Source organism: Drosophila gunungcola, unplaced genomic scaffold, assembly GCF_025200985.1.
Source record: "Drosophila gunungcola strain Sukarami unplaced genomic scaffold, Dgunungcola_SK_2 000076F, whole genome shotgun sequence".
Classification (NCBI taxonomy): domain Eukaryota; kingdom Metazoa; phylum Arthropoda; class Insecta; order Diptera; family Drosophilidae; genus Drosophila; species Drosophila gunungcola.
Genome location: NW_026453239.1, coordinates 1 through 103197, shown reverse-complemented (window position 1 = coordinate 103197; position 103197 = coordinate 1). Strand labels below are relative to the sequence as shown.

At 42.7% G+C, this 103197-nt stretch overlaps 19 protein-coding genes across 31 annotated transcripts; 11 read left to right on the top strand and 8 right to left on the bottom strand.

Annotated features, from left to right (window-relative positions):
- Positions 1-242: 242 nt before the first annotated feature.
- Positions 243-10618, bottom strand: LOC128264650 (polyhomeotic-proximal chromatin protein-like). The gene is given in 7 exon segments (XM_053000247.1): positions 243-1596; positions 1663-2833; positions 2835-3471; positions 3531-3975; positions 4035-5325; positions 5328-5817; positions 9428-10618. Coding segments are annotated over 7 exon segments (4821 nt in total). The 5' UTR covers positions 9463-10618; the 3' UTR covers positions 243-844.
- Positions 9256-21365, top strand: LOC128264651 (uncharacterized). Of its 7 annotated transcripts, none has more exons than XM_053000251.1 (7): positions 16720-16851; positions 16915-16985; positions 18614-18704; positions 18826-19062; positions 19136-19277; positions 19774-20467; positions 20685-21365. In XM_053000251.1, the coding sequence occupies exons 4-7, from the start codon at positions 18871-18873 to the stop codon at positions 21256-21258; spliced, it is 1602 nt and encodes a 533-aa protein (XP_052856211.1). In that variant the 5' UTR covers positions 16720-16851; positions 16915-16985; positions 18614-18704; positions 18826-18870; the 3' UTR covers positions 21259-21365. The 7 variants fall into 7 exon arrangements, with proteins under 7 accessions (XP_052856213.1, XP_052856208.1, XP_052856211.1 ...); XM_053000252.1 differs by having other exon boundaries at positions 16915-16992; XM_053000253.1 differs by lacking the exons at positions 16720-16851; positions 16915-16985 and adding an exon at positions 9256-9375.
- Positions 21366-22224: 859 nt separating this feature from the next.
- LOC128264656 (6-phosphogluconate dehydrogenase, decarboxylating) lies at positions 22225-26053 on the top strand. Its single transcript, XM_053000261.1, is given in 4 exon segments — positions 22225-22368; positions 22468-22658; positions 22661-22690; positions 24649-26053. Coding segments are annotated over 4 exon segments (1488 nt in total). The 5' UTR covers positions 22225-22315; the 3' UTR covers positions 25863-26053.
- On the bottom strand, positions 25979-27739 carry LOC128264660 (protein bcn92). The gene is made up of 3 exons (XM_053000267.1): positions 27457-27739; positions 27283-27403; positions 25979-26317 (listed from the first exon to the last, which is right to left on the bottom strand). The coding sequence occupies exons 1-3, from the start codon at positions 27534-27536 to the stop codon at positions 26240-26242; spliced, it is 279 nt and encodes a 92-aa protein (XP_052856227.1). The 5' UTR covers positions 27537-27739; the 3' UTR covers positions 25979-26239.
- A 1030-nt stretch (positions 27740-28769) lies between these two features.
- Positions 28770-37389, top strand: LOC128264648 (protein wings apart-like). The gene is made up of 8 exons (XM_053000246.1): positions 28770-29454; positions 30180-31338; positions 32175-34883; positions 35371-36219; positions 36291-36460; positions 36528-36616; positions 36690-36880; positions 36998-37389. Exons 2-8 carry the CDS (start codon positions 30265-30267, stop codon positions 37271-37273), a joined length of 5358 nt encoding a protein of 1785 aa, XP_052856206.1. The 5' UTR covers positions 28770-29454; positions 30180-30264; the 3' UTR covers positions 37274-37389.
- Positions 37390-38767: 1378 nt separating this feature from the next.
- On the bottom strand, positions 38768-42721 carry LOC128264653 (cytochrome P450 4d1). 2 transcript variants are annotated; one of them, XM_053000258.1, is made up of 3 exons: positions 42125-42721; positions 39652-40281; positions 38768-39188 (listed from the first exon to the last, which is right to left on the bottom strand). In XM_053000258.1, exons 1-3 carry the CDS (start codon positions 42660-42662, stop codon positions 38839-38841), a joined length of 1518 nt encoding a protein of 505 aa, XP_052856218.1. In that variant the 5' UTR covers positions 42663-42721; the 3' UTR covers positions 38768-38838. The 2 variants fall into 2 exon arrangements, with proteins under 2 accessions (XP_052856218.1, XP_052856217.1); XM_053000257.1 differs by lacking the exon at positions 42125-42721 and adding an exon at positions 40439-41094.
- A 6252-nt stretch (positions 42722-48973) lies between these two features.
- On the top strand, positions 48974-55998 carry LOC128264658 (mucin-7). 2 transcript variants are annotated; one of them, XM_053000264.1, is made up of 4 exons: positions 48975-49307; positions 50707-50914; positions 54633-54929; positions 54999-55998. In XM_053000264.1, the coding sequence occupies exons 2-4, from the start codon at positions 50870-50872 to the stop codon at positions 55800-55802; spliced, it is 1146 nt and encodes a 381-aa protein (XP_052856224.1). In that variant the 5' UTR covers positions 48975-49307; positions 50707-50869; the 3' UTR covers positions 55803-55998. The 2 variants fall into 2 exon arrangements, with proteins under 2 accessions (XP_052856225.1, XP_052856224.1); XM_053000265.1 differs by lacking the exon at positions 50707-50914 and having other exon boundaries at positions 48974-49307.
- Positions 55999-57872: 1874 nt separating this feature from the next.
- On the top strand, positions 57873-58489 carry LOC128264659 (NADH dehydrogenase [ubiquinone] 1 alpha subcomplex subunit 7). The gene is made up of 2 exons (XM_053000266.1): positions 57873-58033; positions 58143-58489. Exons 1-2 carry the CDS (start codon positions 57971-57973, stop codon positions 58389-58391), a joined length of 312 nt encoding a protein of 103 aa, XP_052856226.1. The 5' UTR covers positions 57873-57970; the 3' UTR covers positions 58392-58489.
- A 123-nt stretch (positions 58490-58612) lies between these two features.
- Positions 58613-64708, bottom strand: LOC128264654 (probable cytochrome P450 4d14). 2 transcript variants are annotated; one of them, XM_053000260.1, is made up of 3 exons: positions 64568-64708; positions 60764-61220; positions 58613-60107 (listed from the first exon to the last, which is right to left on the bottom strand). In XM_053000260.1, exons 2-3 carry the CDS (start codon positions 61138-61140, stop codon positions 59192-59194), a joined length of 1293 nt encoding a protein of 430 aa, XP_052856220.1. In that variant the 5' UTR covers positions 61141-61220; positions 64568-64708; the 3' UTR covers positions 58613-59191. The 2 variants fall into 2 exon arrangements, with proteins under 2 accessions (XP_052856220.1, XP_052856219.1); XM_053000259.1 differs by lacking the exon at positions 64568-64708 and adding an exon at positions 61835-62485.
- On the top strand, positions 64058-68305 carry LOC128264644 (uncharacterized). The gene is made up of 9 exons (XM_053000241.1): positions 64058-64372; positions 64585-64971; positions 65093-65162; positions 65222-65790; positions 65851-66183; positions 66513-66746; positions 66803-67259; positions 67327-67868; positions 67927-68305. Exons 1-9 carry the CDS (start codon positions 64087-64089, stop codon positions 68262-68264), a joined length of 3216 nt encoding a protein of 1071 aa, XP_052856201.1. The 5' UTR covers positions 64058-64086; the 3' UTR covers positions 68265-68305.
- A 99-nt stretch (positions 68306-68404) lies between these two features.
- Positions 68405-70506, top strand: LOC128264657 (exopolyphosphatase PRUNE1). The gene is made up of 3 exons (XM_053000262.1): positions 68405-68690; positions 68787-68867; positions 68940-70506. The coding sequence occupies exons 1-3, from the start codon at positions 68670-68672 to the stop codon at positions 70107-70109; spliced, it is 1272 nt and encodes a 423-aa protein (XP_052856222.1). The 5' UTR covers positions 68405-68669; the 3' UTR covers positions 70110-70506.
- Positions 70407-72252, bottom strand: LOC128264652 (60S ribosomal export protein NMD3). The gene is made up of 2 exons (XM_053000256.1): positions 71198-72252; positions 70407-71137 (listed from the first exon to the last, which is right to left on the bottom strand). Exons 1-2 carry the CDS (start codon positions 72124-72126, stop codon positions 70501-70503), a joined length of 1566 nt encoding a protein of 521 aa, XP_052856216.1. The 5' UTR covers positions 72127-72252; the 3' UTR covers positions 70407-70500.
- A 507-nt stretch (positions 72253-72759) lies between these two features.
- LOC128264671 (uncharacterized) lies at positions 72760-73172 on the top strand. Its single transcript, XM_053000287.1, has one exon. It carries the CDS (start codon positions 72857-72859, stop codon positions 73067-73069), a length of 213 nt encoding a protein of 70 aa, XP_052856247.1. The 5' UTR covers positions 72760-72856; the 3' UTR covers positions 73070-73172.
- Positions 73173-74873: 1701 nt separating this feature from the next.
- LOC128264670 (shematrin-like protein 1) lies at positions 74874-75907 on the top strand. Its single transcript, XM_053000286.1, has 2 exons — positions 74874-75033; positions 75437-75907. The coding sequence occupies exons 1-2, from the start codon at positions 75022-75024 to the stop codon at positions 75746-75748; spliced, it is 324 nt and encodes a 107-aa protein (XP_052856246.1). The 5' UTR covers positions 74874-75021; the 3' UTR covers positions 75749-75907.
- Positions 75908-76362: 455 nt separating this feature from the next.
- LOC128264647 (period circadian protein) lies at positions 76363-77539 on the top strand. Its single transcript, XM_053000245.1, has one exon. It carries the CDS (start codon positions 76438-76440, stop codon positions 77038-77040), a length of 603 nt encoding a protein of 200 aa, XP_052856205.1. The 5' UTR covers positions 76363-76437; the 3' UTR covers positions 77041-77539.
- Positions 77540-78717: 1178 nt separating this feature from the next.
- LOC128264718 (monocarboxylate transporter 12) lies at positions 78718-98213 on the top strand. Of its 2 annotated transcripts, none has more exons than XM_053000360.1 (9): positions 78718-78736; positions 90273-90574; positions 91807-91926; positions 92159-92769; positions 93146-93340; positions 93407-93532; positions 96648-96978; positions 97067-97267; positions 97619-98213. In XM_053000360.1, the coding sequence occupies exons 2-9, from the start codon at positions 90433-90435 to the stop codon at positions 97780-97782; spliced, it is 1890 nt and encodes a 629-aa protein (XP_052856320.1). In that variant the 5' UTR covers positions 78718-78736; positions 90273-90432; the 3' UTR covers positions 97783-98213. The 2 variants fall into 2 exon arrangements, with proteins under 2 accessions (XP_052856320.1, XP_052856319.1); XM_053000359.1 differs by lacking the exon at positions 78718-78736 and adding an exon at positions 84479-84993.
- LOC128264721 (uncharacterized) lies at positions 80112-83646 on the bottom strand. Of its 3 annotated transcripts, XR_008268759.1 has the most exons (4): positions 82819-83646; positions 82429-82755; positions 81398-82365; positions 80112-80645 (listed from the first exon to the last, which is right to left on the bottom strand). XR_008268759.1 is itself a non-coding variant. In XM_053000362.1 (3 exons), exons 1-3 carry the CDS (start codon positions 82979-82981, stop codon positions 81986-81988), a joined length of 870 nt encoding a protein of 289 aa, XP_052856322.1. In that variant the 5' UTR covers positions 82982-83646; the 3' UTR covers positions 81169-81985. The 3 variants fall into 3 exon arrangements, 2 of the variants coding, with proteins under 2 accessions (XP_052856322.1, XP_052856326.1); XM_053000362.1 differs by lacking the exon at positions 80112-80645 and having other exon boundaries at positions 81169-82365; XM_053000366.1 differs by lacking the exon at positions 80112-80645 and having other exon boundaries at positions 81171-82365; positions 82815-82945.
- Positions 94272-96286, bottom strand: LOC128264720 (fatty acyl-CoA reductase wat). Its single transcript, XM_053000361.1, is given in 7 exon segments — positions 94272-94453; positions 94510-94656; positions 94714-95252; positions 95254-95285; positions 95421-95530; positions 95596-95684; positions 95737-96286. Coding segments are annotated over 7 exon segments (1554 nt in total). The 5' UTR covers positions 96283-96286; the 3' UTR covers positions 94272-94362.
- A 491-nt stretch (positions 98214-98704) lies between the features above and the next one.
- On the bottom strand, positions 98705-102737 carry LOC128264678 (SET domain-containing protein SmydA-8; the record flags this gene model as incomplete). Its single annotated transcript, XM_053000305.1, has 2 exons — positions 98705-99304; positions 101391-102737. Coding segments are annotated over 2 exons (1785 nt in total), but the record flags the coding sequence as incomplete, so codon positions are not given.
- Positions 102738-103197: the final 460 nt, after the last annotated feature.

The window sequence follows — 103197 nt, the reverse complement described above, 5'->3', positions numbered from 1 at the left end:
ATAATAATACCCATTCAATGCATAAATTATTTTTAGAAATATATATGTTAAAATCATTAAAAGTAAAAACAATAAACAACGTATTCATTTTTAAAATCAATACTATATGAATGTATAATGAAGGAGAGGAGAAATTATTAGGTTGCGAATTGATATATTAAACATCTTTGCGCCGGTCATAATGTTGATATTTTTATACATAAATAAATAGAACCCAAAGCCCAAAGAAAGGAATTTTTCACATTTAATAAACACTATACAGTGCATTTTTATTTTGTTCAGTAATAGCAAAAAAAAAATAATGTAAAAAAAAATACGCTTATGTCTAGGCATTCAAAAAACCTTTTAGCAAAAAGATCGAGTTCACATTTAGCTGAAATTTCTTCTTTTGTAAATTTAAAATGTTTTAGTTATTTGGACAATCTTAGCAGTAAATTTGATTGCTTAGTTTAAAACGCTTGTAAAATCTATTCATGACGAGTGTTGTTAAAATTCTACATAGTACATATGCTCTAAACTTATGCCTAATTGTAGAATTATATTTATTTTACTTGGCTGGCAGCTCAATAAAACATTATTTATAGCTCATACTTAGTTTAAGTAACTCATTTTTTTTGTTTTGACTGTCGGGTGTTTTAATTGCTAAATAAATATGTAAATGATGATTTTGGAATTATATACAATTTGATGTGTGTTGGGGTATGCTGGCCTGATGTTAGTAATGACTTTACAATTGGATTTGTGTTTTCCCGCCAGTCCGATTGAATTAGATTCACGTGGCACGGCCGACATTTTGGAGACCAGGCGCATTGTCCGGTTAGGAGATCATCTTCTGGGGCTCCTCTCACTGAGCTCCTGCGTCTTTAGCTTCGCCCGGTGGCGGAACCTCCTTCATGGACTCAACCTTGGCCACAATCTTGAGGGCTGGGCCCAGCTTCATGCCCATGGCGTTCACCAGGTGGTTCTCCTTCAGCAGCAGCAGTGCTTGGCCATCGATCTCCTGCTGGACAAAGTCGTCCACGTAGTCCTGACACCCAGGCAGTTCTCGGATGAAGTTGCTGACCTCCTCCACACTCCAACTGCTGATGGGCGGACGATCCAGCCCATTTGCAGTCGAAGACGGTGGTGCCACCGCAGGAGTAACCACGGGCAGTGGTGCAGGAGCAGGAACTGCAACTGGTAGCGGTGATCCCAGAGGCATTGAAAGTGGGGAAGACGCTGGGATGGCTGCTAGCACTGCCAGTGTCATCGGTGGCATCTCTGTTGGAGGCGACTGAATGGGCAGGGTTTCAGACATCGCCTCCATGGCCGCCGTCTGCATCTTCTCCTCGGCCATCGCCTCGTCCAGTTTGTCCACCAATGCCATGGCGTCCACGCCAACGATTCCACCCGTTCCCAAGCCGTTGGTCTCTACTGCTCCAACTCCACCGACACCGTTCTTGGCCTGCCTGGCGCATCCCGGCGAGCAGTATCGCTTCCGCTTGAGTTTCGCTTTGTGTTCCATTTTCCCGCACTGTTCGCAGGCAACCATGTCCGAAGCTGGAGCTGATGCTATTCCACTTGGCTTGATGTCCTCCTGCATGGCTGCCTTTTTCTCTGCGGAAAGAAGTGATGCGGGAACATTAGAAATATGTATTATTGGCCAGGGGTTTATATACTCACTTGGTGGCTCATCACTGACGTCCTTGTCCGCATATCGCTGTCTGGTGACGGGAAAAGGTTCGTTGGCCTCCTGGATGATGAATCCATCGATGACGTGGGTTAGGACATTCGGCTTGATCATCGCCTTGGGCAAATCCCTTACCCCTCCAGTTGTAGTGCTTGTGGTGGTGCTGGTACAACTTGTGGTTGAAGTGCTGCAACTGGTGGTGGTTGTGCCAGCGGTAGTGCTAGAAGTGGTGCTTGATGCTGTTCTGGCTATCCCGATCCCATTGCTGATCGTTGTCATGGTTGGCGTTGATGTGGCGGAAGTAGAGCTGACGGAGGTTGCCACCTTGGGATCTTCCTTTCCACTGGCAGAGCTGGGAGTGGTGCTGCTGCTCGTAGACTGCACCGCACTGCTTTGCTGGCTGGTGGGAGTGGTAGCGACCTTGGAGGGCGTGGAAGCCCGGTCTGTGGCTTCTCCGTTGGGCAGAGCCTCGCTCGTGGAACTGCTGGCCTCCGCGGATGCACTGACATTGGCAGGAGTGGAGGACTTGGGTGTGGTGCAGGTGTCATGTCCAGATACAGGCGTCATGGGCGAATCAATGGGCACCAGCGTGGCGGTGGGCATCTTCGATGGCGTCTCCTTGGTGGGCGTGGAAACGAAGCTTCCTCCTCCGCTGCTAGCACTGCTGAGGGTGACCAGCTGGCCCGGCGACGGAGTAATAGCCGTGCTGGTCACAGAAACAGTCACGGGCGGAGCAGTAGACAGGTGGCCCACTGTGGCATTCATCATTGAGGTCATGGCCAGGATGGGATTAGAAGTTGGAGAGGGCGTGGTGGGCGCAAGTGAAGGTGGTCCCTGCTGCTGCTGTTGAGTTGCTGCTGCAATGGTGGCGGTAATCAACTGCTGCTGCTGCTGGTGGAGCTGAGCTTGAGCCTGTGCCTGCTGCAGACTGGCAACAGTACTGCTGGTGACCAGCGGAGTGGTGCTCTGGTTCGTGATTGTAACCACACTGCTGGTGGGGAGGGAGGAACTGCAGGTGCCGGGCTTGGCTGTCTGGAAGATGGCGCCGGAGGCGGAGAGGGCCGCCTGCAGGGCACTGGAGGTGGCTATTCCGGCTGGCGTCGTCGTCGAAGAAACCGAAAAGGGCACGCTGCTCAGCTGCAACTGTCCGGATTGCTGCTGCGGTTTGCTGCTGCTGCTGTTGGGCGGTAGCTCCGCCCGTCTGCTGGACCACGATCTGCTGGATGATATTCTGCTGCTGCTCACGCTGTTGCGCCTGGGCCTGCACTTGGGCTTGCACCTGGGCCTGCACTTGTGCCTGCGCCTGCTGCTGCAGTTGCTGCTGAATCAGTTGGTTCTGCAGTTGCTGCTGCTGCTGTTGCTGGTGGGATGTGATGAACTGATTGGGCGCCACCTGCAGGATTTGCTGGGTCGCATTGGCCAGCGCCTGCTGCTGCTGCGCCTGTGCTTGGGCAACTTGCTGCTGCTGCTCCCTTTGCTGCTGCTGAGCCTGCGCCACCGCCTGCTGCTGCTGTTGCTGCGCTACCGCTTGCTGCTGCTGGGCGTTCACCTGCTGTTGCTGGGTGACTTGTTGCTGCTGCTGCTGTTGCTGCTGCTGTTGCTGCGCCTGAACCGCCGCCTGCTGTTGCATTTGAATGACAGCAATCTGCTGCTGGAACATTTGTTGCTGTAGGAATTGCTGCTTCTGAATCAGCTGCAACTGTTGCTGTTGCTGCTTGTCCACTCCAGCCGCAGTGGCTGTATGAAGTGTTTGTCCATTCTGCAGCGTAATAGGTGTGCCCGTCGTGCTCATCACAACCATTCTGCGGAGGAAAATGGAAAGTTAGACAATTCTTCCTAGACCTGATAGATTTTCACTTACTTGTTGCCTGCCGCGTTGACCACCTGCTGGAGATTCGTTGCCTGTTGTTGCTGCTGCACGGTGGTCAAGTGACCAACCACCTTGTTCTGGCCCGCGACCTGACCATTCTCCGCTTTCAAGGTGGGTAATGCGGGTCGCACCGGCTGCTGCTTGTTGCGCATCTTGGCCTTCAGCAGACTCTGATTCTGGGCTGTCTGCGTGGATACGGAGCTGGCCGGACGCACTTGAGTTCCGTTGTGAGGCATGACCGGGGCTCCTGGCCGCTGCAGAGCTGCTGCCGTGAGCTGTTGCTGCTGTTGCTGTAACTGGGCAGTGGCCACAGCCAGCTGCTGCTGCTGTGTCTGGGTTGTCGACCCTGCCTGCTGCTGCTGCTGCTTGGGAGCAAGTGCGTCCAGTTGTGTGCGTGCCTTTGTCGGAGTCTGGGTCACATTGCACTGGATAATCTCTGTAGGGAAATTGTCTATATTAGTAGCGCAATAAATACAATCCAGTAGCTATTCTTACGGTTTTGCTGCGTCTGCAGGGTCTGAGTCGTCGGCTGCTGTTGGATGAACATGCCCTGCGTCCCATCTGGCTGGTTGCGCAATATGATCTGGTTAGAGCCGAAGGGCTGTAGTCCTGCCGCATTCTGCCAGAACCAGGGGATCTGCATTTGCTGCGCCTGGCCGGCGTTCAGGAGTTGGGCAGTCTGCACGGACTGGGCGCCCACTCCCACTGGTAGCGTCGACTGCGAGACCTGCACGCACTGCTGAGTGGTTTGGGTGGTCTGCTGCTGCTGTTGCTGGACTTGCTGCACCTGCTGCGCCTGTGTGGTTCCAGCGGATCCCGGCCCCGTTGCCGCCTGCACCGTGCTGCTGGTGGTCGTCACCTTTTGGACCACTTTCTGGGCCAGCTTGCCCTGCGCATCCACTCCCACTTTGGCCAGAGCAGCTGTCAGCTGTTGCTGCTGCTGCTGTTGCTGCTGGGTGAGCTGCTGCTGCTGTTGCTGCTGACTGAGCTGCTGCTGCTGCTGCTGAGTAAGCTGCTGCTGCTGGGCGGCGGCGGCCATCGACTGCAGCAAGTTCTGCTGCTGCTGCGGCGAGTGGGAGATGACGTTCACCGGCGAGATGAGCAGCGTCTGGGGCGACTGGTTGTGGTTCGAGGGAATGCATGTGGCGTAGTTGCCACCGGCGAATCCCGCCTGACCCAGGTTCATCTGCTTGGCGTTCTGCGTCGTGGTGGTGAGCATCTGGGGACCGTTGCCCTGGAAGGGCTTGCCGGCGGTGATCACCTGGATGTTCTGCTGGCCAATGCCGCTGGGGTGCAACAGATTGCCCGACACGATCATCTGCGGGTAAAGGAAACTGGTAGACGGCTGCATCAGCTGCACTGTCCTCCCCTGCGACCAATCCCCGCCAACACCTCCGGTGGCCGCCGCCAGCTGCATCGGTGACATGGTGCTAATAGCGGTCGAGTGCTGCTGTTGCTGGCTTTGCTGTGAGTTGGCTGGACTAGGTGCTCCTCCGGCTGCTCCTCCACCACTGGTCTCCGATAGCTGCTGCTGCAGTTGCAACTGCTGCTGAACTTCCAGGATGTTGGCTGCATGCTTTAGCTCCGTTCCATTTCCACCGGCCGTGTGTGTGGGAAACTCCTGCTTCACCTGGATGGCGTAGGGATTGCTCGCGTAGAACTGCTGCAGCTGCTCCGGCGAGATCTGCAGCGGCACCGTGGTGGGGGCCGCCACCTGCTGGCCGGGATTCTGCGCCTTCTCCAGCGTGAGGCTGGTGTGGCGGGCAAGGGCGTAAGAATGGGAATGGGATTGGGTTGGGAGTTGGGTGTGCTGGGTGCACTGGGCCTGCCCGGAGTGTTTGGGGTGTGGGTGTGCCTGCGGGCAGTGGGCGGGGTTCCGTGGCGATGGCTTGTGGGGGTGACTGTGCCTGATCCTGTTCCTGATCCTGGAGTCGCCTGCTGCTGGGCAATGCCGGGATGAGGGGGGCTGGCCACATCGTATTTTTCGTCAAAGGTGATGCCCGCCTTTTGGGCGAGCGTTTCCAGGCACTTCAGTGGCCGCTCGAGCTGCTTGCCACAGCCCTGTTGTTGTTGCTGCTGCTGGTGGGTATGCTGCTGGTGTGAGTGTGTGTGCTGGGAGCTGTTATTGTTGGTGTGACTGTGATGCAGCGGCTTCTCGCGGATGTTGGAGTTGTCCTTCAGGGGTAGGGTGCCGCCTGATGATATGGGCAATGCTGGATTCCCCTGGGATGCTGTGGTGCTCTCTGTTGTGGTGCTTGTATCGCTTTCTGTATCCGCTCTACGGGATCGAATGAAAAAAATGGAGTTCGGGGGATCAGTAAACATTTGCTTAAAAGAAAACAGCAAAATCATTTCGGACCACAGGCAAACAAGCTGGAAGACCTGTATTCCTAATGGTCTTCTCTTGTCCTAGCGACAAACAATAACAAACCAGTGCAAACAGACTTGCCAGCATCCCCAAAAAAAATCAAGCAAAATCAACTTAAATCGTTTAGTTTTAGCTGAGATGCATGGTTGTTGTATTTTAGCGATTTGAAACTACAAAAATAATGCAACTTGAAAATCCTAGAGGTTTTTTAAAATAGTAGAATTGTTTTCTAATCAATTAATATGTAAAAACTTTGTGTTACCAGCTTAATATTTAGGGGAATACATTCGCAATGTCTTATTTATATTTTTGTACTAATTAAACAATTTAGTTATTGTTTTAAATTTCTTCAAATCATCAAAAATTTACAAGCAAATAAAGACGTTAACTTAAAAACATTTTATAACGTGACAAAGTACAAAAAACGAGTTCGAAATTGATCAAGATAACTCCATACAACGAGCAAATAAAACAAAATATTGTTGTTTTTTATTTACCGCGAAAGTAAACCAACTCGGGCTTCTTGGTAAATAATAAAACCTGGGTTTAGTCATTCAAAAATGTGTGAGACAAATGCTAGAATTAGCAAACAACAAAGCTCTTATATGATAATCATATTTACAAGGTAAATATTAAAGGTGGCCGCTTGAGAGTGGTTTGCATCATCAATAATATTCACTTTTAAATATTTAATAACTAGTATTTGAAGAAGGTCAAGCCTGAAGAAACTCTAAATGTCTCAACATTTTCCCACAAAAATTGTGAACCAAAGATTTGTTGGGAAAGATTGTCCCTCAGATTACTTTCAGGTAGATATCCCGAAACAGTCATTTATTTTGTGTACCTTCCTATCCATACCCGCCCTTTTCTGAACCAAAATGAAAATTTGCAAAATGCAAACAGGACTTTTGCATTCATTGAAACAAAAACAAAGAGCGGGCTGACAGCCCTCGCATCGATCCTTATCTATGGATTTTCGAATTTCCATGTGAGGCATCGCAGCCGAAATCGTTTTCCACATTTAACAACAAACCGGGATACTAATTCAGCCACGCAGCTGGCATCGTTTCATATTATTGTAGGACACAAAAGCCGATGCGAATTGCAGGCGAAGTTCAAGGGACCTTCCCGGCGAAATGCTAAAAACGCTGTCAGTTGGGAGCAACACGAAATGGTTCGTGTTTCATACAGCTGCGGTCAAAATAGTAAGCGCAGAGATATAAAATATATATAAGTTAATCTGGTATTATTCGGAAAAATATATATTTATTGCAAATTGCATCAATCGATTTTCAGCTAAATTATTCTATCATTCCTATGGCAACTATATGAAACGCTTCCCGATCAGAGTAAAATGAAAAGCGTTATTCTAAAAAATTAAACTATACCTATATCTAAAAGAAATAAAAAAAAGTAAAATATAGAGAAAATAAAAATTTTTTTTAAATTTATTTTTGTAATATTTCGATTGCTCATATGGGAGCATCGTCCGATTTTAATCAACTTTAAACCGTAATTCTGAAAAATCAACCATGGCTATATCTCGAAGAATTAAAAAAAATTTTAAATTAGCAAAGTTAAAATGTTGTTCATTTTAATTAAAACCGTAATTCTAAAACAAAATACCATTATTATATTAACAAAAAATTAAAAATTGCTAAATTATAATTTAAAAAAAAATTCAGATTGTTTTTATGAGATCTACATTTATGATATCGTCGTCCGATCCAGTTCATTTTTTATATACTACCTGCAATAGAAATACAAATTTTAGGAAAGTTTAAAGCAGATAGCTTTAAAACTGAGTGACTTTCATATTGACTGAAATTATTAAAGTCTCTGTAAGGGTATACAAATTTAATATATAAGTTAAAATTCTGTGTTCTATTTGGTTAACCTCAGCTGTGATTCCCAGCACTCCGGAGTGGCTGATACTTCCACTCCACCCCGCTCACCAATAAAGCCCGCAAGACTCATAAAAAGCAAGAGCATGAAAGGGAGAAGTGGAAAGAAGGCATAAGAACAAACGAAATGGGTTATAAAAGCCGGTAAAAGCATTTTGGGGCAACCCTCATGTCGCTGCTACCCCCAACAAAAAATAAATACAAAAAAGCGGAGAAAAGGGGTGATGGGCGTTCTAGAGGGGTGGATGTCTCGCCACAGGGTGGTGGGTGTGCGTGTAAAAGTGTGTGTAAGTTGAGATCGCAGCCACCAGCAGTGAAAAAATCTAAAAAAAACTGGTTTTCCCCTGGGATGCACTTGTGTGTTTGCCTCTTACAACAGTTTTACTGCAACTTAGAGGAAAATCAGTAAAAATGCGGGGGAAACAAACACGCACACACAGAGAGGCGTTGAGCATGCGCTCATAAGAAGGGTGCGGTGGGGGAGCTCGAATTCAAATCAAACATCAGTTCCAGTGGAATCAGGCGTGCAAAATGCGGGGAGCGAGCGAGAGGGTTGTATGACAGCATATTGATTGATACACAAACGAGTTTTGCAATCGAAAAAAGAGAACACACATGCGAGTGAAAGAGATAAAACATAGCTGTATACAGGGTTGTCGATTGTACAAAAAAAATTTTATTTTTAATACCAAAACTTATACGGATTCAATTCAAACCATTAATCATTTTAACTGGGCAATTATCCCAATGCCATAGTTTAATTAAATATTAAAAAAGGGATCTAAAAGGGTTAATTTTCAAGATTTGAAACTATAGTTCAAAATAATCAGATATTTTTATAAAATTGTCCGAGAAATAATTACAAAATCTTACTTCAAGAATCGTTAAAAACTTGAGATTAAAAACACCAACCTTAATCAACAATTTGTTTGGCGTGCAATTAAATATTGTTTTTCGGTAAAAGATCAAAAATAAATATCTCTTAAAACAAGTATTTGTTTTTTTCTCATTTTGTTACTTGTGGCAGCCCTGCTTTTGACTTAAATTGTTGTTTATTTCGGCAGAGAGCCAGAGAGAACTAAATGAGAGAGAATAAGAGAGCAACCAGGGTTGCCGCATGCATTTTTCAGCAACAACAAAAAACTGTTACCTTTGGGCACAGAACTTTTTTTTTTTCAATGTTGTCCCGACGAGTGAGTGAGAGGGGAGTGGAAATCAACCACCACCAACCGACGCACAAACACTGGCATGCATTGCGAAATTCGTTGTCAACAATGCAACAACACCGCACAGCAGGGGGCGTGTGGCGGAGAAGAGGAAGGGGAGAAGTTCAGGGTTGGCAGAGTGGGGGAAACTCGTTTTGGGTCTTGTGAATTTTCTTTTTTTTGCCCGCCAGTCGAGAGCATTTTATGAGGACAGAACAGAGAATATCCCTCTTCAACTTTGCTACAATATTGATAAACGTGTAACCGTACGGGCAATAACCAATCCATATTCAAAAGCAACTTATAATTTGACCCGAAAACAAACAAAAAGCACGAATACAATTGCAGGCAAAACACATGTAAGCAATACAAAGAAAGTGATATAATTAAACTAAACCAAACGAAAAATACCTTTTTTGCATAAACTTCAATGCACGACGATCCATTATTCAAAATAAAAACAATATGTGAAATAAATTAAAGGTATGCATGCGTCGGCGGTGGCGTTTTGTATTCGGCGGCGGCGGAGACACTCGTTGTTTTCATTGTTTTTGTTGGCATGGTGCTTTCTTTTTGGCCTTTAGTTTCTTTTTGTTTTATTTGTATTGTACATTAACAAACACAAAACACACAAATATGTGGAGGCAATTAATATAAACATACAGGCAACAACAAACATATAACGTGGAACGCAAGACAACAAAATATACACAAAAACGAATACGAATCTAAATCCGACCGCAAGTATCAGTGTGTGTATGTGTGCTTGCGTGTAAATGAGTATTTCGTGCACGGGCAGTAGTAATTAGTACAAAACTCCACTCACAGTCACTACTTCCACATTCTCCCCGCTGGCTGCAGTCACTTTTTTTCTCAGTGCAAGTGTAATGATCAGGCACCTGTGCACGCGACCTTACACACACAAATAATAAAACGCAACGACTAATCTAGACGCTTGTTTTCATTTCACTGCCTACGTTGCCAGCGACGGTTCGCCATACGGGGTTTCCACTGTGGCACGGCATCACGTCTTCACTAACTAACAACACCGTTGACACTTTTAAAAAAAAGTAAAACAACAATACAATGTATCAAGAGTATGCGTCGCGTCGGCGCGAGACTTTTTGTCCGTTCAATACGCCCAACACAATTTCAGACGACCGGACCGCAGAGCGCAAGAACCGCACGCCGCCAAATTTATTTTCAAACTGAGCCGCGCGCCGCAGCGACAACTCTACGCCGTCTTTCCATTTCCATCGGGAAACAAAATGAAGAGCGCATGTGTTCGTTTGCGCCAGTGTGTGTGTGCTGTGCAGCTGGCATGGAACGCACACGAACCCGTTTCTTCAAAGATACTTTTGCTACTAATAACTTTTCTCTATACCGAAATGGGCGGGTGCGAGTGCGATGGCACTAGGGGTGGCCCGCGTCGGAGAGCGCGTGCGAGCAGGATGGCCTCAGCGCGCTTGGGGTTGGAATGAAACGGCAGCAGTTCAGTTGGCAAGGCAAATCGAGTAAAAAAAGCTGAATCGGGGCTACAGCTGGCGGGCATGTGTGCGTGTGGTTTCAACCACCCTGCTGTGGGCCCCCTGCCCCTGGAAATATAAAATATACCCACAACCGAATCCAGTTTTCTGTGTATGTACACTAGAATGTCTACCGCCCGATTGTTGCTATACTTCATCTTTTTTTTTTCGGTCCACCACCACTACCGACTACCTACTACCTCCTCCTCCTGCTTTCTCATTTCTCCCTTCCTCTTTTTCGCATCGGATCGGATCGGCTTTACTTTATTATTAGTTGTGCTTGTCGGAAACAGACAGTGAAAGAGGGAAGGGGAGGGGAGTGGGTAGCGTATGCGCAGAGACAGAGCAAAACTCACTCTGCCGCACAGTGGCATGCGATCCATTATTATTGGATTGCACTTTGTTGTTGTAGTCACTGCTGCAGTTCGTAAACCGTGGGCACAGTGGAGCAAATTCCTTTGGGACAGTATTGATGGTGTTTGAAAATATGTTGTATAAATATATTTTATGATATACCGCAATGTTAAATTTATTAAAAGCTTGCCCAAGTTAAAAAGGTCTAAATAAAATTAAAATCAATTTTGTAACCACTAAAATTAAACAGAAAATTAAACAACAATATATATTTGTAGTTTTAGTAGTACAGCAAAATAATTATTAGCTGTCCTCAAATATTTTTCATACTCTCCCTCCCTCCTCCCACTGTGCCTGTCTTTGGCATTTCATTTTTCATTTTGTGCTGCCTTTGCTGTGTGTGTGTGTGTACTTGTATGGGTGCGTTGCTTTGGGCACTTGTCGGTCTTCTCCTTTCTATTCCCACCCCCTCCAACAACAACGATGCTGATCCCCACAAATATTTATCATTCCGATTACTTTGTTGTTGCTGGGTTTCTACAGAATTTGTTTCGTTTCGTCTCATATCTTTTGCTTTTTGCTGCCGCCATATTATTTTTATGCTCGTTAACTGCTTTTCCTCTCGCTCTCAGCTTTGCTTTTTTGTCCTCTTTCAGTGTGTGTGCGAGGGGCAGCTTGGCATTGGTATTGGGGACTTCGCGTTATTTTTTGCTAAGCTTTTTTCTTATTAGCTGTGGGCCTCCTCCTTCGCCGTTATTTCCTCTTTTGCTTCTTTTTCTTCAAACGTTCAACTGTACAAGAAGTCGAGCATGCGCTCTTCCTCTTGCCGATTTAATTAATTGCTTCCAACTTAATGGGTTTTTGTTGTTGTTGTTGTGGCGAATGGGGTGTGAGCGAGCGAGTGTGTGTGTATTTGCATTTCGTAAAAGTGACAAATGCTTAATAAGCGTAAATTGCTTTGCGCGTGCCTTTCTCAAACTCGCAAGTTGCCTCTCGCTCTGATGCATAAGCGTTAGCGCTTACGTCTCTCCCTCTTCCACGCTGTAATAGAAACATTCACGCACACTTACGTACCTGTTGATGTATTGTTGCTTTTGGGCAATTGCCAGAATATCCTTCACCATTTTTGTTGGAATAATCATCATCTGCATACACCAACGGGTGTGCGTGTGTCCGTGTCCTGGTGTGCGTGCTTTGAGTGATAATCAAAAGTGGACAGTTGTTGTTGGACTTATTGCAAACGTAATGAAGTCCAGTTCCAGAAATTATAAGGCGTGGCCAAAAATAAAAATGGATCGTTAAAAGATCACCACCAAATACTACTCGAAATTTCTCGTAAATTGGGTTTTGGACTCGGGTTGCTCAGACATTCCGTAAAAGATAAAGATACTTTTTAATCTGGTTATTAGGAAAAAAAACATTTTATCGACTATTTTATTACAAGTTTTTATTATCTTTTTAAAATTCATCTTCTTCTTTTAACAAACCTTGTACCCAATTGATACTTAATAAAAATTAACTCAAGAACTTGCTCAAAAATATATTTTTGAAAATTCTAATATAAGAAATAAATTATAAATGTACAGATATTCGTGATAAAAAAAAGCTATCAGAGAGGACAAATGTCGAATAGATCAAACACTTAACTTCACGTTTCACACGCTAACAGAAAAACTCAATAGAAAAAGCCCCTATAATGGATAAATCCAATCCCTAATGCTTCCTTTCTTCAAAAACCCCCAGTTCGTTTATTATTAAAAATCTCCATTGTTACTAACTCTATTGTTACTAACTCACCCCTCGTGTATTGTATTTGCCATTGTCCGTATGGTACATTAAATTAACCTGTCAACTCATACTTACATATGTATGTCTAGCCTTAAGCGGAAGTGTTCGAATTTGGCTAGGAATTTGTGATTGATGTTTTAATGGTCCATTATATCGTTACATGGTGAAAGTGGTATACACTATTCAATTATATGAGTTTAAATTTACATCTATTCTATAGTATTGGCTTCTTAAAAGTTTTATCAAAAGAAGGGTTAAGGCTCCCAGAAAATTAAAGCTCAAACATTATCCTCATGGTTAATTCAAAATATAACATGGTTTTCTTTAGTGTGTCAGGAATAATGTACATTTTTAAAAATTGAATAAAATTTCAATACCTTAATACCTATAAAAAACTCAAAGAAACTGTACGTATCGAGATTCGATACGATCCTTTCAAAAAGTTAACAGGAAGCCAGAAAAAAAGGGTTGAACCTGGTGACACTTGCCCTTCTGTGCGACCTTTGGAAACAACCGACCCTTTTCCACCATTTTCAGTGCACCAATGTACCGATTTAGAAAACAAACATGATACAATTACCCTCAAAAGAGTATAAATTTGGAAATCAGAATGGGGGTTAAGGCTCCCAGAAAATTAAAGCTCAAACATAATCCTCATGGTTAATTCAAAATATAACATGGTTTTCTTTAGTGCGTCAGGAATAATGTACATTTTTAAAATTTCAATAAAATTTCAATACCTTAATACCTATAAAAAACACAAAGAAACTGTACGTATCGAGATTCGATACGATCCTTTCAAAAAGTTAACAGGAAGCCAGAAAAAAAGGGTTGAACCTGGTGACACTTGCCCTTCTGTGCGACCTTTGGAAACAACCGACCCTTTCCACCATTTTCAGTGCACCAATGTACCGATTTAGAAAACAAACATGATACAATTACCCTCAAAAAAGTATAAATTTGGAAATCAGAATGGGGGTACGAAATCCAACCACTAAGCCAATTAGGGGTGTGAGCAAGCTGTTATTGCATTTTTATACCCTTGCAGAGGGTATTATAACTTCAGTCAGAAGTTTGCAACAGAGTGGCGAAGACATTTCTGTTTTTTTCAAGTATATATATTATTGATCAGCATTTGTTTATTAGTTTTAAAGCTATCGGACGGCTTTTATCATAAAAATGTTAAAAAATGTTGTTTAATTCTAACTTTGCTGTGTTTTAATTGAATTGAATATACTTCGATACATAGTAATGGTTTATTACTTCAGAATTTTGGTTTTCTTACTATTAAAATCGAACAACGATAACATACAGCTGCCATAAGAACAATCGAATAATTTAGCGGAAAATGATCACAGCTTCCCTGTTGTTAGATATATAGGTATAAAAATCGAAATATTGTTGTTTTAAAATATATTTAATTTATGGAATAGCTATTTTAGAAATTCCATTAATGTTAAGTAATTCATTTTGTTTTATTTTCTAATTTTCGCAGTCAAACCTAAGCCAATAAAGTAAAGATAGAAAAACAACTTTGTTTTCCGACAATCTAGCGAGTATTATAGCAAACCATATCAGCAGAATTATAACAAATATTATTTTATTCCTTCAACAAATCCTACTCATCCATAAAATCAAAAATTGCTTTTTCGCTCTCATGAATTAAACAACTATTATCTTAGACGAACGGAAGGTTGCTAATACTCTAAGGAAATAGTAAGCTATTAGTTAAGCTAGTTCTGTAGTTATGTTTATACATAAATAATCAAAAAGCCAAAAGAAGAAGCAGAACATTTTTGGATACTTCGCCAAAAAAATTGTTTAGTTTTAATGTACCAAAGCAAGAAAAGGTACAGGAAGCTTACATCATAAAAGAAATGCATTTTTAAAATTTTGAATATTTTAATTCTTCTGTGTACTTTGAAAACAATTCCGATAAAATTATGTAATATTTATTTTACTAATTTAAACTTGTCATTTTAAATTTATTTTTTTATGATGTTGTATAACAACAAGAAAGTCAAATGCTTTCCTTTGCGCGTCCTCGGCGCTTAAATATTAATATTATTTCATATTATCTGAGAAAACAAAATTACCGAAAAAAAAACGAAATCCGAAGTCTTTAATGCACACTGAACTATAAAATTAATAAATAAAAGATTTTGGGAAATATTTAATAAACAAAATTATAGACCTGCAAGATTGCTTATTGACCTAGAACTGCAATTTATTTTTAAACTTTATTTTTAAGCATTAAATACATATTTAGGGCTCACTATTTTGCATAATCATACGATTTATTCGCTTTAAACTTGTTCTACCATAATCTAAATTCTATGTTCTCCATTTTGCTCCGGATACAAAAACAAATATAGTGCCTTTTAGATGTCAAAAGCGTTGCTAATTGACAATACAAAATGCCGACGGAAGATTGAAGTGAATAAAAAATGGGCGCACCACCAAAAAACGTATTTTCTTTGTTTTAAGGGGTTCGATGGTGCAACAGAGATAGAAATAGTTCGCTGCATGCGAGGTGAAAGGGAAAGCATAATAAGTCTTGGAGAGGGTGGGAAGTTGTAGCTGTTTTGTGGGCGTGGCCTGTGTGTGGTGAGTAGGAGTGACAGTATAACAGTTGACATTTGAAAACAATATGGTATAGATTTTAAATTATTTTATTATTCAAAAATGTACGTTGTTGTTGAGTAAAAGAAAGTATGTGGTGGTGTGGTGTGGTGAGTAGGAGTGACAGTATAACAGTTGACATTTGAAAACAATATGGTATAGATTTTAAATTATTTTATTATTCAAAAATGTACGTTGTTGTTGAGTAAAAGAAAGTATGTGGTGGTGTGGTGTGGTGAGTAGGAGTGACAGTATAACAGTTGACATTTGAAAACAATATGGTATAGATTTTAAATTATTTTATTATTCAAAAATGTACGTTGTTGTTGAGTAAAAGAAAGTAAATAAAATTTTTTTAGGTACCTAACCCACATTTTTCCGGATTGTTCAAAATTATTAAAAATCTAATTTCAAACCTTGTCAAAGTAGGGTACAACGAATAAACTTTCTTGCAATTATTTAATTGGTCGCTTTCTATTTTTTTGTTATGGAAGGCGATTATAAAAGTATTTATGGTCCTTGCCCTTATTGTGTGAGTAATTTAAAATATTTCGATTAAAATATTATTTACAAATTCAAAAATTAGTGGTCTTCTTTTAACTTCTTTTTGACTACTTTATGCGGAACAACTTTTAATTATGAGGTAAAACATTATTTTTTTATCTTTAAAATACATTTTTATTAATATGTACAATATTTCATTTATATTGTTTGAACTATCAATATTTTTAATGCCAGTATTTTTTTTAAGTTATTTTAAACAAAATTTGGAAAAAAGAAGATGATACAGGTAGGGAAATATTTTAATCTTAGCAATATTAATTTTTTTTTTTCCTAAAATTTTATAAATTGCCTAATAAGGCACTTAGTATCTTCTTTATGACCACAACTAAAAAGCCAAGCGACCTGCTCATAAACGCTATTTACAACACATTTTTTGACAAGTTGCTTAATAAAATTAAATTGGATTAGAGAAAAATATTATTTAATTAAAGAAATAAAACTATTTTTGATCTATTAGAGGTTATTATTAAGGTAAAAAAATAAAAGAAAATACCTGCAAAACCAACAAAGATTCGTGATTAAAAATATCGAAAACAGGTTAAACATTTAAAACCCAATAAAATGATTAAATTTTTTTCACGAGATATTAAATCGAAAAAATATTGTAAAACCACTGCAATAAGACCGAGCATTGAAAAATGTTTAGCTTTTCAAATATTTTACAATAAAATATTTAGCTTTTCAAATATATTACAATAAAATTTGTCAAATCTCCCCTGATATATTTTTTCGTACTCCACTGCTCTTCACTTATTTACTCTCGGAAAGCTCAGCTCTTTGAACTTGGGGAGCTTTCGCTCAGTGATCATATGGCTTGAGGCTCTTATCTCTCTGTTAATTTGCCCCCCTTTTTTCGATTTTTTAGTGTGGGCTTGTTGTGGTTCCGATTAACACCCTGCTCTAAATAATATACAGTTTTCTAAAAAAAAGTCTATGGGTATTCGCAGTATATTCTCAATTTAACATCACTAAATAGAGATTGTGAGTGCAGGTGCAATCCAATATAAAATAAGATTTTGAGTGCTTTGCTCTTCCATTTTCCAGTGAGAAAAACAAGCGCGTGCGGCTCTCCCGTTTTTGTTGTTTGTGTGTGTTTGCATTAAAACTAATATTTTGTGAGTGGTATGCAAATAAAAGATCCTAATTAATTGTTATATTAATATGCAATGACAATGAAAAACGCTATTCATTTGTTTTACAACCGGTTTAAATATAATGTTGATAACACTTTCACGCTTATCAGCTTCCTGTTAACCCTATTCACATATGTTGTTGTTTATTTTTACTTGTTTATATACAACAAATACTCAATACGGACGTAACAAGCACACTCGCCAAAGAGAGAAAGAGGTCAACAAAGGAATAAAAAGGGAAAAAAATAAACATAAGTCCTAAGTTAACCAGGGATGGGCTTTTGAATCTTTAAATTATTTTGATTTAAAGCTTATTTATATTATGGTAACATAAATTAATTTTTATATGGTAACTAAAAATCAGAAGCAAAACAAATCACAATACGTAGTATTTACGTTTGTCCATTTAAAATAATATAGTTTCAATAAATATTTTGTCGGATTATGTGTAAAATCATATTTTAAAAATTTAATTGTAAGAAAACTTTAAATAAACCCAATTTTTTTTTTTATAAATTATAATTCGATTTAAAACACTTATGATTGTATGAAAAATATGTTCAGTCAAATAACGGAAAGAATCAAATGTTAAAAAACTGGTTTAACATATAATCCAACGTCTACAACGTTTGTTTGGGTTTACTAATTATTACAGTACACAGAAAAACTAATATTATAAAAAAATTCTTGCAAAATAAAATATAAAACACGATTTAAGTAACTTTAATCATACAATAAGATAAATATTTTTTTTTCAAAATTAAGAACTACTTGTTTGAATGTCAACGTCTTCTGACCAATCTGGTAAAAATTAAAAATAAAAAAAATTTGTTCCTGGCACCGCGGTAGTCCACCGTGACCTGGTGATGCAGATACTCCAGGTAGTCCCGATTATATCTGTATCCCCGTAACTGTAACTACATTCCTTCCCTGGGCCAAATGGTTTTATAAACGTTTTGGTTAGGGATCTAGATCTACCTGCCGGCGATAAGCTGTGCGGCCTCATAAAGATCTTGACTTCACGTATTGTGTATTGCACTTTTCGAACTAAACCAAAACCAGACTATGGTGTTTGAATGAGTGTGCGTAGAGTGTGGTCCAAAATAAATATGCTAATTTAAGTATTCACGCGCCAAGTCGAGACGGACTGATAACGCCACCATATATGATATGGCTTTGGAGTCCGAGAGGTCTAGTGGAAAAGTTCGGTTTCCTGGGAGCTCTATCAGTTTCAGTGCGATACGGTCCGCGGATAGAAGACGGTGAAGATTGCGTCCATAATTCACCTCGAGTGGATGGTTAGTGGCGTGATATGATAAGCATCCCAGCGCTCCGGGGAAGTTCGTCAGTCTGGGGTTCCGTCTAAATAAACTATGGCTTGAACAGTAAAAATTTAATGAATAGTGGCCAGAAAAATTTCAAATTAGAACATGGGGTTTTAAAAAAAATTTGAGACATGCGCTTAAAAATATAAAATCAACATTTAAAAAATAATTATAGCTCTAATTAAATATCTTTAATTTAAACCTAAACAATAAGAACTAAAACAAATTGAATTAAAAAAAAAGATCACTATATTAATTTATTAACAGAACTTAAAAATATTTCAGAGGTTTGCTGACAATGCTGACGAATTCCCGGCTTGCGCTTAAATATATATAATCAACGATTTCCAAATAATTAAGGGTTAGCCTTGACTAGGTAATTAGTAATTAAAATAATAACAAAATAATAACTATTTCAATATTAATCAATTTAAACCGGAACTTTGAAGCGTTTCAAAGGTTTACTTATAATTCTCATATCTATCATGTCATTGAAGAGCCTATAGCAGTCTGATCGCCAGTTCCTGCAACCACCCTACACGATGAGATTCCATCAGTTCCTGCAAGTGCGCAGATTGGCCAGCGCCGGGGCCACCACCTTAATAAGGCGACCCACCACTGGCACCGCACTGGCCACCACCCACCCCACTATAAGCACCACTACCACCGCTCCCATCGCAACCACTGTGCGCACAATGGCGGGTAGCGGGGCACCAATTCCGGAACTCACCGAGGTAAATGCTCCTTGGTCCTACACAAAAAATATGGTTATGAGGTAGCCAGAATTGATACAACCCTATGTTTTAGATCACTGACAATGTGCAGCGCGGCAACTTCGCCACTTTGGCCGACAAGGATGTGGCGCACTTCAAACAACTCCTGGGCATGAACTTTGTCCTCACCGAGGATCTGGAGGGATACAATATCTGCTTCCTCAAAAGGATTCGTGGTGAGTGGAGCTTTGACTAAATTACCCTGTCTAAAACGGCATATTTTTGTTTGTTGTACTGAACGTTATCGCTTAATTGTCTGGAAATTGTTCAATATTGCCTTTTCTAAAACTTTTTAAATAAACATATGAAAGATAGTTTGAGTATCTTGGAAATTATAAGGTTTTTAAAAAATATCTATAAAATGGTTGTCATAATTATTGAAATTATTAAAAATATCCTATTTTCAAAAGGTTTAAATAGATTTAATCTATGCAAAGGATATTCTAATAAATTTCTTTCATAGTCTTGGTTCTAATTTTTTGTAAACATCTCGAAATTTCTCGAAATATTTATCATTCTATTATATCCTATTCCCTCAAAGCTTTATATTTTCTGGTTTTGTCGGGAAAGTGAATATAATGGTGCGTAAATGCACACTTTTAATCATGAATTTATGTTTAATTACAACGGATTTGTATAAAACTGTGTTATTAATATGCCGCTTAATTCCAGGCAACAGCAAGTTGGTTCTGAAGCCCGGAAACACGGCGGAGGTGGCCGCCATCCTGAGGTACTGCAACGAGCGTCGCCTGGCGGTTGTGCCCCAGGGCGGAAACACGGGTCTGGTGGGCGGATCCGTGCCCATTTGCGACGAGATTGTGCTGTCGCTGGCGCGCCTTAACAAGGTGCTCTCAGTGGACGAGGTCACCGGAATCGCCGTAGTGGAGGCGGGCTGCATCCTGGAGAACTTCGACCTGAGGGCCAGGGAGGTGGGCCTGACGGTACCACTGGACCTGGGCGCCAAGGCCAGTTGCCACATCGGCGGCAATGTGTCCACCAATGCGGGCGGAGTGCGCGTGGTGCGCTATGGCAATCTGCACGGATCCGTTTTGGGCGTGGAGGCAGTGCTGGCCACTGGTCAGGTCCTGGATTTGATGTCCAACTTCAAGAAGGACAATACAGGCTATCACATGAAACATTTGTTCATTGGATCCGAGGGCACACTGGGTGTGGTCACAAAGCTCTCGATGCTGTGTCCCCATTCCTCCAAAGCCGTCAATGTGGCCTTTATCGGCCTGAACTCCTTCGACGATGTGCTGAAGACCTTCGTCAGTGCCAAACGGAATCTGGGCGAGATCCTCAGCTCTTGCGAGCTGATTGACGAGCGGGCCTTGAACACCGCTCTCCAGCAGTTCAAGTTCCTTAAGTAAGTTAGCCAATTTTATTTTGTTTACTTAATTTAGGTCCGATAAAACGTAACTCTCTTTAAGTGTTCCTAATCGACCCAAAAACAATGTTTTGGGAATAAATGTAAAAATTATTCTTTGCTTGCAGTGGATACACATAACATGTTATATACAAACTTTACTTTAATATCCTGATTTGATTTTGACCGCGACTAATCCCAAGTATATCCGAAATAGCTCGCCCATTTCGGGCTTTCCCTTCTACATGCTAATCGAGACGTCGGGCAGCAATGGGGTCCACGATGAGGAGAAGATCAACCAGTTCATTGGCGATGGCATGGAGCGTGGCGAGATCCAGGATGGCACCGTTACCGGTGATCCTGGAAAGATGCAGGAGATCTGGAAGATCCGCGAGATGGTGCCGCTGGGCCTGATCGAGAAGAGCTTCTGCTTCAAGTACGACATCTCGCTGCCTCTGCGAGACTTTTACAACATTGTGGACGTGATGCGGGAGAGATGTGGCCCCTTGGCCACCGTGGTCTGTGGCTATGGTCATCTGGGGGACTCCAATCTGCACCTCAACGTCTCCTGCGAGGAGTTCAACGACGAGATCTACAAGCGGGTGGAGCCCTTTGTCTATGAATACACCTCCAAACTGAAGGGCAGCATCAGTGCGGAGCACGGCATTGGATTCCTGAAGAAGGACTACCTGCACTACTCTAAGGATGCGGTGGCGATTGGCTATATGCGTGACATGAAGAAACTCCTGGACCCCAACGGCATCCTCAATCCCTATAAGGTGCTCAACTGAAGTCGGGGCTCATGTAAATGTTAAGTCTAAGGTCTTGTGTTTTTTTTTTTTTACTTAATTTCCATATGTGTATGCGTAATAAATTGATGCAAAATTTATTTTAAAAATTTCAATTAGTCTATTTTGTACTTTTGGAACTGAAATACACAGCCTTATTATATTTGAGAAGTCTTAACACTAGAGCATTTTAATCAAACCATTTAAGTGTCTTCTATAACAAATCTTAAATACAAAATGTTTATATATATTTTAAATTTTTAAGACCAACACCTAACTAATTTTTAGACAAATTTGGTATAGGAGAACACCATCTATTGGGAACTATCTTTTGAATTTGTTAAATATAGAACATTTTCCTATCGCATCAATGGGGAAGCATATTCCAAAAGTGGAAATAACTGCAAAAAAAATTATTTAAACAGCCAGACATTAGTGTGTCAAAAATCGGTGTAAGTATTCCGCTCTCCGAAAGCTTCGTCGGGGGAGCTTTAAAACATTTATCGGTACTTAACATTTTCGCTGAAACTATCAATCGGCGAACCAACATCTAACATTTGTTATTTAGGCGATTTTGATGTACATACGTGCGGTAAGGGTATGGTATATGGTAAGAAGGATTTTGTTCTGCCAGTCGTCTTTATAGATATCCCACAGTAGTTGAATTTTGTTTTTAAGTGGTCCCAAACAATCGAAACTTCTCGAAGCATACACAAATACATACAGCCTATATAAACACACCTTACTTTTATAAATTGAATTAAAACTAATTTTGATATTAATTAATTAATATATTTTTTTATACTTACAATTTACATGGGTTTCTTGCCCGCAGTCGTATGTTGAAAAACATCGATGTTGAGCCACCATAGTAGCCCTTGCACGGTGTTAAGGGTGCAGATCAGTTTTGTTCAAAGCTCGCCGTTTTTGTAACGGTCATGTTAATCGTCGTTTCGAATACATCGATGACATCGCTGTTGGCATCGATGTTTCTCCACCTCGACTATCGATCGCCAATTTGATAACACTTGCCATATATAAATATTGTACAAATAAAACAATGCCGCAAACTAAATTCGAACCTTGCACGGCAAACACACAAAACATGAGCGGGTGAGTAAGCGAGGAAATGGCCCTGCTTTTTTTTTTGCAAGTTCTTGTTTCCTAACGAATGTTATTTTCTTTAATTTTTTCATATTTCTTTTTCTGCAGACAAGCGGACATTGCACTCATCGGCCTGGCCGTCATGGGCCAAAATCTGATCCTCAACATGGACGAGAAGGGCTTTGTGGTGTGCGCCTACAACCGTACAGTGGCCAAGGTCAAAGAGTTCCTTGCCAACGAGGCCAGAGGCACCAATGTGATTGGCGCCGATTCTCTCAAGGACATGGTGGCCAAGCTAAAACCCCTCGCAAGGTCATGCTTCTGGTCAAGGGTGAGTTGCTAATCCAAAAAAAAAAAACCTTAAAACGAGGGGGGGAAAAAAACAAAAACCTGCTGTTGTAAGCGGTCACTCCGCTTTAACTGTGTGTTATACATGTGTGTGCGCGTGTGAGTGGAAGTCAAAGCAAAGTCATAAACGATTTTGCAAATGGCAAGAGAGGAAAAACTGGTGAAAGAGGAGGAGAAAGAGGAGTAACAACAATAACAGTAGAGATCTTTGAGCTGCGTTTTAAACTCAAAGCTTTACTGATGTTTCGGTTGTTTGTAGTAAGCTTAGAGATGGCACTTTTCCAAAAAAAAAGGGTTGAGTTTTAAAATGACTAATAATAAATTGGTAAATTTCGAGATTACAACATAAAACAAACATTTTCAGTCAACTAGTTACATATTGTATTGTCAATTTAAAGGCTATGTCTTGTCATACTGTTATCTCATTTTCAAGCCTCACTGATAACTTATGTTTGAAATAAATTTGAAAGTGTAACATTCTTTCTAATAAAGAACATCAGTTTTTATTCATTTTTACTCAAAAAATTATATGCCTGTAGCTGTAGTGCGTGGTCCATATTTTTAAAATACCATTCACAAGCCCATGGCTTACGCTTTTTTCTCTCAAACTAGCTTGTCCAAAATTCCACTCACCTCTAGTTCGTACGTTAATCGGCGTGCCCGGCTTATCTCCACCTTCCTATTTCTACCTAACTTGTTGTTGTTTGCGCAAAAACAACAATAACACGAGCACAGAGAGAAATCTTTGACATTCATTATAGGTCACACACAAAGGGCAATTTTTAAAGGGAATTTCCTCGGATTGGACAAGCCGAAATCCATATTGTTCGGTCCAACATTATCATTTGTCCCGGCGACCTTCCCTGCAAGTTGCCAGGCCAATCCAATTCCAATGATTCATCCCGTCTGCGGATCGCCTTATGTTTACATAGTTTGGGTAATAAAAATAGTTGTTTTTTTTTTTAATTAATATTCAAAAGTTGCATGTCAAGTCGTGTGAACTTGAATAAAGTAGAGTTGAGAACAATAATATATTTATATATAAAAAAAGAGGATATTCATTTTATAGAAAGCTTCCCGTTAAATGTTTATTTGCATTATTTATTTCAAGTTTTAAAACCATCACATGTCACAGATTTCTATGATCACGAATTATCTGCTTGGTTTTTCGGCTTACATTTTTGACCGCTGGTGTGTCCCACTAGCAAACGACCGCTAGATAGATAGATCAATGCTATCACCGCGACTCCGACTCGTTGGCCTTATCTGGTTCTGGTTTCATTCCATTTCCATTGCGCTGGAGAAGTGCTAGGGACGCCTCACGGTGACCTCCAAAGCAAAACAGTGACTTTCCAAAAGCAACCAATTGACCTTGTCAAATCGCACGCTCTACTTTCTGACTAAATCTATGGTTTCTCCATAAAACAAAGAACTAGCTGGGTAACAAACAAATTAGCAATATATAAACACTTTTTATAAGTAAACAATTTACTTTAAAGATAATAAATGAATATTAGATGTGTACATATTTATTTATTCGCCATCAGACAAAAAATTAAACTAAACAAAAACACTAGCAAGATGATGAAACTTTTGAAACACATTAAGCAAAATTAGGTGTAAAAATATATAAAAGTTCTACAATTTGATCTGATTTAATCAATCTGTGAACTATATTCCAAACTTAGCATTAAAATCATAAAAATAAATTCATATTAATAGTCATTTGATATAGTGCAGGGCTCTACGATGTGCTCAATTGTTCAATTATTGACTATATCTAATCATGAATTCCATACTGTTCTATTTAGCTGCCTAAGGAAGATAATTAAATAATGCATTTATAAGGACAACCCATTAATAGAGCCAACTGGCTCTACAGATGGGCTCCTTTATTGAAATATCGACTGTATCTAATCGAGACTTCCTTTTCGATTCCAGCTGGCAGTGCGGTGGATGACTTCATTCAGCAGCTGGTGCCGCTGCTCTCCGCCGGCGATGTGATCATCGATGGCGGTAACTCCGAGTACCAGGACACATCCCGCCGCTGCGACGAGCTGGCCAAACTGGGCCTGCTCTATGTGGGATCCGGGGTTAGTGGTGGCGAGGAGGGTGCCCGCCACGGACCCTCCCTCATGCCCGGTGGCCATGAGGCCGCCTGGCCCCTCATCCGGCCCATCTTCCAGGCGATTTGCGCCAAGGCCGACGGCGAGCCCTGCTGCGAGTGGGTGGGCGACGGCGGTGCCGGCCACTTTGTCAAGATGGTGCACAATGGCATCGAGTACGGCGATATGCAGCTCATTTGCGAGGCCTACCACATTATGCAGAGTCTGGGCCTGTCGGCTGACCAGATGGCCGACGAGTTTGGCAAATGGAACTCGGCGGAGCTGGACTCCTTCCTCATCGAGATCACCCGGGACATTCTCAAGTACAAGGACGCCAAGGGGCATCTGCTGGAGCGGATTCGCGACACTGCTGGCCAGAAGGGCACGGGCAAGTGGACGGCCATTGCTGCCCTCCAATACGGAGTACCGGTGACGCTAATTGGCGAGGCCGTCTTCTCGCGCTGCCTGTCCGCCCTGAAGGACGAGCGTGTCCAGGCCAGCCAATCGCTGAAGGGACCCTCGACCAAGGCGAAGGTGGCCAACCTCACCAAGTTCCTCGACGACATCAAGCATGCCCTGTACTGTGCCAAGATCGTGTCCTATGCTCAGGGATTCATGCTGATGCGGGAGGCGGCCAGCGAGAATAAGTGGCGGTTGAACTACGGCGGCATTGCACTGATGTGGCGCGGCGGCTGCATTATTCGCAGCGTCTTTCTGGGCAACATCAAGGATGCGTACACGTCGCAGCCGCAATTGTCGAACCTCCTGCTGGACGACTTCTTCAAGAAGGCCATCGAGCGGGGGCAGGACTCGTGGCGCGAGGTGGTCGCCAATGCCTTCCGCTGGGGCATCCCTGTGCCGGCCCTGTCCACCGCCCTCAGCTTCTACGATGGCTATCGCACTGCCAAGCTGCCCGCCAATCTGCTTCAGGCCCAGCGTGATTACTTCGGAGCCCACACCTACGAGCTGCTGGGCCAGGAGGGTCAGTTCCATCACACCAACTGGACGGGCACCGGCGGCAATGTGTCCGCTAGTACCTACCAGGCGTAGGCTGATCCACTACCAGCTCCTTCTTTTCCCGCTCACACACATTCCATGTCATATAGGCCCCGGGTGTCTGCCTTTTTTTTTCTAAAGTACTTTAGTACTTATTTATACCATTAATATATATGTGTATGTATATATAATTTCATATTTTTTGTTTAAACATAACATTAAATTGGTGTTTTTTTGCTAGCAAATGATTTCGGTTCCCTGGTTTGATGGATGCAAATTTCAATTGTGTGTTGTGGTGTTGTGTGTGGGTCGAGTCTTTCGAGTAGTGTCTTTATGTAGAGACGCCTTCTGCTCCTGCTCATTCAGCTCCACCAGCTCCTCCTGCTCCTTCCCTGCTATTGTACTCGCTTCAGCTGCCACTCGTTTTATCCTCAGTCATCCGAAGGCTTCAGGGTCTTCTTGTTCTCTATGACCAGCTTGTCGGCGCTGTACAGGTGTCCGACGATCACCTGTGAGCATTCGAAAGGGGTTAACAAACTCTACCAATCTGATAAGCGAAAAAATGGGGGTAAAATTGTTACTTTTGTTTTTCATTTAGCTAGGTAGTGGACGCATATTAGGTTTACTATTTATCTCATAGAAAAACAGAATTAACTAAAGAGCAAATGCCACTTTAGTTTGGGCATATGGTTGCCATAATTATTAAAATAAAAAATAATTAGTTGCTTTTCCCAACTCTTAGTACAATTAAGTTATTATTTCAAAAATTTTAAATTTTAGTTCGAAGTTATATTAAGGAAAACGAAAACTTATAGAGACTAACAGTATAGTTAGGAACGTAAGTTTGAAGGTTTAATAAAAGGAAATTTATAGAAAAATATTTAATATGTATCTTATATAAATCAAAAACTTAAATTATGATTGGCTTGTTATTCGATCATAATTAAATGTTAGCGGACTTAATAACTGAATTTATAGAAAAAAAGGGTTTTAGTTAAGGCCAGCGAAAACATCAAGAGCCTTTGAACTATTAGAAATACAAGTTTTTAGGTTTTTAAAATGTAAAATAAACTAATATGTAAATAAAGTCAAGAATATGAAATCTGACATATGTAATTGCAAAAAAGCCTTTGAACTATTAGAAATACAAGTTTTTAGGTTTTTAAAATGTAAAATAAACTAATATGTAAATAAAGTCAAGAATATGAAATCTGACATATGTAATTGCAAAACTATTTAATTATAATATATAACCTTCATAACTGAACTCATGGGGAATTTGCTATATGTGGTTATGAGTTGAAAACGTTAGACGTTCTCTACTAACCAACTTATTTGTGGCTTAAAAGCGACGATTCTTTGTAGATGACAAATTATCAAGTAGGAACTTCGTCTATATTATATCAGGGCTGAAAGTTGATTGTGTGTGGCCATCTAGATACTTCCCATCGTTGCTGATAAGGAGTACACTTACCTGGCGACGTATCAACTCCAGATTTTGCTGGCCGGCGACCATCTGTCGGTCGATCTCCCCGAAATCCCTGATGCCCCTGTTGGCGCGGAATGTATCCCTTATCTTGCGGGCAGCATACATCCTGAAAATTGATTCCAAAATCACAGATAGATTTGCCTATTTCACCACGCCCACCTGAAGTTATAGGAGGGCAGCTTCTCTGATTCGCGCAGGAGATTTCTGTATAATGTGATCGCCTGGCGACGCGTCGACATCCTGATCCTGTTCTTTCCTGGGCAAACGGAACTGAGCAGGCGGGATGGCTGGAGTTTTGGAGCGCCCTTTAATTGATGAACGTTAAAGAGCTGGCGTTTTGTTGACCCTGTTTTGTTTCGTTTCGGAAAATCCAATTGGATTTGGACCGCCTGATGACATAAAAATGTACATGCGGCTAGCGGCAAAATACTCAAAATCGCCGCAAAAATACCAGAAACAGCTGATTGCGGTATTTTCACAGTCACATGCGTGAGAAATAGGGATGGTCATTATCAATACTTTTGGAGATTGGAAGTAATATTTATCGATATGTAGTGGAGGTACCCTCCTTTAAGTGGTGAATATTTGCACCGCCTTATAGCCTGATTCCATTGCCGCATTAGTGGACTTTTTAAATGTGCCTGATTCCATTGGCGCATTAGCATTTAGCTAATGCTACTCCGACATGTGAGTGGCACGAGCAGCTGATCTTGGTTTGTTTACTTTTGCGTTATGGCAAATCCAAAAGAAATTAATTAAAATTAATGAACATGAGTGAGTTTACTAAACTCTGTAATGCTCAGCAGGACATCTATAATGCGACCGAGGCATTTGGCAACTTGGACGACAAGGAAGGGAAGCTGATTGCGTTGTTATTACGGGTTTGCAATGAAAACCACAACAGTTTCCAAAAAGGGCTAGGATCACCGTATATGTGGGAGTTATTTTATGCCAGAGATCCAGCAGTAATGCATTGTGGTACTGCGAGCAGAATTTGCAGCCTGCGCTTTAGTTTTCAGTCATTTTTATACAAAATAGATTTTATATTCAAAAGACATCAAAAATTGCGCCAACCTTGCATATAGAAAACAGCTGTTGTAGTGGTGGCACGAACAAAATATCGTTCAACATCGGTATTTTCCGGTATTTTTTCTAAAATTGTTAGGGGCGAATGGTTTTTAATCGCATTTAAAAATCGCATTTATTTTAAATGCGGCATTTAGCCTTATGGGATTCCCTGTGTAAATAAATGCGCATTAGGCTAAATGCGTTTTAATGCGCCAATGGAATCAGGCTATTACTTATTTCGCCGTTGGTGAATAGAGATGGGATGAGACACTTATCGATATGTAGTTGAGACACAATCCGCAGATAGTACAGATCCCCTCCACAGGTAGCAAAGTGTTAGAGGTGAGAGAACATTGATGATGCCCTGCCAAATATCGATGTTTTGAAAACATTGATGTTAGCATCGATGTTTTCCCATCTCTAGTAGAAAAACAGAGAAAATTTCGTGCATTTTGCCCGTGCAAAACTTGAAATTCCCCACGCGTTCGTTGACATTGCACTGAGTCCGCAGTGCACCCAACGCGCGAATTAAGTTGGTCCCGATTTAGCGGGCCATAAATCGCCAAATCAGAAAATATTCGCATTAAAAGAAGAACGGAACGGCAGTAGCAGAGCAGCTATAATTGTCGCTCTTGTTGTTGTGGTTGTTTGTGTTAGTGTTGGTGGTGGTGGTGCGTGTGTTGTTGTTGCTGCTTCTGGGATGATGCTGTGCTGTAAAGTAAAGTAAAGTAAAAGTGGTGGCAAAAGCAAACGGCCCGTGTGTGTGCAACGCAAAATACTCGCTGCAATTGGCTTGGCGGCCAAACGGAAAATGATAAGAACGATAGTGTTTTAGTTTTGGAACCCAATAGTCGCGAAATTATCGAACTGTGCTTCGTGCAAAGAAAATGCGCCAATAAGCAAACGCAAACATCGTTTGTTTTATTGCATTCCCAACATACACAAACGCACGCAGTCGCATTCATATGCTTTGCAGCAGCAACAGAGATTTTTTTGACCACACTCACTCACACACACCCACATGCATCCACGCAGCAAACATAACAACAGCATCAAAACGGAGAGAGCAGTCAAATGTTTTTACTTGAGGTAAGTGTTTTAGTTTTGTTTATTGAAGATTAGGGAAAATTGCAACAGCAAAGTGCAACAAATTGTTTGGAAATTGGACTTGATTATATTTGTGGTGCGTGTGTGTGGAAATTGGAAATCGCTGGTCTGTATGTGTGTGCGTAAGCGCGCACTATCGTGTGCTCTCGCTCGCACCCACGCAGTGCTTACGGTGGCGCGTTTGTTGTGTTTTGCTGTTGCTGCACTTCTCTCTTTGCCTCGGCCAAACAAATCGCTCACTTTTAGTAAAATTCAATAACTGTCCGCAGTGCAAAAACATGAATTAATTGTTAATGATGCTGGGAAAGGGGTATATTTGTGGTCTATATCCTGCGAAAGTTTCGACCGCCTAGCTCAGGGCTTCTCGGCAGGAAAGAGGTTATGAATGGTAAACTCTGAATTGGTATTTACCAAAAATTAGGTTTTCTGTTTACTTTACGTCTTGTAAAAGTTGTTACATTAATATCTAATTAATAATAATACTAACATAATTCCAAATCTTATCTATTCGTTTGGTCAAACCAGACCCATGTTACATCGATATTTTCGGAAATATCTAACTTTGTTTTGTATTTATTTTTAATATTTGTTGACCCAGTATATAAGCAATTATATCCCAAAATCCAAATGTTTACTTGGGTGAGCGAAGGTTTTGTTGCCGACTGTAACTTATTGAAACTGGCCATTAATATGTTATCGAATTGCAGTGATCTGGTTGCCAAGGATTAGAGCCACCAACAAGGAGTGAGAGGATACGACAAGGAGGAGCCAAGGAACCGCAACCGAGCGAAGATGTCGCGCTGGGGCAAGAACATCGTGGTGCCGCTGGACTCGCTCTGCAAGGAGAAGGAGAACACCAACCGGCCCACTGTGGCCCGGTCCGTGGGCACCGTGGGCAAATGGGGCAAGATGGGCTTCACCTCCACGCGCACCTACACTCTGTCCGCCCTCCATCCGATGGCCGCGGCAGCGGCGGCGGCTGCAGCGGCCGCCAGCCCCTCTCAGAGTCCTGCCTCCACGCAGGACCACGATCCCAACGACCTGTCCGTTTCGGTGCCGGAGCCGCCGAAGCCGAAAAAGTTCTTTAAATCGAGGAACGCTGCTCCGCCGGAGGTTATAGCGCAGATAATCCAACAGTTGCCGCATTGCGGGGCCGGTGCATCGCCGATGCGAGATCAGTTCTCCGGTGGTGGTGGTGCCACACCCACTTCCGGTGCCCAGGAGGCGGGCGGACTGAAGCTAAAGCCGGGCAAGGGTGGCAGTTCCGCAGAGCGGAAGCGCAAGTCGCCCAAGAAGAAGGCAGCAGCCGCAGCTGCAGCGCAAGGAGGAGGAACAGCAGCCACGACCACGCCATCGACGCCTGGTGCGTTCTACGGCGCCTCCGATCGGGATGGCGAGGGGCTAAGTGATCCCGCCTCGGAGCAGCCAGAGCAGCCGTCCAGTGCGTCGGGCAAACAGAACAAAAAGGAGAAGAAGCCAAAGGAGGAGAAGAAGCTGAAGCCGGAGGCACCACCCTCAAGGGTTTTGGGCCGGGCCCGCAAGGCCGTCAACTATTGCGAAGTGGACGAGGACGAGCGCTATCCCACGCCCACCAAGGATCTGATCATTCCCAAGCCGACGCGCCAACCTGCGGAAGTGGCGGCTACAGCAACAGCCGCTGCGGCAACCTCCTTGTCGGAAGCCTTCATCAGTTCCACGTTTGGCAGTCCGGGATCAGAGCCGTCGCTACCCCCGCCCACATCTGCGCCCAGCACATCCGCGTCATCTACGACAACTCAGTTGCCCTTCGCATCCGGCGGTACGTCGAATCCTCCAAGCGCCTCCCGCACGCCGGAACATCCACCCATCGTTCTCCGCATTTCCAAGGTGAGTGGCGCACTCTTGGGACTTTTGTTGAGAACTATAGCAAGAACTTAGTTTTAGTTGATTGCCCTCCTTCAAAGTATATAGGTTTATTATCTTTTCTGTGAATAATCAACAATCGAAAAAGCAGTAATATAAAATATCTATTTTCGCATAGCTTAATTTTTTGTGATCACAGTTTAAATACCTAACTAGATTTTGAAAATTTATATTCTTAATAAAATTGGATTGGTGATTAATAATATTAAATATATTTAAATCCGAATCCAATTTGAATTACTTTCTCACCATATTAGTGAGTGCCCCTGTCATTTCTTAAATTTTATTTGAACTCCCTTTTCACCACTCGTGCTCGGTACATTTCACCCAGCGAAGCAAGCAATTATCCAACTCCAACAATTAGTCGAGTACCCCGAGTGTGATCGCTCTCTCCACCGTTACCGCCACCTCTCACTTCTGACTCTCTCCCAGCCACTCTCTCCCAGGTGCTTGCTTCTTCTCCCTTCCCCTGCCTTCTCCGCCATGTGTGGGAAAGGGAAAGAAGCGCAGCGCGCGAAGCAGTGTTAAATTACGCGCGCTTTTACATGGCAAACCAACGGAATTGGAGTCTCTCACTCTCCCAAGTTGTTGTTGCTCTTTTGTTTTTTTCGCCTCGTTCTCGCTTCTTGTTCCGCATTTATCGGTGGCTTCTTGCCCAGTTCGGTTCAGTTGGAGTGCTAATTATCGTGAAGGGCCTCCATTTTCCATTTGCCAGATCAGCTAGAAGTAGGCAGCCCCCAAAAAACAGTGGATTCCAGTAGAATTCCCAGCTAATCTCGCACTTTCTGCATATCTTGCAGGGCACTTCGCGCTTGGTCAGCACGGATAGCGAGGAGCCGCCGAGCAGTTCGCCCGCAGCTCACCAGAACCAGCACAACCTGCTTCCGGTCACGGATGAGGAGCCAGCGGATCGGACCGGAGATGAAACAGTTCCTGCAAGTACGCCAAAAATCACAGTGAAGCCACTGAGGCCGCCGCCGCTGTCAGCTGCAGATTCGGTGGAGGCATCATCAGCGACAGGAGGTGGAAGTGGAGGAGGAGCAGCTGGCGATTCCTTTGAGGAACGCAAGTCACTGGACCCCAACCAAGAAGACGAGGAGGACGAAGAGGAGGAGGACGAGGAGGAGGAACCGCCGGAGATCAACTACTGCACGGTGAAGATATCGCCGGACAAGCCACCCAAGGAGCGGCTCAAGCTGATCATCAAGACGGACGTGATCCGCAACGCCATCGCCAAAGCCGCTGCAGCTGCGGAATCCCGCAGCGAGAAGAAGTCCAAGAGCAAGAAGCACAAGCACAAGCAGCTGTTGGCTGCCGCGGGTCCTGGACCAGCAGTAGCCGCTCCAGCCTCAGCCCCTGGAGCTAATCCCGCCGAGCCCAACTCTGAATTCAAGACGCCCTCACCTCATTTAGCCTTCAGCGAACAGGCCAACAACAGTCAGCAAGCGCAACAGCATCCGCCATCAAACCAACAACACCATCAACTGCACCCGCAGCGAGGCTCCGCGGTCATATCGCCCACCACCCGATCCGATCACGACTTCGACTCGCAATCCTCTGTGCTGGGCAGCATCTCCTCCAAGGGCAACAGCACGCCACAGCTACTGGCGCAGGCCGTTCAGGAGGACAGCTGTGTGATCCGCAGCCGGGGATCCAGTGTGATTACCAGTGATCTGGAGACGAGCCAGCACTCCTCGCTGGTGGCCCCGCCCTCGGACATTGAGTCGCGACTGGAGTCCATGATGATGACCATCGATGGAGCTGGCACGGGAGCAGCAGCAGTGGTGGTGCCGGAGACGCCGCTGCAGGAAGACATACTGGCGGTGCTACGAGGCGAAGTGCCGCGGCTAAATGGCAATACAGATCCTGAGCCAAACGAGGAGGCGGATCAACAGCAGCAGCAACCGAAGAGGGCGACACGTGGCAGGGGCAGGAAGGCCAATAACAACGTGGAAGTACCTCCTCCGGCCACGGAGACCCGAACTCGAGGCAGAGCCAAGGGAGCAGATGCGGCCGCGGCTGCCATTTCGCCTCCAACGCCTAAGAGAACCACACGAGGCACTCGAGGCTCCAGAAAAAACGCCGAGCAAGATGTCGACATGGAAGTGGACGAACCGGCGGCCGCGGCGCCGGCGAACGAGGAGCAGCTGGAACAGGCTGCGGCTGCACCCCCGCCGCGAAGAGGACGCAATGCTGCCGCCCGGGCCAATAATAATAATTCGGCCAGCGTCAATAACAACATTAACAAGATAGCCGCCAATCTGTCCGCTAAAGCTGAGGCCAGTCGCCTGATGGAGGGCGGAGCGGCGGGTGGAGCACCACGTAGCTATGGCCGAAAACGAAAGAACCAGCAGGTGACGCAGGTTCTGCAGCAGCAGGAACAGCAGCAGGCGCCCGAAGAGGAGGAAACTCCTGAGGGCAACGAGGAGGAACAACCCACGCCCGCTAAGATTCCGCACACGGATCACAGGGAACACTCGCCGGACCATGATCCGGATCCCGATCCCGACGAGCTCTCGAACAACTCAAACAACTCCTCGCTGCAGCATGACGGATCCTCCTCCTCGCCCCCGCCGCGCGATTTCAAGTTCAAAGACAAGTTCAAGCGAACGCTCACCTTGGACTCCCAGGGATCGGCCAATGCGGGAGCGGGTGGCACCGCTGCAGCAGGTGCAGGGGCAGGAGCAGCGGAACCCTCTGCTGCCGAGCAACGAGGCGCTGTCAAGCTGGTCATCTCCAAGAAGAAGGGCAGCATTTTCAAGAGCCGCGCCCTGGTGCCATCCGATCAAGCGGAGCAGGCGTCGGTGGCCAAACGGCATCTGTACAAGCACAGCTGGGATGCGGCACTGGAGGCGAATGGCGGCGGAACCGGCAGCGATGCCAGCAATGCCTCGGCATCGGGAGCAGGCGTCGCCGGAGCCAAGGACCACCTACTGCTGCACCATTTGGCGGCGGGCAAGTCCGATGGCGATTTCGGTGACAGTCCCTCGTCGAACAACAATGGCTCCTCCAGTGCGTGCAGCAGTGCGTCCACACTGCGCGGCGATAGTCCGGCGCTCGTGAAGATCTCGCGGCAAGCGGGGAAACAGGGAGTGCCTGCTACCTCCACCAGTGTCGATGCCTTTGAGCTCGATTTGGAACCCATTGCGGGTGAGCTCGATCTGGAGCGCAGTGCAGCGGCAGCGGCATTCGGTGGAGCGGGCGGAGGAGGATCGACTGGCGGAGTGGGAGGAGGACCGACTGGCGGCGGCGGCGGGCCCATTCGCGTCGATCGAAAAACCAAGGACTACTATACGGTGGTGCGAAACGTGAAGACGGCCCACCAGATCCAGGAGATTGGAGAGTACCAGGAAATGGATGACGACGTCGAGTACATCCTGGACGCACTGCAGCCGCACAATCCCCCTGCGACGCGCTGCCTCTCCGCCCTGCAACTGGCCGCCAAGTGCATGATGCCCTCCTTCCGGATGCATGTTCGTGCCCACGGCGTGGTCACAAAGTTCTTCAAGGTGAGTCTCCTTTCTTCTATTGGTTCAAAATATTACACTGCCTTTAGTTTTTGCACCTCTTTGCAATTTATTGTTCATTTTATTTACATGCTCGTATTTAACCATATCAAGTTCTATAAATCAACTTTTCGATGAATTGCTGCGTTTGTTTTGTCAGCCTATTGGGTATTAAATGACTGCATTAATATGAAAAATTAGTGAGAATATGTGCTTTTTTTTATTTAGATTGCCATGTTTATAATGGTGTCGTTTTTCCCATTAAATAAACAATGAGTTATGCCAAATAGTGCTTAAGTCAGCATAACATTTATCAAAATATACATAGTTTAAAATAAAAACCATTCAACACGAAATGATTAATAGAATATATCTTAGAAATCAAGTTATTTTAGCAAGTACTTTATTGAACAGTTGGCTTTCATTAATGTAATTGAAATGTTTTTTTCTAAAATACAAGCTCAATATTTTTTAAATTATATATCTGTAGGCACTATCCGACGCCAACAAAGACCTCAGCCTGGGCCTGTGCACCTCGGCCATTATGTACATCCTCTCCCAGGAGGGCCTCAACATGGACCTGGATCGCGACTCCCTGGAGCTGATGATCAACCTCCTGGAGGCGGACGGCGTAGGCAGTGGCAGCACGGAGAGTGGACACCCGGATCGGGCGGGCTACGACCGCAACAAGCAAAAGGTGCGGGAGCTGTGCGAGGAGATCAAAGCGCAGGGCAAGGGCACGCATCTCAATGTCGATTCCCTAACCGTGGGCACGCTGGCAATGGAAACGCTACTATCGCTCACGTCCAAAAGGGCGGGCGAGTGGTTCAAGGAGGATCTGCGCAAGCTAGGCGGTCTGGAGCACATCATCAAGACCATCTCAGATTTCTGCAGACCGGTGATTGCCTGCGACACGGAGATTCACTGGCAGCCCGGGCTGCTGGACAACATGCAAACGGTGGCGCGATGTCTGCGAGTCCTCGAGAATGTGACGCAGCACAACGAGGCGAACCAACGCTACATGCTAACCTCAGGCCAGGGTAAAGCGGTGGAGACGCTTTGCCAACTGTACCGCCTGTGCAGCCGGCAACTAATGCTGCATCCCTCGGTGGACTGTGCTGGCAGCAACAAGGAGCATCCGGGCGTGGCCATGAGGGAGCTGCTGGTGCCGGTGCTCAAGGTGCTGATCAATCTGACGCACACGTTCAACGAGGCGCAGCCATCGCTGGGCGCCGAGTTGCTCGGCCAGCGTGGCGATGTGGTGGAGACGAGCTTCCGGCTGCTGCTTCTCTCGGCGAATTACATTCCCGACCATTGTGTCTTCGAGCTGAGCATACTGGTGGGTGTCCAAAACAATAGCTTTGTAGCCTAGCCCTTCAAGTTAATTCTACTCCTCCCTTACCCTGATAGGTTCTCACCCTGCTTATCAATCTGTGTATGCACACGCTGCCCAATCGGGCTGCGCTAATGCAAGCTGCCGCTCCGGCGGAGTACGTGGCCGACAATCCGCCGTCGCAGGGAGCTGTGAGTGCGCTGCAAGCTCTGCTCGAGTACTTTTACAAGTGCGAGGAACTGGCCAGGTATTATCATAACGACATTTCCAGTCATTTGGTATGTTAATTAAGTGTTTCCTCCCCCAAACCGCAGATTGGTCGAGAAGAACACGGACGCCTTCCTCGAGAGCAACGAGAAGGGCAAAAAGAAACAAGAAGAAGTGGAGGAGACGGTCAACAATCGTGAGTATTCAGAGGGCATAAGTATCTATGCTCCTTGCTAATCCAAAACCCTGGTGCATTGTTTTCCTAACAGTTCTGCAACGCGCCGGCCACCACATGGAGCACACGCTGAAGGGCAGTTATGCGGCCATTCTGGTGGGAAATTTAATCGCGGAAAATGAGCTTTACGAGACCCTGGTGCGGCGACAGTTGCGAGGCAACAGCTTTAAGGAGATTATCGGTGTGCTGGAGAAGTACCACACGTTCATGAACCTGACCTCCAGCGTGAGTTTTACATTGGTTTTTATAATATATCCCAAAGTTATAGACAGATAAAACCCCTAACTCCAATAAACTCGATGACCCTTCTAACTGGTTATTGTTATCTACCATTTTGATCAGTTGGAGGCAGCCTTTGTGGCGCACATGAAGTCCACGAAGCGCATCATTGACAACTTCAAGAAGCGCGACTATATCTACGAGCACTCTGATGACCACGACAACACCCTGCCCCTAAATCTGGAGACGACGGCGCAAGTTTTGGCCGTGGAAACCGACACCGCGTCGCATGCAGCTGCCTCGTCCTCATCCACATCCGTCTCCACTTCCTCATCCACATCGCCCACAGGATCGACGAGAGTGACGCGGGTGTACAAGACGTACAGTAGCCACAGATAATCGAACTCGGAATCGGGATCGGAATCGGAATCGGAATCGGAGAGCCATCGCCATTGTCGTTAACCACACCGAAAGCCTGCCACCAAAATAAAATTCTGTTGTTTGTGATTATGTAATTTGTTTGTGTTGATATAGCAACCACTATATGTGTATGTGTATAGTCTGTAATGCACCTAGTTTCAGTCAGCTGTACCCCCGCGTATATATATATTTATATATCGAAGTATATATAGCTAAGTGCGATAGAATACGATGCGATCTGATCTGTTTATGAGTTTGTATTAACCCAAAGTGATAGCAATTTCGTGAGCATGGTCTGCGTTTTAACTAAAGAAAATGATAAGGATGGATATTGATGATATGATGATATGATTGACGAAATGAAAACGTGAAAGCAACACCCCGAACAACACAAAGATCCAAATCCCTCACTGATATCTGTACGTTATATAGTCATAAGCAATATTAGCAGCTAAACGTCGGCTTACCCTTACAAACACACACCCATGTAAATATTGTTTAAACAGCGATTTTATCGGACGCGTCTTAGGTTTATTTCGAATGTGTTTTTTACCTATTCTTACCTTATATGTTAAACATTTTTTTTTTCGTAAATTTAAAATAAAAATGCAAACGCTCTTAACAAATACACTGCAGGAGAAGGAGCGAGAGCGGTAGACAGAAAAGTGTAAAGAGAGAGAGAGAGAGAGAGAGATGGAGAAAAATCTAGATGAGGAAAATAAAGTTATTTTATTGCCTAAACTTAAGCTAAAGAAACTCTACTTATAAAAAACTAAAACTGATCAATAAATAAATAAATATATATATAAATGTATATATATATATATATTATATATATATATATATATATATATATATTATATATATATATATGGATATATGTGTACGTTTACAACCACAAAAAATGTCATATTTAGGCTACAAAAATCAGATTTAAAAAGCAAGCGCGCGTGCGAGAATGTAACAATTTCGGGAACAAAATATATATATTTATTTTGTGTTTTCAACGAGTACATAACATATTGTTCTTGCAGAAAAAACAAACAGAAATAAAACTAAAATTGAAATTGAAATTGAAACGGCACCTGTATTATTTTGGGGGGATCAAATTCCGTTTAAATACAAGTCCAGATTTTGGACAAACTCTAGTTTTAACAACAATAGTTTTCTGTGTAACTATCGGTTAAAAACGTGAAAATGTTACGTATTTAAGATTTTTCCAAACACATTAGCTAAGTCTTAGACATTGTTAGACTAAAATTAATGATTTTGATAAAAAGCATAGTACACTTTTTAGTTGAAGTTTTCAGATTTGGCAAAGTCCCGCCAAGATATAGAATATGTCAATAAACCGATACAAGCCTGCGGGAAAAAGTATATCTGGTATATTTTGCAAGGTTGCATTTAGTAGTTTAGCGCGGCAAATTCAAATTGCACATAAAATATTACCTTGTAAATAAATAAAGCCCATGCTTGATTTTCTGAACACATGCATTTAATTCTTATAATTTCAATTTCATACAATTGTTTGTAAACAAAACGGATCAGTAGACGCGTTCCCGCAACTTAAACATCAAGGGGTCCTTCGTGCGCAGGATGAGTTCGGCGATGAGGACGGGCGGTTTCGAAGTGTCGCCCACAAAGTCCACCGCGTAGTGCCTCAGAACATTCGCAACAATGGCCTTGATCTCCAGCATGGCGAACTTTTGGCCAATACAGTTGCGAGGCCCGGCCGAAAACGGAATGTACGCGTAGGGATTGAGCTTCTCGGCGGTGGTGACCACATCGAATCGCTCTGGCTTGAAGCTGTTGGGCTCACTGAACAGCTCCTCCCGTCTGCCCAGATAAAGTGGTGAGATGCCGATATTCGTGCCCGCCGGGATGAGCTTTCCATCTGAATTGGAGAAAGTTATTATTGGAAGTCGTCTTTTTTTTAGATAAGTAAAGATAAAAATAGTTATGCTTATTTTTTTTTCAAAATTTTTAGAGATATGGTACATCGAATTCAGTAAGATAAGTAATGGGCTTTAAAAGTACATTTTTAGCGAAGTAATTTTGTAAATACCCTTGACAATTTTATAATAAAATGAGACATACAGGTTTTATGTCAATATTCCGCAAAGCTATTTTTTTAGTTTTTATCATAAAAATAATAGAATTAAGCCACAAGCTTTTACTTCGAAATCAAAAGCTTGACCCGGAAATTGATAGGCTTAGAAGTGCTAAATTTTGGTCGTTTTTCCGTAAAGCCATTTCTCAAAACAATCGATCAATTGCATCGTTAAAATAAAAAAAAAATCGAGTTACAATAACAAACCAAAAATCTTCCAGCGAAGTGTTCCTTTTGCGATACTTACTTATCTCGCAATCCTCGAGCACCTTGCGACCGAGCAGTGGAACGGAGGGATACATCCTGAGGGTCTCCTTGACGCAGAGATCGACGTAGTGCAGCTTGTTCAGCAGCTCGTAGGTGACCGGCGTGCTCTTGTCCTGACCCACCACGGACATGACCTCCTCGAAGCACTTCTGCTGCGCCTCCGGATGGGTGGCTATGTTGTAGAAGAAGAACATCAGGGCCGAGGAGGTGGTGTCGTGGCCCTCGAACATGAAGGTGTCCACCTCCTCGCGGATATCCAGGTTGTTGAGTGGCCGTTCGTCGATGGTCGACTGCAGCAGGATGTCCAGGAAGGCCATCTTGCGCTTGGCGCCCACATCGTCGACATCCTCCTTGGTACTCGCCTCCTGTTCTTTTCCACTGCGGATGAGCTCCTCCCTTCTTTGGACGATGATCTTCTCCGTGAACTGGTGGAGCACATTCAACGCCTTCTTCTCCGCCCTCGCCAGCGGGGTTAGCATGTAGGTGAGGTCGAATCGGTACAGAATGTTGAACATTCGCTTGTGCAGCACCATCGATATGGTCTTAACCGCCTGGACGTACTCCGAATCAACGTTGGTTTGCGCATTCAGGGACACACCCATGGCCGTTTCTGAAAAACAAATCGAATAACCATTTTTAATCAATAAAACCATTTTCAATCGATGGGAAAATCGGGATATGAAATCATTCCACTAGCTGTTACAAACTGATTTCCTCAAAAAAAACCCTATAGTTATAAGATCGAATTTTTCCCCATGATTTCCTACCGCAGATCGTGTCCATGGTGCAGAGATTGATCCAGTCGTAGAGGTTGAAACCAGAATCGCCGTGCTTCAGGCGATCCCGCTCCATATTCCTCAGAAGTTCCCGTGAACCCTTCTCGAAGACCTCGACGAACTGGTCGAGGATCTTGAAGTGGAAGGCGGGCGTGATGATCTTGCGCCGCTTGTGCCACTTGCGACCGCGGCTGACGAGCAGACCCTCCTTCAGCCAGGGCTCCAGGGCTTTATACTCGCCGGCCTTGTCGTTGAACCGCAGGGTGCCCAGGACCACTTCCACGTCCTTGGGATCGCCCATGAGCACATTGAGCTCGGGGCCCAGCCAGACCTTGAGCACCTGGTCCTTGGCGTAGTTCTGCATGAATTCAAATATCTTTTGGACCAACTCGTGCGGCGCCTTGCCGATGAAGTGGTGGCCATGGCCCACCAAAGGCAGTGCCGGAGGACCCGGCATGTAGCTGATCATGTTGATCAGCCGCTTGAACTTCAGCTGGTAGATCAGCAGGCCCACGAAAAGGGCGCTGGCCAGGATTGCGCCTATGATCAGGATCATTATTCCGCTGGTGGTCTATATATATTATGTATAATTGTGTGATTTCCCCTAATCAATCTCCACGCACTGGCAACGGAGCCACAACTGATTCGGCCGAAAACTTGAGGGCCACAACGGACTTGGCCAAAAGCATTGATTATCCACCCAAAAATACACGGCAAACAAGTGGCCATAACTTGAAAAAGCTTGTTAAGCATAATATACATATATTTCGGAACTTTCATTTTAGGCAGAGTTTTTCATCAGTTCTCTAAAAGATGAAAATAAATACTTTTACCATAAATATTTTGTTAATTTGAGTGGTTCAAAACGAAAACCACTACCTTATTTTGGCTGAGTGTGGCTAATGCTAATCGCTCCATAGAATATCTTATCATGCTGTAGAACGCCAGCTAACTACCGAAATCGGGGGTCGAACACGGATCCCCGATATCTTATCGCAGTTGGTAGCCGTATTTAGTATTTTATGGCGGTGAGAGGTTTTGAACCTTGTCCCAACGTTTTCAATAATAATAAGTTCTCCACTCCGGAATTCCTCGATTAGAATACGGCCACTTAGAGATAAAGGAAACTAATAAAAGTTTAAAGTATTGTATTTAGACTCTCAAGTTGGTTTTATCATTAAGTCAATCAAAATAATATTACCAATATGAAAGATCTATCTCTGAAGTCATAAATTATTATTTTATTATACTTCAGGGAACGCAAATTCTTAAAGTTTTATTTTAAAAAGCTACTAATGGAATAAAAAATAAATAAATTTCTGGCTCTTGAGTCAAAATTTGATATTTGAAATGTGAAATCAAATTATGAAATTAAATTTAATCCTTATTTAACTGGATAATAAAATATTAAATTATTTGAGCTTATGTTATTAGATATTATTAGATATAAGATTTATAATGGGACCTACTTGTTTTAAATGCATTAGATTTAAGTCTTATGTGGTTTAAATTTAGATTACATTTTCATTCATTTAAATTTATTCCAAAAACAATCAAATGAATTACAAAAATTATTGGTTAATCCATATTTATTTCTTTAAACAGCGTTCACTTTTTATAAAAAATGCCTTTTAAATATTTCCTTGCATGGATGATAGTTTTGCCCAGTGTACTCACCGCAGATGGCGTCCAGTGTACAGAGGTGAATGGCCTCGCCTAGGTTGACCCCTGCGTGGCCTCTGCTCCTCCGGAGCTTAAGTTCCTCAACGAGTCGCAGGGATTGCCGGTCGAAGATCTCCACGTACTGCTCCAGAATCCGGAAATGGAAGGCCGGAGTGATGATCTTGCGCCGGCGGTGCCACTTGCGTCCGTTGCTCACCAGCAGTCCCTCGTTCAGCCAGCGTCCCAGGAAGGAGTACTCCTCCGACTTGGTCAGCAGTTGGGTGCTGCTTAGGACGCGTTCCACGTCGCGCGGATTGAAGAGCATGACGCTGTACGAGGGTCCCAGAAAGAGGCCGAAGGTGTCGCCGTGCTTCTCGGCCAGTTCGCCCATCCGGAGGCAGGCCTCCGCCGGAGTGAGGCCCAGAAAGAGGTGGGCGTTGCCCAGCAGGGGCAGCGGCAGGGGACCCGGAATGGTGCGCATGTTCCGCACGAATCGCAGCATCTCCAGGGCGAGGATCACCAGGAGCAGGACGAGGGCCAGTAGGAGCCACATGTTTCGGGACGGACGGCCAGACGATCTGAGCAATTCAACGGAGACTGAGCTCCCCAAATCTCAGCACCTGATAACCCAAGATGCTGCCTCCTATCAGCAGCCCCGAAATAGTGATGCCATTTTGGCAGTATCTATTCTATAAATCAGAAATGGGCAGTGATTAGAAATGAATTTTAAGTGATTTTGATATTGAAACATGGTACATATAAATCCCATCAGCACCTCGAAATAGTGATGATGATTTTGGCTATATCTATTTTGTAAATTATAAATGCGCAGTGATTCGGAATGACTTTGAAGTGATTTTAAAATTGATATGTGGTTTATAAACAAATTGCGTTAAAATCTACTATGTATTTTATTTAATAAAATGTCTATTTTCAACATACTTAAATATTCACTTTTGAAGAAAATCTGTATTTTTTAGACCGTGCATCCAACTTGCACTCGGGAATCTTTTGAGAGGTCACAGTCTAAGTTGCGATTCCACGAGTCATTCTGAGCTGGCAAAAAAGCAAGCGGGAAGGGTCAGCATCAGCATCTCGGGTTGACAGATTGACAGCTATTTGGATTCGGCATTGTTTTTTTGAGGGGGAGATAAAGACTCCTATCTTCCGATCGGAAGAGAGCGAATTCCGACCGAGATTTCTTTCTGCCCCGAAATGATTGTGATTGAGTAGATGGAAGCGAGTGCAAACAATGGCATTCCAGCATCGGCTGTTTAGTTGTTTACATTCCGGCGGGGGCGAGCACCTGACCGCAACTCATCCTGCTCCAGTTCCATCCGACGTCACAATGGCCACATGGCCAATCTATTTTGGGCCAGGTGTTCTATATTTAGGCCATCCCACTCACATCCCAGCGCTGGCTGACAAACAACTATGACGAAGACGCGAACTTGAAATTGAAATTGACTTTGCTCCACGATTTGCATTTTAGTAGTGCCCCCATTTTACCTAAAATATAATAGGGAGATGCGTAATATTGTTTTAATTAAATATATATTTCGATTTAAGCTTTGATGTACTTTCCCTGAATCCAAATTTGTTTGTTATCGTTCAAATTTTCTATAAATAATCAGGTAAAAGGTGCTAGATATTTCTCATTTTAATGTTGAGAATTAAGCTTTTCTAGATCTGAGATTTGCTTCCATTTCATTTCAATCAAAGATTTTTAAATGCCTTTTATTAACCATAGATTTTTAAATAATATCCATAAAAGTCAAAATCACTTAATTAGTTAGTTACATGGCCATTTGAAATTCCTACTTGCTCGAACAATTTCCTTATCTTTTCAGCACTTCTGACCTTTATAGCCCTTAAAATGCAGATGTTTATGCAGCTGCGAATATATGAGCATTTGCGCTGCATACGAGCACAAAATAGAATTCCCCATTTGGCAGCACCCAGTTGACTCATTCCGCAGCCACATCCGAATCTGAATCCGTCTCCGCATCAGAATCCGAATCCCAATCAAAAAAAAACATATGCACATTCGCCCACTGCGTACTAGATATAAAGATATACGTATTTGTAGATGGATAGGAATACCATATAGTATTTGTTGGGGGGTGGGGGAAGGGGTGGAGTGGGGTTACTACAACAATGGCAACAACAGGCGTCCTTCGACCATGCCAAATTCCAAAATTCTTGCGTCGCCGCTCGTCGGTCGTCGACATCGACGTCACTTTATCTCGAAGATCCTCTTCCTCCTGCCCAGCCCCCTTTCCATATGAACACAAAATAAGGCAAAACGTAAATATTTACACATGTCTTACTAGTGCTGGCGATTTCTCGATGTCGGATATATAGCCCACATAGCTTGTGGGTGTGGGGCTCTCGATTTGTGCGTTGGAATTTCATTGGCATTTCCATTTTTCGTTTTGTTTCCAATTTTGTTCATTTTAACATTGCGCATCGCTCGCCAGTCGACACTTCAATGAGGTGGCCACTAACCAGCAGGTCGTAGTCAGGATCCTCTATAAGGGGGTTCGACTGTGGGACCCCATTTCCATTTATTGAAAATATTTCAGTTGGTTAATATTTGTTTTCCAGATTTCGAAGCGAAATGCCTGTTAGTTCATTTTTTTTATTTTAACGACTTTTATAATAAATGCTTAGCTTTTAGATAATAGTTTCCATTAGTTAAGTACAAAGGATCTAAAAAGTTTCCGTATTATTCCGCATTGAAAGTCACGTTTTACTTTTATTTTGGGACCAATTTTGCAAAAATTTGTTTAATGAATATGTGTATACAATTTATTAAGAATATTTGAAAGAAAGATGCTAGTCTAATAATATAATAAAACCTTGATCTATCTTCATTTAGTCAATTTTTGATAAGCTAAAGTTTAAAGAATAAAGTTTGTTTTCCAATTCCAAATTCCCCCCAAAATGAAATCCAGGCTACGGATCTGGTTAGGATCACCGATCTTGGCGCACTTCACACCGAAGTGCAGCGGCTAGATAGAAACGAAGCGACCTCAACTCTGGAGGCACTATGCATCATAACAATAAAAATAATAGCAATTTGGCAGGGGCGCACAATTTGCGTCAACGGCACTTGCCCACTTGGCATCTAGTACTCACATAGAATACGCCATTTACCATAAATCCATGCCGAGCCGATATATAATACGAGCGGTCAGAAAAGGCAAAATTGTTAGAATGTTAGAATTAAAAGGCATAATATTTTTGTATGTTATTTCCCTTTTTATTTTTTATTTAAATTTGTAACTTTGTCACTCAGTTCAAAAAAAATAAGGGAAGCAATTTCTTTTTTTAATGCCCAAATATTGTTCTAAAATTGTCCGCTTTTATTTAACTGCTATTTTTGCGACTACAGCTGTTTATTGATGGGCACAATGCCGGCCAAGTGCCTGCTTATATATAGTATATAGAGCTAAGGATGAGCCATCATATCGTTCGTCTTCTGCGCCACAATGCATGCCCGTACTAATAATACAGCATAATAACAATAATAAAACATATGATTAAGCAGATGCCGCTGCGTATGCGCAAGTTTCCGTTGCCCCACATTACGTATACGCCACCGCATTGAAATTTAAATTTGTGAAGAACAGCGGCAATCGCTGGCCAAATAAGGCACTGCCCGTTATTCAGCGCAATTACTTAACCCGGCCAACAATTAAATATAAGCAAATCTATTTGCTTTCTCGTCAGAAGTGACACCACCCCACAAAATTTTAGGATGAATCATCCCGAGTTCCGAATATAATTGCTCATTTTGACGTTTCGACTTGGCTATTTTCACAAATAAATACAACTAATTGTTTGAATTACACAATATTTCACTTTGCTGACGGATTCCCAGCTGAGAAAATCGCAAATGCAACCGAAAATGATTCAAAGTGTCTCGTTTTTTGACAGGTTTCAAAGGCACCTGGTAACAGGGATTAAAGGGTTACTAAAACTGTATATATTTGGCTTGCATTGGAATACCCTTCAAAGAACATTAAGTAATCAAGTCCATATAAAATGTATTTCCATTTAATCGATCAATTTAAAAGATCAATTTGTTTTGAAGAAATGTTTATGAGCCAAAAATACGACGCAAATTGTAAAAGGAAAAATAATGGAAAAATTATTATAGGCCAAGTGCGGCCATTGCGTATTACAAGTATGTTGTCGAAACTTGCAGTTCTCTAGGGGCTGATTTTCATTACTGCATTTGTCTCACTGAGGGACTAAAAGTGCCGACAGCATGCTGGCAGATCTATCAAATAATTTATGCTAACCATTTGGCGATTATTTAGTCTTCGGTCTTCTGGTTTCCTTTAGCTGCAACAGGAAATTGCTCAGGCGAACGCATTTTCATTCATGAGTTGATTTATTTATGTGCTGGCCGCTGCCAAACCAGGCAAACCGATGTTGGTTGGCATTATAGTACATATTGCATACACAACCAAAAGAAAAGGCCCCCGATTCGCCCACACATACGTGCATTATAGAGTATAATATATAATGTATATTATATGTATAATTGCCACCGAAATCGCATCGCCATGCACTTGTGGCTGTCAGCCAAACATGCAACAATAACAAGCGAGTGCTGCAGTGGTGGCACCCATCCAAAGGAAGTGATGAACCGCAGGGATACCTGGGAAACCACTTGTGGCTTGGAGGATCCACCGGTCAGGAGATGCAAGTGGAAAATATGAAAACAATGACTTGAACCCTATTTTGTTTCAAGGAAGAGGTGCATTTATCATTGCTCAAACAACTTAATATATTTTTAAGAATATCCTATCCTTAGCTTTAAATAATGTTGTCATTTAATTTAGCGGTTGATTACTGCATTGGAGATCTTAGTTCTACTTTCAAACCCCATTTAATTTCTAGAGGGAGATGCATTTACCATAACTTGAAAAAGATTTAAATAAGTAAATTTTAATTTTTCTGGTTACAAAATAAAACAAAATTGAACTTAAAAAAACTTGATCTAAGATCATTCTAATCACTTTAAGATTTCATTTTAAATTATCTTTTAAGGAATTTCTATGTAAACAAATGTTATGAATATATTTATAAAACAACTTAAGGTTGTTAGGCTTAAATTTGCATCTAATTTATGGCAAAATCAAAAGCTAAGTGCATCAGTACAATTTAAATATTTGCATACAACAGATTTATCTTGAAAACGTAAGTTCGCACCTATTCGTTCGAAAACAGATAATATTTTATATTTAAATTTACAAAAAATTTATGATAAATGTTTTCTACTTTTAAATGCATCAGTAAATTTGAATTATTGGCATACAATAAGTTCATATTGAAAATGTAGGTACGAATATATCATACCCTTCGTTCATTGCCCACGTACCCATCATTGTATGCGAACAATGCAGTCGAATTTGTTTAATTAGCGGAATAAACTCGTATATTAGAGATTGGCGGGCCGAGTGGACCAAGTCCGAATCCGTATGTGAATCCGTATAAGAATCCCAACTGACAAGCCAAGGCAGCTGGGCACGCGCCTTTTGATGGCTTTTGCGACTTTGGGATCCTCAGATGCATCCACAGATCCGAGATTCTGGTGATTCTGGTGATTCCGATGATGCTGGTTAGTTAGTTTTCCCAAAAGCTGCGTTTCATGCTCTTCGACAACAGTTGCAAAGTATGCGATTTTGAATGGCATCCAAAATTGCCTTCGACGATCAGCGCGTTACATGAACCTCCGATCGAAACGAGACCCGACCATCAGCATACCGTTAGATGGTCGGTCTATTTCGGGTCTTCACTTCACTGTATGTGTATGTGTGCGAGGGGGGAGGGGGGCGAAAAAGGAGGCGGGGCAGGGCGACCGCTTCCGGTTTTTCCCAAGAGCATTACGAACGGCACGAGCGTTGCATCGCTGATTCGATTTTCACTTCTTTTGCGATTCCCACACGCTGCCACACCGAGCGAAAAATTATATAGCTTTCAAGCTGGGATTTAGACAAATGCTAAAAAAATGCTACTTATTAATTTGTTCCCTTTTAAAAATCCTTCTTATTTTTTCTTTTTATACAATTTTAAAATGTCAGAATTAACATTCAATTATTCTTTAGATTTTTCTAAATACTTTGTAAATTTTTGTTAAAAGTATTTAAACAAACATAAATATTCTTAAAAAAACCATATAATATAATAAAAATGAAATAGTTTATAATTCTTATTAAAAATTGTTCTTTAGAATTAAAAAAGTTATGCTTTAGGTATAATTTTCTAAATTTCAAAACATTCCAAATGCAAATTCATATGATAAATGAAATGATTGGGAGTGTTTTCTCATAGCTAGATATTTGGTCTAATTTTTGTTAAACATTTTTCCCCCAGTGTATCTCTTACTTTGCGCTCTATTCTCTGCGGCTTCTTGGGGGGCAACGAAATCGGAATAAGCATAAGAATATCTGTTCTGCGGTCGAACTCGGAGCCTCCGGCTCAGCGAAGCGCGTAAGCTGGTGTTGATTGAAGAGTGACCCCCGACTACAACTATACATGAATGAATATATTGTTGGCATATATGGCTAAGCAAAACTCCAGCAGGTGCTCCCTTGAACTTGGCACGAATTTCCCTAGGTAGATTTCCAACTTCTGGGAGTTTTTCTCGGGGCAGCTGGTAGAAATGCTAAGAACGGTCTAAAATTAAAAGAAAACGCTGAGAGCATTTTCACAGAGAGCGCGGGAAAACAAAGCAGAAAAGCAGAAAAGCTGAAAATCAGAAAATCAGAAAAGCAGCTGCTTTGCTAGTGTGTGAGTGCCGCAGTATATGTGCCATCGTGGCTATAAAAAGAAAGCGCGATCGCTTTCGGCGCTCACTTTTGGTCCCAGCTACCAAACGGCGTGTACCCTCAAGAGATTCAAAAAATAAGATTTATACCAAACCAATAGCGATCAGATCCAAATCAAGTCAAAACAAAAGACATATAAAACCCGGAACGCAGGCATTCACAATTGAAAGACATTTTTCTTGTTTTTTTTTCCGTTGTTGAATCAAAAAGAAGAAACGTTTTCAAAACAAGTGCATTTTGCATTGTGAGTGGATCGAATCGAAACGGAAAATTGGAAGCCCGACACATCGAGGAATTCCATCTAGCCAAACGCCAAAAATAAGAGCAGATACTTCCCAAAAACCCCAAGAAAAGTGAGTGATAAAACACCAAACAAAAATGAAACACCGGTCAGTGATCAATAATTAAGAACTGGTCACAATTGTGATCTCTAAAATGTTGCCGAAAACTCTGGATACTTAAAAGCCAAAATTCGTGACAAAAAAGCCCCAAAAAAGTTAACTTAATGAAAAACAGTCAACCAATTTACCTCGACACGCTTATATAAATGTTAGATTGTTACTAGAAGCTAATAGATGTTTAAAAATCAGAATCAATCATATATTTGTAAAAAGAAGTACAAAAACCAAATGAAAGTTTTTAGAGCTTATCATATTTTGCTAAAGATGAGTATTTGATTTGAGTATTTCTCGCCAAGTGAACGTTTATTTGCAATCCCTTCTTGTTTAAGGGTTTTGTTTGATATTTTCATACCAAGTTCTTTGTGGTTGATCTGTATCTGCAATGTATAGTTTAAACTTAATATAAAGCCTTCTGCAAATCGGAGGGGTTAATGCACAGCAGTTTCCAGTTAATTCGAAATGGGAAAAACGGCAATGGGCACGAAAGCGAATTCCGGTTCATCTTTCGGGGTCGTACGACTACTATACTGCTTTGCTACTACTCTACCATACTACTATAATACGAGGGGCGCTCAAAAGTTCAGGCCTAACGGTCTCTTTGCGCTTTGTTTTGCTTTTGTTTTTGCTTCACTCTTCACTGATAAAAAAACGTAGTAAATTTATATATCATACTCAATTTAAACATTATTCGGTTTGATTTTGACCCATTGTGGTGTTTGGTTATTTTGAAAATAAAATTTGTTAAATATTTCAATTTAATTTTTTTGGCAAAGATTTTGTTAAAACATTTTTTAGTTTAAATTTAAATTAGATTACATTTCAATAAATGCATTTAAAACAAATCTAATATTTTACACGTTAATTGAAATTATGCAATTTGGCATGCATTGTACTTTATATTATTATTATTTGAACTAAAATATGAAATATACAATTTTTAACTATCCACTTTTTTATCAGTGTTCTCTCTTCTCCTCTTCTCCTCACTCCTCTCTGCTTTCTGTTTTTATTTTCCGCTGCTCATCATCTTCTGTAATTTTGTTTTGGGTGGGGATGTGGGTATAACTATGGTCTATGGTCTATGGTATATGGGCATTACGAGTCTGAAACCTGGAACCGTGTATGAACCTCCACGGAGGTCTGGGTCTGGGTCACAAAGGAAATGGTAAACTGGTAAAAAGTAAATAAACGCTGTTTGGCAATTCGCCATAGAAATAAAAACTCATCCACAATGGGCACAGGCACACACACTTCCATTGTTATGAATGTTGTTTGTTGCTAAATTTAATTGGTTTTCTTTCCCATCGTCGGGGCCTTTGTCTCCAACTCTTTTCTCTTTCCGATATTGCAGGCAAAAGTGTTGCGAATTCGCGGTGACAAAAGGCCAAAAGCAAAAAAGGCCAGGCACCACACCACACCACTTTCCGGACCAGTTTGCTCCGCACCACTAATCCACCAACCTGCAAGATCCCAGCCAGAGTCCGGAACCCAATCAGGCCAAGCCCGGCGGAATTATGACGGACGTATCGCACGAATTGGGTGCCCTGCGCTTCGTGGTGGTGAGTAATTTGGATATTTTTATATATATATAGTAATCCCAAAGGATCATCAGTTCTTCAAAAAGTTACCAAACTCCTTTCCAAAATGTCAAACATAAAGTACATATTTGTCTAATTTCTTCACCAACAATAAAATTCTTCACCCACTGTTTTGGTAATCGTGAGTAAATTAAGCATCAAAATTGGATACTTATTAATTCTTACTGATCATTGCTACCCAATTTAATTTAATTTAAAAAAAACAATCTGATATGTGGATATGTGTCAAATATGGTGCTAAATTATTAATGAAGTATTGTTGATTTAGAAAATAAAATCAAAATAAAATATTTAACACACTTATAAGCTACGTTTAAATACATAATTTTTAATTTAAATGAAATGAATAAACATTTAAAGCAACATTGGCGTCAAGATACAAAACTTGGGAAAATCGAAAAATCTAGGAGAAATATTTTAAATTCCTGATAAAACAACTAGTTGCAGGAAAATAGCTTTGGCAAATAATGGTTACAAATATTGAGATACTTTCATGAAAAGCAAATACTGCCAGCAAAAGCTTCTCGAAAATACTGTCTAAAAACACTAGAGCCAGAAAATAAAAAAGGGATTGGGATTAAGATTTGAAGGCATGTTTGGAATGCCGCACTGGGAACTATAAAAAGATCGCAACAACTCAAACCACAATGTGTTATTTTTTTCGCTCGCACATCTCGTGCGACAAATGCCCGAAAATTATTTATGCGCAGAAAACCACAAGAAATGCGTGAGGAGCAAGAATAAAACCAAACAAAAAAAAAAAAATATAACGAAAAATGCCAAGATATATATTAATGCAAATGGCCAGAATAAATGTCAAGCGAAAGCCGCGAGAAAATGTCTGGACAGTTTCCAACAGCATGATTAAAAATCATTAGGATTGAAATGATATAAAGAATTTCAGCCTGCAAACAAAACAATAACAAAGCGGAGACGGGATTTTTCTTTTTGTTGAAATTTGTTGTTGCTGTATTTGTTTTAATTTGTCGCCACATGAATTGCCAAAATATACACACCCCTACTTCTACTTTGCTCACTATGTACAGCTGCGGTCAAGATAATAGTAACGAGACAATTTAAGTGTTCAAAAAGGCATACGAACTCTTTTCTTTAATTTGTCGTAATGCTTACTTACAACCTTTTGATATTGTTTTAGTTTTTCAAGGAAAATGAAAACTGATATATATTCCTTAAAATACTTTTCTATATACTGTAGTAAACGTTTTCATAGCAGTTTAAGAAAAGACCACTGTTTATTTATTTAAGCCCTATTTACTTAATAGTAAATATAAATATTACAAAAATATAAACAAAATTTTTAAAAGTTCCTGATAAATTATTTTTGTTTGCCGTTTCTTACAAAACTACTACTATTTTGACCGCAACTGTATATAGACGAATATAACGTATAGAACGTACAGCACGAAAGATCAAAACACGGAAAAATTCTTGGCAATGACCATCGAAATAGCAATGCTGAATATGCATAGACACCCATACTTGTCCGTAGTGTCCGTCCGTATAGAGACTATATGGCCGTAGATATGTAGATACAAAATGCGCAGACTTCGCGAGAGTGACAACGGCGCCGACAAATAGATCCGTAAAACAGAAGACGACGTAACCAATTCGCCGGACGCGGACCCAGAATCGGCCAGCTGCAGCTGAAAATGTTACCAAAAAAACACAATAATATCCGTTTCAGTTTCTATATAATTTATTTAGCAGCATAAATCATAATAAATATCCTATGGGTTCGACACAATGTCACGTATATTTTAAATGTTAATGGGGAGTTTTTTAAATTCTATTATTTTAGAAATTTTTATCAATATATAATATTCAATAAATACTAAATGCCTTCTGGATTGGTAAGAAATAGTATATTAAAATGTTTTTAAAAATTGATTTAAATGCTAATTTACATATAAATAAGCAAAACATATCAAATTTTAACCTATTCATGAATTATTTTGTTGAGAAATTTTGATGAAAACCTCCCACAATTGTTAACTAATTTCGCATTTCTTTGGGTTCCTTGGGTCGTTGGCTTTTCACAGTTGTTTCCCATTGCATTTAGAGATCGGTGGACCTTGTTTACAATATAAATTTCGTTTTTATCGCCCCCAACAACTGGAGAAGCTGCTTCCCAGCACTTGCGGCGACGAAATTAAAATTTCGAAACTAATTTCCATGGACAATTTTATGCATTTTTCCCAGACTTTCTCCCCGCGGGTGAAGAAAAAATAAAACAAAAACTCTCCCCAGCGGCCAAAAAGCCAAAAAGCCAAGTTGCCAGGTTCTGGCCGCTTTTCATTCATCGTTGTGTTTATTTTTAAACGTTTTTGCTTTCGCCTGTGTGATATGAATGAAATTCGCCTGATTGACGAATTTTTGGATATTGATCAAAGAGAGAAAAATTCGAATCGTCATTGCGGGCGTTGCCAAAATGGCAAATTATATAAGTATCGGCGGAAAGAGTCAATAATATTTGCCTTTGCCTATATTATTCATTCATGTCTATGGGCAACTCGATCAGGGACTCCACTCTTGATTCGGCCCCATAAATATTAATAATCAAGATAATAAACATCCAGCTAGTGGCGAAAATTGGCCGTGAAGGTCATTCCTGTTTTGTTTTTGATTTTCATGAATATCTTTCGCTTTTATTTTTTGCTGTAGGAAGTGGGCATTCATACCTATATATATACACTTGTATATATATATACATATATGTATATATTTAGTTGTTCGTCAAAGAGTGCTGCCCCGCCCACACATTGCCCGCTGTTTGTCCGCCCCGTTTTTTTTCCCGCAGATGCTTTTATTTATGACCACGACATTTGCGCATTCCTTTGCTGCTGCTGTGGTTCACGGCGCGGGAATCTTGCACTTATTAGATTAAAAATTACACAAAATGTAAGAACCGCTGTTATTTAATTGCGGATAATTAAATTTCCCGGTGGGAACTTGTTCGAGCAAGTTGTAGTATTTGAAAGCCATTAATTGCGCGCCCAGTGGATGAGTTGGCAACGCGGGAACTACTGCTTGCATTTAAGCTGTGGACTTGCAATGTAACCGAACTATTTTTTAAAACAATTCTAAACGAAATTTGGTGGAAGCTTTCCGAGAATTACAACCTTTGTTCGATTTTCAGAAATATCTACTTAACGTTGCATCATTCAAGTTTTGTGGGCTTAATTTGCGATATATTAGGTCGTACATACAGAGGCAAAACAAATAGTTTACAATACAATGTTTTAAACAATTTACTTGATTAAAATTACTTTAAAGATGTTATTAATTTTAATGCAAACTCAATTAAAAGCATTTGGGCTGGAGATACCAAATTGAAAAATAAAATAAGGCTTGAGATGAATTGAACTTCAAAATTAAGCAATTGTTGGCAACGCGGCTAACTGACAAGACAAGCAGTATTAGCAGACTGTCCGGCAACTCCGCCCTAAAGTTAAATTTGAATTTTGGCATCCTTTTATTACGTTGTCAACAAACGAATAGTTGGCAACGCGGCCAACTGACAAGACAAGCAGTTTTAGCAGCCTGTCCGGCAACTCCGCCCTAAAGTTCAATTTAAAGTTTGGCTTCCTTTGGTAATATTTTGAAAATCCTTAAAGAAACCTTTTTAAAAACGGCTTTTTGTCCACTTATCCACTTGCAGGACTCACCGCTGTCCTCCAAGGTAGCCATGTTCAACAACCAGGCCACGCAGCACAAGCAGTCGCAGCTGCTAAATCCCTTCTCCCAGGACGGACGCGCCTCCTCGCCGAAGCCCACATTCTCAAAGGATCAGTATGGCAAGCCACTGGCCGGCAGCCTCACAGAGATGCGTGGCCAGAAGGCCAACATCCATGTGATGAAGGAGATGCTGGAGCTGTGCCAGATCATCAATTCGGAGGGCTACGACGTCAAGGACGAGCCCACCATGCGCGTGATTCCCTTCGGCGAGCTGTTCAATGTGAGTAGCGCTCGGTTGCCCCCTAATCCTGCATTCCTAATCCTAATCCTAATCCACCCACCCCCGCAGATATACAACTACATCTCCGACAAGGTGGTAGGCATCCTGTTACGCGCCCGGAAACACAAACTAGTGGATTTCGAGGGCGAGATGCTGTACCAGCGGCGGGATGACAATGTCCCAGTGTTCCTGCTGAAGCCCATCAAGGAAATCCGCAGCGAGATGGACGCCAAGATCGAGGACATCAAGCGGGCGGCCAGTCCGGCGCCACCGCAGTCCACCTCGGTCTTGATGGATCGCAGTGCCCACGAGCAGAATCTCAAATCGAGGACTCCCTCGCCGGCGGTGGGCAAGTCGGCCAAGGCCAAGTCCGCATCGCCTGCGCCGGCGACTAAGGCTCCAGCTCCAGCTTCAGCTCCAGCCCAAACTCCAGTGGCTACTCCTGCTTCAGAGCCTGCTCCTCCAGCAGAAACAACTCCTGCTCCTGCTGCTGCTGCCGAATCCACTCCAGCAGCAGCTCCTGCTCCAGCTTCCGCTGAGATCAAGCCAGTGGCGTCGGCAGTGCCTGATCTTGCGTCTGTGGCTGTGATAGTCACGGAAGCACCACCACCACCAACCACCACAGAGGAAGTCACACCAGCAACCATCAGCGAGCCACCGCATACGGAGGAGGCAGTTGCTCCAGTTGCTCCAGCTGCTCCAGTTTCTCCAGCCGCCGATGAATTGCCCACTATTGTGATCGAAGCCACCGCCGAGTTCGTGCGCACCGTCAGCGTGGAGCAGCTGGCGCCCAGTCCCGAAACCTCAATCCAATCCCAATCCGAATCCCAATCCGAATGCCAATCCTCGCCAGACGAGTCCACGCCCGCCTAAGTCGGAGGATTGGGGACTAAGACTACGAAGGATTCAGAATGAAGGATGAAGGAAGGACCATCCCCTTGGAACCGTTTTGAAAGGAACTCTCGCAACTACTAAAGCGGCAGCTTTAAATTGCAGTAGTTTAGTTTACGGCGTACTTAGTTTAATTTACAATTAGAGCAACACAACACTGAAGACAGAATATCGAGAATATCGACAGCGATTATTTATTTATTTATATGTATATCCGTATCCATAAACATATCCATTAACGGACACGACCAAAGGAGCTAGTTTCCTCAATTTTGTAATCATTACTCTATGGAAATTAATTCAAGTTTTCCACACACACACACAAGTTGGGAAAGTGCAAAGCGATATAATTTTAATAAAATAAATACACGTACATAGACACAGTAGAAAAAAAATTGGATTTTTTGTGTCCCATAAATTAGGTTTTTCTTTCTGTCAGTACTTTTGGCAAAAATACGCATCTTTCTATGTACATATGGTTTTTTTTTATAAAAAAAACAGATACTTCTAAAGTCTTTGACACAAAAGTGTTTGGATTTTTGCAGCTTAACAAAATTATTTCTGAAGAGTCTTTTTGTTGTAACTTTGCCAAAATGAGACCCAAAGTCAAAAGAGTTGCTATTTTGAACAGCTGGCAACCCATACCATCCATCCCTGATCGATTGAAAACAATTAATTTAGTTTTGACAAAAAACCGAATTTTGAAAAACGTTTTTTGACAAATTTATTTATGTCCAAATTTCTGACTTTTTTGTAAGGGGGTACATCATAATTTTTTGCAGAAATTTGAAAATCTGAAAAAATTTTAACTGTGAATGCCATTTAATTGGAAATTTTATTACGAATTCAACGGTGTATGGCATTCTAACATTTGACCATTATTTCCCAGGGTTTTGACACAAAAACCAAGTTTTTAATGTGTTTTTGGGTTTTTTAGCGATTTTTCAAACAAAATTATTTCTGAAGAGTCTTTTTGTTGTAACTTTGCCAAAATGAGACCCAAAGTCAAAAGAGTTGCTATTTTGAACAGCTGGCAACCCATACCATCCATCCCTGATCGATTAAAAACAATTAATTTAGTTTTGACAAAAAAACCGAATTTTGAAAAACGTTTTTTGACAAATTTATTTATGTCCAAATTTCTGACTTTTTTGTAAGGGGGTACATCATAATTTTTTGCAGAAATTTGACAATCTGAAAAAATTTTAACTGTGAATGCCATTTAATTGGAAATTTTATTACGAATTCAACGGTGTATGACATTCTAACATTTGACCATTATTTCCCAGGGTTTTGACACAAAAACCAAGTTTTTAATGTGTTTTTTGGGTTTTTTAGCGATTTTTCAAACAAAATTATTTCTGAAGAGTCTTTTTGTTGTAACTTTGCCAAAATGAGACCCAAAGTCAAAAGAGTTGCTATTTTGAACAGCTGGCAACCTATATTATCCATCCCTGATCGATTGAAAACAATTAAATTAGTTTTGACAAAAAAACCGAATTTTGAAAAACGTTTTTTGAAAAATTTATTTATGTCCAAAATTTGAAGATTTGGACTCCAAAGTCAGAAATTTGGTAAGGGGGTACATCATCATTTTTTGCAGAAATTTGAAAATCTGAAAAAAATTTACCTCTGAATGCCATTTAATTGGAAATTTTATAACGAATCCAACAGTATATGACATTCTAACTTTTGGCCATTGTTTACCAGGCTTTAGATACAAAAACTTATTTTTTTACGGTCTTTTTGGGTTTTTGGAGAAATAAGGAAATAAAACATATTTAAAGAGTCTATTCGTTGTAACTTGGCCAAAATAAGACGCATAGCCAAACAGTGACTGTTTGATTCAGCTGATTCAAATTTAAAAGAAAATTGATAAGTTGGTAAGGGGTTACATTTTAATGGAAATTTTTTTTTTAATTTAAAAATTGAAAACTACATAAATAGAACAATGCATCTATGATAAAAATATATTAAACGAATTATTTTTAAGTTTTGAACGCTGTTTTAGCGGCAAGCGAAGTGTGGCCACAGCGCGCTTTTTTGAAGCGTTCCGGTATTTTGGGTGGAAAACCAGAAGGGCACACTTAAAAATTGGTGTTTCTTGTGGAAATAATTTAGTAGCAAATAAACAAATTAAATCTCTCAGGATGTCTGCCCTGCGCCGTGACGTTTCGCCCTTGATCCAGCGCATCCGGGCCTTCCTGCTGGGCGTAAGTACTCCGGTCACTGGGACAACAACGCCGGATAACACAATTCGCCGGTTATGTAAGACGGGACATGGGAACCTCTGATTAAACCGGATTATAATCACAATTACAGCGGGAACACAACCTGGCGCTGCGTTTCGAGGACGGACTGGCCGACCGCACCCAGCCGCAGCCGGAGATTCCGGACGGACCGTCGCACCTGCACTCGGCCAACTACTACTGCCAGCGGGATGCCCGCCGCGAGGTCTTCCCGCCCATCGACCTGGTGGAGCAGCAAAAGCAGCTGGCGGCGGATGCCGGAGGAGCGGCGAAGGCCACCTCCCAGCTGCCAACTCCGGGCAAGGTCTACGGCTGGGACTAATGGCCCCCGGATGGCCATGGTCTTTCCACGGGAATCGCCTTTGTTTTTGAGTTGTAGTTCGAGCCGGTTAAAGCTAATATAGAATCCATTCAAGTCGAGGACGAAGTGCGTGCAGGCTGTGTACAGTGATGGAGGGTCAAGATCTAGATAGGATTTATTCCCCTTTGCTGATTTCAATGTCTTTTGCCGAATTCTGTTATTCATGTTATGTTCTATGATAATTATTAAATCAAATCAATTTTATTTCATAGTCCTAAATATATTAAAGTCTAGTTAATTTGACAATTAATATTCTCTTTAACAAGTTTGTCCATTTTAGCCTTAAAGATCTGATATTTTTGTGCCTGTAGTTTCTTACTTATAATCTACAATGTTGGTGGGACGAGATCTAGATAGAATTTATTCCCATTTGCTGATTTAAAAAAGGAATATCTATGGTTTTCTTTAATCTATTCTGATTTGTATATGCTATGACAATTATTACACCTAGTCAATTTCGTTAAAGTCCCTTTATTGTAGTGCAAATTTATATTTCTCGTAATTCTGTTTCTTAAAAATAAGCTTTGAAAATCTAAGGTTTGTTCAATTGTTGTACCCTACTTTTAATCTATTTTGGCATCACCTTCAGAAGATATTGAACTCAGTAATCTTATACCTCAACTCCAAAGACTTTAAATCCCCACTCATGAGAAAACCGAGTGCCATTCATCACTGGACATTGCCATGTACAAGTAGTTTATTGAAATATTTACAGAGTTAAAACTAGTTAAAAAAAAATGAAGACGACCACCCAGGAACACCTAATAGACTCGCGGCTTGATGCCACAGTTGATACCCGTGGAGGAGCGCAGGATGAGGTTCAGCACCGGCTGCACATCCTTGCCGAGGGGCAGCAACTCGAAGTGGCGCACCATTTTGCTGATCGAGCTCTTCATCTCCAGCATGGCGAACTTCTGGCCGATGCAGTTCCTCGGCCCGGCGGAGAAGGGAGTGTAGGCGAAGGGATTGACCTCGCCCTTGCGCTCCATGCTGAATCGCTCCGGCTGGAATTTCTCCGGCTCGGGGAAGTAGTCGGGATCGCGCTGGGCATGGTATATCAGGATGATCACGTCGGAGTTCGCGGGTATCAGCTTGCCGTCCAGCACGGTGTCCTCGGTGATGTGGCGTCCGATGAGCGGCACCGCGGGAAACAGGCGCAGCGATTCTTTGATCACGCACTCCAAGTACTTGAGTTCGCCCAGGAGCTGCATGCTGACGGGCGCGGACTTGTCGTCACCGATCACATCCCGAATCTCCTGGAAGACGCGGGCCTGGACCTCCGGATAGCGGGCCAGCAGGTAGCAGGTGTAGGCGATGCTGCTTGTCGTGGTGTCGTGCCCCTCGAACATGAAGGTGTCCACCTCCTCGCGGATGTCGTCGTTGCTCAGCGGTGCTCCGTCGATGGAGGACTGCAGGAGCACGTCCAGCAAGGCCAGGCGCCGCTTCTGACCCACATCGTTCAAGGGGGCAGCGTTGACATTGCCATTTGCGCCTCCTCCTTCGGCAATCGATTTCTGGAGAAGATCGCGACGCTCGGTGATTACCTTACTGGTGAAGTCGTGCATGTTCTTCACAGCATCGTTCAGTTTGGTGAACAATTTGGGATAGAAGAGCTTCATGGAGGGATCCGTGCGCTGCAGGGGATTCATGAAGCGTTCGGCCAACATGGCAGAGGCACTAGAATACACACATGTATTATAGGTTTTATTTTAAAAATCACAATACAATGAATTGAAATGATTATTCTCTTTAAGAATTATGAAAAAAAAACAAATATATTTTAAAAATAACTATTTTTTGTACAAAAAAGTGCTCAAAGTAAAACTCATTTTGAAACTGCGGCTTCTGTGTGCTGAGTTTCGACGATATTTTAGCTGAGATCTGTTAAAACGACTTTAAAGTACCACTTTCGCAAAATATTTTTTATTGTAAAGTTAAATAATAACCAATATTGAAAAATGGTCCTGTCTAAGTTCGTTTCATTCGATTCAAGGCCTTTTCACAAACATTGTCGAAAATCTGTACACAGAAGCCGCACTTCCAAAATAGGTGTTAATTTGAGCGATATATTATATTATATATGTATATCGCTCATCATTTTTTTTTAGTATCTTTTTTTTTTATCAAAACAATTATTGAAAAGTGTGTTTTTTAAAATAACTCAAAAATAATTATTATTTTTAAATAACATAAAAAATTAAATTCATAAGTCTTGAAGAAAATGATTGTTTGTGTATGATTCGATTCAAAAATTTCATGAATAATCATGTAATTTGCAGTCCCTAAAATTGATAACATATAGATGCTAAGAAATATGTAGAAGGGGCACTCACGTTTTCACCGACTGAACGTAGGGAAAGTCCGGCTGAAGCTGGGCATTGATCTTCACACCCATCGCCGTTTCCGCAATTATGTCCAAGGCGCACAGGCAGGCCACCGGGAACATGTTGATTACCGTCTTGCCATCCGCCCGGTCGTACAGCTGCTGCACCATAGTGGCGCTCTGCTGGTCAAAGACCTCCACAAAGTCCTCCAGGATCTTGAAGTGGAAGGTGGGTGTGATGATCTTCCGGCGGCGGAACCACTTCTTTCCCTTGCTTACGAGCAGGCCCTCGCCCAACCAGCTGTGGAGCAGCCCGTACAGATTGTTCTTCTGGATGGTCTGCTGGTTGCTCATGATCGCCTCGATCATCTTGGGATCGGCGGTCATGAAGCCACGTTCGCCCAGTATCTGAATCTGGATGTTCTTGCCGAACTCTGCGATCAGTCGGAATTGCAGATCGAAGACAGCTGCAAGACACACAAATGGGTTGGTTTTTGTTTAACTACTTTCAAGGTCTTTTTGAGTCATGATTTCGTAAAAGTTAATTTTCAAACTATTATTTAATTATTTATAAATAAAAACACTATTAATTGCTTTTCTAAACATCGGGAAGTCCTAAAATCTTGAAAATTGTTATTTGAATTAATAATTAGAACATTATTATTTGCATTGCTAAACATTGTTTTAATATCTCCAGAAATTTGAAAGTCGATCTTTCATTGATGATTTTTTATTATTTTAAAACTAATCGTTTAAAATCTCTAAAAAAAACTAGAGATTGAGTCTAATTAATTCTCAACTTGAGGAACAGTTTTTCGACTAAGTACTGCTTTTGGTCATGATCTATAATTATAAATTAGTTTAAAATGTGTAAATCCCAGATTCTTTAAAATTACTTTCAAAATAAGTCTTGGCACTTAAATTTTGGATTTCTAAAAATGGTTTTAAAAACGCCAAAAAACTCAGAGCATTTCATATTTGAAGAGAATTACTTACGAACTTTATAGTTTTTATAACAAACAATCTTGTTGAACTGTTTGGTTGACCTAGTACTTGTTATCTATGGCTGGTCATAACCTACTTTTGGGTGACTCCTTGATCATCATGAGAGCATTGCCGATCAGGGGATAGCGCCTGGGTCCCCGGATTCCAGCGGCGGCGTACATTTTGTTGTGACGTCTGTTCCGCAGATAGTCCCACACGAACACCGTGGTCAGGAGGATCGCAAAGATCTCCAGATACATGGCTGCTCTTTTTCGGGACTGGATTGGACTGAATTGGGATCGGGATTGATTCTATCTAACGGCTGGCACCGTTTGCCATCGACTAGTTGGTTCTGTTTGGCGGCGGGGCTGTTTTGTAGCCAGCACGGATTGCGATAAGGCGACCACAATCAGTGGACTGAAGCCGAAAAGCAAGGCAAAGGCCAAAAAATACGAATGGGGTCAAAAAAACCAGGGAACATCATAGTAGTTGAATTTCTATGGATGATGGAGGGAATCTCCTCTTCAAGATGATCTCCAAGGATCGGTAGTGGTTCGTTGACTCACATTCCCGATAAATGAAACAGAAATGGCACCTTCATCGTATCTCAAGGCTTCTCCCACTATCGGAAGACTAAGTTTTCGGATTGATACGGACGTGGTTCCGCCCCCGCCTTGGATAACAACCGGGAAAAGTCGCATAGCCCATGCCTTATCTGACCATACATACATATGTACATATGTATATTATAGAAGTGCAAGAGTGTCAGGGTATAGCTTCTGATTAGATCGGAAGCCAACGCGTGGGACCAAAAACGGGAAAAAAAAATATATATATATACATATATATATGGTTTATAAATTAAAAAACTTAAGCTTTAAAAGAAGCTATGCAATTTTCATATTTTTAAATTTCTTCCAATATACCAAACAATTGATGTGATTAACAATAAAAACAAACCATTAACTTGGGGATTCCCCAAAAATTGTGAATCATGAAATTCTGTAAATTAAAATGTTATAAAAAATATCTTTAATTAAATAGACCAAAAATTAAAACTTATATTTTTATTTATTAATGTTAAGATTGCCTTTTCAAAAGCTGAAAACTATGCAATTAAAAATGCAATGTTTAAGTTCTCTTAGAATCCCCCTCTCTTAATTTTATAAGACGCATTCAGAGATTAGAAATTACTCAGGGAATCGCTCGGAAGCTGTACTACAAACAGGTTAAGCTAGAACTCTCTGAAAAGTGTAAACAATCATTTGTCATTGCTACTTAACTTGGGCCCCATTTATGTACATATAAGTGCCGAAATATCGGTAGTGCCTAGAACTAATCAGAGCAAATCGATTTTGATGATTTTTAAACGACTTCCATTTAACTTATCAATACATTTGATTACAAATGTTGTTTGCTTTTCTTTGCCATATTTTTTGAATGTTTTGGCAATGTAATTCGGAATCGGCATAGCTTATAATAAATATTTTATAATCTGCCAGATCGAGCTTTAGATCCAGTATTTTGATTTGCTGAATAAGCATGACGGGCGACTTTGATAAGAACTCCCAGCTGCCTGGTAATCATGATTAAACAACGAACTCGACTTGAGTGCATTCTTTGAAGTAAGATAAGCTAACAATACAAGATCTTGGAATTTGTTGTTCAAGTTATACATGTATACATAGATGTTCGATAAATTTGACTTTTGTAATGCGTTTCATTAGCACAAATACATTACTGATAAGAAGGTGTAGTTGTTCGAGCGACAAATATATCATTTGAAAATAATGTGCGGGTCCAATGAGGCATAGAAATAAAGGCTTAATCGATGTGAGTTTTATAAAACATTTTAATATATGTATGTACTTATCTATGAAAATTAGCTTGATGTTAAAAATTCTCATTTGGTTGGGATTTTTTGGGTTTTTTGTTTTCTAAAGTATTATGTACATTTTTAAATAAATATATATTTTAGTAATTTAAGGATATGATATTATATAACTAAAACCACAAGCTTTCAGTGAGTTTTTATAGAGCCATAACATAAACTCTTTAGTTTATTTGTGAAAGTGATCAAGGAATTTTAAATAATTTATACTCCATTTGGTAAACGATTATTATTTTAAACTATTCCTTTTTTTGGCCGAAGAAGACTAAATTATGGCTTTTAATGTCCACCCAAGCAAGATCTTTCGAAAAAAAAAACTACGATCATCATGACTAGGCTATAAACTCTAGTTTGGCTCGATTCGTTAATAGTTCTTTGCTTTTGCCTACTGGAAACAGCCCACTGCAAAAAGTAGATTACCAGACCAGGTTCTCTTACGCCCCGGTTCTCTCTTACGGATGCCAGCTGGGGGTGGATTCCAGATAAAGAGCCCCCAAAGCGTGGCGGGAGATAAAGAATCGCTTTCATTACTTATAGTTCATACGTTCAGTTGTGAATCATTCGTCGACCGCTGCACAATGCTGGCTGCTGCGGGTCTGCTTCTCCTGGTAGCGTTCGCCACACTTCTGGTGTGGGATTACTTTTGGCGGAAGCGGCGCAACGATATGCTGCACTATATGCCGGGGCCGCCACCACTTCCCCTGCTGGGAAACGTCCTCATGTACCGCGGCCTGAATGCTGAGCGTGAGTTCTCATTTTCCTTTCATTTGTATGATAAACAATTATAATATAATATTGGAAAACCTTTTTATCTACATTCATTTCAAATTGTTTCCTAAAAAACCGTTAAGATTTGAATTGATACAAAAAATTACAAATTACAAATTTAGAGTTAATATATTTAAGTTAAAAACGTTAGTAAGCATAGTATAATCTCACCTCATTTCGGTCCGTAGAAATCATGGACTTTGTGATGAAGAATCAGCGCAAGTACGGTCACCTCTACAAGGTGTGGGTTATCCACCAGCTGGCCGTGTTCTCCACGGATCCTCGAGACATTGAGTTTGTGCTAAGCAGCCAACAGCACATCACCAAGAATAATTTGTACAAGCTGCTCCATGGCTGGCTGGGCGAGGGATTGCTGATGAGCACGGGGAGGAAATGGCACGGTCGGCGGAAGATCATCACGCCCACGTTCCACTTTAAGATCCTGGAGCAGTTCGTCGAGATTTTTGATCAGCAGAGCGGCGTGATGGTGGAGCAACTTCAATCCAGGGCCGATGGCAAGACGCCCATCAACATTTTTCCGGTGGTGTGTTTAACTGCCCTGGACATCATTGCAGGTAAGATGATGTGGTATTCTACTTACTTAGGGTCTGTAATATACATAGAGCCATTATTAGGCCTAGGAAAAATTAAAAGCTCTAAAGTTAATTACCTTAACACATTCTTTTTTTCTTTAAGAAACTGCTATGGGCACCAAGATAAATGCCCAGATGAATCCCAATCTGCCCTACGTAAAGGCTGTCAATGAGTGAGTGTGCTTCTGGTGGGCACGTCCCTTCCTATCTCACTAATCCTTCATTGTGACAGCGTCACCAACATCATGATCACTCGTTTTATCCACGCCTGGCAGCGGGTGGACTGGATTTTCCGGCTGACCAAGCCCTCAGAGGCCAAACGGCAGGATGCGGCCATCAAGGTGATGCACGACTTCACCGAGAACATCATCCGCGAGCGGCGTCACACGCTGGTCAATAGATCGCAAGGTAAGACGACGCCAGAGGAGCAGGTGGAAGATGATCTGGGCCAGAAGCGTCGCATGGCCCTGCTAGATGTGCTGTTGCAGTCCACCATCGACGGGGCTCCATTGAGCGACGAGGACATCCGCGAGGAGGTGGACACCTTTATGTTCGAGGGCCATGACACCACCACCTCGGCCATTTCCTTCTGTTTGTACGAGATCTCCAGGCATCCGGAGGTGCAGCAGCGTCTGGTGCAGGAGATCCGTGAAGTGCTCGGAGAGGAGGATCGTAGGGGTCCAGTTACACTGCGCGATCTGGGTGAGCTGAAGTTCATGGAGAATGTGATCAAGGAGTCGCTGCGTCTGCATCCGCCAGTGCCCATGATCGGCCGTTGGTTCGCCGAGGACGTGGAAATACGTAGGTGGTGGCTAACAATATCCCAGTTCCTCAACTAATCGGACTCCTCTGTATTGTCAGGTGGCAAGCGCATTCCAGCGGGCACAAACTTCACCCTGGGCATTTATGTTCTCCTCCGGGATCCGGAGTACTTTGAGCACCCCGATGAATTTCGACCCGAAAGATTCGAGGCGGATGTTCCGCAGACTCATCCGTATGCCTACATCCCCTTCTCCGCTGGACCAAGGAACTGCATTGGTCAGAAGTTCGCCATGCTGGAGATGAAGAGCACCATCAGCAAGCTGCTCCGTCACTTTGAGCTACTGCCCCTGGGTCCTGATCCCCGGCAATCGATGAACATCGTCCTGCGTTCGGCCAACGGCGTCCATTTGGGCTTAAAACCTCGCGCAGCTTGAGGAGCCTTCTCTTAGCATCTGTGTTTGACTAGAATAAATGTGTATTATGTAATATATTTCTTGGCATTTGAAAGTACTTTTACACTTTATCTAGTTCTGTTCTGCGTTGGTTGATTGATTTGTCACCAGTTGTTGTTGTGGAAAAACAGCTGGCTAGTTCTAGTAGTTCTCCATCTCGCTTAGCTGGGTGCGCCAAGGTGTCGCCGTTTCACTCTGGCCAAAGGCGCACTATTCGAATCGGTTTGCTTATATAAACTTCAGCGCAAAGCTATAAATGACAAGGGCCTGAGCGGTGTATAAATAGGTAATCCGTTTGCGGTGCTCCAGATAAGATTGCCGGCTGTTCGAGAGTCCAAGAGCACTCACACCACACACCGAGTTGCAAGGGGCACAACATGTTGGTGGCTCTGCTGGTGACCCTTCTGCTGGCTCGCCTGGTGGCCTGGCTGCTCCGATTGGCGCTGAAGGAGCTGCGACATCCCCTTCGTGGCGTGGTGCCTAGTGTTTCGAGAGTTCCCCTAGTGGGATCCGCCTGGCAGATGCGCAGTTTCCAGCCAGACAGTGAGTTTAGGTGGAAAGGCATAAGCTTTCTTAATTCCCCTTGATACACATGACAGATCTCCACGAGAAGTTCGCCGAGTACGTGCAGCGTTTTGGACGCAGCTTTATGGGCTCTGTGCTGGGCCACGTGATTGTGGTCACAGCGGAGCCGCGACACATGGATGCTCTGCTGCACAGTCAGCAGCAGCTGAGGAAGGGCACCATGTACCGGGCCCTAAGTGGTTGGCTGGGCAACGGACTGCTCCTGAGCCGCGGCGAGGAGTGGCACACGATGCGCAAGATCATCACGCCTACGTTTCACTTCAGCATCCTGGAGCAGTTCGTGGAGGTCTTTGACAGGCAGAGCAGCAAGTTGGTGCGGCGTTTGGAACCCCTGTCCGCTGGCGAGCAGGCCGTAAACATCTATCCCTACGTGGGTTTGGCTGCTCTGGACATCATCACCGAAACGGCCATGGGGGTGAGTGTGGACGCCCAAGGAGATGCGGATTCCGAGGTGGTGAACGCTGTAAAAGAGTAGGTTGAATGTGCAGTTCTTCATGCTTTTTTAAACTGTCATCTAACATCTTAAATACCCGTTTAGTCTGACGAACATCCTGGCCACTAGGTTCATGAGACCGCATCTTCTGTTTCCCCAGCTCTTTCGGTTGTGCTGGCCCAGTGCTTTCAAGAAACAACGAGCAGGCGTCCACTGCCTTCATCAGTTCACCAATAGAATTATAGAGCAGCGCCGTCTCCGACTGGCCAAGGAGACTCACCAGAACCAAGATCAGGAGCCAGACAAGCGTCACGCACTGCTGGACACTCTGCTGCATGCCACCTTGGATGGACAACCGCTGACCGACAACCAGATCCGCGATGAGGTAAACACCTTCATCTTTGAGGGCCACGATACCACCACTTCGGCGGTGTCCTTCTGTCTGTATCTGCTCTCGCGCCATGAGGCAGTGCAGCAAAGGCTGTTCGAGGAGCTGAAGGAGCACTACGGTCGGGATTTGAACAGGGCCGTGGTCTCCGCTGATTTCGCTGCGCTGCCTTATCTGAATTGCGTGGTCAAGGAATCGCTGCGATTGTATCCGCCGATCCCGGCAGTGGCCCGCTGTCTGGAAAAGGATTTGGCCTTAGGTGAGTGGGATAGTTATGTGCATGAACCACATGATACATACTCTGCAATGCCCGCCAGATGGTGGCCACATTCCAGTGGGCACCAACGTGGTCATACTCCTCTGGCAGCTTCTACGCGATGAATCACTCTTCGCCGATCCCCTGCTCTTCCAGCCGGAGAGGCATCTGGGAGAGGAGGCCTCCAGACTGGGACCCTACAGCTACATACCCTTCTCGGCTGGTCCGAGGAACTGCATCGGCCAGAAGTTCGCTCTGCTGGAGATGAAAACCATGGTGACCAAGCTGATGCGGCACTACCAGTTGCTGCCTATGGGTGCGGATGTGGAGCCGTCCATCAAAATTGTGCTTCGGTCGAGAAGCGGCGTTAATTTTGGGCTGCGGCAGCGGTTGTACTGATATTTTGTGATTCTTGAATTAAATGAAACATTTAAGTATCAGCTGGCGCCATAACGGTTTAAATTAATGGGAGTTATCGATAACAGAACAACATTCATTAGTTTAAATTTTAAACAAAATTTTAAAGTTTTATGAAAAATATATAATTATAAGATATTGAAAAAATTGACGTTTACAGTTCAAGTGCTTTAAAAATGTTCCATACATGTGTGCATTATATAGCGGAACAATACATGCTAATGGAATTTAAAACACTGCTGATAAAGCAAAATAGATGCAACTGATAGCAATTGAGAATGCGAAATAAACCCCATTTGTGATTAAGCTTAGTAACTGAACAACAAGAGATTACAAGCCTGCGTCACAATCGCGGCACGGATAAATAGCAGCTTATAACACAAATAAATGAATATCTGGCTATTTAAGGTATTTTTAGCTTATTTGCGCTTGCCAATCGATTGCGCTTGCCTTTTATCGATACTGGCAACTGTTGAATTATAAAAAAAACGTTTGTTTTTCCAGCTTTTCAGAGTTTTCCTTGAGCTTCCCATGAAAATGTGTTTCCTACGTTTTCTGGCCCAAGCTCGCGGCACCTTGGGACGGGTAAGTACTCCCCAGGATACTCTGGATCGAAGCAGTCCCCCCAGCACTAATAAGGTTTCCCATCTCCGGCAGCATCTGGCGGAGGCGTCACCTGCTGCCTGGGCAGCTGCCGCCGCCGATCCCGGCCGGAAGCTGCACCTGGTGATGGGGAACGAGTCTTGCGACCTGGACTCCGCCGTGTCGGCCCTCACTTTGGCCTTTGTCTACGCGCAGCGACACCGGGAGCACGATTATGTGCCGATTCTGAACATTCCTCGCCGGGATTACCCCCTGAAAACCGAGGTGGGCCACTTGTTTGTCAAGTGTGGAATTGCCGAGCCCGTGTTGCTCTTCCGTGATGATCTTCCCGGTGATGTGGCGCAGGATGTGAACGTTATCCTTGTGGATCACCACGTCAGCCCGCTGGCACCGCAAGTGACGGAGGTTTTGGATCACAGGCCCCTGGAGGAGAATAGTCCGTCCTTCAAGCAGCTGCCAACGGGTTGTGAGCTGGACATCGATGCCACGGTCGGTTCCTGTGCCACTCTGGTGACCCAGCGTTATCTGGCCGAGGAGCAGCCCCGATCCGAGTGCGTGGCCAAGCTACTACACGCCACCATCGTGCTGGACACCATCAACTTTGCCCCGGTGGCCAAGCGCTTTGGGCCAAAGGATTTGGCCATGGTGGAGCAGCTGGAAAGGGAGTTGAACAGCCAGGTGGATCAGAGAACCAGCCTGTTCGATGAGCTGGTGGCTGCAAGGGCGGACATTAGTAAACTCACCCTCACCGAAGTTCTGCGCAAGGATATGAAGATCCTGCAAACCGATCGCCAGGTGGTTCCGCTGGCTGGAATGCCCATCCTCGTCAGGGATTTCGTGGAGAAGAGCGGCGCCGAGAAAGCCATACGCGAGTTCGGCGTCGAGAGTAACCTGCTGGTTATTCTGGGCATGTATGTCTCACCCGTCGACGGTCAGGTGCAGCGCGACCTTGCCTTGATCTCCCTTTCGGGCCAGAGCCAAGTGGTGGAGCGCGTACGGCAGGCACTGGTCGAGTCCAACGATCCCAAGCTGGAGCTGCGACCGCACGAGGTGGACACCCGCTTCATGGGCGGCTGCTTTCTGCGCCAACACAATGTTCAGGCAACCAGAAAGCACATCCTTCCCATCGTGAAGCGAGCGCTGCTCGAATGGGAGGCGGATCATGGCTGCGATTGCGACGAGATTTACTTCTTCAAGGAGAAACCCCAGCTGGGACTCTCTTAGGACAATGCCACAACGAACGAGCAGCTTAGACAAGACTTAGCTAGAATTTTAGTGAAACCCCTATGTTACCAATGCGCTTTGCTTACACCAAAAAGAAATAGAATTTTATAATTTAAGATATTGTCAAATTTCTTGAGAACTGTGCGGCAGCTAAAATATTTAAATGTCCCTTAAAGAACCTAAAGAAATATTGAAGCAATCAGTATTTTGATTATAATTTACATTGCCACCTTGGTAACATATAGGTGCTATTATTTTGCAGTGTAAGTAGATCAAGGGAGTATTCCACGCATTAAGTTTCCTTTAGTTTCCTAGTTGTTTATGTGGATTAAGCGAATATGTACAGGGCATACATGGGTAAAAGAAAGTGTTGTATAAATAAAAAAAAAACCTATAATTGCGGCTCGGCCTCCTCGGCACCTCCCTCGTCGCCCATCTCGTCGTCGGCGCACTCGAGCGTCATGTCTTCCAGCATCTCCTCCAACGTGATCTGCGGCACATCTCCGCCAGCGGCCTGCACCTCGACAGGTACCGTCTTGTTGGTGTCCCGATAGATGTTGACCTGTCCGCGGATATCCTCGTTCTCCTCGAGATCGTCGAGGAACTCGTGGTAGTCGTACTTGCTGCGCTCATCGGTGGCCTCCGCCGCCAGATGCTTGATCTTCCACACGCGCTGGCTGAGTCTGGTCTGGCGATCGTAGTGCTTGCGCACCAGGATCACATCTGGAATTAGCTCTGGCGACAGTTTGTCGAACTCCTGATCGTTGATGTTGGCCTCGCCGGTGTTGTAGCCCATCACAGAGTCGCCCACCTTGAGCAGGTGGCCCAAGTGGGAGCGTGTGTGAATGGGGTTGTCGTTGATGCCCAATTCCGAGGCACGCACCACCCAAATGTCGCAGAGGGCGTGCTTGAAGGAGACCTGACCCTGGCCGGGATAGCTCTTGCGATCCTTTTCCATGATGACATCAATGTCCATGACGATGTACTCAACCAGCTGCTTCGGATTGCAGATGGCCTCGAAGGGAGCTCTGGAAAGGTCAAGTAAATTAGCTAACTTAAGGAAAATCTAAGGAGTGGATAATTCCCACCTGAAGTACACCTGCGAGGTGAGTTCGGCGATCTGCGCCGTCAGGGGATCAATCAAGTGAATGCTGCTGGACACCCGGTTAACCAGGACCACTGGCGAGAGATTGCCCAACTGGTGGCGCAGCTTCTTGGACAGGCAAACGGCACTGTCCTTCGATACCGGAGCTATCTCCACCGACCAGTTGTACTTATAGTTGTAGTTGTTACTGTGGATATCGTGCGAGATGAGACGTTTGGATGTGGTCACCTTGCCGGGCACCATGGTCAGCAGAAAGTCCACCATGCGACGGGCATGGTTATCGCTGGCGTAGAAGAAATCCAGGCCGCCGTGCTCCGGCTTTATGCCCAGCGTGTTCTCGTGGGCCTTGTGCTTCAGAATCAGCTGCTCCAAATAGTAGAAGGTCTTCTTGTTGTCCGCCCGCTGACGCACTTGCACCAGGCAGCGCCAGAAGTCCTTGGCCTCGGTGCGGTGGCAATCGTTGCACATCTGATTCTGCACCGTGAACTCCACCACGAAGACCTGCTGCAGCACCGTTCCGCCGGTGATCTCGCCGTGCACAGTCAGCTTCACCTTGATGCGCTTGGAGTGCTGCTCCGTCCAGATGAAGCCCGCATCCACCAGCTTCACGTCCTTTAGGCCCTTCAGCTTCTTGAGGCAGATGGCCAGCAGTTCACGGGACTCCAGGGCGGCCTGGATCCACTCGTTTGGCGGCTGCAGATAGCGCTCGCAATTGCGACAGAAGTGGAGCACCGCCTGCTTGGGGATGTTCTCCGTGATGTCGACATGGTTGCGCAGACAGGTGACGCACATGTTGGCCGGATTCGGCTGGATGGCCACTCCGCACTCGCAGCACAGGATAATCGCGTCCGAGGTGGCACCTTTGCCATCCCCGGCGACCAGCGGGCTAACGCCAACGTATTCGTGATCCATTTATCCTTGGCAGATCTCTATTGTTGGGCTATTTCACAATGTCGTTGTTACTTCTGAAATTCCAATGGACTATAAATTTGTAAACACGTGCGTGCGAAATATAATCGATTTGTCAATCGCTAGAGGTGCGCGGGGAAACTATCGCTGAAAGCTTGTTACCGACTTTTAGCTGGATCTAGCTTATAAATAAACATATTTTATTAAAATGTTAGCTCTAGAGTTAATTTGCATTTCCGGAGAGCGTTTCAATTATTCATTACCTGAATTTACAAATAAACAAATGTGTACCTGAATACAGATTTCGGAAAAGAACTGTAATAAAACAAAAGAACCAATATAATTATTATGATTATTTTTGAAACAGAAAAATCATGGCCACAAAAATCTCTAAGAAATTATCCAACAATACCAGTATAATAATTATGCCTAAAAGTCTTAAAGTTCGTTGTGGGATAATGGTTCAAAGCTGCATATAAATCTCACAAAATAACGATTATTTGTTGAGTCTTAATCTCAGCTCTACAAAATAATGATTATTCTGTGAGTTCTATTTTCAAAACCTACATAACCAAAAACTTTTTAGCTACAGCTAGGCGATTGGTGGCAGTGCCAGTGCCCTACTATCGATAGACCCGCCGCTGTCTCACCACTGACACCAAAACAGCTGAGGAAACTTGACTGGTGAAACCGGACATTTTCACGGATTTCGAAAGGGATTTGTTTAGCGGCCATGCAGAAAAAGCCCATCAACGCTAACTCCCTGCTGGACAAGCTGCATCGCGGCGCCGTCTACGCCTGCATCGGGGTCACCTTGTATGGAACCTACATCCTGGGGATGCGCTACTACCACTACTACACGGTCATCCGGCCGGAGAAGCAGCAGGCGGAGCTGAAGCTCCTCGACGAGGGGGCCCACGACAAGGCCAAGGAGCTGAAGTACTAGGGTCCACCCTCTTCCCTCCTCCGCCCCCCTATTTAATTGTTAAATGTCTGTTAAGCGCAATAAATTGTAAGGAAATGTAAGCATTTTCAGCTGAAAAGGCCAACGCCAGTTGTGTTGTTGTGTAACCACGGACAGCTGGCCAAAGTGGATCGCTCACCGGAGCCCCGGCGGGACTTCGAGATTTCGAGATCTAAGATCTGACCCTGGACATACCCAACAATGCGCCATTAGCCAGCCAATAGAGTCGTCTGTGGCTGTGGCCGTAAATCAAACCGGTCACAATGGGGAATCAATCAATTCCGCACAGATTAGAATTAGCCAAGAATTATAATTTAGCTGGCAATCAAAAATGTTGTCATCTCCGGATCGTGACCAGATCCGCAGGGCCCCCGATGGCTTCCGCTTGCCCAACGCGCCTCGGATTCGCGTGCATTCACCTCCGATGCGCAGGGCATTAATATTAAATGATATGATACCGAAACAATCGCGGGGAGGAGAAGACAATGGATGGCGGTGGTGCCACCCACTTTTGGCTAGATGGCTGGAGATGACGAAAATGGAAATTAAATGAAAACGAAAATGCGCTTTTCCATGCTTCATTCAACAATGTTGCCTCCGGCGTTGCTTCATTCATGACTTGGGAACTCGGAGCAGCAGAAACGGCAATTGCGATTGCGATTGCAATTGGCACTGCGGTCAAGGTCGTCCTTCATTGTGCTGGGTGCTGGTTACCCAGCCCCAGGCAGACGGAAATGATTCGTGGAAGGAGTCGTCTTTACAGATGGATATCCACTAATCTAAAATTGTTGAAGTTAAACAGATGATAATGCTGATTTAGTCATAGAACTGTTCTATAATAAGACTAGGTCATTATCTGAGTGCTGCTCTTTACTGAGACTAGATCATCACATTCATCTTACATTTGTAAAATTGATTCCCAAAATTAAATAAGCAAAAGTAAAGCTCGTAGAAAAAAAAATTCAGATTGTTGCCAATATTGAACGTGTAAGGTTACTTACTTACAATTAAATGCATTATATTACTCAAATTAAATTTATTATTTTGCAATACTTGTAAGCTTCAAATACTTAATACACCATTTAAAACCTTGCTTACAACCATAGAAATGAATGACTATCGACCTGGGCAACAACCTTTGGCCCAATATACCCCTTCATCTAGAGAGACCGTTAAAGTCGTGCGCTTTGGATATTCTTTCGATAAGAGTTTGCATTGGAAATGATCTGGCAGAGATCCCAGCTGGGCTGGCAGCTTAATTACAAATGCCAAAATGCTGCCAACGTGCAATTGTTCATAAATTGTATATATAATGCTGGCACATGCATGTGCAATTCCCACGGGACTTGTGGCATTTTGATATTTGGCCCAGCTTCTGAACGAACTTAGGCAATGCTTCCCAATTGGGCCTGCCTGCCCTGTAAACCATCCGATCAGCCAGTGAAAGTGTTTTACGATATACGAGATGCATTCGAGCACTTGGTGATTGTGGAACGCAGGCTAGAGTCTCATGTTGCATGTGGATCGCATTGCTGCCTCACTTTGCGATTGCCCAATAAGCCTGGGATCTTAGAATTTCGACTGCGATTGCAATTATAACCGATATCGTTAGTTTCCACGCCCACTCCACTCTACTCCCCTCCCCTCCACTCCAATCCGCCGGATGAGCGGATGGATGACCTTTTCGCTCCCGCAGCATAAACAATATTCGGTTTCAAGTCCTCAACCCGTCATGCATTCAATTCAACTGCAACAATCGTTGTTGCTGCTGCTGCTGTTGTCAGTTTGCATAATTGCAACTGTAGCAGCAACAAGCCAAGCCGGGTGACTATAAAAGCAGCGGGCAACTGGCAGCCATCAACAAACGTCGCCTAGCGCCCAACCCATCAAGACCACCAGCAATTCAGATATCCAGCAATCTCTGCAGCAGCAACATGAAGTTCTTGGTAAGCACCAACAACACAAAAGGACTAATTCCGGCCAAACAAAAAAAAAGTGATATTTTTTTCAAGTGACACAATTTTTTTTAAACAAAAATGTGATTCTTTAATTCACTTTAAAGTTCCAGTTGAACTTGAAGGATTATTTTTGATATCCCGCTGCACGTTCTGTAACTCTACGTTCTAAACTCAAGTTTGGATAGTCTTTTAATAAAAATCTATATATATATGCAAATATAAAAAGTTGAAAAATATGAAAAATATGAAATATTTTTTCGAACTAAAAAGGTTTAAGTAGTTTTACATCAACATATAATGAAAATGTTAAAATAATCAGGAACACCTTTTATAGGTGTTGTTTAAGAATCAAAATCCAAACCTAAATGGCCATTTTTTTTTCTCTATGCAGTGTGTTTTCTTCATCCTGGCCATTGGTTTGGTGGGCACCTGGGCAGCAATTTCAGAGCCCACCCCTGAGGCCCTGGAACCGGAGCAGCCCTCCGCCGTGGACGAGAAGAAGACGGAGAAGCGAGGCATCTACGGATTCGGCCACGGGTATGGCGGCTACGGCGGATACGGAGGCTACGGACATGGCCACTACGGCGGCTACGGACTGGGCAGTCCCTACTACGGTGGCTATGGATACGTCCACGCGGCGCCCTACTATGGCGGACACCACGGCTACTACCCGTACCACCACGGGCACTACGGCTTCTACTAGGAACCTGTCCACCTATCCATGATCATAATGCATACTGTTTTTTTTATCGATCGCTTCATGCTCATCACTGCACTATCATACGTATATATATATTTGTTTTCGTGAATCATTTCCCAAAAATAAATGTCTTGCAAATATAGCTTAAATAATGTCTTTGAATTTTAAGTTTTAATGAGAGAGAGCCATAGAATATCACAAAATATAAATATCAAATTCAATTTAGTACAAAACTAACTTGATAACTGTTTTTTATTAAATTTTGTATAAGCCTGTTTTATAAATATATAAATATATAAATATATGTATGTATTTGTGTCGATCGATCAGGGTTTATTAAACAATCAAAAAACGTTTAAAAACGTAATTTCTATAAATAAAAAAACCAAAGCAACAACTGTATAACAACTGTTATACAATAGTCATTGTGTTATTTTAGAGAAAGTGTGATCAACAGCCGGGAATGGAGATCCAAACATATTTGGAGATACATGTGCTTAAAAAAAAGAAACATGCAAATCGCACTTCTATAAAAATGGTATAGCCTTGTTTTATTTGTGACTGTTATACAATAGTCACTGTGGTATTTTAGAGAAAGTGTGATCACTAGCCGGCAGTTGATAGCCAAACTTAATGGTAACTCTGCCCAAATAACTGTTTATCGACCCAGCTTTAATATTTTTTTTATAAAGATGCTAAAACGCGATCTGCAGAGAATCAAGCTAAAGTTGTCTGACCTCAAGGACTATGAGGTGGCCCGGGCAAAGAACAAACACAAGGGGACACCGCGCCCTAGGCTGTCCCAGGATGCCCTACTTGGAGATGATGCCTCCACGTCGGGAACAACAGCCAGTTGCAGTTCCAATACGGGCACGACAACGGACACGGCAACGGAAACTGGAACGGAAACTGCATCTGGATCGGGTTCAGGTTCAGGATCAGGATCGGGCTCTGGGTCGTACATTACGGGCCTAGGATTGGGTTACCGATCGGAGACACCCTCCTCTGCATCGTACACCAATACCACTTCGACGACCCCGACTCCGGCCACCCAGGAGGAGATATTGCGACCCTCGTCCGCTGTCACGGCCACCACAACCACGGGCACCACTAATTCGGGATCCACGGATGACGTGAGCGTTGCTGCCGTAGTGGATGACACGGAGGATACCATTGACGAAATCAGCGACGACAACTGGGTGGATCTGAACGCGGATACCAATGACACAACCATTGATACCATTGACACTCAGGCGGGGGAGGAGGAGGAGGATGGGGCCAGGGGAGGCATCTAGTATCTAGGCATTTAGGTTCCCGCCCACTTATCGCATTATGCAAACGCAACGCAGCTGCAAGTGAAGCCCCCTAAAATGATGCACACTCACATTACATTTATCATCACATTTTGTACACGTAACTTTAGCTTTTTATTAAAACTGCATTAGGAAATGTATATGGGATCTAACAATGTTTATATATGTTTTGAAACTATATAATTCTTTAAGAGATGGTTCGTTGAATTATAATGACTTAAAAAAATATTAAAACTGTATCATTCTTGGAGGGATTTTATGTAAATCTTAAGTACTTAGCAAAGCCACACTTGATTCCTATTTATCATCACATTTTGAACACGTAACCTTAGCTTTTTATTACAAAAGAATTGAAAAGTGCGTATAGGTCTTTTTATTTTACAAAGTTAATAAATGAATTGTAATGATATAAAAAAATATTTTCAAACTTTATAATTCAAGAAGAGGAATGTGATGATAAATAAAAAATAATGTAAAGATTTTCATTTTCTTATTTATTTATTATCACATTATTGGAACACGTAACATTAGCTGGAAATGTGAATTGTAATAATTTTTTTGATACAACTTTATACAAATTTAAAGTACTTGGTGAGGCTGCACAAATTAATGCACACTTTTATTTCATTTATCATGTTTTGTAACTTTAGTTATATGGCTCTTTTCCTTTCAAAAACCTTATTTATGATTTATATTTATAAAACAAATATTCTTGACATGGTTCCTGGATCACTGCTTATATATAAACTGTAATGACTTAATAAATATATTAAAATTTAATTATTCTTGAAGAGATTATATGTTAATCCAAAGTACTTCACTTCTTATATCAGCCATTTTCTTTTTTTTTGTGATTTAATCCTTTTAATATCTCAGCTAAACTAACGCAACCAAGTATTTACAAACCTTTTTGTTTTGTTCTGGGAAGCACAACTTTTAATGGCCGCATTTCGCCCTTTTAATTAGGAAAAAAAAACGTTCGGATTACAGCGGCCAGCTGGTCATGAGTGAAATGCAGTCATTAATTGGGCATTCAGCTACTTTGCAGGGAGATGGGTGATTCAACAGGTGGCTTATGAGAGCACCGGCAACAAATGCTCGGGGTTGAGGAAGTCTAGCTTTCGGGATTAAATCCCAAACACATGTTATCGTGCGTGCAACGTGACTAAGGTAGGGTCCCCAAAAAATGGAGAAGGATGATGGGGGTGGGAAAGCTGCCCCGAAAAGCTGCAAAGCTCACAGACATCGGCGCTGCATTTGAAAATCGCCAAAAGCAAAGCTCCGTGGGGCAGAGTGTTTCGAGCCCGGCACTCAGGCGGTAGGTTGGCCTGAGTTCAATCCCGTCCGGCTCGGTGTGGTTCGGCAGACCGGCAGTCTGGCAGTCCGGCAGTCTGGCAGTCCGGCAGTCTGTTAACTGTTAACGGACAGCGGATGGCCATCCATTCGCTAATTACGGCTCGCTGGATTCCACGGCCAACCGATTCCCAAATAATTACGCGACAAAGTTCGATTTTCGACCGCTGCGGTTCTTATAGTCCTTTGCGGTGTAAGTGCCCCTATCCGTGTCCGTATCCGTATCGGTGACCGTATCAGTGTCCAAATCCGTACTGGTGTCCGTGACCGAAGGATCGACCGGTTGCAGCACGTGCCACGTGCCGGCTCATCGGAAAGTGCAAGGGTAAGTGGCAAAGTGCACAGTGGTGCCTAGCGAATACGAACCCAATTAATATGCCTTATTAAGGAATCTGAGCTTAAAAATCTGAATAATACAATGTACGTGCGTGATAAGACGGGGTTTGGCACAATTTGATCCCAAGGGATCCATTATTTTGATCTTTGCATATTATTTTCACCTAGAGTCCTACAAAACTAGCCCCTTAAACAGTTTAGATACATTTGAAATATAATGATAGGTTGGTTTCATTTTAAGCCTCCTAAATGCATCAACATTCAACTATGACTAGGATTAATTTTAACCTTTAGCCTTTGTTACCTATTATTTGGGCATAGCATCCCACCGCAAATGGGATGGTTACTTTTAGACCCCCGGGGATACTCCTAAAATGTAGTCCATTTGGGCATATTTTTCACATAATCCTTGTGTTGCCATCACTGCTCATGCATAACACATTGTAGCCGAGAACGTGAGAAAGCGAAGCCGGAGGGGAAAATTCAGGTGCATCGACATAACCACCTGTCACACACACATTCGCGGCACGTGCAGCGCATCCAGGTGGGCAAAAGGAGAAATTTGGGTGGGGGAAAGTGGGCCGAAGCAGAAGGAAGCCGGGAAGGAAGTGAAAGTAAAAGCGAAAGTACAGAGACAACGGCCAGGATAGCTTGTGAAAGTTTCACGGATGCTGTGCGCCACTTATGGCAACGGGACACTTTCAATGTCCTTTGATCACTCCCGATATACATATATAACATACATATGTGTATATATTAAGGAAGTACAGTCTCTCACACCGGCATTCCCATTTCCACACCGATGTTTTGAGTGTAAACTCGGCCGTTTTCGCTCGACAGCGCATGTCTTTCATCAGTCCGTGCATAATTAGCGAAAACTCACACGGGAGTGCCACAGCTGCGGTTGCATTATTAGCACTTAAAGCATAGATATTGGGTTTTGGGCTTAATAACCTCAGGCTTTCTAATTAAATTGATTTTAACCAACTTTAGCCATCAAGAACATTTTACATGTTTGGTATCATGTAAACAATTTAACATTTAATTTCGTCTTTGGCCTGGTTTAGGTGTTTAAACAAATATAAACAAATTTATAGTAACAAGTGTATTAAATAATATACATATTGTTAAATTAATAAAATTAGTCTTGAATATTCTGGGGTTACCTAATATTATTATAGCTTGTTGTGAAATGATCACTGCTACCAAGTTGACCCCCTCTGTAAATGGAGGTCCTTTTGGGCTCAGAGTGTTGGATTGCCTGCTTGCCAGAGTGTGTGCCTGTACATATCTGATTGTTGCAACCAAGAGGAGGGGCAGAAGCAGGAGCAGAAGGTCACACTCAACAGGTGGCTGTAAAGAGAAAACTGCCCCTTGGATCGACTTTCGTCCTGTCCAACGTTGCAATATTAATGCGGCCCAGCGCTTCTCACGAGTGCATGTTAAATAGCAGGCGGCAACAGAGCAAACGACCCGCCCAGATACTGTACTATAAAGTATATCCTATATATGCTAGGCTTTTGGGCACCCTTCTGACCCACCACCCCTACACGATTTCCTCGCGGCCTTTGCTCTTGGCATTTGCCTTTTTAACCAGTTCTCATAGTTGGCTTTTGGGCTGCGGCAGGGAAAATGGCAATGCGGCATGTTTTGCAAAAAAAAACGTGGAATAAAAAGTGAAATAACAAAATGGTTGCTGCAGACAATTTGCCGCTGATTGCCGAATGTCAATCTTGTTTTGTCAGCTAATTTGCATGCATATTCTCTAGCTGGCACATTATGCCTTTGCCATTGCTTTCCCCATTTTCCTCACTTTCCCTGGCAGCTCAATTTTCCGGCTTTTCGCCTGTTTGACGTTGACGTGCAGCGAAGATTCCAGCGTTTCCCTTTACCGTCAGCTGCAATTAAATCAATAGTTGGTACTAGGCCAGAAAGGCTTAATGCATATGAAAATCATTTTGATTTAAGAAATCAGCAATTATGGGACTTACAAAGCGTTCGGGTATATTGCTCAAATCTATTGAGATAATAAAAATATATGAAGCTTACTCAGGGAAATAAGATTAAGATGGGGAGTGAGTTTTTCAACCATATAAAAATGTATCAAAAATATATGCAAAATTCTAGTAAATCAATATTTTAAAGTTGTATTTTGAGTGCATTTTACTTTTGTTATAATAACTACATCATTTTTAACCTAAAGCTTATCAGATTCTAAACTAATAACATTCCATATGCAAGTATACTTTGGGAAATAATATAAACAAGATTAAGTGTGTTTTTAACAACATCATTTATCAAATAATCAAACTTGTATAGTTGTATTTTGATTGCATTTTACTCTGTAATATAAACAAACAAAAACGCTTTCCAGACAGGTATACGTAATACATATTTGCCATCACTGATCCCCAGTTATAAATGGTTGTTGAAATAATAAAAATGTAGTTTACTTTGGGAAATAAGATAATTCAAATTAAGTGTGTTCTTTACCAATATAGAAATGTATCAGAAATTATATACAAAGTTGACGTAAAAAACTTGTGTTTTCATTATTTACATCCCAAAGCTTATCAGATTATAAACTGAAAACCCTTCCCATATTTGTCATCACTGATCCCTTGGTATGTACATATAATGAGATAGTTACGGGAATGTTCCAGCGGAATGTAAAGCGATGATGACGCCAGTTGGGGATCGAGTTCCGTTTCGGATTGGGAAAGACGAGTGAATGCACCTATTAATGTACAATAAGCAAAAGGTGTTTGACACCGATAGGAGGTGGTCGCTTTTGGGATCATTGTCCATGAATCCGCGATTTGGAGGGATATATAACTAGTGTGCCAGCAAATGGAATATTTTATACATTTCCAGAGAGAGATTCGAACTGGGGGACTCAGCTTAGTATTTATTTGGCTACGGATCGGTGAGCTATTGACCGAGATTCGTGTAGATTCCGAGGCTTATCGCCAAGTCGGATCGTTGTCGTTGTCTTGGGTACACAGCAACAACAACAATAACCACGACACCAACGACAACAGTCCGTATTTTCGGGTCCTCCGTTTTCTGCCCGTAATCTTCGCACGCCGCCAACAATGAGCAATGAGAACAACAAGCAGCGGCGTAGGAATCGTCTGGAAGTGGGACCATAGCTGAGTCTTGAGGCGTAAAAATAGCTGGATGGGTTTAAAAATAACCGAAACGAAACTATCTGCATGCGGACTGTCCAGGAGCGCACTTAGGGCATCAAACTTCTCAGGGCCCCCAGCAGGGCCTCCAGCATGCTGGCCACTGACCACCCGGTCTCCTCGATCTGCGGCGGAGTCGGATCCCCGGCGATGGCCTCCCAGACATCGGCCAGGGAGGATCCGAAGGCGATCTGGATCAGGACATAGAGGGTGTGCAGCAAGGACAAGGCCAGCACCGCCTTTTTCATCAGACAGTAAAAGGACCGCGATTTCGGTTGTGGATCCTCAGGTGGCCCAGTTCCTTTTTCCACCAACTTGAGAATTACTGGCGGCTCATCGGGACCAGTTGCCACATCCACCAGATTTGACCGAGGTTTATCATCAGTAGACAGATATGGGCTTGTTAGATTAGGTTGGGATGCTACCATATCTAAAGAGGTGGATATATCTGTATTACTGAATACATATTTTATTCCTCCAGTTTTTTACTGACCTTTTTCAAAAGTGTGTGGTTCCACATCATCAGGTGTCAAAGGAACATCTATTGTCTGACAAGCGATGCTCACCAGAAGCATTCCGCTGCAAACATTTACGTCCAATTCAATGTCCTTGGCCTCCCACAAATCGAAATAGAAACTCCAGGGCGGAGTCTCATCCACCAGCATGGGCAGCTTCAATGTTAGCAGCCACTTGAAGAGCTGGGTAGGATTGCTCGGTACGCGAAAGGAGTAGTTCCATGGCTTCCTGAAGGTCTCTTCGCGCAGGCCCAGAGCGGACTGGTACCAGTTGTCCTGTTCATCAATTTGATTGATCTTCATTGCTTAGAAAAATATATATTTGTTTTAGAAAAAATAGAAGAAAGCTAAGCAGAAAACCAACCTACAAGTTCTGTCTAGTTTCAAATATGGGCAATTGAGTGACTGGGAAGTTTTTGAAGGCTGGCACCTGGGTAACGTGACCCAATCCCAATCGCTTGGAATTCCGGAACTCCTGCTCGGGCGCAAATTCGCTCCTTGCAGCCAGTTGAGCCTCCAGTAGCGCTCCATTTCCCCTGTCCCGGACTCCACTATCTTATCAATTGGAAATGGGGCGTGGCATGGCCACCCTCGGACTCACTATGCGGAATTGATTCCCAGTCCCGGTCCCGGTCCCGTTCCCGTTGTAGAAGGCGTTATCATTATACTCGGCATAATCGGCTATCAATATTGTCGCATTACGACAATCATAAATGACCAAGAGGTTTGGGGGTGGTAGTACGCCTGATATATAGGATCACGGGTTGGTCGACCAATTCATCTTTGATGACCGACCAACCAACCTGTGACCGATTGCCTTCAGTCTAGTCTTGGGGTCTTGTGTATATTTATAGCATTCAAAAGCACTATTTGCCCAGCAAATTATGCGATTAGTGCGAAGCGCGGTCAAGTCAGATTTCCAATGTTGATCAATGGACACTGCGACTGGTGTGACTCTTCACGCACAGTGCTCCGTAAACTAGTGGACCCCGTGAGTGGGGAAAGTTAAATACTCCGCTCCATTAAATTTGTACAGAGTATTAACAGTTCGTCGTAGGCCACAAATAGCTGCTTTATCGGTGACCTTCATTTTTCAGTAATTTTATGTGAAGTTAAAAAGACAAGGCGAGCTCTTTATTCGTTTATGGGTTGGTTGCAATAAATTGCATTGGTACCATAAGATTCATTGTTAAAGACTGAAAAAAATATACGATATTAATGATGAATAAGAAAGCATTTATTCAACAAATTCAAAGAATTGAAGGATATTTACGCTTTACCCACTTATACATTTTGAAACATACTCGAAAACATTAACTTGGCGACTTGGTCGAAGATGCACTCTTTAAAAAAATTCATTTTCAAAGGTAAGATTATTTTTAAGTTAAAGGTTAGGCAAAGCCTAAAAAAAATCAAATAAACCCTGAAGAAAGTTATCAAAAAAATAAATTCGACGCCGTTTTAAAAATATTTAATTTACAATCAAATCAATTCCCATGTTATAGTAGAAATATTAATAAACTGTTTCCTATAGGGTATCACAGTGCCCTGCATAGTCTATATAGTCAGTTCTATATAATTTGTTATGATTGTATTTTCTTTTTATGACCGTTGTGATTTCGTTTTACGCACAGTTCAACTCGAGCAAATTTGTTAATTAATATTTAACACTAAGCCCAGAAAGGCGTAAGCGTTCGAGAACCCCCCACCATCCCACCCCCGAAAACCCGTGTTATTTACCTGTGGACAACAATTGGAAATCAGACAAAAAAAAAGAAACCTGTACAAAAATTATAAATTGATAAGGTTTCTATAATTCAAAGCGGATTGAGTCCGATCACTTGGTAGCGCTCTCCCGCCCAAAGTTCTCCATTTACTCGAAGTGCAGTGCGCTCTCTTTTCCAGCGGGGTTGACCACTGATAAGGAAGAAGAGAGAGAGAGACAGAGAGCGGTCCCGGAGAGGAGCCGGAGCGGAGAGGAGCAGAGAGTGCTTTTCAGTTTTGGTGTTTGCTTTTTCTTTGCCGCCATTCCTTCTTCGCTCTTACACAGCTCGCATTTAATTTTATTTGGTCGCCTGCTAACAGCGACATCGGTTGCGTCTCGCCAAATAAGTACTAGCTAAAAGCAGGCTCCCGGAATCGAGAAATAAATCCCATAAAAAACACTGCAAGTTAAAGCCAACGACAAGAGCCGTGTCCGAGTTCGTTACTGTTACCAACGTTTAGTGCGACCAAAAATACATAAATCGCAAGGACACTTTAAGTGTGGCCAGTTGCCAGGGACCGTCATTACTTATACGCGTTCAACAATCGAGACTTGATCGATTTCATTCAGTTTTTTTTGAACACTCAACGCCTCATACGATTCTTAATCTCCTCGATTGGACAATTGCAACTGTAACGCGAAGAACACAAAGTGTCAACAAAGTCGTAAAAAGATTTGCACACTCTGGCAATAAAGTAAACACAAAGAACAAGAAATACAGCAACAGAGTAATTATCAAAGCAGGCGCACATAGCCCACATAGCCCACAACCCGAAAGGTAAGTCGACTGGATCAGATAAGGCGGTCTTAACTGTCGAATTACGTGCCGTAATGCTCCATGTCATAATCCCCATATCTGATCGAATCATCTCCCTGTTTTTTGTGGGTTTGCCCAAGGAGCTAAATGCAGTCGCCCTGGAAACAGAGCAAAACAAAAACGGAGAAACCGTCCAAATATCGAGAATGCACTTTCGGTCGAAACTATTTTTAAACGGATTTGTTTCTTTATTTTCGGTTTTTTTTGTTTTGTTTTATTTAGTGTGCGTGTAGTCACAGAACGTGGGAGAGGAAAAGAGCGAAAGTGCATTCGTTACCCATCTCCTTTATATGCTTTACAGGTGGCCATGATCGATATTGATAGCTTCCGATATTGTTATTGACTGAATCCAACGGTTTAAGCCTATGCTGACAAGATTGTTGAGAATGATTGATGGAGATCAGGGGGAAATGTTATGTTTAATTTATGTAACTTAGCAAAGGAGTTGCAATAAGAAGAGGATGGACTCCGTTTACTTTTAAATATTTCAGTTATTAAATAATTTAGTTATCAAAACGTAGATGTTAATAAATTATGTGAAATAGTGCTGTATGATAGGGAAATAACCACTGAAGTTGACACTGAAATAAGGCATTAGAAAAATTTACTACATATTTTCTATAAACTATCTACAGAAATAAATTGTCAACAAAATGTAGGAAACAAAGGGAAGGAATTAAAGAAATTCAATGAAAACGAGTCCAGGCTCCAATCAAAAGCTTTTATTCGTTCCCACCGGAATTTCCATCCAATTTAATCCATACGCAGCCCGTAGAATCCGGTTAGTGGGTCAGCTCCCTGACCAGGTTCAACAGCCTGGTCAGGTGGATCTGATTGATGGGAGGTCGAGGAGCTTGAGGGACTAGGCAGGCAGGGATTCCGACTGGGAAGTGCACACAAAGTAAGTCCAAGGCCAAGGCAATTAAGAATCCGTGACCGCAAAAGCTGAAATTCATTTAGTGCCAAGCAAAGTGAATTAATTTCATAATAAACAAAGTGCGAATGACCGCTGCTCGGACAGTTTTCCAGCTGAGATGCAGTTTGAACCGGGCAAGGATATTCGAAACATAAATCTGAAAAGACAAAGGCTGGTGGGAATATAAGTAAGCCATCCTCATCCTCGTCATTAAAAAGTTAAGAACTGGAATATGGATGATTAAATACGCGTGAATCACTCGCTTTTCGCTTGCATGTCACATGCAAGTGTTCTCTATCACCTTTGGCATCGTTTCTTTTATTTGGCAAGTCGCATTTGTTTGTTTTTCTGCTGGTGGGGTTCAACGACATTTGTTAGCCACCAAAACGCTGCAATCTTGCCGAGCACCACCGAACAAAAACAATAACAAAACCACCCAAAACAATGCCCCACACACTAAGAAAATTTGACTACTTCAGTATAGTACTTAAAGGTTTTATAGTTAAAATAAGAGCTGATAAAACATTTTAATCTTCTTATCTATTATATATTTTTTTATAAAACTATAATTTTAATTTTGTTTCAAATTTAATATTTTATCAATTTAAAAGTTAACCTTTTTGTTTATTTTTTTGTTAAAAATTTCTATTTCATTCATTAATATCCTCACGCTATAAATACAGACTTATACTTATTGAGTTAGTCACAATGTTAAATTTAATAATTTAGATAATGTATGGCTTACAATTAGATTTAATAAAAAAAAAAGTTTATAAAATTATTTTTCCACAAAATAATTTACAATTATAATAAAAATAATTATCTTAAAGTTTGCAGAAATTCGCTTACTTTAGAAATAAACTGAAAAATCAATGTTTTAATGTTTTGAAACAAACAAAACCTTGGTTTTAGGTGATTAACGCTTTTAGGAAATATACAAATTGTTGTTCAGTGTACTCACGTAATCGAACAGTTCGTGTTGCTTATGCTATTTCGGTTTTATTTTGCTGCTGCTGATATTGCATTTTACTTACTGCGCACATTTTGTCACATTTTTGGGGCTATCACTCGGCTTTCGCTCTCATAATGCAGATGGGTCAAGGGCAAAGTCTCCGTGTAGTGACCTCAATCCGACGACTGAGTGCATCCAGTCCGACTGTTATCGCATTTTGAGGAGGGGTTCATACGTTGCAAGGCGAAAGTGCAAGATAAACAAATGGATGAGAGGACTGGGGGTCACATATGGTGGAATCGGGCAGTAAATACCCGATTACGATCCAGTTAGCAACCAGTTCGTAACGGATTTTCAAAAGTTCTAAAGCAACAAATAACAGATACGAAAATATCTATAACTTGGATGAATATATATACAAAAATCATTTAAATTGAACGTGTTTTTAATTGAGTTTAAAATCCCTAAATTAGTCATTATTTTACCAATCATATTAAGTATGCCACTTAATAATGACCTGTAAGCAAATTAATATCAATAAAAAATTTCACAGCAATTATAATTGTGAACATTTCAGAAAAGATTAAATGAAAATAATATTACCTCATAATTAGTTTTAATTACTAAGAAAGTTAAAAATTAAAAGTACATTAAAATGTACTTTATGGGCATTGTATAAAACCACTAAGCAGTAAAAAATATAATATTATTATTTGTAATTAATTTATAAGGATTTGCTATGAGAAGAGTCTTTAAGCGCCGAACGAGATTATAATCTAAAAACTATTGTTGTTTTCAACATTCATACTCGCTGAAATCAAAGTCGAATTAGTTCTTTGTTAGACAAGATGAGTGGGCGGGTTTTCGATAATATGTTTCGTGTGGACCGCAAATTTTCTTAAGTCAGTGCCGCCAACGCTGCGTATGCGCAATCTCTTTGTCGGCGATTAAAAGAATCGTTTCGAGACGATCTCCTGAATGTCATGGTCAATATTTGGCCCAACTGTGTATACTGTGTGATAATGCCGAATTCCTTGAGGTTCGGGAGGTAAAAGTTTGGCGACAATTGTTGCTCTCATTTTGCGTTGATTTGATTTGATTTGTTTTGTTTTAATTGTTTCTGATTGCACAAAAGAGCGACGCCGACGGATGAATCATGCCGTATAAGTTGGAGATGCTGGTGATGCGTTTCCTGTTGTTTTAGTACGAGCATATATACTGCTTGTAAATATATAGTAACGCCCCCACCACGACGCCCATGCGCCGATTGTTCGACTCTAATCAATTTTAGGTTGAGTTTTAGCTTTTGTTCATGCCCGGTTTCATTGTAATGTGTGTGTATATCAAGTACTTTCTGATATGGCTTTGGAAAAAGTAAAATAGCATTTGTTTTTGTTCAGACTAGGGGAAATAGATCACCGCCTCTACCCTCTACCCCCTTCCCCCTTCCATCTTCCCCCCTTCCGTCCACATCTGGTTTATCACGTCACACTTATCTGTGGCATTGTTGCAACTTTTACGCTTTGTTTTCAGTTCACGCGGCAATAACAACGATGATTGAGCAGGCGGCACTTCTGGAGATACAAGTGCATATAGGTTATATATTCTGTATTCTACATTCGGTTTGCCATATCTATTTGGGGGCTGCAGCTGAGGAGGCGAGAACAAAACAGCAAATCATAATAAACGAAAGTAATTCGCACCTTGGCCATCGATTAGATTTGTCTGAAGTGGCTCAAAGTCTTAACTAATTTATAAAATCTCAACCGAGCCAAACTGATTTCATATCTGAAAAATATATTAATCTAGATATATGTATTTAATAAGGCTTTTTTAATTTTTCAAACCCATTTTAAGCTTTAGTTTTAAAATTCATTTTTGGTTAAACTAAAAATATATATATTTCAGATATTAGTGGAATTTTGATTGCCATCAGAAAATATTAACTTGGTGTTATAAATGGCTGGCTTGTTACTTAACGATGTTTTCTAATTTCAAATTTCATAGAAACTTAAAGAAAATCATATTGAAAATAATTAAACAACTTAAGGGACTAGCAAACTTTTTATTTATTTTTATTTTTGCATCCTAGCTTTACGAGTAATTAACATCTTAGTTTATTGTGCTTGTCACGTCTATGACGTCTAAAAATAATACTAATTAAAATATCTTTTTCGAGCAATAACGATTTTTTTATCTGATTATTGTTTATTCGTACATTAAAACATCTTAACTTTGTTTAACGTATGCATTGGTTGTAAAAAATGCCACCAGCTTTAAAATAGTTATTAAAAGTGTTTAAGTAAATACAAACTAACAACTGTTAGAAGGTAGCTAAGTGGCTTAATAAAACCGTCTTCAAATTCACTAAAACTGTTTAGAGTTTTACATTAAGATTGTAATTTGTGACATGTTCGCGAATTCTTCGCCGCATAAACGAGAGTTCTTTTTAAGCTGATCGCTGGGGGTCCAAATGGCAAGGAGCTCCAAAGTCGGGTGTTTTTTTAAGCTGCTGCGCCTGATAAGCCACGGCCCAAGTGCTAAAATATTATATATTTATAATACCTCTCCGATCACCCCCCTTTGCTTCATGTCCAATGTCGTCGGACAATGGAAATATAAGCGGAATCTGCCAAATAACCGTGATGATTGGATTTATGCTAATGATCTGGGGGCGGACCACTGAGTGGGCGGGGTCAGGAGGTGACTGACAGCCTGATAACTGCTTTGATTTGGATTGAATCGCTTTAACTGTATAGATTTGCCTCTTATAGTTGGCATAGTTCCCATTAAATGGGGTTCTATATTTAATTTATTCAACTATGCAAGTTTTATAACGCCCTGTGTTTTCCCTATGTTTTATTTGTTACAAACACCGTCTGTGCCTAATCATCAGTGCAATTTTTCACGTAATTGTGAAATAAAATATATTATTTTAATTAATGTGCAAAAGGTATCACTAGTAAAGGGGAGCAAAATTACCGAGGAATTACTGGGAAGTATATAATTGAAATGGGCTTGAAAAAACTACTTCGCTACAATTTATTTTTTTTTAATATATGAACAATTACTGCCAAATAATTTCATAAAGTTTTGAAAAACCTGAGCTCCCCCGTCCGTTTCATTGTACAGTTCAAAAGGTAAATGTTTATATAGAAACCAATCTGTTTTAATTGTTTTCTGAGCAGGTTCAATGTATTTTGGCTGAGCTTCGCTGATAAGCAGGGCAGACACACTAGCAACAACAACTACAACAACAACTTGGGGAACACAACAGCAACATCCCCTTCATCACGTGTTTTCAATATTTCAAAGCTGACATGTATGACTAGCCTCTAATTGCCACCCAATTCCCAATCGTTTTCGTTTCAGTTGGCGCAACATGAGCCGCAGGCTTTAGGGAGAATATTCAGCAGTAGCAGCAGCAGGTGCAGCATCCAGCACCCATCATTCAGCAACCGAAGAGGTCAAGGTTCATTTGGGAACCTGAGCAATAAGTAATTGGCCAATTGCCCAGGGCAATACCAACAACATGGTTCACGGACCGCCGGCACGCAGAAAATCCCAGCAGCAGCATGAACCCTGCGAAATGGATCTCGAGCGACAGCCCACTCCGCCGGACGGCGGATGGGGATGGGTGGTGGTCTTCGGCTCCTTCATGATACACATAGTCAGTAAGTAAAACATTTACACGTATTTAATATCGAGGAATTCCCTTAAATAAGTATTAAGGGCCTACACAGATTGTAAAAGCATTTTTTGTTCGATTAAGGCAATTATGAAGAAGGCTGTAAAAAAAGTATTGCCTATTTTAGTGATTCTTACAATTGTTTCTATATAGTTTCAAGCCCATCCGAGTTTTGTGTTAAAGACTCCTTTTGAACTAAAATCCTTATTAGAAATGCTTTGAAACATTTATTAAAGAATTTATTTATATTATCAAAGAATTTCTTAAAACCAATAACAAAACATAGACAGTTTGTAAAAGAATATGTGGTTCGTTTAAGGAAATTATTAAGGAGGTTGTATAGTCTATTAAAGTCTACCATAGAATTAAAGCCTTTAATGGAACTGCTTTAAAATACTCTCTATAAATATAACAATTTAGAAAGATAGGCATTTTATCCACGGGGAACTCAGCAGTTATTTTCCCGACCGAAGGAACATGTATACTCGTTAAGGGTCTCGTAATTGAAACGAATGTGCCCTTGGTGTTTACGCCGGGGGAGGACTTGACAAAATGGTGTTGGGTAACTCTGGCATGCCACCTTTACGACTGCCGTAAATAAAATCCATCAGCCTTCGACTGACCCGGCAACCGAAGTGGTTGGGGAATGGGAATACAAGTTAGTAGCTATTTTGTGGATTTTCGGGGATCGTAAATACTTTAAGCACTAATCGCCCAATCGCTGCAAATCAGAGTGTGCAGCCGGGATAGATTGGGTGCGGTGACTTATCGGCAAGGTCCAGTCCCCTGATCCCTGATACTGATACCGTGATACCCGATATGGCGCTGCTGATTTTCGCGAAGGAGAAGTGTGGAGGTGGAGTACAGTCGCCACTTGAGCCGTACAACTATCAATTGGATGATAATTGTGGCCAAGTGTGTGCCGATAATCTTATCGCGCTCAGGCTGTAATTGCCATGCCACGGAAATAGTTGCCGTTCGATGTGGTGGGCCGGGGGATTTGGCAGACTGGTGGGGGATCCTGATAAAATTGGGAGCCGTAATTAATTGCCCAACTAAACTGATTTATGGCCTGTCAAGGAGCCGAGCGATCGCTAACCAGTTTGATCGAACGAATTCCGCTTTGGGCCTTGCAGCTTTTGAAATAAGTGGCCGACTTTGAGGCGTCTTATTCATATTCATAGTGGCACCTAATCCCATATCTTTTCTCATCCGCAGCCGATGGCATGACCTACTCCTTTGGCATCTTCTACAATGAGTTCCTGGAATATTTCAACGAGGGCAAAGGTTACACGGCCTGGATTGCCTCCATTATGGTGGGCGTAACCTTCTCTTCAGGTGAGTGGATTCTATAGAATTTGGCGGTGGGTTCCACAACATCCTTTCCTGAAATTGTAGAAATTGTAGTTTGATTTTTTTGAAGTGATATATTTGAGTTAAGAAAGAAATTACAAATGGACCCTTTTTTTTTTATTCATCACTCTCAAGATTATGTTGAATTCAGGGCATAGCTTACGTAAGGATTGCAGTATTTCGTGATTTAGTTAGTAATCTCATTCGGTTCCTGCAGGACCCATCAGTTCGTCCTTCGTCAATCGATATGGTTGTCGGGCGGTGACCATAGCGGGTGCCATCCTGGCCGCCAGCTGCATCATCGTGAGCATGTTTGCCCAGAACGTACTCACGCTGATCATCACGATTGGGTTTGGAACGGGCCTGGGCTTCGGGCTCATCTATTTGCCGGCCATTGTGAGTGTGACGCAGTACTTCGAGGCCCGGAGGTCCCTGGCCACGGGAATAGCGGTCTGCGGCTCCGGATTCGGCACCTTCGTGTTTGCCCCGCTGACGGAGTACCTTATCGGCAATTATGGGTGGCGCGGAGCGATGCTGATCATCGGTGGCATTGTGCTCAACTGCATCATTTTCGGGGCGATGTTCCGGCCGCTGGAGCTGGAGGCACCGCCACAGAACACACCGCCCAACACGCCCAGCACTCCGAAGCTGGGCAAGAAGTCGGCCATCATCGACCAGAACACCACGCCGGCGGAACTGGAGCCCCTGAAGATCCTGCCGAAGGACCAGTACCTGCAGCTGCCCCAGCGCACCGATACTCCGATTTCCGGAGGAGGAGGTGCCCTCTGCCGATCGAATAGTGTGGGCCACAACCTTAAGCCCAGTTTGGTGAGTATTTATTTATTCATTTATTTTCATTTATTTGCTTTATTATATAGTTACCTATAAGTTATAATGCTTTCACTGCATTCGTAAAATAATATCTTATATCTTAGTGATGGAAAAGTGTAGAAAATAAACAAAATTGAGAAGTTATTAGTTTGAAGATTATATTTATTCACTGCACTTAATAATTTATTTAATTTTGTATTTATAAATGTATGTACTTTAATACAAATTTGGAAAAAACAGATTTAAATCAATCTAAACTCATGTCTTGCAGTATAGTGTATTTGTGTTTAATTTCTATTGAATATAGGACGACAACTCGAACTCAAAATTTGCAACATAGTGTATTGATGTTTTCATTTCTATTGACCAACAGAACAACAATTTGAATGGCGCACTCAATGGGCAGACAGTCACTTTGGTGACCCCACCGCAGGCGGTGGCGAAGAGCACCAGCAACGACGACATCGCCCGCAAGTGCCACAGCCAGCTGCAGTTGACTCCTCTGAGGGATGCCCATCGGGAGCGGAGTGCCAGTGGCACCATGTACCGCCCAGATGCCCTCTATCAGGTGAGCTGCCCGTCACCCAGGCGATGTGAGTTCGGCAATTAATTAATGTATGTGCATTGTTTACAGGGATCGCTGCACAACCTGCCCGACTATGTGAGTTCCAGGAACGATTTAAACCGCTCCATGTCCGGATCTGGGGTGATCAAGCGGTACGGATCACTCCGCCAGAGCAACAATGTGTCACAGAGTACGGTGAGTTGCTAGAAATGAATTAAATGAAGTCAGGTCTTATACAAATACGAAATATAATTTGAATTTCTTTATGCTGTTGATGCCAAATAATTTGGAAAAAGTAAACATAGTTTATTTTACTAGGTTGATAATAAGACTCACCAAGTGTGTTCTAAAATAAACCGCAGTAATTATTTTCCATAGGTAAAGATGGGCTGATCAGCTGTTAAACTAAGTTTGCATACAATTTTCAGTATTTCTCCAATGGGATGAAACGAAATAGGCTTTAACCCATGGGATGGAATGCTTTGGTAAAATATAAAAATGTGTGGATCAGGATCTAGAGATCTGAACAAAATCATGCCAAAGGATAAGGGAGCACACCACATGGGTCAAATGGTGGAATGGCCTTGGGACTTAATATCAATCTTTTCTTGCGGCCAGAGTAGTCCCTCAAGTGGTCAAAAGCTCCAGGAGGATTGCTTTCAGCCAGCCCTTCCAGGTGGTGTCCCCGGCGATCACGGCCAAATAGACCAACATCTCCAGGGTAAAGCAGAAATTCAGTAGGAAAATGAGCACAGAGGTGGGTCGCAGGCGCAGACGGAGGCGCTGGCCCCGGCCCTGGATCGATTCAAGATTCCTCTTCCAGAATGGCAATCGTGCATATTTGCACTTTTGCTCGAGATCTGGAGATTGGCTTGATGGATAATTTGACTATAACTATGACTATGACTTTGAGTTAAAATTCAATTCAACCTGATCAAAATATGGAGACTGTTTGCTATTTTCGAATTAACTTAAATTTAAATGCCACTTGTTACAAACAAAATATATTATCAAGACAGAGCAATTTATAAGAGCTGCGACGAATAGCTCGTCCAGAGCCATCGCATCAGTTTGTAGAGCAGGAAGAGGCGAAACAACCGGTAGAGGATAACCTTCCTGAAAGAGTTTGCTTTTCGTATTTCAATTGTTCAAACAGGAGAAGTCAAACTTACGTCCTTAAGATGATCTTGGAACGTTTAAGAGTGCTGGGATCTTCGCGTAGCAAGTGCGTTCGGATGCTGAGTAGCATTTCTCCGCAGCACTGGATCACCAGGCCATGGATGTCCGGATGATTGAAGGCATCCAAATTGAACGGAGTGCTGGAATTGATAGAGTTGGGGATAAAACTGAATTTGCAATGAGAAGTGCCAACCCACCCCGCGTGCTCCTTGGACAGCAAGTCCATGTCGGTGACTCCGGGACTGTCGTAGTTGTTGAACATGAAGGGCTGCATCACCTCCAGCGTCTGGTAGGCCTTGCGGACCGCACTCATCAGCACGGGCTTCTGTCCGCAGAGCCGCAGCAGCAGATCAATTGTCGCGGCGGGCAGGATCTGCTTGGTGAAGACCAAGAGCTGGTAAACCCACCTCCGGTCCGTGTAGTGGCATCCCGGTATCATCAGGTTCTTCCCAAAGGCCACGTCCCGCCACAAGTCCAGCGTGTCCATCTGCTCGGCGATCTGGGTGAAGGTGTGCGGCAGATGGGTGCAGGATGAGGACAGGTAGACTGGCAGCTCGTCCGGAGGACCCCGCTGGTAGATCTCCGATCCCCGCTTCGTGTAGCACAGCATGCTCTTGATGCCGATGTCCTGTGGCGTGATGTCCAGCCGGATGTCCTTGCCCAGGTAGACGGTCTTCAGTATGCCGGCGCCCACCAAAGCGAACAAGCCCATGGCGCCCATCAAGGAAGGCGAAAAAACCAGGCGACGGATCGTCAACCGCAAAAAGAACTGAAAGGTGGTTTATAAATCTGGGACATAAACACCACTATACCCAGAAAAAATTTTTCCCTAAATACATATGATAGGCTGATCTTTAAGGCTAAAAATTAAGGAAATTTGTTTTCTGAGAGTACCCTTGATTACCTATTGACGGACGGTACACGATCAGCGGCAGGCGATGGCGGTAGTCGTTCACCAGGGACTCTGCCAGGTTTTTGGTGAACGTGTACGTGTTGGGAAAGCCCACGATCAGCCTGGCATGAGCAAACGAAATAACATTATATGGAATCGTCCAAGAAGACATACTAGTAAAAACTACTTTCTTGTGAGGGCATTGAGCATCCCATCGTCAGCGACTTCCTCCAGCAAACGCAGGCACAATCGCCAGTCCATCGGCGAGGAGTAGTACTGCAGGAATCAATTAGCGTCACAGAGTTAGGAAACAAAACCACCAACCCACCTTGGGCTCCACCCGCTTCAAATAGGGATTACTATAGAAAGTTGACACATGGACAAAGGCCCTCAGATTGGGCAGACCCTCGGCAAACTTGAGGGCCTCCAAGGTGCCGCCGACATTCAGGCGCAGGGCAACCCGGAGTGGCTCATCGAAACGCACCGTGGCGGCACAGTGGTAGACCAGGGAAACGCCCCTCATGCGCTCCCGCATTGCTGGATCGATGCCCAGTCCCGGGAGGGAGACGTCTCCCGGCACGGCCACCACTTTGTCCAGCTCCTGCGGCTTCTCGGCGACCAGCACATGGAAGACGGTGGCCTGGCGCAGTCGGAGGAGCCTCTGGTCCGCCGTCATTTGCCTGCGCGGCCGCAGCAGGACGTAGATGCGACGCACGTGGCAGGAGCGCAGCAGTTTCTCGATCAGCGCCTTGCCCACCACACCCGATCCCCCCGTCACGAATATCTCGCTGTCCTCGAAGAACTCCTCCATTGATCCCGTGTATCGCCGCCGACCAGAGCCCACTGAGCACTGGCACCCGACTCTTGCGGTCATGCGCCTTAACGCAGCCGGTGGCTTGGCATCACGCATAATAATTAACGCTGTTATTTGATTAACATGAGCCGCAAACGCACCATTACATTTCCATGCTAATTTCGGCCTGGGTTGCCGTAGTCGTCGACGTTAAGACCTTAAAGACAATGACCGCAAATTACATTGCATTGCATTGCATCGCTGGATAGTGATACATATTCAGATGCGTAACTAATTAATTTCGGGATGAGGGTTTAATGGTATATGTTCTTTAAGAAACATAAGTTTATTAATACTGTTTATAATTAGTATGTCTATTATAAGCTAAGTACAAGCTAGTGTATTTTCCAGAAAACTCTGCTCATGACCCACTTTCCGCCTTTCAGGAGGAGACCAAATGCTGTGGCTGCATCACCTGCTCCAAGGAGACCCGCGACACGTTCGCCGAGATGATGAACTTCTCGCTGCTCAAGGACGTGATTTTCGTGATCTTCTCCGTGTCCAATTTCTGCACGAGCATCGGCTTCAACGTTCCGTACCTCTATGTGGCCGCCTACGCGGACACCCTGGGCATTTCCAAGACGGATGCCAGCTACCTGATCGCCATCATTGGCGGGGCCAACACGTTGGGCCGCATAATCCTGGGCTACATATCGGACAAGCCGTGGGTCAACCGCCTGCTGGTCTACAACGTCTGCCTCACCGCCTGCGGAGTGTGTAAGTATATGGGGTGTTGTGGTTGTGGATGTGGTGTAACTACTCCAGGCAATCGCTCTAATCCTGTCTTGGCGTTCCGTTTGATTAGCCACTGCCATGGTGCCGCTGTGCCATGACTACAAATCGCTGGCCGTTTACTGCATCGCCTTCGGCTTCACGATCGGTGCCTACGTCGGTCTCACCTCGGTCATCCTTGTGGATCTGCTGGGACTGGACAAGCTGACCAATGCCTTCGGCCTGCTGCTGCTTTTCCAGGGCATCGCCAGCTTTATTGGTCCGCCTATCGGAGGTGAGTGCCGCTACAAGGTTCTAGTTTTACGTTTTCACGACCGTGAGACCATTTTCAATTTACTTAATTATTTGTTTACCCCCAGTCTTGATCACTTATTAAATAATGCCAATACAATTAGTTTCAATTTGCTATTTAAGGACTAGATTTTAATAGAATCAAAGAGAAAAACCCATAGGTTTTATAAAGAGAAAATATAAATGATAATAAATATAAAGCCAAATATTTATTTTAACTATTCCATTTTGTATCAGTGTAGTTGTATTGTCTTCCAACTAAACTTAATAAGCTGTCAAGCAGTGAGGCAATTGGTTACATGGATGCACTACATCTTTGACTTTTCCTGCGCAGGTTGGATGTACGATTTGACGGACTCGTATGCGCCGGCCTTCCTGATGGCGGGACTAATGATCGCCATCAGCGGAGTGGTGATGTTCGCCATTCCGCCGCTGCAGCGACTTCAGGCCCGGAGGTCGGAGCAGAAGCACCACACGGAGCACCTAGCCCTAAGTTAGTCAACCCACTTCATCTTACACCCCCCTCCTTGTGTGCGTTTGTTCATATTTTTTTTTTATTTTTTTTTCTATTGTAACTATAAATCTAGATATATACTGATGCACACGACACTTGGATAGATGTAGATTAAGACTTGTATGCATGTGTGTATGCCTTAGCTAGAGCATATCCGATTATTTATGTATAGGCAACTACCTCTGACCCCTGAGCTCTGAACCCCTGAACCCCTGAACCCTGACCCGAAACTCCATTCCCCATGAAAGCCTCCATTGCAAATGCATGCAAATGTATACACCTATATGTACGTATATCCATACACAAATTGTACTAGAGAAATTATTGTTATTCTATTATGACTGTATGCCTGTGTGCGTGTGTCTGTCTGTGTATACGCCATTAAAGAAAGCTTTTGTACAACAACAACAAGAAACCAGAATCGATTTACTTAAATCCACATGTGGGTATAAAAAACAAGAAATGTGACAAGCAAAAGTAACTAAGTAGAGGTAAGTCAAGGCAGGTTTTTGGGAGGCTGCATTAAATTAACACAACAGTATAGGCAACATTTTCATAGGATTTGTGTCTTAGTTGAATGCAGACAATAGATTTTAAAATCAAAATGTAAGATCTCTAGATCAAGATAGTAAATAATAGATGTATTTTTGCAGCGCTTGTTTATGTGCTTGCATATCGTTTGCAATATAGATAATGTTCAGGTTCTCGACAAGAGATTGCTAGCCAAAATAATTTCAAAAACAAATGAGAGCCCAGAATTTGTATCGTAGCAATTTTCAACTTGTTGGTCAATCGCAGGCCGGCGATCTCTGTGGCTGGTTGGCTCCTCATATTTATTGGCTAAGTGGGGCAGTGGCGTTTCCAAGAAGGGGTCTTGTGACGCGAATCCGAAAAAAACAGCTTGAATAAAGAGTCATAGTTCGGTGTTTATTTGGTTTCTTAAGTGATTATGAATAAAATAGCAACAATAGCACACACTTACTGTCTCAAAAATAAAAACAACACTCACTCATTCACACAGAAACAAAAAAAAAACAACGTTATTCACATTTTTCGGGAGAATATCCTTCACTGGATCTCCCCGGTGATCAGCTTCTTCAGGGTGCACTCCCCGGCGCCCAGTTTGTGGAGTATGGCCAGGACCTCCTCGCGGTAGCGATCCATGTGGCCCATCTCCTCCGGCGAGTACTCCTCGCGGTCGAAGCGCGTCATCCGCCAGATCACGTTCAACTTGGCCTCGATCAGCACGTAGTTGGAGGACGGACAGAAGCGCGGACACAGCTCGTTGATGAAGTGGATCATGTCCTGGACGCTGCACGAGTTGATCCGGTTGTTGATGGTGTTAAGCGCGAAGTCCTGGTACTTGGCCATCTTCGCGTGCGGGAAGACGTTCTCGCAGGTGATGCACCGCCAGTCGGGCTGCAAGGTGCGGGTCTGGACGGGAATCACCAGGCCACGGCAGCCCTGTTCCCGGCAGAAAAGCGCCGACAAATAGGTTCCGTTCTCCTGCAAAAATAGACACAACGGATCAGTGGAATCGGAAGAATCCGTCGAATTCGGAGAATTTGGAGAATTTGGAGAATGGCAACTCAATGGCCGCCTCTGTCAATTCACGGCGATCAGTTCATTCCACTTCCAATCGGAATCGAAAACGAAATTCAAATTAAAATTGAAATTGAAATTAGCATTCGCTGTGTCATGCTCATGGGAAATTTCAAGGGGGATGTGTGTTAGTAGAACCTGGAGCATTGGTTGCCCCCTTTTTTAAAAGCACTCAAAACTCTTTGTAGATGGTTTGGTAATAGCGATACTTTAAAGTATTTACTTTATGACAGGGGAAACTATAAAGAATAGTACTGAAAATGTGGAAATGTATACTAAAAACACGAACATTATAAAATAAGAATTTTACTTTGCTAAAATATGGTTTGGTTAAATCTTTATATTTATTTAATAGGTGGGGACAATATATAGAAGAATATTAGCTAAAATATAGTACTGTTTTACTTTAACAATGGGTATGTATACCCAATGAATAATAAAAGAGTAATTGCAATTGTACAAATCTATGGCTTATGATTTTCCCTTCAACTTTCGTAAGTAAGAGGTGAAGCTTAAACACTTTCCAAAAACCATATAAAAACCAGCCAAAAGAGTGTGTGTTTGGTACCATATTCCATATTTTGTTGCAACCACCCCCCCTTTTAGCCACTTAGTGGGTCCCCTTTTGCCCCCCTTTTGGGTGCGCCCCTGGGCCCTGGTCCCTGGTTGATGCAAATCATAGAACTAATTTAATTAGGGAACGCATTTGTGTCAGGTGGCCTGGCCAACGACCACTGGCGACGCTAAAAGGCCATTATTCAACTCATCCCAGAGCGGTTGAAGAGCGGCCACATAAATAGATATGGCCGGATATGTGGATCGTATATGTATATAGTATATACACTATACTGTCATACATACAGCCCTACACACCCGCAGTCGAAGAGCGCCGTTGACATCGGCAAAAGATGGCCAAGAAATTTCGTTGAAATTCAAGTGAAATGTTTTTCAAAATTTCAATAATTGCTTCTTGTTTTGGGGCCAACAGATTGCGAGAGTCTCACGGCATTTCATTTTTCATTTGCTCGGCATGGAGTTGTGTATCTAGCGGATACACATAAGTAAAAAAGGAATTCAAGTTTCATAGGGAAAGGGGAAAGTTCTCTTAAAACTGAAGACTTTTCAATTATATTCTACAATGCGAACGGAAAATAAAATCTAGAAACAAAACAAAACACTCTTCACGCTCCATTAAAACTTTTCGAAACGAACTCAGTCAAGTCAAGTCATCAGCAATAATGTATAATTAAATCCAACTAAAGCTTTTACTAAAAATATTTAGTGAGAACGTTATTCAGTAAATATAGAATTCAAAATGTAGAGCCCATCAAAGCTCTTGCTGAATACATCAGCAAACAGCTTTATTCTAGGATAAGTTGGTAATCGAGGTCAAATAAGTGATATTACTGAAATTATCTATGAAGAACTTAATTATTGAATAAGTTCTTAAATAAGGGTTCCATTATGAAAAGTATTGCAAATAATTTAAGAACCTTTGGATTATAATTTACGGTTCCATTAAATATCAGTAACGAGGTAAATTTATGTAAATAACTTTGAAAATTAGTTTTTGCGTAAGTTCAAAGATAATGATATAAGCAATAAGTAAAAAAAAATATTCCATTATGAAGAATAAAGTAAATAACTTTAAAACCTTTGGATTGTCATTTAAGGTACAACTGAATATGTACATCAGTAATGAGGTAAAATTGTAAGAGTATTTTATGGGAATTTTGATAACTAATTATTGAGTAAATTCTAAAATAAAGTTTCATTATGAAGACTAATGAAAATAAGTGAAAAACCTTTGAATTATTTTTTAAGGTCTTATTGAAGGTTCGACTGAAAACATCAGTGTTGAGGTTAAATTGTAAGCATATTTTGGAGATCAATTAGTTAAAATTCTAATTTTGGTTTGATTGGTCCTTCAACAAAACCCCGTGGACAGTCTCCGATTTCCGGTAATCCCAACGGCTACCGCCCTACTCACAGTGTTGTCGTGGCAGCGGGCGCAGTCGCAGGCAAAGTGCTTGGTCATCTTAAGGAAGATGTTCCGGGTGAGATTGCCCCAGAGGATCTTGGTGTAGGTGGTGGTGATCTCGCCGCCTCGGGGAATGTCCCTGGCGGCCCGCACCACCGCCAGTCGTCCGTTCTCGAAGTAGTGACTGGCATTGGGGGTGCACTCGTGGTTCATGATCGCCGTCAGCGGGAACAGGCCGCGCAGCAGCGTCTCATGGCCGCCGGTGCGGCAGGGTGCCTCGAAGGCGTTCGTGTTCAGCACGCCCACAATGCGGAACAGCTGGTCCATGAACACGCGGTCCGTGGTGGGGAAGTTGCGGAAGCACTGCGCCGCCTTGATGATCTCGCGCCTGTAGGCCCGCTCGGCATTGGCCTGCATGGCGTCTACCAGGTGCCGCTGCTCCTTGCCCAGGTGGAAGACGCGCACCGCTGTGAGGATGCGCAGCGAGAGGGGGTTCACCTGCTCCTGCTCCCCCTCCGCATCGGCGTCCATGGGCTGCCAGCGGCGGAAGTGCTCACACTCGGCCTGGTGCTCCTCCGAGTCCGCACAGGACTCACAGACGGGCAGGGTGCAGCGGTGGCGGCACAGGAAGCCCTTCTGGGGCAGCGTTTCGTGGCAGCAGATGCAGCTGCTCAGCTGGCCCTTCCGGGCCGTCGGCCCCGTGACCAGGGCCCGCTCCTGGAAGATCAGCTCGCCGGCGGCTATGTCCCTGGTGGCGAACACCCCGCGCCCAGCCACCTTGGAGGAGCTGATGGTCCAGTTGGGCTGCTCCTGCCGCAGATCCCCCAAATGGGCGTCTATCAGCTGCGCCAGCTGCTCCGGCGTGGTGTTGCGACAGGGCGCCATGTGGGCACCCAGGGCGGCCAGAGTGGTGTCTCCTGCTCCCCGGGGGGAGGGGGGATCCGGATCTGGATTGGACATTGCCACTGCAATGTGTAGACGGAAGCGGTCACGGATATGGATACGGATACGGCGAACCAACGCGACGCGCGGCAACTCAGCGAGTGAAGATGTCTTCGCGCAGCCGAGCGGTCTCTGCGGGAATAGCTGCGATGTGGCGACAGCGACGACAGCAGCAGCAACATGAGCAGCAGCAGCAGCAACAGCAGCAACAGCAACACGCGGCACAACAGCAACACCCCGCGCAACAGCAACAACTGACTGCTGACAGTGGAACAAACCCACCAAAGCAGCGACGCTTATGACGTGGACACGCCGACGCCCTCGGAGAGCATTAGACACAACTAAAAAAATAAAAAAAAAACACAAATTAGAGGCAGCCAAGGCAGGGGGGCGAGGGGGGCAGGGACCGGGAATTGGGGGGCACCACGACAACGACAACAGTCAAATATGATTTTTTCCAAGGCACACGCACACTGAAAACATACACTCGCCGGCCTGTTCCCAATTTCGAAATCAAACCAAAACACTTCCAGAAAAGATTTTGAGAAATAAAAAATCATAAAATAGTCAATAAAATGTTTAAAATTAATATTAAAATTAATATTAATAATATTAATTACAGCTAAAACCATTCATTGGATAAGTTATAGGATAAGTAAGTAATTGTTCCCAATTTCGCAATAAAAAAATCATTTCCCCCAAAGCAAAGATCATGGAAAACTAGCAACTGAAGACATTTTGAAAATAATAATTTTGTTTAAAATCTATCTAAAACAATTCTTCCAAAAAGAAAGGTTTTTAAAAAATTGAAAAAGTAAAACAAAATTAATATTGAAATTCAAAAAAAATTATAATCTTTTCATTTAATATCATT

Bases quoted from the DNA above. Each gene is read 5' to 3' on its own strand.
- LOC128264651 (XM_053000253.1), top strand. From the start codon at position 18,871: ATGAGATTCCATCAGTTCCTGCAAGTGCGCAGATTGGCCAGCGCCGGG. The intron at 19,063-19,135 runs GTAAATGCTCCT...CCTATGTTTTAG, and splicing joins CAATTCCGGAACTCACCGAG to ATCACTGACAATGTGCAGCG. The intron at 20,468-20,684 runs GTAAGTTAGCCA...TATCCGAAATAG, and splicing joins CAGCAGTTCAAGTTCCTTAA to CTCGCCCATTTCGGGCTTTC.
- LOC128264660 (XM_053000267.1), bottom strand. From the start codon at position 27,536: ATGTCGACGCGTCGCCAGGCGATCACATTATACAGAAATCTCCTGCGC. The intron at 27,404-27,456 runs GTGGGCGTGGTG...ATCAATTTTCAG, and splicing joins CTGCCCTCCTATAACTTCAG to GATGTATGCTGCCCGCAAGA. The intron at 26,318-27,282 runs GTAAGTGTACTC...GAATGCTCACAG, and splicing joins TGGAGTTGATACGTCGCCAG to GTGATCGTCGGACACCTGTA.
- LOC128264648 (XM_053000246.1), top strand. From the start codon at position 30,265: ATGTCGCGCTGGGGCAAGAACATCGTGGTGCCGCTGGACTCGCTCTGC. The intron at 36,220-36,290 runs GTGGGTGTCCAA...TTACCCTGATAG, and splicing joins TCTTCGAGCTGAGCATACTG to GTTCTCACCCTGCTTATCAA. The intron at 36,461-36,527 runs GTATTATCATAA...CCCAAACCGCAG, and splicing joins AAGTGCGAGGAACTGGCCAG to ATTGGTCGAGAAGAACACGG.
- LOC128264653 (XM_053000257.1), bottom strand. From the start codon at position 41,003: ATGATCCTGATCATAGGCGCAATCCTGGCCAGCGCCCTTTTCGTGGGC. The intron at 40,282-40,438 runs GTAGGAAATCAT...TTTGTTTTTCAG, and splicing joins CACCATGGACACGATCTGCG to AAACGGCCATGGGTGTGTCC. The intron at 39,189-39,651 runs GTAAGTATCGCA...TCTCCAATTCAG, and splicing joins GCTCGAGGATTGCGAGATAA to ATGGAAAGCTCATCCCGGCG.
- LOC128264658 (XM_053000264.1), top strand. From the start codon at position 50,870: ATGACGGACGTATCGCACGAATTGGGTGCCCTGCGCTTCGTGGTG. The intron at 50,915-54,632 runs GTGAGTAATTTG...ATCCACTTGCAG, and splicing joins GTGCCCTGCGCTTCGTGGTG to GACTCACCGCTGTCCTCCAA. The intron at 54,930-54,998 runs GTGAGTAGCGCT...CCACCCCCGCAG, and splicing joins CCTTCGGCGAGCTGTTCAAT to ATATACAACTACATCTCCGA.
- LOC128264659 (XM_053000266.1), top strand. From the start codon at position 57,971: ATGTCTGCCCTGCGCCGTGACGTTTCGCCCTTGATCCAGCGCATCCGG. The intron at 58,034-58,142 runs GTAAGTACTCCG...TCACAATTACAG, and splicing joins TCCGGGCCTTCCTGCTGGGC to CGGGAACACAACCTGGCGCT.
- LOC128264654 (XM_053000259.1), bottom strand. From the start codon at position 61,997: ATGTATCTGGAGATCTTTGCGATCCTCCTGACCACGGTGTTCGTGTGG. The intron at 61,221-61,834 runs GTAGGTTATGAC...TGTGTCTTGCAG, and splicing joins GATCAAGGAGTCACCCAAAA to CTGTCTTCGATCTGCAATTC. The intron at 60,108-60,763 runs GTGAGTGCCCCT...TGTGTATTCTAG, and splicing joins TACGTTCAGTCGGTGAAAAC to TGCCTCTGCCATGTTGGCCG.
- LOC128264644 (XM_053000241.1), top strand. From the start codon at position 64,087: ATGCCAGCTGGGGGTGGATTCCAGATAAAGAGCCCCCAAAGCGTGGCG. The intron at 65,791-65,850 runs GTAGGTGGTGGC...CTGTATTGTCAG, and splicing joins CGCCGAGGACGTGGAAATAC to GTGGCAAGCGCATTCCAGCG. The intron at 66,747-66,802 runs GTGAGTTTAGGT...TACACATGACAG, and splicing joins GCGCAGTTTCCAGCCAGACA to ATCTCCACGAGAAGTTCGCC.
- LOC128264657 (XM_053000262.1), top strand. From the start codon at position 68,670: ATGAATATCTGGCTATTTAAG. The intron at 68,691-68,786 runs GTATTTTTAGCT...TTGTTTTTCCAG, and splicing joins TGAATATCTGGCTATTTAAG to CTTTTCAGAGTTTTCCTTGA. The intron at 68,868-68,939 runs GTAAGTACTCCC...CATCTCCGGCAG, and splicing joins CTCGCGGCACCTTGGGACGG to CATCTGGCGGAGGCGTCACC.
- LOC128264652 (XM_053000256.1), bottom strand. From the start codon at position 72,126: ATGGATCACGAATACGTTGGCGTTAGCCCGCTGGTCGCCGGGGATGGC. The intron at 71,138-71,197 runs GTGGGAATTATC...TGACCTTTCCAG, and splicing joins ACCTCGCAGGTGTACTTCAG to AGCTCCCTTCGAGGCCATCT.
- LOC128264671 (XM_053000287.1), top strand. From the start codon at position 72,857: ATGCAGAAAAAGCCCATCAACGCTAACTCCCTGCTGGACAAGCTGCAT.
- LOC128264647 (XM_053000245.1), top strand. From the start codon at position 76,438: ATGCTAAAACGCGATCTGCAGAGAATCAAGCTAAAGTTGTCTGACCTC.
- LOC128264721 (XM_053000362.1), bottom strand. From the start codon at position 82,981: ATGGAGCGCTACTGGAGGCTCAACTGGCTGCAAGGAGCGAATTTGCGC. The intron at 82,756-82,818 runs GTAGGTTGGTTT...TATTTTTCTAAG, and splicing joins TTTGAAACTAGACAGAACTT to CAATGAAGATCAATCAAATT. The intron at 82,366-82,428 runs GTCAGTAAAAAA...CCACCTCTTTAG, and splicing joins ACCACACACTTTTGAAAAAG to ATATGGTAGCATCCCAACCT.
- LOC128264718 (XM_053000360.1), top strand. From the start codon at position 90,433: ATGGTTCACGGACCGCCGGCACGCAGAAAATCCCAGCAGCAGCATGAA. The intron at 91,927-92,158 runs GTGAGTGGATTC...CGGTTCCTGCAG, and splicing joins GGGCGTAACCTTCTCTTCAG to GACCCATCAGTTCGTCCTTC. The intron at 97,268-97,618 runs GTGAGTGCCGCT...TTTCCTGCGCAG, and splicing joins TATTGGTCCGCCTATCGGAG to GTTGGATGTACGATTTGACG.